Source organism: Dermochelys coriacea, chromosome 7 (assembly GCF_009764565.3).
Source record: "Dermochelys coriacea isolate rDerCor1 chromosome 7, rDerCor1.pri.v4, whole genome shotgun sequence".
Taxonomy (NCBI): domain Eukaryota; kingdom Metazoa; phylum Chordata; order Testudines; family Dermochelyidae; genus Dermochelys; species Dermochelys coriacea.
In genome coordinates, this window is record NC_050074.1 from 108983570 (window position 1) to 109127748 (window position 144179).

General features: G+C 40.7%; 1 protein-coding gene across 2 annotated transcripts; it reads right to left on the reverse strand.

Annotated features, from left to right (window-relative positions):
- Window positions 1–1142: 1142 nt before the first annotated feature.
- Window positions 1143–100794, reverse strand: PLPP4 (phospholipid phosphatase 4). 2 transcript variants are annotated; one of them, XM_038408175.2, is made up of 7 exons: window positions 100394–100794; window positions 62386–62494; window positions 55176–55266; window positions 51957–52020; window positions 50354–50478; window positions 12584–12754; window positions 1143–4239 (listed from the first exon to the last, which is right to left on the reverse strand). In XM_038408175.2, the coding sequence occupies exons 1-7, from the start codon at window positions 100447–100449 to the stop codon at window positions 4040–4042; spliced, it is 816 nt and encodes a 271-aa protein (XP_038264103.1). In that variant the 5' UTR covers window positions 100450–100794; the 3' UTR covers window positions 1143–4039. The 2 variants fall into 2 exon arrangements, with proteins under 2 accessions (XP_038264103.1, XP_043375035.1); XM_043519100.1 differs by lacking the exon at window positions 1143–4239 and adding an exon at window positions 11335–11904 and having other exon boundaries at window positions 100394–100770.
- Window positions 100795–144179: the final 43385 nt, after the last annotated feature.

The following is a 144179-nucleotide window of genomic DNA, read 5'->3' on the forward strand; positions in this document are numbered from 1 at the left end:
CCCATAGAAGTCAATGGAAATTTTGCCACTGATTTCCCTGGAAGCAGTATTTAGTCCATTTTTTAAAGAGCCAATGGCCCTGGGGCCATGCACACCTCTGGCGCATTAATCAAACAGAACACCTGCACTGTAAACTGTACTCTAATGGCAGTGTATTTACCATAGTTACATTAGACCAAGAGGTTCCACTGCCAAAGCCTAATGCCCATTTAACAGCAAGGCACCTTTTTTCCCCCTGGGTCTATGGAACACTCTTAAGTAATTATTGAGAGCTAGCTCTTACCCAGTTACAGTGCAGGTGTGCAAAGGATGCGTGAAGCCTTTGCATCACTTGCATCTCCTCTACAGTGGTAAGACCCAATGGCTGCCTCTCCAAGTTCCCCTGTAGACTCTAGCCACCTCAGAAGAGATTGGCTGGACGCATCCACCTCTCAAGGAGGTAGGAATAGGCATGATCCCCATGCATGCTTGGGAACACTGGAAGATGTCTTTCCTGGGTTCCTACTCTCTCAGCTTCTGCTCTCAGGTCTTCTTATACATTGCTCTGTATATATGCTATAGCTTTGCATCACAAAATGACTGTGTCAGCACTTCCATGGTACCTGAGCCTTAGGGCTGTATTAGAATGGTGTAATTCTGGAGTAATACAATGGATTTGTATTTACTCTGTATTTGCACTGATTTAATTAAGAGCAGAATTTGGCTCTTTCTCTGTGAATTAGTATGAGCACAGGAGGGTAAATTCTTCAGTGCATGGATCATGCCATATTTGTTCTGGGATACACCTGGCTACTGTAAAGTAATTATGTATCTGGAGTAGGCACTATAAAAATAATAATGTATTGTATGTTTCTTGTACTATCTCATAAATTCTGAACAGCAGACTTTCTGGGCTGATCTGTGCAGAGCAAAGTTGACTTTACCACTCCCCTGTTCATGCGTCTGCTCTGTTCAAGGCTATTCCCCTTTCAGAGGTCAGAGCAGGGCTGCTCTTAGACCAGCTCTAAGTAGTCCCAAGAACCCCAAACTGCAGCCAAATCTAATTAGATTCACCCTTACCCACAAAACCATTTGTAAAATATGTGGTCAAAAGTTGGATTAGGAGCTTGATTCTGGTCTTGCTGATATCACGCAGATGTACAAAAACCCACATTCATGTGCAGTTTTATTGGTGCATTACAACATTACATTTCCTTCACATTAAGAGAGCATGAAATTAAAATACACTGATCCATAAAAATGCTTTCCTTACACTACTTGTACTGGTAATTATAGCTCCTATGGACTTTTCTATAAGTTTCATTTTATTACATTTTTCATAATTTTAATTACACCTTAATCAAAGCTTTTCCATGGTCTGTTTTATTACTTTCAATTTAATTACATCCATTAAAAATACTTTCTTTGCTGCATTGCAAAGTCATTTTCACCCATTTATCTTGCAATATAAGTATTATGGTGCGCAACATTTCATATTCCAGCATTTTCACAGTTGTGTTTCTTCTAAGTGCTGTGTCAGCCTTTCCCATCCCAACTAACAAGGGGAATATAGCTAACTTGTATCAAAGTCCATTAAAATAGTGGGGATTTTTACAGCACATTTAGGAGGCCCTACTCATTTTTTAAGAATACACCAGATTTATATAAAAATGTGTAAAATGCACTATACCTCAATAATAAAAGTTCAATTTCAGTTTAAGAATTTTTTTAATATTTGCATACATGCCAGAAGCCAGGTTTTTCCACTAAAAGACAAAGCTAATGGAAAAGTCCTACAAAATTTATAGAAATGATAAATTTGCTAGTTTTCTTAATCATCCTATATAAAAATTATATCCCTGATTTAGAATTCTGTAGAATGTTGTAAAAACTCTATAGCAAGGAGATAATTCTTTATTACATTTGCTTAGATTTCTAGAGTAATGATTGGTCTACTATAGCTGGGTTTTGTTAGTAAAGCTAAACTGGGAAAACCCTCCTAGTGAGAATGCAGTTAAACCGGCATAACTATGCTTATATTGGTTTAATTTATGTCAGTCTGAGGAACTGGCATAAACTATAGTGGCATATAAAAACAGTTATGCTGGTATAATTGTATTTACACTAGCCTATAGCACCAGTATAAATCAGGCCTAATTTCTGTGGATCCCCTATTGGTCTCATCCCTATTGCATTTTCTACGACTTTTCCATAAGATCATTTCCTATTAATGTATATTTCACAATTTTGTATATGTTTTCATTAAATGACTTTAGCAGCATTCTTTTGCGTGCATTTTTTTTTATTTAGAAAAAAGATTCATAACTTGTTTTTCTTCTATAAAAATTCAAGTGTTGCCAACCAGGGAATAGCTCTTCTCAAAAAATCTACAAAGTGTACCTTTGACAAAAATAAATGACAAGCCTTTACACTGAGACACACAGCTTTTTTGAATCACAAAACGCCTACAAGGCCAATACATATTCCAACAGGAACACATTAGTTATAAGGTAGCTATGGCACCGGTCTCCTCCAGTCTAAAGCACCATAATGGATATTGTTGATCAAAGCTGTCAGGATCACCTTAAAGAGCTGATCTAGCCAAGAAATGTTCAACTGTCACGATGTGATTTTTAGAACATTTTACCTGCTCTTTCCTAATCCATCTATTAAAGGAAATGCTGGAAGCTGACACTCTGCCATTCAAAGGTACATCATTTCACTGGAGTGTGATATGTTTTTGATATGTCATACTGCATGAATAATGAATGGAAACATGAACCTAAAAAAATAAATTAACTAACATAGGTTGGACATACACATGGTTACCTCCTCTGCACTGCATCCAAAGCCTATTGGAGTACTATGAAATGATTCCCATTGACTTAATGGGCTTTGGATCAGGCAACAAGATGACCCTTACAAATGCTAGGCTTAGGAATATGATGAATTGAAAAGGGGGAATGAGCAAATGGAATATTTTTCTCAGAATTCAGCCAGGCATATTACAGTGCTGGAAACTGACAGAAGCATTCATACATGTGAAACCAATGCTGATGAACCAAAGTCCTTACATTCCTTAAGATCACAACCAATGCTGGAGTGAGTCATTAGAGACTGTTCTACCAGGTCAGCTGTGGCACATTGAGATTCACAGAAAACATGGTGTTTTTTCAACTGTGCAGTTCTAGGATTTTTGCTTGTTTGTTTTTAAGATTGCAGCTTGTTGTATGCCATGGGAGTTGCTGCAGTTTCATTCACTTTTGAAAATAATTCCTGCACGAGCTCTCAGAAAAAAATGCTAATATTTTAATACCCAGTTTCTAATCCAGCCTATGAACATATGTTATTGCAAGCTGACAATTTCCACAGCTTTGGCTCACTCTTCTGTCAGCCTCATCCTCCAAAACCCTTGATGTGAGTAGACTTGGCTCTTTTCAGACTCTTGCTCTTCATGCATTTCAGCAACTGTTTAATTACCAGCTCAGAATAACCCTGCCAAAACTTGTTAACTAGCACTTCAACATCATGTGGAAGATTTATTATGTTAGAAGACGACAACAAAAACATAAGGAAGTTGCCCCTTACACATCAAATTATATAAAGAAACAGACCAAGGGCTGATTATGGCAGTTGCTGAAAATCTCTGAAAGTGATGACCACACTCAACACTCGCTGAAGTCACCGACAGTTGAGGACAATCTGCTTCCTAGGAGGCGCTCAGCATCACACAGCATCCACTGTTTTCAGATTGACTGTATCTTCAAATACCTCTCATTCAAAACTATTCAGTTAACTAGCTTAGATTTGGTATGTTCTTTCTATTGACACTTTTCTCCTCCCTGGATTTTTTTTGTTCTGGCAACGGACTGAAAACAGACAGCTGGACAAAATGGTATGCACTGAAAACTGAACCTTAAAAGTAAGAGGATGTTACTGTATGAAAAAGAATATCTTAAAAAAAAATCACTGCCCAAATGTACTGTAGGAAACATCATGTTAAGAGACCAGTTTGGAGGAATGTGAGAAGGGCTAAAAGTTCATTGTGCACAGTTATTAGTCATACTGGTCCTTCAGTTATTCCCTCTAAAGGCAGGCTGGTAGCATTATCTGCTGTAGGTCTCTCTTCTTTCTTCGTTGAGGTCTGAACTAGGAGGCTGACGTAAGGTTTATGACAAGCCATGTTACCCAAAGGTGGATAGTGCTGTCTGTAGCAAATATAAGCGAAAATTAGGCCAATGATTCCTCCGACAAAAGCATCTAGGTAGGAAAAGCAACAAAAAATCAAGCATGTTAGTGTTGAAATAGCAGCCAATATCAATGGGGATGGATGGGGGGAATTAAAGCCTGCATCCAAGAGGTGCAGAATGTTTCCCTGGATGGAAACACCCTGCATCCTTTAATCTGCTCCTGGATTTATCCTCACACAGAGCACTCACAAGGGAGACCCACAAGAAACACGATGGGTTGCTGCCCAGGAGATGGCATCCTTGTCCAGGGGCAGGAGGGTGGAGTCCCTGTAAGGAAGTATTTAAAAAATGTGCAGAGAACATCCCTTTGTGCAGGGAACATCATGAAGGCTGTGGGTGGTATGAGATGGATGGAATTCTGTATTGCTCCTTTGCATCCCCTACAAGAGTTTTGAGCTGCCAAATCCATCTGGCTTAAGAGTCCTTCTTTAACCCCCAGCCAGTTATCTATAACTGTATACTAACCAATGTATTTGGGGCTTGCACAGAGCCCCCTGCTTGGCCTCTCCTCCTGCATCCAAGAGCCACTCAGCACCTTGCACTATTGGGCCCTAACAATATTTTGCACCTTTAATATCTTTTAACCATTGTCTTCTAAGTCCAGGGTAGATATTCTCAAAACTGCTAAGCTACATGGATACTCTATCCACAAAATAGGTTTTATTATAGTGACTACAGTTGCATTTTTATTTTTTTTTTAAATCAGTTAATCTGAAAACTAATACAATTCTCTGAAAAGACAAACCCTAATTAAACAGTTTGGCTTTTTGATCTTGTCTTCCTGCTTCTTGCTGACATCTCCTCCTGCTTCAAGCCTGCAGTGATGCTTGGGGACAAAAACACTCTGAAGTCCTGCAGACACCTGCAGATACTGGGATATGACTCACCCACTAGCATGCATTAGTTTAAAGGGAGCATGGTCATTACAGTTTCTGCCTGTAGGCCTCCTCTCCCTAGGTGCCATCACTACAACAAACAAGATAACAAACGTCTTTGCAACACAAAGGGTTTTTTTGGACTGTTATTCTCTGTCTAGAGAACAACAGTCTGTCAAGTGCAAGAGTTTTGTCAAGTCACTACTTGCCCCTTAATACTCAATTTTCTTTATCTTTTTTGGGAAATTCTTTATTTTCAAGTGAGGAAAAAAAATCCCCTGAAAATACACATTGGCTCCGAAAGGCCCTGTAGATTCAAACTTAAACAATTGTGAAAGACACTGACTATTAAATGACATGAGGAGTTTAATTTTGTTCAGGAACTTTAACACTGATCAAAAAAGGGTCAAAAGTATCCAATTGCCTTTCTGATTTCTTTTGCACTTTCTTAAAGGAAAAGACAGTGTAATAAAAAATAGTGAAATTATCGTATATAATTACAAAGAAGAGTAAATCACTAAAACAAATAGCTTTTATATTCTTAAATTTAATTAAAGAGTAATTTAGAATTAAAGCTCTAGTTCTGACAGTCTGGTGTAGATTAAAGCTATGGCTACATTGTGGCTTAAATTGATATAAATTATGTCACTCAATTTAAGCACCGGTGTAGACAGTGTTATATTGGTTGAAGAAAAAAGAAAAGGAGTACTTGTGGCACCTTAGAGACTAACAAATTTATTAGAGCATAAGCTTTCGTGAGCATCCGATGCTCATCGGAGCATTTGCATCCGATGAAGTGAGCTGTAGCTCACGAAAGCTTATGCTCTAATAAATTTGTTAGTCTCTAAGGTGCCACAAGTACTCCTTTTCTTTTTGTGAATACAGACTAACACGGCTGCTACTCTGAAACCTGTCATTGGTTGAAGAGTTTCTCCTGTCGGCTTAGAACAGCTATACTAGAAAGCTGACAGTGGCACAGTGACTTAGTAGCATAAGTCCCATTGAAAGTCACCTGAAAATCCCACCTTTGATCTTTATTTCCTGGCTTCAGTCACATGCCAGAGGTCATGGTAACAAAAAATTACATGGCCGAAGTCACTATCCACTGACTCCAATATGTGCTATTACACAGACTTTCAAAGTTGGTTACATTTAACAAAAATTGTTTAGAATAAAATACAGTAACTCCTCACTTAAGGTTGTAGTTATGTTCCTGCAAAATGCAACTGTAAGTGAAACAATGTTAAACTAGTCCAATTTTCCAATAAGATTTAATGAAAATATGGGGGGTTAGGTTCCAAGGACATTTTTTGGAGCAGACAAAAGGCATTATATACTGTACAGTACTGTACTGTACTGTGGTTGGGAGATGCCCCAGCTTACCCCACACAGGCACAGCCCGCTGCAGGCAAGGATGCTAGGAAGCACCTTGCACAGCAGCAGCGGCAGCTTCCCCTCAGAAGAACAGGCACCGACTTTGCCGGGGGATGCTCCAGGCCTGCCTCTTCCTGTCCCCGCTCCACTCCAGGCCCACCTCTTCCCTCCCCCACTCCACCTTCTCTCCAGACCATGCTGCGTCCACGCTCTTTCCCCTCCCTCCCAGAAAGTCCTAAGCGCCGCCAAATAGCTGTTTGGTGGCAGGGGAAGTGCTGGGAGGGAGGGGGAGGAGGCGGAGAAAAGGAACTTGTACAATGCTCCCTTGTAAAGTCGCTACTCTTCCACAGAATCTTACAAGCAGTGGACAGAGCAGGCAGCCAAATGACGTTATAAGGGAGCATTGCACAACTTTAAACGAGCACGTTCCCTAATGGAGCAGCAACGTAACTTTGAAACAATGTTAAGCAGGAGGACATTAAGTGAGGAGTTACTGTAATTTACTCTGCAGCTACATGAAAGGCTACTTTTGTAAACTGGTGCCTCATATAAATCACATTAAAGTCAAAGAATGATTGAGTTTGTATAGCGTTCTTAGGACTTCACCAAATTCTCATTGAAATCAGTGGAAAGATTCCCAATGAGTGTAAGTGACATTGGATTGGGGCCTTAGTAAGAATATCAGAATGGCCATCTTAGGTCAGACCAATGGTCCATTTAGTGGTAGAGGCTTCAGAGGGAATGAACAGAACAGGGCAATTTCAAGTGATCCATCCCAGTCATCCAGTCCCAGCTTCTGGCAGTTGGAGATTTAGGGAAACCCAGAGCAGGGGGTTGTGACCCTGACCATTGATGGACCTATGGTCCTTGAATTTATCTAATTCTTTTTGGAACCCAGTTATACTTTTAGCCTTCACAACATCTCCTGGCAACCAGTTTCAAATGTTGACTGTTCACTGTGTGAAGTACTTCATTATGTTAGTGTTAAGCCTTCTGCCAATTAATTTCATTGGGTGACCCTTGGTTTTTCTGTTATGTAAAGTGGTAAACAACAGTTCCATATTCACTTTTTTCATTCCATTCATGATTTTATAGACCACTATCACAGTGATCTCCATTCCCTCTGTCCTAATCAATAGCATCACATTGGAACTCCTTCTGGAAAGTGTCAATATAATGGCAACTCTCATTATATTGATGAAGATGAGAGAACAGCACCCTTTTCATTTAGAGAGGATACTAGGACACCCAGAGTATCCAGAGCTGCAAGCACACTGTTAATTATGTTATGTCCTTTCCACTGTGATCAACAGAGTTAGCTTCAGTATAATGAACTCCTTTTGACTCAAACTTCTCCTGACAGCATTGGACTTTTCAGCTCAGACACGAATATTTTTATTTTCTCTCAGGTTCTTCGAACAAGAGCACCAGGGAAACCTTGTGTGTTGGTCCTTTCTCTGTCATTTAAAAAAGAGCTCACTCTTCCTGGAGGTTTTGAACTATGAAGATTAGTACCTTTTCTTTAGGTTATTGATATGGCATGATTGATAACTCAGGCCTCAATTCTGCCAGTCTTACATATAGTAAGTAGCACCTTACTCATGAGTATTCTGATGGACTTCACTGTTACTACTCACAAGTTGCTATATATAGCGAGGATACACAATCATGTGTTCCTACTACTCTATACTGTACACTACACCCACCTGTTACATCTCCTTAATTAGAGCTAGATTGTACAAAGCTTTACATTGGTGAGCAAAAGCTGACGTAGAGCCCCACTGGAGTCAAAGAGATTGCTTGTGAGTACATTCTTGTGTGGGTAAATGCTTACCAGTATGACTAAGTGTTTCACAATCTAGCCATTCATACACTCTTTGGGGTAGGGACTGCTTTTATTGTACGTTTGCACAGCATCCACCACAGAGGGACCCTGATTCTGACTGAGGCCCATGGAAACTACCACAATACAAACTAACCACATGACTGCAGTGCTTTAGATCTCTGGGTTGCTGATCTTGCCCCATGTACTCCGCAAAATTAGAGTAAGCATTTTCACTCTGGTTTTCTCCAAGAAGATGCTTGTGTTTAGTTTGAGATCCTAGTAGAGATGGTCTTGAAAAATAGTATTTTAATTCATTTACCAACAATAGAACATTACCAACATTGTTCCAGACTCCTTGTTTACCCCGGTTCTATATATTTCCATTTATCTAGTTAATAAATTCACTGGAATCTTTTCAGATTAGAGAAAGCCATGTGTTGAGTTAGGGTCTTAAAATAGTCAATGTATTTGGGATTTTATATGGAATATGCTAATCTGTTATAGTTCACTATTGCCAGTTCAAAGATAATGAACACTATACTTTCCATCAGAACTGAAGGAGGCTCGAGAACGCTCATAATATTGATTTTGAGATCCATTCTATGGCTTTTTAATGTAAGGTTATGATATTTCCTCTTTCACCTACAGTTCACTAAGTCCTGTACAGTATATTGATAGTCCTTGCTCATTCCCCATTGGGCAGTTAAGGCTGTATCACAAAGCCACCATAAATAATTTAACACAATTGGCTGCCTCCACTGAGCACAAAAGACAGGGGCTGAGCTACAATGCTAAATTTTACAGAGTGACTTCGTCCCTCCCTGGAGACTGCGGTTTTCTCAGGTAAGAGCTAAGGTCACTTGCAGGATAACATGGCTGCCTGAATAATCTCTGGTTTGTGAGCAGCCAGCAGAGTTTTCAGCATCACCCACTTAAGCTTCAAAGACAAACATATGCAGCTGTAATGGACATAGTGGTAACCCTTTGGGTGTAATCTATTTCCACAACATATAAAACACACCATAATTATCTGCCTCACAGCACATATTTTAGTCCATAAATCATTCTTGCTCTTGGCAGGATAAAACACACTGCAAACATGCATAGACCAAGCTAGAGAATAATTACTGAATCTTTTCTCACAGACACGCACAGTTTTAATCCTACATTCCACAGCATATCTATCTCCATGCAAATGAATTTGCTGAAATAATTAGTCTGCACTTTCAAGTGGTTCTCTGAATTTTTTAAAATTTAATTTCTATTTTTCTTCATTGATTTAGAATGTTCCACCATCCTTAAAATGTCTTGTTGATAAATTGCTATAAAAATGACTGTCTACACTTGAAATTGTTGCTGTTTTACTGTACATTACTTGTACAGCTGGTCAACATTGTTTGATCAAATTTTTTTTCCGTCAGAAAATATGGTTTCATCTACATCGATTTTGACTAGATATTTTAAATTTTCGAATCAGAAAAAGTACAATGTTTTGAATAGGATAAACCCACTTTTCCATGTTTTGTTTTAAAATTCTTAAATGTGTTGAGGTTGTTTCAGATAAAAATGAAAAGCAAACCATTTTTAAAGTTTTTAATTTTTTAAATTTCTTTAACAAACATTTTGTTTCATTTTTTTAATTATTATTTTGAGGTCTGTAGTGTCAATGATTGGTAATAATTTTGCAGGTTTAGCAAAAAAGTATTTTTAAGAAAAAGCAAAAATACTTCAATTTTGCCATTTTAAATTGTTGAAGGTTAAGTTGCTAAAGCGCAGATTTTTTTTTTCCTGAAATAACTTCTTGGGTAACCCCTCTTTGTTAACAAAACATCAGGGCTGCTACTGCACTGACTGTGAATTGAATATCAAGCCACCAGAATGAAGGGCTCTTGCAACACCAAACTTTTTGGTGATTTCTCTGAATGTTTTGTTTTCAAAATGTTTTGTTGTTGTTTTGTTTTTGCTCTTTTTGGGTGTTGCAAAGGGCTCAGAAATGCAAATGTAGTTCCAAAAGAACATCAATTTGTTGCTTCTTTTAAAAGGAGACCACAAACTTGGGTAAGAACACCATCAGGGCTAAAGATTTTTTTCCAAGTGTCCAAGATTAACCACTAGTGCCTGAAATGTTCGTGGTTTGTGTAAATGTATAGCTTTAACTGTGTAAGTGGCAAAAGAGGGGATTTCGCGCCCCCTCCCCATCTTTACCAATCCTGGGCATACAGACAAAGACATGATAAGAACTGGTTTGTTCTTCAACATCTTACAAATATATAACAACAGCAGTTTTAGCTACAAATTAAGTGAGTTTGAGTTCTTAGTGTTGTTAACATCTGGAAAATTTAACTGCAATTTTGGTAACATTTAATCAAGTAACATTTGTAAATCCCAGTTTTGGAATATGAAATTTGCAACCTTATAGTGCAAATTACACTATAATCGAGTACCTTTTTCTTTTTCTTTTCCTTTTCCCTCCATATGCTTGAGATAAAATAAGGTTTTTCTTAGTAACTGTGATTTTATGAACAAATGTCTGATCCCAGGCGGAATTCGTTCATAAAAAAGAGGGATTATATTATGATAATTGAGCTTACAAATGTATTCTAATTGTGAGCTCTATTGTAAAGGATATGTGAAAGGTCATAAAATGTCATAATAACCTATAATAGCAAATGTTAATGGGAACAGGTACAAAAAAACCTGATAAAAATAACCTCGGAATTAGTCAAAACAGAAATGTCTACTGATATAATTCAAGGACTATGTCAAAATCATGCTTGGTAAAGACAAAAGGTATGTAACTGGATTATAATGAACTGCAATTGGTGTGTCGGATATTAGGTCTAATTGGTGAACAAAATAATGAGGGGATGGGCTATTCCACCCATCACTCCCTTTTTGGGGGGGACCTTAAAGAAAGACTTGGGGGGGGGGAATTAGAAAGCACAGACGAAGCTACTGGAGCGAGCTGCACCATCATGGTTGCTATCCCCAGTGTTTCCTGGGAGCCTGTGCCTTCTTCGTCCTAATCCTGAGGGATGTGCTGACCAGATCAGGCCAGAGGGAGGGATTTAGATGACATTGGTATCCCTACCTGCTTGAGCTAAATCCTAAACACCTCTAAGAATAAGCAAAATAGGACTTTAACAACAGCAGCAGCAACAGCTCCAGCTCATCTCAGCTAACTTCTTCTCTTGTACCCAAAAGGACAATTATTACTATCTTTAATACCATCTATAAGATTGCCAAACACGGGTTTTTTTCCCTTCAAGAACTCTCTCTAGCAAAAGGGAAAATGAACAAGGGGTGTTGTTAAAATGAAAGCCTTACTTAATACTCTACATTTCAAATGCTTTAACTGTTTTGCCTACTTTTCTTTATCTTTAATAAAAGGTTAAAATGATTTTGAATGGTGTGTTTGCCATGGTACTAAGCAGGCTCAGGTTTCTATATAGCAAAAATTGTTTAAGACTGTTTAATGTTGGACAGTGACTGGTTTATGTTAAGACCTTTGACCCATTTATTCCATGTAAATCAATATGACAGTGGCAAGATCTTCTGACTCTGAGATCTGATTGCAGAATTAGGAAAGCACGGCATGTTCCTGCAATAAAGAACATGTCATGATCAAATAAATTCTGAATATTTTAATTTGCAGTTGCAACTTAGTGAACACACACTGGTACAATGTACATTGTACATATTAAATCCACCCAGCTAACATCTGAGAATTAGTGCATTCTGAAGTAAAATACTGGAATCAAAAATATCTACCAGAAGCTATGGAAAATCAATTTTATTTTTTATTGGACATGATGTGAATATGATATAGTTTCCTTACTAAATTACGTGATTAATTTGGAAACAGAGGTTCTCATTCCTCCAAAGCCATTAGGACTGTAGCCTTTTACCCAAACATCTGTTTTACTAAAAAGTTGTAAGACATGAAGCTTTGCCGCAAAGCTTTGAGCTTGGGAAAAAGTTGTCACCATCCGTATTCTGTACTATATATCTTATGATGCCACAATCCACCTAGTAACATTTCAGAAAGAATCCTGTAGTTTTCTGTTCTGCAGTAATGGGCCAAAACATGTTTATATGCATTCAATCATATATAAAAACACACAGATATACTGGGCCCTGTCATATTTACACACACTGTTGCAACTAAAATGATGCTTAGAACTAGCAGCGAGTCAAACAAGCTATAACCACTTCATCTCTGGAGATCTCACCTCAGAAATACAAGGATAATAAAATGGAAAGGTATCACCATGACTTACCTTGCCAATGATGCTTGTAATCACACATGCGTGACAGGGCAATCATCATGGCACAATACAGAGGCAGAATTGCTGCACAAAGCCTCCAGCTTTTCCCTCGGCCATTTTCGGTGAAGCAGTGCAACTTTCCAGCTAAGTAGAAGGTCGTAAAGCCAAGGCCTGAAAATGCAACTGCCGAATCAAAAAACACAAAATTACAGAATCATGTAATTAACAACTAGAGTAAGAGTGTGATCCTGTGAGGTTTAACAGAGAAGTGAGAGGCCTGTGATATACAGAAGTCAGACTAGATGATAGGGTGGTCCCTTCTGGCCTTAAACTCTATGACTTTATGACAGGTATCTTTCTACTGCAACGAAGTCCTGGTCCTAAGGTCCTTTTAGGTTTTCGGCCATTAGAACCAGAAAGATACACAAAGCACAGACCATGCATCCTGAACCCAGATAAACTGTAATGACCATATGGGGGAGCCATGGGTGCAGAGTATCTGGTGGGAGGCACACAGCACTCTTTAGTCTCAGGCCCATATCCACTGTGTAAACCAGTAGTAATCAATTATTTTCTGTCAAGGTCCAAATTTCTTGGTCAAGGAATAATCAAGGTCCAGACTCCAGAGAAAATAATACAAAAGTAATAACAATAACAATAATGATAATAAAATAATAATAATAAGTAAATACAAAGATTTTGCGGTCTGTTCAAAAGCATCTGGCAGTCCGGACAGAGGCAAAGTGTGTAGGGGGGGAAGGCGGGGAGGGAGGGGAGAGACTGTGGGAGTCACGTGCCCCACCAGCTTTTCTGCTTGGGCTGTACTGAGCATGCTCAGTAACACCACTGAAACCGGCTGTCCTCACTCTGTCCCCCCACTATTGGCAGGCACAGGTCGTCTCTGAGTTCAGATTTGGCCAATTGTCTGCCTATTGACAACCCTTGTAAACTTTGCACACACCATAATTGAGACGTTTGCACAGTAATAACCCCAGCCTTCATCTTAACAGTATTGATATATCTTGGCTATTTTAGTTATAAAAAATTAACCTTCCTAACAGCTGACTTTTAAATGTTTTTTGTTAAAAGGCAATAGTGACATAACAAATCTTAGGCTCAAGCCTACAAGTGCTGAGCTGTGGGTACTCGGTCCCATGCAAGATTGGGCCTATTATTAATACATGCTTTCCATATCTGTGACATACATCTATACAGTAATACAAGGTAATGAGGTTGAGTAAATACATCAGAATAAATCCACCTCCCTTTCAAAGATGTGCAGCTCACACATAACCCACCAAATCCCAGAATACTGTGATATCTCTTTTTTTTTTTAATCTTTTCAGTAAAGTTTTCTTTAGCAGTGAACTCTCTTCCTCCGGAAAAGCCAGATCTCCTATCCAGTATTACATATTTATCTTTTCCTTTATGGCATCCGTTCCAATAAGCACTTAAGCACATGCTTAACTTTAGGCACAAGGTTAAGAGTTCTGATGAACTGGAGCCTATGCTGGAAAGTCCATGATTGATGGTGTAAAAGGATTCACTCATATAAAGATATTTTGATATATTTAAAAGCTATTATTGGGTTCCATTTACTTGCTTCTATATCACAGTCTTAGCTAGCAGTTATGACAGAATCCAAATGCCAAGTTTCTATATACTGAATGTTTTTATACAGATTGCTGTTCACATTCCAGATAGCTGGTGATGGATCTGGGGCAGTAATTTAACCAAAAAAAAAGTTTTTTTACTTTTTAATAAAAATATGTATCTTATACGTTTTAAACGTTTGTTGTAGTAAATGTAGTGCTGATGAAAGGTGTGGAACAGACTGCACTGGAAAACAAAGTCTTTTGTTGCTCCACAAAAAGGGTACAAACACAGAGTAACACAGAGAGGCTCACCTATGAGCCTTAACTACGGTCTGGAAGGACCAGCTGTAGGAACGAGAGTAGAGATTGCTTTCTAGACATCTGATCCAAAGCCCATTGACATCAATGAGAGTCTTTCCATTGACTTCAGTGAGTGTCAGATCAGATCCTTATATTCATTTCCCAATCCTGTAAATTACTGAGTGCCTTCTCTAAGAAGATGAAGGAAGTTGCAATTCACTGATAATTCCACATAACTTAAACATATTGGTTTCACTCTGATTTGAGGTTCTGATTCGAATTCTATTTATGTATGTGTCTAGTGAAAAACAGTCTATTTAATACACTGCCATTATGTAAGTAAATGGAGTCCTGAATATTCATGGGGTACCTAATAAAAATAATTGTAAAGAACTACCTGTGTACCTCCCTGTGACATTTGTTATGTGTTTGTCACTGTAAGAACTAGGCATTACTCATTTATTGACACATGAATTGGTCACCTTCATATGATAAAAGCCACTGATCCCACTCTCATAGAATTCAATGGCAAAACTCTCATTGATCTTGGATCAAACCCAGATTTGTTTACTAAACTTATGCTTAGGCCTTTAAAATATCCTTCTTCGCATACTTTCCATCACTAAATGAAATATGAAATAAAGTAATTACCTTTGCGTTCTGCAGATGAATCTATGGAATGGTCAATTTTAGTTGATACCACAGTGGAGAATTTTCATACATTTCAACCATGCAGACAACTGAATGTAGTTATTGAAGACTTGTTTTTCACCTTTAAACTCACAAATGAATTATCTCTTTTGAACAGACGTAGCAGATAGAGATGGGATGCATACTAAGCATCAAACTTGGGCACCAAACACTTAGTTTTCGGATATCCCCCTTAGCCTATGGTGATTTCATTACATTCTTCCTGGCTGAAGAAGGTGGGAAGTGGACTCTGAAACCCAGGTAAGTGTCTAATGTATGCCATCACAATGAAAGGTTTCCTATAGATAGTAATCTACTTTTTAATTATTATTTCAAAAAAACTTTTAGGGTATAGACTGAAAGTGCCCAAACCAATGGATAGTAAAATAGACAAAACACAGGAAAACAAAGTATTTTGTTGCTCCACAAAAAGGGTACAAAAATGGTATCTTTCTACTGCAACATCCTTCTATCTCTACAGCAGTGGTTCTCAAATTGTGGGTCAGGACCCCAAAGGGGCTCGCGACCCCCTTTGAATGGGGTCACCAGGGCTGGCTTTCACTTGCTGGGGTCTGGGGCTGAAGCCCGAGCCCCACTACCCAGGGCCGAAGCCAAAGCCCAGGGGCTTCAGCCCTGAGCGGCAGGACTCAGATTGCAGGACCCCTGTCTGGGCCTGAAGCCCTTGAGCTTCAGCTTTGGCCTCCCTTCCCGGAGCGGTGGGGCTTGGGCTTTGGTCCCCCACCCAGGGCAGTGGGGCTTGGGCAAGCTCAGGCTTCAGTTCTCCCCTCCTGGGGTCGTGAAGTAATTTTTGTTGTCAGAAGGGGGTCGCGGTGCAATGAAGTTTGAGAACCCCTGCTCTAGAGGACGTGTTGTGGTGGTTTCCTCCCATGTTCAAAGCTAGTCTTAACTTGATGCATGTTTTTTATCTTCTTTACTTGATGAGTTAAGTGAGATGTATAATAATAGGATGGACTAGCAGGGTATAAAACAGAATCTGACCCAGATGTTCACCACCACTCAAATGTAATCAGATTCCCTTTTTGAAATAATACTAAAAAAGTAGGTTTACTTTTTTTTTCATGTCTCTCCTTTCCCCCCTCACCCTACAATTTCTGTGTGCCTTTCCACATCCTTGTTCTTTCCATGACTGCAAAAGGGAAAGCTGATATCCACTGACAATGGTATTTCCTTCAATCTATCTGGAAGCACATAATGTAATAAATTTCACTAGCGAGCCTCCACTTGTGAGATTTGCAGCCCCTAGCAGTTCAGAGAGTTTGGATAAGCATCTGAATTTTTTACTGATTTTCCAATCCTAGCCTCTGAACAGTTGAGAAGAATTGCACCCTTGTGCAATAGCAATCGCTCTTTGTAATGTAGGTCTTCAGGTCACCCCTACTCATATTCAGAATTACTGTGGTTTGAAAGACAATTCCAATGCAGAAAAAAGCAGCAAACACAATTTACATTTTAGTCTGGGGAGCAACGTATTTTTCCACAGTGAAAACTTCAGCGAGGTGTTGTTTATCATCTCGTAGGATCACGACCAACATTGAAGGAAAAAAACCAGCAATTAAAATATGTTAATATGTTAATGTCAGCCCCTATATTTTATTAATGCTATGAGAATATAAAATTCACCTGGTTTTCAAAAAAACAGATTCTTTCCCTATTTAAAAGGATAAATGGGCACATATTGGACATCAGGAATGGTAACATACAAAAGCCAGTAGGAGAACACTTCAATTTTCCTGGATATTCAATAACAGATTTAAAAAAAGCTATACTTGAACAGAAAAACTTCAGAAACAGACTTCAAAGAGAAACAGCAGAATAAAATTCATTTGCAAATTTAACACCATTTATTTGAGCTTGAATAGGGACTGGGAGTGGCTGGGTCATTACAAAAACAGCTTTGCCTCTCCTGGAATTGACACCTCCTCATCTATTATTGGGAGTGGACTACATCCACCTTGATCGGATTGGCCCTGTCAACACTGGTTCTCCACTTGTGAGGTAACTCCCTTTCCTTCATGTGTCATTATATAGGCTTACCATATTTGAACATTCAAAAAAGAGGACACTCCATGGGGGGAGGGAGGGTAAACAGCATGAAATTCAATAAGGACAAATACTAAGTACACAACTTAGGAAGGAACAATCAGTTGCACACATACAAAATAGGAAATGACTGTCTTGGACAGAGGTAGGCAAACTATGCCCCAGGGGCCGTATATGGCCCTTCAGACATTTTAATCCGGCCCTCAAGCTCCTGCCAGGGAGCGGAGTCTGGCGCTTGCTCCACTCCGGAGCTCCAACCAGGGATCAGGTTTGGGGGCTTGTCCTGCTCCACATGTGCTATGGCTCAGGGCACCTCCCGAAAGTAGCGGCATGTCCCCCCTCCAGCTCCTATGTATAGGGGCAAACAGAGAGCTCTGCATGCTGTCCCCGCCCCAAGCACCACCCCCGCAGCTCCCATTGGCCAGAGCTCCCATTGGCTGCGCCTCTGCGTACAAGCTGGAGGTGGGACATGCTGCTGCTTCCGGGAGCTGCTTGAGGTAAGCGCCAGCCGGAGCCTGCATCCCTGAGCCCCTCCTGCACCCCAACCTCCTGCCTGAGCCGTGATCCCTCTCCCACCCTCCGAACCCCTCAGTCCCAGCCCAGAGCACCCTCTTGCACCCCCAACCCCTCATCCCCAGCCCTACCCAGAGCCCGCACCCCAGCCAGAGACCTCACCCCTCCCGCTCTACAACCCCCAATTTTGTTAGCATTCATGGCTCGCCATACAAGTTCCATACCCAGATGTGCCCCTCGGGCCAAAAAGTTTGTCCACCCCGGTCTAGGAACCAGTACTGTGGAAAGGGATCTGAGGGTTATAGTGGATCACAAGCTAAATATGAGTCAACAGTGTAACACTGTTGCAAAAAAAATCGAACATCATTCTGAGATGTATTAGCAGGATTTTGTCCGCAAGACCTGAGAAATAATTTTTCCTCTCTTCTCTGTGCTGATTAGGCCTCAACTGGAGTATTGTGTCCAGTTTTGGGTGCCACATTTCAGGAAAGATGTGGACAAATGGGAAAAAGTGAGGACAAAGCAACAAAAATGATTAAAGGTCTAGAAAACATGATCTATGAGGGAAGATTGAAAAAGTTGGGTTTGTTTAGTCTGGAGAAGAGAAGACTCAGAAAAAACATGATAACAGTTTTCAAGTACATAAAAGGTTGTTACAAGGAGGAGGGAGAAAAATTGTTCTCCTTAGCCTCTGAGGATAGGACAAGAAGCAATGGGCTTAAATTGCAGCAAGGGTGATTTAGGCTGGGCATTAGGAAAAATTTCCTGTCAGGGTGGTTAAGTACTGGAATAAATTGCCTAGGGAGGTTGTGGAATCTCCATCATTGGAGATTTTTAAGCGCAGGTTAGACAAACACCTGTCAGGGATGGTCTAGATAATACTTAGTCCTGCCATGAGTGAAGGGGACTGGACTAGATGACCTCTCGAGGTCCCCTCCAGTCATGATTCTATGGTTCTGACATTTCTGAAATTGTTTTCTTTTTTTTTCCAATGAAAAAAATCACTGAAATTGACATGAATTTGTGAAATGTTTCAATTGTCTTAAATCTACATTTTTCAGGAAAAAAAAATTCTGGGTGAAAATGCTGCCCAGCTCTAAGGAATAACTTAAGCACATTATCATCATGCAGGTTCCCCTTAATCAAAGGATCCATGCACATTTTTATACTTTATACAATATCTAAACCCATTGTGAAGTCTTTAGGGAGATCATTAAAAACCTTCCAATGTAAAATCTTTTGCATTGTGAATTTCCACTTTGTGGGCTTGGATTCTTCTGTAGAATTCCCCTCATGGTGATACCTAAATAAATGAAAAGCAGATAGAGCTATAGCTAAATGTACTCCATATAAACAATATATGGGTGACTGACAGTGTTATAAATTACATGCATTTAATTCTGAAGGCAAGAAGGTAATTAAAAGCGTAGGTTAAGAGACCAAGTCACAGCAAACTGTATCTGACTCAAAAGAATGTAGGCAAATCATCCCTACTTTTATTAAGGAACCTCCATATCTGCCTTGTATTCTGTTCTATTCAATCTAATCCACAATGCAATGTCCAGAACTGTATTGATGTGTTATATTGTTCTGAAGATTGGTGGCAGAATCTAACAACATAAAAAATCATCCCTTTAAAAGTGTGGTGGAATCTAGTGGTAGATTTATCTTGATGAAGCCTGGATCAAGTCCAGTCAAAGAGCTTGGTACAAAAAAATCAAAATGCTCATGGCATTACTGGTCCCTTTCCCATGCTCTGTATTTGTTCAGAGCATGAAAAATTTCCATTGAGGTCAGTGGAAGTTCCTATCATAAAAGAATGCTCAATACACAGTTGGATCTGTATTTGCAATGTAGGTGGAGAGACACATTTTGCCTTAGACTGTTAGCTTGTAATTCTGAGCTCAAGGGCAGAAATAAAGACTGACTCACAAACTCTCCTGGGGGGACTTATGTCCCACAAAAGATGAAAAAGTAAAGTAATGATGCTTTAGCTTGTGGCCATGAAACCAATATTCTCCAGCCAAGCTTTATATTGTTGTGAGATTGACTTTCTAAAACCTGGAATGTGTACATCCAGAACCCAGCTGCTTGTCCCCATGGCCTCAGTGTGTACTGTCAGCATCAGAGGAGAACATGGACTCAGCAGCTAACAGCTCTCAGATGGAGGAGCATCAAATAGAGAAGTAAGAGTAGACTCTCACATCATTGGATTGCTGTGCACTCTGTCTAGGCTGCTACTTTGTTTGCTGACTATATTTTGAAGACATGGTTAGTCAACAACATTAATACAGGCAATTCACTCTGTAAAAAGGGAAATCGGTGTGGGAATATGTGTAATTCACATTCCAGAACCAGTCAACCAATTACATATATTTCAGTGCATATTTTTTTTCTCCTCCAGGAAAACAACAGCTTATTTGAACCATACAAAATAGGCAGATGCACACACACACAAAGACATGTCATGCACACTTTAGTACTAAACGCGGAAATAAAACCGTCCAGTGTCACATTAAAATAGTTCTTATGATTCTGCATCAGAAGATAGATTTCAAACAATCAATAGAACCATTTCCACTGACCAATGATTTTTGCTTCATTATGCGCTGCTTTGGTCCCTGGGACCTGAGTATATCCTGAACTACTTGCATAATGAAGACAAGGAGTGACATAAAATCCCAGCAAGCCCTTCTGGGAAACAGACAGCACAAACAAAAATGAAGAAGTCAGTCTGATTCAGCTAAAAACAGTGTAACTAAAGCTAAGGTTGATGTTGTTGTAAAGTCCCAATATAAATATTTAACTGGCTTTAAAATTCTGGAAGGAATGAGAGGGAGAAAAGAAATAATCCAAATGTGCATCACAGGAACATGTGACAATTCTCTGCCCTTTGTTCATTCTGGTATTGCTGGTACAAATCAAGCACCTTATCCTGCATGGTGCTGCACTCTCAGACCCCAGTCAACACCTCAAAGGGGGCAAACAGCACCATACTGGGTTGGTCCCCAAGTTGAAAAACTTGGCACGTGGAACTTGGCACGTGTTAGATGAAGAAAACAGTCTGTTTAAAATGTGTAGTGTCCCATTTGTACTGCAGCATTAGGTCCCAATTGTGCTAGACTTGTACAAAAACAAAGGAAGGTACTGTCCCACAGAGTTTACAATCTAAACAGACAAAGGGTGGGAGAACCACAGATGCACAGAGAAGAGAAGTGACTTGCCCAAGGTCACATACACTGCCAAAACCAGAAATAGCAGCAGAGCCAGAACTAAAGTCTCCTGAGACCCACACAAGTGCTTTGACTCCTGGATCATGCTGCCTCACAACATTCAAACAGCTTCACTTTGCATTTGAATAGTATTCATAAAAGAGTTCTCTCTAAACAGGCAGGATTAGTCATAAAATATTCCAGGGGTGAAGGGAGTATTGGAATTAGGAAGGAGGATTTAGTTATTACTGTTTATGGTTGCTATATGCTGACATCCAGGGGACAGTACACCCAAAAGCGATGAGGAAAACAGATTTAGCAAGACTCTATTCCTCCAATTATGGTAAGCTTACATTTTCTAGCTCTTCTGATAGCATTAGAGAAATGCACTGGGGACTGTGGGACTGCATTCGTTCCAATAAAGATTCTGTATTTGCAAACCTTTGTATCATTCGGAATAGAAGCAGAAGCAGTCCTGGAATGTGTAGTGCCTGGCAAGCATATTTTTTAAAAAAGTGAAGCCTGATCGTTCCCATTTATAAATTTGTTTTCTGTATTTAAAATGATTTTCTTCAAAACCACAACTATCAATGAATGTTCATGATCAAATACTGCTTTTAGGATAATATTCTCAGTGCCCAGCTATTCATATAGGCTTCTCTGGATGGTGAACTAAATTCCTTAGCATTCTTTTCTATACATATTTGCTTGTTTTATTTTGCTACTACAGCCTTATGGGTTATGCAGACCTGCAAGTCAGAAGTGTTGTAGAGATATGTTTGCAGGAGATTGTAATTTAGACAGACACCCTCATAAGGGATGGTATTATGAACACAGGAATGTGGAGATGTGCCCTGGAGGCAAGGGTTGGGTCACTGTATGGCTGTTGCAGCAGCTCACTACAGCTCTCCAGTTTGTTTTATTAAGTTTTATTCTTTTCTCATTTGTTTGTTATTTAATGAACCCCAAGATCGTTACAGGTGTCTAACTGATTTTGCTTTGAGTATGGTGGCAAACCTATTCATTTACTTACTGTACAATGTGTTCCATCAAACAATCCATACCTAAGTGAAGTTACAAAGGAATCTTGACCACTCATCTCTCTGCTCATCATAGGAATTCCCTATTCTTATGCACAGAACAAGTCTCTTTTGAGTACCAGTACACACTGGACCAACTTGTCACTGGCTTAGATTGGGCCAGTGCACATTGAGCTTACACAGCTCCGTGACTTACATTGCTCAGAACACTGCCTATCTCATTAGCCGAACAGGGCCCTTTATACAATTCCCAGTAAAGCTTCCTCTTTGTCTTTTGTTTTTACTTTAGTATGTTTCTGTCTGATTGGGAATGTCAGTACAGTTGCTGTGTGAAATGATCCGCAAATTATATGATGCTTTATGTACATTTTATCACTCCTTTTCTCACAATCACATCCCCATCCTGCTCTCAAGACACTGATACTGAGATGAACTCTTTGATTCTGTGCTCCTTATCAGCAAATGAGCAAATCTTAGGCATATGAATTTGAGGGAACAGGAATTTACTCAGAACTAACACATCCACAAATGTTCGGAATCTGTAAAAGAGTCTCCTTTGATCAAAACACAACCTCTTATATTCATAGACTTTATCAGTCAGCTAGCTCAATGAAGCTGGGTTATTTTTTGCTTGCATTCCTGCTTTGCTAACAGCTTGCTGTTCTGATGCTAATAATATTATATTAGTGTGATTAGTACTAGAGATGGAATGAAAGAGAATGTTTTTATCTAACTCCTTCCTCCTGAACATCTAAGGTATAGATGAAGTAGGACTCAGTCAGAAGCAAACCACACCTGACTTGGTCTTGGTTTGACCAAAAAGAAACTAAATCAGGGCCACTCTGGGCCCTTTCTGCTTATTATCTAAGACCCCGATTCAGCAAAGTACTTAGTATAGGACCAAAGAAAGAACAGACACATACCAGGTGCTTCAGCAAGAAACTAGAGAACGATCTCTTCAATCCTTCATACAACACATCAGTACATGTTGTCTTTCTTCAGAGTAATGAGGTACATGCACAACCTCAACAGAACTACTCACATGCATCTTTACATGTATGCTTAAGTGCCTTGCTAATTAGGGCCTAATTCTGCAACAAGGGCCCAGCTGGTACCCTCTAGGGCCCTCTTAGGTACCTGTTAAAAAGGAAAAACCTCTCCTTTTATTTTAAGTGCAAGCTGAATGTGCTATTGGTGTACAGTGAACATCCTGAACATATCCTCTGACATGATACTGAGACACTGGAAGAATATCTAGAACAAAATCTCCAGCCCTTTGGCTATTTTAAAAAAATTCAGAATGTTCACTTTGACTCTTTATGTAGCACATTACAGTGTGTATTTTACTTGCCATTTAAATGATCAGATATGCTATTCAGACCTTACATCATTATGTTTTAAAGACCTGATGTGTTTCTGAACATTTAACTTGTGACTCAGTAGAGGAGCAGAATAGATGTGAATGAGCATCAGGCTGTCATTCACATAGGGGCTTTGCTGAGGTCATAAACCACTCAAATGCAACTAAGTTGATTTGCACAGCAGCACAACCCAGGGTTGAAACCCAGCGAGTTTCAGCTTGACAATGTTGATGTCCTGGAGCTTGCATATTTCCTTTCTATTAGTGTATATGGGAGTATTTGCGAATTGCTGCAATCGACTCTCTGGGTAGCAGAGTAAAGCAAGGTGAAAACAAGAGACAAGGCAGGAGTGAGGGTCCTTGAGTGCCAAAATCTTTATGGTGATTTGACTGATCCCATTCCTGCAATGACGTGTCAGTCCAGATTGAGACATTTGGGCCTGCAGAACATAGTGTTATTTATGATAGCGTGCTCAAACAATCAATAATTTATTCAGGAATATCTTATTTTAATAGTGTGGAGGAACATGAAGAAAACTAGGACTGAAATTTTGTCTGTTTGAGATGTCACCAGATGCCTTCGCTGGAGGTGGTAGATTGTTAATATTTATGTGATGATCTGGCTGTGAAACAGAGAGGTGTCTCCAAAGATGCTTGGAAAAAGATGTCTCTCTTCCTTTTTAACTTTGAGAATTTTTAGATCATTGATGACAGCAGGAGAGGAGGGAGTAAGAAATAATTGCTGACAGTGATCTGAGAGTGACAGGGTATCACTGTTTTCCATTGCCATCAATGAGCCACTGTACTCATGTACAGATAGAACTGAAATTATTAAATATGCTTATTTATTATTTATAGATATAAAGGTATGTTTAGAGACAAGGGAAAAGACAAGGTCTGTGCCCAAGGAATTTACAGTGTAAGCCCTGATCCTACAACTGGATCCGAACAGGCAGATCCCTGCCTCCATGCAGTGAGGTAATGTAATGAGTTTCTGAAGAGGTGCAGGTTCACCCCTACAGATCTGCTTGCGGGATCAGGGTCTATATCAGGCGGAGGCACGACCAGGCAGCTCTGCACACTGTCCTGTCTGCAGGCGCTGCCCCTGCAGCTCCCATTGGCTGTGGTTCCCGGGCAATGGGAGCTGTGGGGTCGGCACTTGGGGCAGGGCAGCGTGTAGAACCCCTTGTCTGCCCCTGTGTGTAGAAGCCAGAGTGAGGACATGCCGCTGTTTCCAGAAGCCGCATGGAGTCATGGTATGCCCAGAGTGGGGCAAGCCACTGACCCTGCTCCCAGACTGGAGCACCAGAGCGGGGCAAGCCCCGGACCCTGCTCCTGGGCAGGTGCTCGAGTACCAGATTAAAATGTCTGAAGGGCCAGATGTGGCCCCCAGGCCCTCGTTTGCCCACCCCTGGTCTAAATGATAAACATAGGATGGGAGAAGCAGTTTAAGTAGAGGCAAGTAACTGAATGGTGATTTCACATCTCCATGAGCAACACTGGCTGCCAGAGGATTTCTGAGTGAGGTTAAAAGGCCTGATTTTGACCTCTGAAGCCCTAAAATGGCTTATGACAGTTCTCTCTATCTCTCTGTTGTTTAAAGAGGAGGGGGATTTGTGGTGGGCTATCTCAAAGTGCTGAATGAAGGATCGATTTTTAAGCTATCCCATGGGTGCCTATTAGAACTGGGAAAATACCAGTTCAATTAAATTGATACATCCCACAGGAGCATGTCAACTTCATCAAATCTTCCAACAGAAACCAGGCAAGTTTCCCAAGGAAATGTCACCTGCCTCTTCAGCAGCCAACCTGACAGGCTACCATGGCGCCAGGAGCCTGGAAGCCCGGCTGGAGCTGGGTTCTCAGGGGATTCTAAGCTTCCTGCTGCATAGAAGGGAGCATGGAAGCAAGATGTAGAAAGGTCCCTGGGCAGCTCTGAAAGCCTCATCAATTTTGTTTCAAAAAGTCTAAATGAAATGTTTCAATTTGTTGAAAATAAAAATTTCACACTTCCCATTCAATGGGAAACTGGAAAATTTCATGGGGATGAAATTGTGTTTTCAAATGTTCAAATTCCCAGGCAATGGGAATTCCAGGTCCCGAGAAGCCTTGGAATGTACGGATAGAAACTCTTTTTTGACATTGTAATAATCTACGTAAATAAATCTTTCTAGATTCAGCCTTGTGTGTGTGTGTTGTGTTCACGGATATATGAAAAGAAGTTAGATTTAAAAAAAAATCAGAATGATCTTGTTGGAAAGTTACAATGTAACACTAATTCTTTTCTTAGAATTCAGAACCCTAACAAACAAGAACCTAAAAACAGTGACACACAAAGCAGGTTGCTCCAAGACATGCACACCCTCCCCCGGCCTTACTATAGGCTGGCTTTCTGCAGACTGGCATGACTCTGATGGCATGCTTCCCTACAGAACCCCCAAGGATCAGGAAACCCCTTACATTTAAAATGACAGCTTGTAATTTTAACGCAGTAAACAATACATCACAGTGTTATTTGTTCTTGTTTTGTTTCCAGTAATTTCCTCCCTCCACCCTCCCCAAACAGTCATTAGAGAGGAAAAGTACGATCTGGAGGCAGTTTGCTCTAGTGGCGAGACCATGTGCTCCATCTTGCAATTGGATCCATGAAGTCAGTGTGGCTCTGCATGAGTGCAAAGATCCATCTGCACAGATCCTAATGCAGGATTGAGACCCATGAAGCTAGAAGCGAGGAACAAGGGACTGATCTAAAACCTATTAATATCAATGGGATGTTTTCCATTTACTTCAGTTGGAATTGGATCAGGTCCCAGCTGGGCAGACTCTCATTCTACCATTAATGTGCTGTATTGCCTTGCGGAAGTCACTTAACTTCAAATCTCAGTTATCCCTGTTTTGGGATAATAAACTATCACCCATGAGTTTGGTAGATTTAGTTCATTGGAATATATCTATATAATCATAAAGGAAAACACTCTACAAGTGTTAAGTTAAGTTAATATTATATGGAAGTTTACTGAGAAAAAAATTATTTTGTTGGTGTTTGCTGAGAAGTAAACTACCCCATCCAGAATCCTAATCTTATGAAGTTTTAATGGCTGCTTTACTAAACGTGTCATTATATGTGTCTCCTTACTCAAAGATGCTTTTGTACTGAAGAAAAACTCTCAATGTTTCTAAATAGCAACAAATTATGACATTACAAAACAACAATTTACAAAACTGCCTATATAACAATCAGAGAAAGTGATCCGTCTCTTTATTCGTAACACTTTATACTTGAAATGATTACTGTATATTTTCCAAATGCAAACAGATACCATTCATCACTGGAATTGCACAGCAGCCTGCTGCAATTTTAGCTGGGGCAACTGGTGTATGTTTTCAGTTTCACACTGTTCAGAGAATGGATATTTATCTTTCCTGAAGGAAAATGGATGGTACCAGATGGTTGCGTAAATTTTAATGCTGAAACTCAGTGCAAAGACAATTTGATAGAAGTAAATTTTCATGAGAACATTTTGAGCTCTGTGTCACAGGCATTAGCGCTTTTTTTAATAAGCAGGATAGTCAACCATCTTTCTTTTGGTTTAATTTTATTTGTTTTCAGAATTAACAAAGAAAGACAATTTAGCAGAGACAACATGGCAGAGATGTTAAAGTGTAAGCATACCAATATAACAAATATATGCGTAATCCATGCCTGCTTGGTGTCTCTCACTAGTGGCACCTAGACCACCTAGAGATTGATGAATCTGCCATAGACTTAGCTAAAAGCAATGTGGCTTTTAGCTCATGCAGTAGAGGCTCATGCATTTAGCTCCAGAGATCCCAGGTTCAATCCCGCTTGTCGATAACTGTGTTATCTACTTTAGGAATGAATTATGACTGAGCCAAGTGGATTACTCCAAACTCTTCTGATGCTGTCTGATGCCTTTGGACATGCCAATCTGGTTCCTCTTTTCCATCTCATAATAGTGGCAAAAATCTTAAGCAGAATCTTAAGGGAAACATTCTATACCATATCCTTGGTACAGAATGACAAAATATTTGCTTCCCTTAGCAGGAGGGAGTCACTCACTGTCTCAAAAGATTTTGAGAGATTGGTCCATTTGTTTGAAGGGCATTAAAACAGGATGAGCCATCTAGGTTAAGCATTTTACCTCTTCATTTTCAATGGCACTTTCCAGTTTAGTCCTCAGACCTTTTGAGTGACTAGGTGGATTTGTTCTGTTAATGTGTTATTTTATGTTCTTTTCAGAAACCAACTTTCACTAGAATAGTGGGGAGAGCCAAACTGGAAAATGTTAACAAATCTCTTTGAATTTATATTTTATCAAGCCTGCCTTGTAGCTGATAACTGATATTGATCTTTTGTCCTTTCTCCTGTCTGAGTTTATAAGCAAAGAAAATGTGGGCTTTATTACCACATTATAACAACATTCCTTTAGCTAGCAATGGAATAGCTCTATCTTGTCTTATAGAAAGATATTCAATTTGGCTTCTGGAGATCACAAGCATCCTAAGATTCTTTTGGATCATGGGAGGTTTGGAGTTTTTCCATGTGTTATTTCTAATGGTTCAATTTCATTGTAAAATCTCTTTTCTTTCAATTTCTCTTGCTTTTTCCCGAGAAGCAATATTCATGAGTTTTCCTTTTATGACAGTTTCATAGGCTTCCCAGACAATGATATTTGGGGTTTCTGCATCTTTAATTAATTTCAAAATATCTTCTTAAATTGCTTAATAGAATTACTGGGTCTTCAGACAGCATCATTTTCACCCTCCTAGATATGAGTGATTCACCATTACACCAGTCATAAAGGGTGGCTGAAATTATGCCATGATCCCTCCAATGGACCAATATCAGATTCTCATAGAAACAGAGGATGAAATGGGAATACAATCAGTCCTTGATTATATCAGGTAAGGCTGAGAAGATTCAGGTGTAGTGCCTCGATAATGAACCTTGTTCCCTGCAGGCATCTAAGAGATCAAGCACTGGCAGCATATTTTTGTTGTGCCAATCTGTATATCTATCTGTCTATCTCCAGTTATAATGTATAACCCGAAGATCTGTCTCCAGTTTTTTATCAGACTTGCCTAAGTTGAAATCAAGTTTTATAATGCTAATTAAGATAGAGAGAAAATGGCAGACATCTTATTGTCAAATAAGATGATAACCAGAGACTGAATTTTCCCTTTCTGATCCCAGTTCCAAGATCAATGCATAGAAAAGTTTGTTGGTCAGACTGTATTTTATTTGCTTAAAATAATGTTTCTAGCCCTGGGTTGTCTGTTGATTCTCAAAATGTTAATTGCCATATAAATGCTGGAACCAAATTAAAGAGGAAAGAAAACTTGTAAGAGCTGCTGGCCCTTGACACAAATGTTGTATATCAGTGAAAAGCTTAGGCTACCAAATTCCCAACAGTGTTAGTTATTAGCATTAGGATAATGTGAGGTATTGGACTTAAAACAACCATTATCAAGCAGCATTTTTCTGCTCCAGAACTGAATATGCCAAATTTCAAACCTTGGAACCACTTGGAACTTTTGCTGCCTGGTAAGACAATAAATTACCACATTAGCAACTAGCAATGATGGATCGCATTCTTCTCTCAGGTTTCAGAGTAGCAGCCGTGTTAGTCTGTATTCGCAAAAAGAAAAGGAGTACTTGTGGCACCTTAGAGACTAACAAATTTATTAGAGCATAAGCTTTCGTGAGCTACAGCAATCCGATGAAGTGAGCTGTAGCTCACGAAAGCTTATGCTCTAATAAATTTGTTAGTCTCTAAGGTGCCCACAAGTACTCCCATTCTTCTCTCAGTTACTTGCACCGTATTCTTCATGCTAGTTCATTGCTTTGTGTGCTTTAAGGTTGTTGGTTTTTTAATTTAAATTTTATTTGTATTGGGGCAGAAATGTAGATTAGTATTGGAAAGATAGTCAAAAGTGCATTCTGAAGAGTGATGTGGAAGATGGGAATTTTGCCTGAGATAGGGCCAGGGTGATCATACCAGACATCAGACACAAAATGGGAGAAAGCACAGAAGTGCTTTTGGGATACCAGTGTTGATGCTGTTTGTACATAATCCCAGAAGCTAGGGGAACTCCACAGGGCTTTTAGCTAGGATTATGCAGTAAGGATTATGTGGAAGATGATTCAGTGAGCACAAGAAAGAGTGTTTTACCAACTTCTGATGCACTAGAAGGTGGAAAAAGATAACGTCTACTCTATTCCCTTAAAAAAAAACATTTGGAGTGGACTAGTTCCCTAAAATCTTGGTGAGGGAACAAGATCTGGGAATGCACATCAGACCCACAGAAGGAAGCAAACAAAAAAAAATGTGAACAGCAGGTCTGGAAGGAGGTAGAATCTCTCTGGCCATATCTATACTCGAGAAAAGGTATATTTGCAACACATTCGTTCACATGTGTTAATAGTCTAGTGTAGACAAGGCAAGCTGTAATTTTAACATGTTAACTAGTCAAGGTAATCTCTAGCGACCCTAGGTTTTACTTTAAGCCGCTAACACATGTTAAAAGCCAGTGCTTAATTTGTAACGAAAGAGGTGCTGGGCTCAAGCAATTTTTTAACCTTCATAACTTATGCAGCAAGCCCACAAGGGTCAGGACCATGAACTGCCAACCTATAGGTGCCAGGGTTCAGCCCTGGCACAAATTAAGCACTGTTAAAAACACACATTTTCCCTAGTGGGCGCAAGGCATCTGTGTGCAGAGGGAGGAGTGGGTTTGTCCTGAAGTTTTACATCTTCATATAGATTTGCTGGAGTTGGTTCATTGCTAGTCCCTGAGAACTAAACTTTGTAGTGTTAACTTACAAGTCCCTCATGAGTTCAAAAAGCCCTAAGCTGTTGCATATTTGAGTGACAAATATGGGTACAACAGGAAAATTTCTGCATATTGCTAGGGTCAAATTAACATTCTCTAAAGGAGATTTCTTTCTGCATATCTGAGAAATCTTTTCCTTATTTTCCTGGACTCTTCTTTAAGAGGATGAAATATTTCAGAAAGGCATTGCTATATAGTTGTTAATTAACAGATTTATCTTGAAAATATGGAAGTAGCAATAATTACAGCGAAGAACCTGAAGTTTGTAGCTAAGCTGTTACTTGAAGTGAACTTTCATTGCAGAAGGTAATATGCTTATCCTCCATGAAATTACTAAGGAAAGATAATTAACAGCTCAAATTCAGATATCTAACTATAATTACATGGGCTGGAGTAATAGTTGATATAAATTCTCTGAGTACCGCAAACAATCCAATTAAAATTAAATATTTTTCCACTCTACAACATGCCACTTAAATTTTTAACTAATCAATTTGTTTTAAAATGTAAAAATATTGTCTTGTCTACAATTCAGTAGCTTTCCAATTACTTTACAAAAAGGTACAAGGATCTCTTGTAGTCCTTTTACATCTGCTGTAACGTATTTTTCAGTCATCCATTTTCCTTTCTTTTCACTGGCACAGCAAGACATGCAACAAACTCTATGATTAATGGTTCACAAGACAAACATGGTGCTAGCATAATTGGCTTTGATATCATAATAGGGGTAGGCTACTCCAGGGCTAATATGATGATAATGAACTATACAGTGGAAAATGTCACCATTTTGAGGAGAATAGTTAATGGCAAACCAAACAGGAAAATGGACTATTTAGTCATCCTAGACTCTGCAGCCTGTACGTTTCAGTGCCAATTGTGATGGTGAGTTTGGCGGTGCAGACAAGTCTTCACTAGGAACTCAGCTGAAACCACAAAGTCATTTCAAAAAGAAAAGGAGTACTTGTGGCACCTTAGAGACCTTAGAGACTAACAAATTTATTAGAGCATAAGCTTTCGTGAGCTACAGCTCACTTCATCGGATGCATTTGGTGAAAAAAACAGAGGAGAGATTTATATACACACACACAGAGAACATGAAACAATGGGTTTATCATACACACTGTAAGGAGAGTGATCACTTAAGATAAGCCATCACCAACAGCAGGGGGGGGAAGGAGGAAAACCTTTCATGGTGACAAGCAGGTAGGCTAATTCCAGCAGTTAACAAGAATGTTAACTCCTCTGTTTTTTCCACCAAATGCATCCGATGAAGTGAGCTGTAGCTCACGAAAGCTTATGCTCTAATAAATTTGTTAGTCTCTAAGGTGCCACAAGTACTCCTTTTCTTTTTGCGAACACAGACTAACACGGCTGCTACTCTGAAACCTGTGATTATGCAAAGTCATTTCACATTGTCTCCCAATCCACCACCTGATTGTTCATGACTTTGGAACTGTTTTAAAAAGGTACAGTGCAATAGAGTTGTCCCTCCTTTCCCCAAATACTAAACAATTCAGGAATGTTCACAGGCCACCTCCAGAATCCTTGCTATTCAGATCAGCGGAGTTCAGACAATGTGAGAGTGATGTGCTTAGTTTCTGAGAATGAGTGCTGCTTAGTCAATTTTCTGTCTGAATTAAGAGGGTGCATTCAATGGCTGTCCCATTCTCACAGCAAATAACACACCATCACAATGGTGGTCACAGCTTGAACTGGGGAGAGACTAAACTGGAAGATCCAGAATGCAGGAACATGCAGAAAACACCTGATGTTCATCCTATGATCAAGGCCAGCTGTAGGAAAGGGGAGACTCTCTACGCTGGGATGCTGTCACACCAGAAGCCAAAATTAAATAGAAAATATACAAACCCACCCACCCTGCAACCCTATATCTGGGGCGGTGGGGGGGAAAGAATGTGAGGCAGATGTGCTCATCAAACGACACAAGGAAACATGGATGTGCAACTTCATCGATACCAACAACTCTGACCACATAAATCTCCCTCATACTGCAACGTGTACAAGGGGGGATTTCATGTGAAATTTGGGATACATCCCAAACCTAACTTACTCATTTTACAAGAAACATTTTGATGAAACTAAAGAGGAGATGAGTGGAGAGATCATTAGGTTCCTGCCCAGAAGGGTTTAGAGTAGATTGAACCAGGAAGGAGAGCTCTCACCAGACCAGAGAGCTGGGATAAGGGGGAGTTGAGAAGAACTGCTCATCCTTGCTCTCCAGCCTTTGCTGCCCAGTGGCATGTTCCTTTCAACACCATTGACTGGTTTGCATTGGTTTATGTTGGTTCACAATAAATGTCGAACATGTTGAATTGGCTTACCACTTGACTAAAACTATCCCTTCCTTCAGGTTTTGTTTTCCATTGCTGAATACTCTGCATGATGTTTTTTTCAGATTCAGATAAACCATACCACACAGCTCAGGTAGCTAAATGAATAAGTGATTAGGTGGGGTGCAAACCACAACACTTGAATCAAGACGGTAACTTGATAAAAGTGTATAAACAATGTCTAATTTTGGAGATGTCCTTGGTATTGGTAAGGAATGTGTGTGGCTGGGCAGAATCAAGCTATTTTTGGTTTCCTTTGGATAGCCTTCTGTAGATTTCTGTTGAGACAGCAGAGATACAGAACATTGCGTGTTAAATTCCTTCAATGTGTTTAGTTAAAAGATATGGTTCTTGAGAGTATAAAAGACCAATAGAAGGCCTGTAATAGAAAGATAAGAACACATTGTCCTTTTCATTTAAGATTCAGTATATCATCAGACAGATATTCTACAATGAGTCAGATAAAGGGCAGACTAGTGTGGTTATGTCCATTTCATAAACAAAACAGCTCAGGAAATGATTTTGGAAAGCTTTCTTTTCTACCAAAACACCCTATCACCTGTAGGTGAACACTTTTCACAAAGCGACCACTCTATATCTGACCTATCAGTCCTCATCCTCAAAGGAAACCTGCACACTTTCAAAAGACAAGCCTGGGAGCTTAAGTTCATTACTCTGCGAGACACTAAAAATCATGGACAGAACAGAGACAGAGACTGGATTTATAGCTTCTTACCACAATCTATAACTCACTAAAGCCCTCTTTTTTGTCCTATGATTGGAGAGGTGTTAACAGGCCACTCTGCCTTGAATGGTCCCTTAGAATGAGTGCAAACTACTTATAAATAATCTGTTCCACCTTGCTTTTAACTGGGATGCTCTAGTACTTTTCCCAGACCCATAGAAGAGCTCTATGTGACTCAAAAGCTTGTCTCTCTGACCAACAGAAGTTGGTCCAATAAAAAATATTGCCTCATCCACCTTGTTTCTCTAATATCCTGGGACCAAAATGGCTACAACTACACTGCATACATTATCTACCACTGTAATACAAGCTATTTCCACTTAATAAGCTGTGGGTTGGCACTGGTCCGGTGCACTCAAGTACTTAATAGCCCATGGAAATTAACAGTCATTTGTTTGCAGGCGGGTGCTGAAGAGTAACATGGAGCAGCATGTTTATTTCTTTGTGACCAGTCACCAGGGGATCATACCCACAGGATCCCCACAAACAGGGGACCGTCTCTGTGCAGTCTACCCTTCCACAGAGCAGAGCTACACTTTCCACAGGGCATCTGTGTCAGCATCTTTCCATTCCTGGAGCCAGTAGGCAGCCCTCTGTAGAAAGGGGGAAAGGGAAGGGTTGAGGGTGGGGTCAGTGCTGGATGCACATGGTGTCCCCCCCACCACCATCAGCAGTCTATGCGGAAATACACCAAAAAGTAAAAGGAGAATAAAGATTATCACTACAAAAGGTTTCCCCCCCACGCCCTGCTGGTAATAGCTCACCTTACCTGATCACTCTCATTACAGTCTGTATGGTAACACCCACTGTTTCATGTTCTCTGTGTATATAAAATCTCCTCACTGTATTTTCCACTGTATCCATCCAATGAAGTGAGCTGTACCTCACGAAAGCTTATGCTTAAATAAATTTGTTAGTCTCTAAGGTGCCACAAGTACTCCTTTTCTTTTTGTGGATACAGACTAACACGGCTGCTACTCTGAAACCTGTCAAAGATGCACTAGTTGTTCATCATAGCCCCCCTCTGTGCTGGGGAGCATCACTCTAAAGGGAGGCTCCAGAGGCAGTCACTGGGGAGATAATAGAGCTGTGCTGTCTAGAAGGCAGACATAAGAACAGAGGTCCTTGGTGTTTATGTGGATGTAATGTGTATTCCCTAAGATCTGCAGGTCTTGGGGGAGAACCCCTGTATTTTCTGCAGGGAGGTACCTTACAAGGAGAACCTGAGGGAAATGCTGTGAGAGGAGCCTAGTGAAGTTTTCTTTTCCCCTGTTCCCCTTCTATGGAGTTTCCAAATGGGGGGAGGAAGGGTCTCCAAAGAAGAATTTTACTTAAATATATTTAAGGTTGTTACAATAGCCGAAGTAAGCAACTGTAGTTGTATGGAATCTGGCTATTTTAAGTAAGCAATTGCTACTCAAAACTGTGATCTTGAGATGTCATCTCATTTAATTTTCCAGCAGTAAAAGTAACATGGATTCTTTTCAATTACTGTCTTCATCCCTCTTCTTGGAAATTCTATTATTTCTCCCCAAGTCTGAGCAAAGATGTCTTAATGCCCAGTAACATCCACTGTGCAGCTCAGACACATAATGCAAAAATAATCTATAACATGCAAGGGCCCAATTCAGTAACTGTATAGAACTTTCATGGAATCCAGTGATTCTTTGAAGTGCTTTAAGCATGTTTTAAAGGGTTTGATTCTTCTGTTATTACTTGCCACTGTCTTCAATTACTGATTCCTTTTTGAACCATTAGCAGTAGTTAATAATAAATTGCTATTTTCATATTAAACTCAGCAATTCAGTTTTGCCATTGACTTCAGTTGGAGCAAAATCACCCTCCAAGATGGAACTGGACTCAAAACCCAGTTGGGTTTGAGTTTAATTTTACAAAACATAATCATGAATGATGAGGTGATGCAAAACCCAAATCACCCCAATAGTATCCCATCCAAATTTTGAAGTCTCAGCAGAAATGATCAATAGCAAATTTAAAACATCCTCAGTGATGTGTTATCATGTAGAATTTTTTGCATGAAAAAATGCTACTTCGGGTTATTAAAAATAGTCCCTGAATAGGACTGTTTAACTTTCAATCATTCAGTTCTAAGATTTGCTTTTGAAAGCATTGATTTCCTACAGAAGAAAGGGTCATGCTAGGATTATAAATATCAATTAACTTTTTTCCAGTTGTTTGCTGTTGTGATGATGAGGTAAATGTATCCTTGCTTTGGAAAAGGGAGAAGATCATTTCTTTTCCACTTCCAGAGGGTCATAATTCTTTCAGACATATCACGAGCCCTCCATTCATTAGGGAGTAACTAATTCAAAAAGCATATGACACAAAAGCCACTGTTGTTGCACTTACAGCCAAGCACGCTGATTACATGCTTCATCTCAGATTTCTAATTAAATTCTCTGATTCCTTCAGCTGTACTCAACAGTAATTGCTACAACTATTTTTCAGCCAGTATAATATAATCCAGGGATAGAAGAAAATAAGCAGAAAGGAAAGAGATGGTTTCATGTACAGCAGGAGTTTAACAATCATGCTGGAAGCAGATCAAGTTGAACTGAGATGCTACTAAAACCTACTCTGGAAACAAGGAGCCTTTGAAATAAATGAGGATTCCATGGGCTATATGGCCTAAGGTCAACATCTCAAATTCATTTAGGTTACTGAATTCAAGCTAAAATAACAGAATCACAGAAGTGGCATACGCAAAAGACCCATTAGGACATTTTCATTCATGTTCCTGCCAATGTGGGACTGTTTCATACAAAACGGTATGTTTTCTATTAAGTTTTAGTATCACTATAAATAAACATCACCTGTCTGTAACTTTGTTTCTCTCCAACAACTTTTATTTGTATCAGTTCTGTTTTTCATATAAGGCCTGATTCAAAGCCCACGGAAGTCAGCTGAAGTCTTTCCATTAGGATCAATCGTTTTTGGATCAGTAAAGATCAGACTGGTGAGAGCCACATTCATACACGTAGTCCCTTTCATGATTGAACTTTACTGGTAAAAATGAATGAAGTTAGCAAATTTCGAAGTTGCACATATGAATATTCATGGGACTCAAGAGCCTGATTCTCTACTTGTTATACCAGAATTACACCCAGAAAACATGGTTTCAACAGAGCTACAGAATAAAACCAGCAGAGAACAGATGTAACAGAATGAAGAGTCAGGCCCCAAGTCTTTTAAATGTGCATGTTTATGTATTCACACTAAAAGTACTTCTGTGCTCATTAAACAGGGAGCAGAAACAATATCACATACTGTATGAGAAAGATCTCTTACCTAAGAAACACAGCTCAAAGGTTAAATCTTCTTGATCAATCCATAAGTGAAACATTTAAAAAATTCAGTAAATGAATAAGAATAATTAAAAAATTCTGAAACAACCGCAATCTGCTCACAGCTATTTCTGAGCAGGAAAAAGAGGAATAAATTATTCATCACAAATTAGTCATTCATTTCTACTGCGTAAGCAAATAGGGCTAGAATTTGAGATGTTATCTGCAAAGCATTTTTGGTGCCTTTGGAATAAAAGGTTCTGTATCAATGCTACTATGTACTCCTATGAAGTTTTAAGGATCTGATCCAGCAACTTCCAACAAAGTCTTGTTTTCAGGGGCTCCGGATCTGGACCATCACCTACCTGACAGGGGTGGGGTCATAGGGGGCAATTGCCCAGGGGCCTCAGCGATTTGAAAGGGCCTGGTAGAAGTGGCAGCAGCTGGGAGCCCCAGGCCCTTTTAAATGGCCTCGGTGGGCCGCAGGGCTCCCAGGCATGCACAACCGCTCCAGGCTCCGTGCTTTGGGGGCCCCATGGGCCAGCGCGATTGGCCAGCGCAGTCGGTCCTGGAAGTAACAGATTCGTCATTTCTGTCCCAGGCCCCGCACCCCCAGGGACAGCCCTTGCCCTGGCTCTGACCCTGAGGTCCAGAATTGCTGTCGGAGGGCCTGCTTGCCAGACACTGATATCTAATTGTCTAATCAGCTCTAATAGTTGACTCCATAGTAAAACAGCATTTGCAGTAATTTTGCATTAGTATTTATTTGCACCACCCTAAAAAGCTTTTACTAGCTACTTTCCCAGCAGTACTGCATGTGTTAAGTATGTCAACGTGCAAGGAAAGAACTGATATGCGTTTATGAAGATGTTTCTTGCTGATACTACAAAGCTAGAGTTAACTCAAAATGTCCTTTTGGTTATTAAGCTGAGATTGCAGGGCCCTTGTAGATTAATCTATAGATCTGCATACACCCTTTGTATAGTAGCTGACTGGGTAAATTATCTTAGTTTGAAAAGCTAGTCTGAAAAATCTTTTCTTCAGCTTTTATAACTACCCAGGGAACAGTTAAACCATATGAAGAAGACAGCAGCTACTGGTAATTAGAGTCCCACAGTCTGAAAAAGAGAATCGCACGCTTCCCTTAGCTTTCACTGTAGCAATAATTCATGAAGTTCAGAGCCAGAACCAAGAGAGCAAAGTTACTCAGTGGGAAGATTAGAGACACAATGGTGTTGGCAGCCTGCTCAAGTGTGCCTGATTTTTTTTTGTAATCTTTATTGATCTTGTTCCCAATCTTGTTCCGCCGCTTGTTCAGGAAAAGCCCCTGGCAGGCCAGGCCAGTTTACCTGCCGCATCCGCAGATTCGGCCGATCGTGGCTCCCAGTAGCCACGGTTCACTGCTCCAGGTCAATGGGAGCTGCTGGAAGCGGCGCGGGCCGAGGGACATACTGGATGTCGCTTCCAGCAGCCTCCATTGGCCTGGAGCAGCGAACCACGGCCACTGGGAACCGCGATCAGCTGAACCTGCAGACACGGCAGGTAAACAGACAAACAAAGCCCGCCGGGCACTTCCCCTGCACAAGCGGCGGAACAAATTTGGGAACCACTGATCTATATGTATCTGAGCACTTGTTTGTTAAGGCTATATCCAGACTGCATGTGCATCCAACTTTTGGGAACACATCATGCTGCTCTGATCTGATGTGGTTCAAACAAACACAGCACACACTTTTTTTTCACAACACAACTATGTTTGTGTCCACACCTACCATCCTGCCAACCATGTTTGTATCAGTGCATTCTGAGAAAATCTAGGCAGCTATCCCATAGTGCTTCAGTGGAGGACAGAGTGCCCTTATGACACATACACAGAGCAGGACCAGCTTTGCATGGGGCAAAGCCCTCAGGGATGTTGTATCACCCAGAGAACTGGGAGGAAAGAAAAGAGCTTGAACTGGCTCTACAGGCACTGCTGAGAAATCCTGTCTACCCAGCAAGGTAACAGTGTTACAGAAAGACTTTCATGAGCTAGCCTCAGCTTCTAGCAAGGGTGACATGCTGTTAGCTGCTATGGTTACTAATTGTGTATTACCATGCTGTGTGGGGGGACACAAACCATGACCCTAATCGGGTACAGACTCAATTAAAACTTAACATGGAAATGATTTACAAGAGATTAGTTTAAATCAAAACTGTGAATCTCCATTTTGGGAAAGGATGCATACGCAGATCTTGGTCTAAACTTCAGCGGTCAGGCCTTTCATCATTTGGCTGAGACCTCAGTCCCGAAACTCAACATCACAAACTTGAAAAAACACTGAATCTGGATAGAGGCTTCACACATCTAGCCCTTCTCTAGCTAAATTCACAGAAATGAATATTAAAAATATCCTTTGTAATTCTAGCTGGCAGGTTTCAGGGAAGAATTTCTTTTTGAAACATCTTACTCTATTGTTCAAGAGATTCAAGTGTCAGTTCTTTGCAAAACTTTACCTAGTCTTATAAAATATGTTTTCAATTACAGTATGTTGCATAAAATAGCTCCACAAGAGTTTCAATTACAGTTTTTCTGGGGTGACGTTTTGCTCTTCTTGAAAGAAGCTACAAGAATAAAATCACAATAGGAAAAATGCAGATACATTCCTAATGGGATTTTCACCTAGGCCCAGACTGAACTGAAATCAGTGGAAGTTAGGCATTTAAATACCTTTGAGGATCTTGGCACAAGGAAATTTCAAAATTCCCGCTAGATGCCTATCTTCATTTTTAAGTGCCTGAATACCTTTGAAAATCTATCCCTAAATCCTTTCTTGTGCTGCCCTGGTGGGAGATGATTAGAGGGAGAATTCTTTTCTATGTAAGCAACATGGCAGGTCTCCATAATAGTCTAAAGGAGTCTAGGAAGTATATTTGGAGTTATAAACAGCCTCTGGCTATATATTTCAATGCCCCACTCTGAGCCATTCTGCCCAGAAGTGCAGGATGGTTTCTTGCACTGGTTGGTAGCCAGCTCTGCTCCCTGCACTAATCCCCAACTGGCTCTTTCAGGTCAGGGCAGGATTTTTCCCATTGAGCTTGATATCTGAATAGATCAGTCAAGCAGTGTTTGTAACTTTTCGTTTCTGAACTACTATTTGTTCAGGTGACAAGAACATGTGACATGCTACAAAGGAAATTTGTGGTAACTGCATATGCTGTACTTCCACAAGAGCAAAAAGCAGACTTTTTAACAAATAATTGGAGCATTTAGTAAACTGGCATATAACACAGCATAGCTTAATAGGGGAGAACATACTGAAATGAATTCAGAGCATTCTGAAATGACGCATCAAGTACAAAAGAGAAATATCCAGTTACATGGCTCAAGATTAGATCAGAGAGAAATATGTGCCCTATACTGAACACGTAAACTGTATAATAATATTCCTAGGGAATTGCTGGAAACCCTATCAGTTAAAATGCTTAAAATTAGGCTGGGAAAAGCTCAAAAGATATATTTTGTTGGGAACAATCCTCCACTAGCAAGGGGCTAATCTACTGTAAATAATCTGATAAGGGCTTTTGCATCTCTAGCTTCAATACATCTAGATTCAGGATGGACCAGAACTGGAAAGTTTGGTTCTGGATCCAAATTTTCTGAAAGTTTTTAGGGAAGAGGGTTACTTGGATATAGCACCCTACATAGAAAAGGGTCAACAGAAAAGTTCAGATTAAAACTCTAAATCCAAATTCCTCAAGGTTCTGGAGTGTTAAATACCCATTGATATGCTAGGCCCATTACTAGTAACACTGATCAATTATGTTAGAACTAGTTTGTACCTGTGATACATTTGTGGGATTGTTAAATTAAGACAGAATTTCCCCTTCCATTTTCTCCCTGCCCTCATGAATTATGGCCTGCTGACTGGTGGCATTGTGTCATTAGAACTAGATTAACTCTCCTATTCTTTTTTCCCCTTTATTCTCTCTCACATACTGTCATGATCTTCAATTCACTTGCATACTGCAATCCTATCGGTTGAAATAAGATCTTCCTCCAATTTAATTTGGAGCAATTTGCAATTTCCAATTTGCAGCAAAGCTTTGTTGCAAACTGATGTTGCTGGCTTGAGGATGGACGTTTTAGACAAATACAAATGTGGATGATATGCCCTGCTCTATAATACAGAAATGGTTGAAGTGGCCTATGTTTTGAGCATAGCTTCCTGGCCTGTGACCAAGGTAGTCTACTCCACCTTTCCTTATGGAATACTACTGAAGGTCAAGCAGACACCAACACACAACATTACAACCACTACTAATGCCTGACAGTGACTTGGAAATAGAGTCCGGAGGAGAAATAAGAGTTGGGCTTTTTGATGTCTCCTTTTTTTGAGAAGTGAGGTACACTGTCAGTAGAGGTTCAGCCCACTGTATAAAGGAGGAGGAGCCCCCATGCTGACTACCCACATTTTTAGAGATTTTTCAAGCCCAGGGAAGAAAGTGAATTAGAATTTGGATGCAATCTAAAACAAAGCTTGTAAGTATGTCTTACAATATTTTATGTTAATTTAGCAGGAATCTTTGGTGTTTGCAACTCTCCCAGTTCTCTTTGGGAGTCTCTGTCCCTAAGAAACCCCTGAAGCTTTCTATCATGAAGTCAGGTTAATCTTCTCCTTTGCCTTCGGTATGAAAGGTGAGCTGCAGTTTCACTTGTGACCGCATCTCCTTTATAGAAACATGAGGCCTCATGTTGGAGAACCTGTTTTGGATTCTTGTCACATTGGTTCACTAGGTTCTTGAGATATGGCCACTCTCCTTTCCATCAGGCAGAAAGTCAAGACACTTTGTCATACTATTGAAGCTCACTGATACGGGGAGGAAAGACAAAGAGCCCAATCCTGCATGCCTTGCAAATCCAATATTCCCACTAAATTCAACAGGAGTTTTGAGTGTACAAGGAATTCAGAAATATTCCCTAAATGAGGGAATTCACTTCCTGAGTAGAGTGATGGCAGACATAAAGAGTTATTTTTTTGCAAGCTATTCAGTTGCATTGAAGAGGAAACAGGGAGCTGGACAACTGACTTCATTCTTCATTGTCCCATGGTGATAGTAAGCGATAAAATAATGCAATAAAGATATATTAGGATGTCCTCCTACTAAAGCATAATTATTTTATTTAGTCATAAATGTCTGTGGCCATTTATTTATAAAACTGGAAATTGGGGTCACTGAAATTATGGAAAAATTGTATCTACCCTTCTCTTCCAAATTTTGTAACCTAATAAAACTGAGATCCCCCTTCTTCCCCCCAAGTACTAGCTGAAGCCTAATATCAAATATTCACTGGAAGGATAGTACACAGAATTGATGCTTTGAGAAATCTGTCTTGAATTGGTAAACACAAAGCTACTTGCAGTAACAAAGGGTTGACAGATATTGAAAAGAACCTTTCTGATTACATTTCCAGTCTTTATCACTGGCCATCTGGTCTGCTTAGAATTGCTTTACTGCATGTAACACTGGCATTAGAAGGGTTTATTTCCTGTGCACTCTGTTGTCTAAGGCAATCCTGAAACTTAACAAGGAGCTTTTGTGTGATGGTAACTTTTTAACAACAGAGATTCCAAGAGTCAGACATTACTGATTGTTCAATAAATTATATGACAGAACTCCAGGCTCACACTTTGCTTATGGAAGGATCTTGTGGACCTGACACAGACATCAAAATGACATCAGTCAAATGATAAAAGGGAAGAAATCAATTATAAGAGGCTTTCTGTCCACCCCATCAGTATGCTGTACGCCTGCAAGTTCAGTGTGCTTTTCAATCATCCACTACTATGTGCACGGCTTAATCAATTAAGTGGACTTTATTTATACATTGTATTTTCCCCCATTCAATATGCCAGATGATCATTCTGTTATAGGTATCATTAAATCCAATTTATTCTGACTATAAGAGCTTTTACTGATTTCTGTCCAATTCATGCTATTTGTTGTGCTAAATGTACCAGAGCATCAAGTCTGCATATCTGTCCATTTTGTCCTTTATTGTTTATTCTGTTTGGCTTTCATTTTGCTACATTACAGGGCTAAATTGTGCCTCATACTAGGAGAGAGATAAAACAGCAAAAGGAGCATTTTTGCCTTCCTAGTTCACCTCTTCACAAGGAGGAATAATCTGCCTCCTAGCATTGGGAGGAGTGATCCCAGAAGGGACACAGATTCTCCTCCCCCGTTACACTGGGGCGGCTGCACTAGGGATGAGGGGGAATGTTAGCTGGATCTGTTACACAGGTGTGATAAAGGGTATTTCCCAGCACACGCCACCCATCACTCAGCAGGAATTATTCCTTTGGAAGGCACATTACTGACAACCATCTCCAGTGGCATGGCTGATTTCCTCCAACTCAGCTACCTCCAAGGGTACTATAAATTATTCTGTTCCTATGTGCTTTGACATATTTTTAGAGGTAGTAATTTGGAAGAGAGTAAATAAAATAGCCAATAAAATATAGTAGCACTGAAATGTCAAATTCAAAGAGTAGCCTTGCATTTCAGAAGGACTCTGCTCAGATTCAGTGCAGGGTCAATGTCAGTGGTCAATTCCAGAGCAGGACAACCAGATGAAAAGTTCTCCAGGGTAAGAGGTTGCATTGGTATAAAGAATCCACAACCTCAGTTGTCCTACATAAGGCATAGCATGGGAGAGTGGTGGGGATTAGGACTTCTTGGGGTTGTGTTGATTCCAAGCATCATCTTAGCATCTTTCACAGGTGAGGCTCTAACCACAAATCAAAGCTTCCCCATTCAGAGAAGGTAGCAGTATCATTGTCTACTTTTGGGTCAACCCACTCCTCCCACTCTGGGCACAGATGGATTTATTGGTTCAAGCAGCCATAATTTAGACCTCCCTGTTCCACTATTAGTGAATCTGACCAGCTGTTTGCAAAGGATTGTGTTGTTGGAACTTTTCCCCAGACCTTTCGTGAGTTATAGGTTGTATTTTCCACAGTGTTTTGATCTGCAACCAGCCAATTCACCTAAAATACCATAAAATTGGTGTTTAAATGCAAAATAGGAACCATGCTCTGTCATTATTCATGATATGGTTGTCAGCTTTATTCATCATCTTAGCCACGGGGTTAGTCTAAAGCAGGGATCTCAAACTCAAATCACCATGAGGGCCACATGAGGACTAGTACATTGGCCCGAGGGGCGCATCACTGAAACCTTCCATGAGGCCCCGCCCTGCCTCTTCCCACCCCTTCCCTGCCCCCATTCCAACCCCTTCCCCAAAGTCCTTGCCCCAACTCTGCCCGCTCCCTGGCCCTATTCCAACCCCTTCCCCAAATCCCTGCCCTGGCCCTGCCTCTTCTCTGCCTCCTCCCCTGAGCATGCCACATCCCCACTTCTCCCCACTCCCTCCTGGAAAGTCCTAAGTGCCGCCAAACAGCTGTTTGGTGGTGGGAAAGTGCTAGGAGGTCGGCAGAGGAGCGGGGACACGGCATGCTGGGGAGGGGAAGCGGAGAGTGAGGGGAGCTTGGCGGGCCATAGGAAATAACTCTGTGGACCGCATGTGGCCCCCAGGTAGTGTGTTTGAGACCCCTGGTCTAAAGGATCTAATCCAGCAGTTTCCATTGAAGTCCATTGTCTGCAGTGAGCTCTGGATCTGATTTACAAAAGCCTCAATCAGGAGTTTAGAAAAAGGAAACCATTGGAGAACACAGACTGCTCATGCAACAGAGGCACTTCCCAGTACCTATCCATCCATCAGAGAGGGAAGGACAGCAGTTTTCAGCAGTAGCCAGTGCTACTTCTCAGCCAGCTGTTAACAGGTGTGTGCTCCTCCAAAGCTGTAAATATTCGAACATAGGCATATAATTAGTCTGCAGTATAGCTGCCCTGAGTCAATGCCAGTGTGATGATTTATTGTATGATTTGCTTATCTAAGAAATATAATATTTGTTTGTGGAGAAATTCATCCAATTTTACCTTACTTGGTGTCAGAGTGGTTGTGTTTGCTCTTGAATAAAGGAGAAGAATAATGGTTTCCCAAATGTTGGCAGGTACCAAAATTTCCAAATACGTAAAGGGTCTTTCTCAGGACTCGTACATGTTGCTCTGTGCCCACCATCCTAGCAGTCCTTCCATCCTTGTGAGAACACAAAGGTGTTGACCGTACAAGATTCCTACCACCTGTATATTTCAGTGCCTTGCCTGCTTATCGGAATGGATGGACAGAATATTGCCCACATGCCCATTGGCAAACCACCTCAGCACTTGGGGTTAGTCCTAACTCAGTCTCTGGAGTTTTAACAATACTGCAGCACTTTTTTTCCTGGCACTGAATCAGAAGAATTTTATTATGTTTATGGGTAAATTCAATTTGGTGTCTTTCCACTATGACAGTCACAGTGTGTTTTGCCTCTGCTGGTGACTATTCATAGATTATAAGGACAGAAGGAATCATTGTGATCAATTTAGTCTGACTTCCTCTAAAACACAGGCCTTAGGACTTCACTGAATTAATTCCTAGAACTAGAATATATCTTTTAGAATCCAGTTTGATTTAAACATAGGTTGTGATAGAAAACTCCACCACGACCGTTGGTAAGGCGTTCCAATGGTTTATTACTCTCATGTTAAAAAATCTGCATCTAATTTTCATTCTGATTTTGCCTGACTTCGACTTTCAGCCATTGGATCATATTCTACCTTTCTCTGCTAGATTGAAGAGCTGACTATCAAATTTCTGTTCTCTCTGTAGGTATTAGTGAAGATCAAATCACCCCTTAACCTTTTATTTGTTAGGATAAACAGATTGAGCTCAGAGTCTTTCACTGTAGGAAGTGTTTTCAATTCTTTAATCATTCTTGTGGCTTTTATGAACCCTCTACAATTTACTAACATATTTCCTGAACTGTGGACACCAGGACTGGATACAGTACTCCTGTAGTGATCTCTACAGTTCCAAATACAGAGATAAAATATAATCTCTCCACTCTTACTCAAGATTGTATCTGCCAAACAACCGCAGCACAAACACAGCATGTGATGCTTTTGTATATTATTCCATTTCTTCATAAATTAATACAGTAACCACAGAGTAGTGATATTAAATTCTGAAATTGTGAACAACCCTACTACTAGCCTCTAGTAAAGTAAAGTAAAAATCTTTACTACAAAGATGCTTAGCTTCTTGGCATTCCCATTAAGTACCATCAAGCTGCTCAAAAAGAAGGTGACTTTGTCATTTATTTAGACTATTTCCTGTACCCAAGAAGAAAAAGCCACTCAACCTGGAAAGTTAAATTGGGGGAGATTTTAAAAAAAGTATCCAAGCTGCATAAACTTTCCAGATGCACTTAAAAATAATTCTGCACTGCTTGCAAGAAGCAGTGAAACATATTTTACAATGAAAAAAAGACTTTACATGCTTCTAGCTCTTGCTGTCACCAGCTTTTGAGTTCAACTGCGAAATATAGTAGTCAAAACCTTTACCCTGTTTAAACACCCTCCTGTATGATAAGGAACCTTCAAAGTAGGGCATCAGTCTGACACTCTTACACACTTAGAGATGTAACTTACTCCATGTACAGTCTCACTGGAATCACAGATGACCAACATAACACATCTGTGACTGCATGAATTCTCTGGTGCCCACTTCCTTCCTGACCTTAATCAGCAAGAAAGACCAAACCAGAAGCAGAATCCAACACAATGCGCTTCCCCCAACCGTCTCACTCTACCCTAGGTACAATTTTTATTTTTAACATTAATGACCTGGACCCTCATCCTCTATACAGATGCTTGCAACCTGCCCTCTCTCCCCCACACACATAGCAACCCCCCCCCAACACACACACATACACACACAGCATAGAAAGATGCATTGGGAATCATGGGAGGATGCTTGGAAATTTTGCTGATCTTCTAACCCACCTGAGCAGGGTTATCACCATATGTGACTTATCTACCCCTTATAACAAAGTAACATGAGCCCAGGAAATATCAGACCTGAAAATTGTGCATCCTTTAGTGAAGTCATATGATTGGCTCTCATTAGTTGTACTCTGCAGTGATATGACTCTGGAAAGGGTTTTCTGTAAGTGGCATCATTTTCTGACTTGACGTAGGCAAATTACAGCTTCCTAGCAGTTTGCATCCCTGCCAGGGAGAATCAGGTTTTTATGGGATACATACTTATAGCCAGGCAGCTTAAGCATCATAAAACTTATTCAACTCTCCAAGTGCAGGAGCAAGCCATGCAAGAGCCACCAGTTAACTTCAGAGTACAAGTAAGGTGGCATTCAACATGGTGTTATTGCACATGTAGTTTCAGGTTCCTCCATTGATGATCTGTCAGTGTGACCGACCTTGCTATGCATCTATGTAGCACCATAGCCACAACAAACAAATCTTCCTGTCAAAAGTCTTGTTTGCCTGGATCCAGTATCAGATTCTTGTACAACAAGGATTTTGATTGACAGCCTGGCCAAGGAATACTGGAAAGAATGCTGGTTTGAAGATGAAAATAGCTTTTGATTGAGGCTTTTAATCTCTCTTTACCAGCTTCTGGGCAGCATGTTACTTTCGCTTGTGATTTATTTCTTTCATATGTCCAAATGAAAGAGGAAATGCCAAACTGCAGTGGGCTACTTTTAATTATCATTCCAAGAGAGGGCTATGCTTTATAATGTCAACTCTCATTCCTCCCAGGGTGAGTTATATATTTTTACTACCAGAAAAACATGAAACCATAGGAAAAACTATAAGCTTCTCTGATGCAGCCTAAAAGGAAAGGGACATGGGGTAAAACTCACCTTTAGTATTGCTCCATCCACTCTACACGTTACAGCACAGAAGCTGCAAGGGATCATAACATTGAAGGAGCTAATGCAGCACTAAATCCTATTTCCACTTACCCCCTTTGTAAATATGATACAATTCCACTAATGTCAGAAGGGGAGTTTCTCTGGATTTACACTGGTGTAAGTGAGACTAGAATTTGGCCCTAAGAGCTAGATTTACACATCTGTAACAGGTTGGATAGATTCTCCTGTTGTCCTATCCTGCTGGCAGGTTTTAGGTCCAGGCAAGGAGCTGCTGGTTAATTACTAGTAACTCATTGGGTTGGTGTGGCTGATTAGATTCCATGCTCTACAGAAAGGGAAGTGGAAGTAGTCTTCTGACCGAGAGAGCTAGGGTCTAAGACAAGAGAAATCCCAAGGGAAGGAACACAGCCAAGCCTAGGGAGAAGTCTTAGGCTTGTCTCTTTGGTAATTTTGGAAATAACTTTATATTAATAACACCAAAACACAGGGTTAGCATTTTGACTCTAGGATGAGTGTGTGGTTTTTGTTAGGAGTTGTGTGGGGAGTTCACCATGTTACACAGAAGAAAGCCAGGAAATGTATAGCTATAGTAACAGCTCTAAGGAGAACAACTCATAGAATCATAGAAATGTAGAGCTGGAAGGGACCTAAAGAGTTAATCTAATCCTTCCTCCTGCACTGAGGCAGTCTTAAATATACATGACCATCCCTAACATTTGTTTGTCTTGTTCTCAAAACCCTCCAGTGATGGGGATTCCACAATCTTACTAAGTAACCAGTCCCAGTGCTTAAATCGCACCAAGAACATGATGTGATGCTGCATTTTACATGATGTTTGCTGCTTGCCACACTTACGCCCCATGGAGTAAATTAAGGATGAAGTGGCAGCAAGGAAATTAATTTACAATTATTATGATTTTTTTAAATTTAATTTTGTAAACTCTTGTTAATCCTATAATCTGGATACCCCTGGCTATGTAGAAAGTTTGGTGGGTACCGATGTCAAAATGTATTCTTAGAATAGTTTCTTTTTCCTGTGTGGAAATAAAATATTTATTATAAACTGCTTTCTGAGTCTTCAGAGCATACAACATTGCCATATAATGGCATCAAATTGGAAACAACTAAGGATTTGTAGCAGTTTCTGAACTGCTGCACTTTAGCACAGGATTACCAACAGATACAAATTGCTGTGTATATAATATCCTCTCAGTCGTATCACTTTGTAATAAAAGGTTTTGTGGTTAGAAATATAATAATCTAAACTGTATAATAAAGTTTTGTGGTTAGAAATATAATAATCTAGACTGTATAAAAAAGTTTTGTTAACCAGTGAAGGAAAAAGGTGTTCTCAGAATTTTGGTCTGTACCCCTACTGATGTTGCATTAAGTCAATTTACAACTCAGTGATTATAAATCCAATCTAGTTTTTAAAAAAATTGATCCCAAACATACACTCTGGCCCAGGGGCACATCAATAATGTACTTTGCTATATGACAGGGAATCTTGATATGGGAACAGTGGTCTGCTCCTGGGCTGTGCGATAATACAGACCAGAGCACATTACAAGCCATGATGTTCTTAGCCTCTAGGGAAAAGTATACTGAATGTCCTCTAGTACCTAAGCTTTGCAGCCCCCAATTTATACTGCAATATGTTCCAGCATGGGGAAGTGACACTGTAATTCACATAACATTAGTGTTGCACATTATGATGTAGACATGGTGCTATATTTTTAATATGCTCTCAGCACAGGTCCCTTATTAGTACATCTCTGTATATTTACAGTACTTGAAGTAAGCATGCAGTTATCAAAATCTGTATAGGTGTAATTTTCACTATGCTGAACTAGGTTGATTGCAACCAGATGTAAGGAACCAGCATCTGGGGACGTATTGCAAATACTTCAAGTAACTTGAATGTGACATATCATGTACTATACACATGCACTGCTCACCATATATGAGCTAGATTGTGAGCCTGCCACAAGCTCTATTGATGGGCTGGTGAGAAGCTACACTGTGCTAGGAGCAGCCAATGGAAAGAACTGTGCCTCAATTCCCGCTATACTCCAGCAGATAGTAATTTGCTGCTGATCTACTGCTTCCCATTATGTGATGAATCATCTGTGCTAGCACATTAAGGGTGGAGTCAAAACTCCCCATCTACCTCCTTGGAATGAGCACACAGCTCTTACTTATCCCTGTGTGTGCTTTGACACTAGACAAGAATGTAAGGATGGGGAAGCAGTCTTATTCCCTTTTACAACCCTCACAGTCCAGCCCATGACACTGAAACAAAAGTAAAAACTCTAGGATATGGAATACTGTAAGGAAACATCACTGTGAAACTGAAAGATATGGATAAATGTCAACCTGTACAGCGGAGCCACCTTAATGACTCAACTTTGTGTTCATGAAGTAGTGCTACAAAAGGACTAACGATGGATTATTTGCAATTTTTTCAAAACTCAATAAATAAATTAATCAACTCCTGCTCAATTCAAGCATATTTCATTTGAATATAACTAATGATATAAAACATGATTTAATATTTGTAGACACCTTCCCCTGCCCCAGTCAGAGGCTGGGGTCCAATAATGCTGGAAACCTGTGACACAAATCTTACATACAGTTCTCAATTTTGTCATCCTCTTTCACCTTGAGCAGTCCCTTACTCTACAGATAGTCTGGATGAATTGAATGGGATGGCCTGTGGAGTGAGGTAGTGCTCAAGATAAGAAAGTGTCACAGAATCAGAGCCTAAGTGTTTAAAAGGGGTAACATCAAAAAGTTCAAGCCAGGTGTTTTCTACAAAAGTACTGTTCCCTCCAGCTAAAACCAGGTGCATGATACATCAGAAATAGCAATGCTAACACATAGATGAGGATAACATTGTCAAAGATGAGTGGTATTTGAACGAACTTACAGGAAGAGTGGATACTGGGAAAACTCTTTCTGCCTTCGGACACCAGATCTGGATCACCTGTGCAGTGCATTTCAGAGTTCATTACTCCATCTGGAAAGCAGCGGTAAAAGAAATCGGGACGAGGTCTACAAAAAACACCATGGACATTTGAAATATAAGAGCTGTAGTTATAAATGAACCTCAAAGTGATTATTAAATTTACTATTACATAGAGAGAGTTTACTTCCTTCTTTTTATTCTGCATGTGGTAGCAATAGATATGTTTCTTTATTCCTTCCTTCCTGCCAAACTTTTGCACACATGCTGTCTGTAGGAAAACTTCCAGCAGAGTGTGCTACCAGCAGTTGGATGGTGGCATCTCTGCATTCTGACAGGCTCATTCCTGATGGACATATGTAGGCCTGATCCTGAAAGGGAATATGCAGAGCTACTCATTGCATATCCCATAACTCAGTCAACCTGCTCATCATGCTCAGTGATCAAGCAGGCTATCCAATAGAGCAATAATTACCACACATGTTCCACGGGGTTGCACAGGGCTTGTTGACTCTGCTCAGTAGCACCCTTACCTGTTACTATAAGAGGGAGGTATGGCCTACTGGTTAGACTAAAGAACAGAGATCAAGGAACTACAGAATTCTAATCTCAGCCCAGATGCTGAGGTTCAGATCCTCAATGGCATTTAGAAAAGGAGTACTTGTGGCACCTTAGAGACTAACAAATTAAGGTGCCACAAGTACTCCTTTTCTTTTTGCGAATACAGACTAACACGGCTGCTACTCTGAAACCTGTCAATGGTATTTAGGCACCTAACTGCCAGTCACTTCAATGGGAGTCAGGCACCTAAATACCTATGAGGATCTGGGCTTGACTCCTGGGACAAGTCAATTAACTTCTCCGCTTCCATTTCCCTATGTGTAGAATGGAGCTAGTGATACTTACCCACCTCCCAGGGTTCTTGTGAGCATCAGTTAGTAATGTTTGTAAAACACTTTTAAAGTGAAAAGTGCTAAGTGTTATGAGTGCCTGCAGAGCAGTGTTGGGGTGGAGCCGGATGTGTGTCAAAATATAAGCAGAAATACTTTGCATGTTGCACTTCTGAAACAATATGAGACAGCCCTTTCAGGAGTCCATTGGTAATGGACTCCTGAGTTTGGTAGTCCTGATGGATGCTGCTGCTGATGGAAGATCTCATGGACAGTAGCATGTATTACTTGAAATGCAGAACCATGAATTGATTTCAATTTAGTTGTGCTAGTGGGAACTGGCAGCTAAACCCCCGCACACTGTGATTGTTCCCCTTATGTGACACCAGTAAAATGTATAGATTTCAATTTACACCTTGTCTTGCTTGTCTGGATCTTCAAACTAGTCTACCTGCCACACAAACTCCAAAAGTTGACAACAAAGAATCCTGCAACAGTCATATGTCACATAATGACGATATGCACTATCCTTTTCGGGGGTGAGGACAGGGTAATAGGAATCTCTGCTAATCCAGTGTGCTCTGGAGCCTTGCTTAGTCTTTATATTAAAATGGATTATAGACAGACAATCTTAATTTGACAGTTTAAGCCATCACTTAGAACATGACAAGACTTACCTCCCCACTATTAATTTAATAGTATTTGTGCAGACTCCATTCAGAGCGAGAGCCAAGGAAACAGCTAAAAAACAAAATGAACAAAGAGAACAACAACAACCTAGGTAACAAGTTATAAATTCTAGTGTTACAGCATTTGATTTATGAACTGAAACTTTTCACAGTTTGAAATTGGATTCTTCAGTATAGCTGAAAGATTTTAATAACCCCATTGTTTCTTTTATTATTTTGGCTGAGAGTAAACAGCAGAACAGGGTAATAATCCTGGTCTGATTCTGTTGTGCCAAAGGGAAAAAAGGAACAATACATTTTGCAAAAAAAAGAACCAGCTATAGTGCTGACATAATAAATAATAACAATTAATAATAAATGAGGAACTTTTTAATTAAGTGTAATTCCATTATAGTATGAAAATATACTACTTTGTATCTGTATTTAAGAAAAGTTCACCAGGGTTCACAAAGGGCCTGATCTAACTCCCACAGAAGCCTTTTCATTGACTTCATCAGGCTCATATATTCCTTTCTGTATGGATTTAAACTGCTTTAATGCTGCAGTCTATGTTATAGCTACATGGTATAATACAAGAACCATTTCTTTGCATTTCTTCTTGGCAAGCCTATCAGGCAGATCTCTTATTTTCATAGAACAGTCAATGCAATGTGACTTGATTATGACACCTATATCAGGCTATTATGTAAAGAGTGGAATAAAGAGGAAGGACTCAAAAGCCAACCCCATATAGATGTGAGTAAAGCTAGAAGAAGAAGATATCAGGCTATTATCTCGTTGTATCAATGTCTTACTTGTTGTACTCCAGAACTTCACTACCACTTATCATTCTGTATCCACAAAATCCTTGCCTGATGGCTCTGTACATCATAAGATTTGTCTATTTTTTTTCTTTTTTTAAAATCAAATACTAGGTCTTTCAGAGAGAAGGGGGGAAAAGGTGTTTTTCAAGCCATTTACAAGGCTGCTGGCAGAAATAAAGGACCAAATTGATACCAAGGACAGCAGTATTGTTTAACACAGTCCCCTACCTTCTACTTTCAACATCTCTGGTCATTTGCTATCTCTTATTTTCTCAGTTTTTTATGATGATTGCATGTGCTCAATAGAAATTTTCTATAAGATCAAATACCTTTGACCAGTAGCATCACAGCACTGTAGTTCCCTTTAAAGAGAATGGTAATAAAATGTGAGACACATATATATGAAATTTCCTGAGTTACACTGTATGATTATTCACACAGCCTTCCATCTTGTGTTGCCATTTACGTCTATGCAAAGTGAGTGGAATCTGGCTATAAAATGCTACCATTGGTGTAAGTGGGTGGAGAACTAAGACCTGCATTCAGTTAACATGTATGTTAATGGCTACACCAGGGGCAAAGCAGTGGAGAATCACAACCAGAATTTTCAAACATTTTCCCAGCAGAATCAAAGAGTTGCAAAAGAAAATAATAGTTATAGAAAAACAGTTTCTTATTTTTTATTTTTTGTGTGGGCAGAATGCAATGGGCCAGATCCCCATCTGGTGTAAATCAGCATAGCATCATCAACGTCAGTGGATTTACACCAGCTGAAGATCATGCCCATTTTGAGCCTGAATTATCTCTTTGAATATGACCAGCCCCCATAAAAGGTTTGAATTTATGCAAATATTGAACACTGGGATATTTTGGAAAACATTAAAATTGTGGTGTCTTGTGTGATTTGGTGTCTTTTTTTGAGGATTTTTTTTATTATCTGGGCATTTTAGGGCTAATGGTAATGGCAGTCCAAAATAGGGAAAGAAAAAAAAAAGATAGAGAATACCAATCTAAAGTATCCCTAAGCCATTGAGGGAGAACAAACCATGGAGAGAGATCTAGAGCTCCTTTGCTTTTGAAAGGAGAGGCTGAGGGAGCTGGGATTGTTTAGTCTGCAGAAGAGAAGAATGAGGGGGGATTTGATAGCTGCTTTCAACTACCTGAAAGGGGGTTTCAAAGAGGATGGCTCTAGACTGTTCTCAATGGTAGCAGATGACAGAACGAGGAGTAATGGTCTCAAGTTGCAATGGGGGAGGTTTAGATTGGATATTAGGAAAAACTTTTTCACTAAGAGGGTGGTGAAACACTGGAATGCGTTACCTAGGGAGGTGGTAGAATCTCCTTCCTTAGAGGTTTTTAAGGTCAGGCTTGACAAAGCCCTGGCTAGGATGATTTAACTGGGACTTGGTCCTGCTTTGAGCAGGGGGTTGCACTAGATGACCTTCTGGGGTCCCTTCCAACCCTGATATTCTATGATTCTATGATTCTATGATTCTATGAAATGAGAGAGACAGAATGAAAACCAGCACCACTACTATATATTTTTATATATATAAATGCATGTTCCCCCTGCCTACTAAATACATTTTCATCAATAAAACACCGCTCATGATACATTTAACAACAAACTGCCTAGTACTGGCAGCATCAAAAACCAATCTCTAAAATCTTTTCTCCACCTGATATAACACCAGAATAGGTAAACAAGCTCCAAGAGAATTCCACTCTTCCAAAAACTGATTTTAGCACTAATACCCTCTACATCCAGTCTAGCACAGGCAAAAGTTGGGGCAAATATATGGGTCTTAGCCCATGATCTGAAAATCAACAAACTCAAGCTCCGCTTCACCAGCAAAAGGGCAAAAAATTCCAGTCTTGGACTCTTCACTACAAATACCCTTCCACTGAGCTCCAAATGTTTGAAACCATAATCTATTGGCAAAAGTTCTTTGGCTGATCTCAGACTTTTGTAGGGGTGAAGTGTTCAGAGACAATTTGAAGGTCCCTTATTGTAGTCAATAAGGACCCAGACCACAAAGAGCTTTAAAAATTAACACCACTGCCTTAAATTGCACTTGGAAATAAACAGAAATCCACTGTGGCATAGAGAATAAAGGAGTGACTGCCACAGATTCTAGCCAATCAACATTATAAAGATCTCAGCTGAGTTTCATTACCTTACCCAGCAAGGACCACAATCTGATTTGATCAGTAGAATGTAGAAACAAGGCATGGAACTCATAGGTTTAGAAAAGTATGTAAAAGAGAGAGATTTTTTTAAGATTTTCTTGACTTCAATGGAACCAGCATTTCACCCACATTTTCAGGGCTTGGAATACTAATTAGAACAATCATCGGTAGGAACTCTTATGCCCTTGCCATCTTAAAAATCAATCTACTTTACCTAAGAAGGCTTCTTTAATTTCAGTCTTGTCTGTCCGCCGGATTATTTTCACCACAAAAATGACAGCCAGTGGTGTGAGGAATGAAATTGCCTGGGAGAGATAACAAATAATCACATGTGAGAGTATCAACTTCCTGTCATCCCCACGGATTAATAATTAGCATCCAGTTAGCACCGTTTAGACCGGATAGCTGAATTATCTTTATTGAACTCCTGACCTTGAGCAAAGTGGGACGATTTATACCTGTAACTAGAGGGCAATGAATATACTTAAAAATTGTAACCTAATTATGGGTTATAATTGATTTGTAATTATTTGGAGCTACATTTAAAGTGTCAGTTTTGCAAATGAAAAAGAACAGTGCATAAAGATCATGACTCAGTATTCCAACAACTATATCTCTTTACGTTTGTTTTCTAGAAGTGGATAAGCAAGTTCTTCACCTTTCTGATCTATTAAGAAACACATATATCACACATAACAATGTAATGTTTAATAGAGTAAAACATGTCAGGTTGTAGACCCTGAGCCTGCAAACAAAGAAGCAAATAGGTAACTTTATTTATTGAGTAAAGTTGCTCATGTGCTTAAGGGTCCGGACCATAGTTTGCAAATTAGATACTAGAAAATAGTATTGGACCTGATTCTGCCACCCTTGTATTAAGAAGAATCTCAGTATGTTGGTAATCTCATTGAACCCAATTTCATCAGTGCGGGTATTCACGAAGAAAGCTACTGCTCAATGTGACAAAGCATGTCAGACAGGTGCATTATTTGTGCTGTATTTCATGCAGGCTGGTTACAGTTAAAATCCTTGGTGAACAACTCACCATAAATATACTGTACCGTAGTTTGAAAAGAATGAACTATTTAGCATTTGTAACTGGCGGTGCACAAAAGCAAGCGGCCTACTTACTATTTTGCTGATCCAATATTTTCCTCTGTACTGATTCCTAACAGAAAAATACTTCTAACTGAACTCACTGTGCTAACTTGCTTCATATATCTAAAAATGTCCTTTTCCTGGTTTCCATAAACAACAGGATTATAGGTCACTTTACAGTCTAGGGCAGTGGTTCCCAAACTTGTTCCGCCACTTGTGCGGGGAAAGCCCATGGCAGGCCGAGCTGATTTGTTTACCTGGCCGAACCTGCGGACGCGGCAATCGTGGCTCCCAGTGGCCGTGGTTTGCTGCTCCAGGCCAATGGGAGCTGTGATTGGCCGAACCTGCGGACGCGGCACGTAAACAAACTGGCCCGGCCCGCCAGAGGCTTTCCCTGCACAGGTGATGGAACAAGTCTGGGAACCACTGGTCTAGGGATTAACTACTTGGAAATGCATGGCTCACTGCTGTGAAACACATAGTCCGTCACATATCCCATCATACTTATCACAAATCTCACAAAATCCATCAGTGTTGGAATTTGGCTGCCATTCTTTACTACCGCCTCAGGTTAAAAAACCCCCCACTCATATTCAGACCTCAATTTTCTTGGGTTGAATAGTGTTTTTTCTTCTTAAGAAAATCCATTCACTTCAAAAGGACCACTTGTGGAGTAAGATACTATTCAGTGTGAATAAGGGTAGAAGAATCCAGCACAAGCTTTTCCAGAGCTTGGGGATGCTTAAATCTTTTCTTAATATTTTCCCCAAATCTGCAAAAGTGCACTGAGCTGACTTTTCTGGAGCATTAGGGGACCTGAGCCTTATGATTCTTTCATGTACAGAACAAGTGTACTGGAGTGGAGCCAATGGCAGGTTGCTTGATCTTGGTCAAAAATTGCGGGGGGCGCGTGGGGCGGGGGAAGACAGCTCCCGAAGATCTACAGCTAAACTCTAGGGAAGCAAGGTACAGCAATAGCATATTGTGTGCCATTCTTGTCTGGCAAAGGAACTTGCAGTCAAACTCTACCTTGGATGCATGTGCATGACTCCTGTGGATCTTAATGACACTCCCATTAAAGGAAGAATTTGGCCTTTGGCTGATGGATCACGTTACAATAAATGCTTGATTGTAAAGACGCAGTTTAGATTCTTGTGAGGAGTGTCCTTCAGCAGGGATGCTGCTCATCCAGCTCTGCTACTGCAGGGAGTTAATTATATTGTATAGCAGAGAAAAGTGAAAATAAGCTGCCTGGGATGTTGTAGAGAACCTGAAAATTAAACTGTACATTATGATACTGATTTGTCTGCCATGCTAGCTTGGGCAAGCCATTTAACCTGGGCCAGACTGTGCTACCTTTGTTTACATTGAGTAGTATCTTACTCCTTGAGTACTCCCATTTAAATAAAAGATGGAGAAACTGATGGAGATTTGGGGAACTAGGACAAAGAGGACTCTGTGTCCTAGTTCACCCTTTTGAAAAATGGAAATAATACCCCATGCTCAGAGCCAATATTAAGCTCTTTTAAATCATCAGACGTAGTGAGCTCTATAAAAGTGCAAAGTGTTTATTGCTGTTATAATCTATCCTGGTCCAGATTCCACTCTCTCTTACATCCGTGCAACCCCATTGACTTGAGTGAATAATAAGGGTGAAATTGATGGCAGGAGATGGCTCCCTATGTTTACATTTTATTAAGCATGCCATAAATTTTTGTGCAGAACATCTTTCGTTTCAGTTGAATCTCCTGTGTGGACTGGTGGCAGAATACAGTGCTAAGAATGGACTTTATTTCTTTTACCATAGGAATGCAAATATCTCAATCTTCTCTGAAAACAGAAATTAAACCCTATTATCACAGACAGTGAAAAAAATGGTTAGTGTAAAATCTAGACTTATTATTATTTTTAAAAAGAAGGATTCCCAACACACAAAAAAACCAAATCTGTCTTCCATTATTGAAGAACATGTCAAACTGTAGCCTCGCTGACAGACTTATAGCTTATACAGATGAAACAGGGGAGTTAGAAATCTTTTGAACGGGCAGGAGCAACAGAAGATATCAACAAAGGATAGAAGTAAAGCAGAAACTAAATCCAAAATGTTGCACAATCCTTCTGGTAACACTACAGGTTTTCATATATTTTTAACAAACTGATGGATTTGTGATGGAGATTCAGAACTGTTCACATTTGCAACTCATTGTGTTGGCTGTTATTGCTCATTTGAAAACATCAATTGATAACCCCATGCTCTGGGTGTCCTGAAACCTCTGACTGCCATAAGCTAGGACTGATATCAGGGTACGGATCATTTGATAATTGCCCTGTTCTGTTCATTCCTTCTCAAGCATCTGGCACCAGCCATTATTGGAAGACTGGATAATAGGCTCGATGAATCACTGGTCTGCCTCAGTATGGCCATTTTTATGTTAGGAGGTCAATTTACTCATCAGTGCAATATATGTATAACCTAAACCTGACCTACAAGAGACTGCCTTTTGCTTCCATAATAGAACCGTGCAGGGCTCACATCTATAATATATGTCACAAGGGTCTAGATAATAATATTCCCCTCATGATTCAGTGAAATCTTCTAATATTGCTTTGATGGGTGAGACACCAGTAAAAGTCTAGCACATTCATTATTCATCTTGGCAGCCTAAAGATAAATGGAAGTTGCACAAATCCCCCAGAAAAGCACTTGTTGTTGTCTCTGATTACTTCAATAAAATCCACTGGCACACAAGATTTAATTTGTATGGTGAAAAATACTGATTTTCACTTCCATGCTGTTTTATTGCTTGACAGCATACTTTAATGATTTAGGGCTAGATTGTATGCTCACTCTCGGAGCCTGTGTAAAGGGCATTATAGCAGTGCGGTCCTGGAAGCAGCGTTGGGAAGGAGTCATATGCTCCCCTTACTCCAGGGGCGTAGTAATCTGCTATTTACCCATGCCAGAATACTACCCCTTCTGCACCACACCAGCTTAGCCCCACTGGCTGGAATGTTTAGGGGCTGGGACCATGGTTCAGGAGCTCAAGCAACGAAGCATGCACATGGGTTGGTCAGGCTACGATCCCATGGTTCTCAACCTATTTACCACTGTGGGCTGCATATGTGGCCCCCAATTCGTTATGTGGGCCGCATCCAATGATACCTGTTTGGCCCTGATGATTTCACATGGGCCGCAGCTGTGTGCTGATTGGGCCACAAGGGGCCCACGGGCTGCAGGTTGTGAACCATTGATTGGGAAGGGGGAAGGCATATTTTTCTATAGTATCGAAATCAGAGTGGAATCCACCTAAGCAAACACCTGGTACTGAGTAAAGGACTCACTTGTCTTATTAAACAGTTAGCAGATGTGATGGACTGTGTAAATGCCTAAAGCCACAAGGTGCTGTGCTGAGCAGTTCCTGGGAGGGGCCCTCCCTCAACCTTCAGTGGGAGCCGAATACTCAACACTTTGCAGGGTGGGCCGTGAATATCCCATGCATGCCTTTTCTTGAAGATACAGAACAGTGAAGAAGTCTCTTCCTGTTCTTCCCCTTTGCCAACATGCAGATTTAGCCTAACTTGAGTCTGGAGCTGGACTATTCATGACTTTCCTCTGGACTTTAAAACCGCCCAGTGTTCTAAATGTAGGACTTTGTAACAAATGCTAAACAATTCTTTGTTTGGACATTCATTTTAAAGTTGGTTTATGGTGCTGGTAACAAGAAGCACCTTAAATTATGAAAGTAAAAAACAGATGTGTGTGTGTGTTTGTGTGAGTGTGTGTGTGTATGTGTGTGTGTGTGTGTGTGTTTGTTTTTGTTTTAATTAAAGAAATAAGACCAAGTTTCTTAATTCAAGGAGTCACTCACAGATGAGCTGCCTTTTACTGAGTGAAATAGTCTAAGCCAGAGATGGGCAAACTATGGCCTGCGGGCCACATCTGGCACGCAGGACCGTCCTGCCTGGCCCCTGAGCTCCTGGCCAGGGAGGCTAGCCCCCGGCCCCTCCCCTGCTGTCTCCCCCTCCCCCGCAACCACGCCACCACGCAGCATGGCTTGCACTCACCCACCTCCAATAAGCCTGTTCTGCCGCTCTGAGTGGCCTGGTAAGCGGGCGGGGGTTGGATAAGGGGCAGGAGGTCCCGGGGGGGCAGTCAGGGGACAGGGAGTGGTTGGATGGGGTGGAGATTTGGAGGGGTGGGGACGGTCAGGAGACAGGGAGCGGGGGGTTGGATAGGGGGTGGGGTCCTGGGGGGGCAGTTAGGGACAGGGGACCTAGGAGGGGGCGGTCAGGGGACAAGGAGTGGGGATGGGTTGGGGGTCCCGGGGGGCCTGTCAGGGGGTGGGGTGTGGATAGGGGTCGGGGCAGTCAGGGGACAGGGAGCGGGGGGGTTGGATAGGGGGTGGGGTGCCGGGGGGCAGTTAGAGGCAGGGGATCCCAGGAAGGGGCGGTCAGGAGACAAGGAGCAGGGGGGGTTGGATGAGTTGAGGGTTCTGAGGGGGGAAGTCAGGGGGCGGGAAGTGGGAGGGGGAGCATAGAGGGCGGGGGTCAGGCTGTTTGCCGAGGCACAGCCTTCCCTAGCCGGCCCTCCATACCGTTTCGCAACTCTGATGTGACCCTCTGACCAAAAAGTTTGCCCACCCCTGGTCTAAGCCAATCCGAGCACATGGTTACTGACTCACAGCTGCATTGGCGCTTTCAGCTGCCCTACAATATGCCAAAAACTGGCACTTGGGGTAGGGGAAAGATAAGGATCAAATGTACCACCCTTACATTCCTGCTAGTTACGAACCACTGGATATCCTCTATGACATCTAATGCATTATCTTTCCTACTTCTCCCACGGCCATTTTATTTTTTTGATTTCCACATTGCTGCAACCCCCTGCACAGTTATTCACTACTGCCCTAAGAACTCATCAACTATATGCCCAAAGCAAATTTTGGGCAGGATTCTCTGATCCTTGCACACTTAAGAGTAGTACCTTACTTCACTGATTTCAATGGGACTGCTCATGAAGCAAGATACCACTCTGTGTGAGAATTAGGCTCCTGGCTCCATCTGCCTCTATCTTTTTACACTGTTCAAAATGTCTGCTTTTCATTTAACTTTTTCACCCTATTGTGATGGGGAAATACTTAATGAGGCTTCCTCCTAACTAAGTAATAACTGTATCCTGGGCGATTAAACATCTTGGCCTTCAGCTTTTGACTTTGTTTGGTCAGAATAGGATTATGGTCTCGTAAATAAGAAGCATGCTCTATTTATCAGCTATATAACTAAAAATATTTATTAATTTTGGATTTACTGTCTTGTCCAAAGACAAAAATCATCAAACTACATCATTTGTTTTGCCTTTCCTCTGAATTAAAGCCACTGACCTTAAAGACAAAAGACTCACAGGGAAACCCTGGCCCCACTGAAGTCAGTGGCAAACTCCTTTTGACTTCAAGGGAACCAGGATTTCCCTGAAGTAATTCCACTCAAGCTGGTGGAGATACTATAGGAATTAATCCACCCGTAGAATTATATCCACTAACTTCTAAAAATATATGCTCTGTATGTGGAGGTAACTGGTATGATGAGGAGGAGGGTACTCAGTGCCAGGGACTTATTTAAATAAGTGCAGTATCTCTCCACAATAAGTGCTGAAAGCTAGTATTGTAAAGGTACCTTGATATAAATTGCTCCCACTAGCTTAAAACCATTCCTGCATGTGCATATGAACTCTGCTGTGTGTGACAGGGTGAACAATAACACTGTCATGTCTGGTTAGTGCTAGGATTCTTTAAAGCCTGATTCTGTGATATACTGGGCACCCTCATCTCCCATTGACCCCTTGACTGTTCACAGAAAACCAACACAAAGGGGCTGTGAACGTGAGCAAATCACAATGTAGAGATTTGGAGTAAAATTTTCAAAGGTGCCACAGGGCACTAAGAAAGGAAGTTAGGTGCTTAGGGATGCAGATAGATGCCTAGAGGGATTTTCAAAAGTGCCCAGACACCTAATTTAGGAGTCTTTCCATCATTCCTCACATCCATTAGTGAACTGTTGCTTAAATCTGAAACGGCACCATCAATATAGAATTCAGAATATGGTACTCCCGCTCCTCCTGCACTTTTTGTTGCGTTTTTTTCTAAGCATGCTCTGAAATATTTCTCATATTATGAATACGTTCAGGCTTACATGATTTTGAATCTTATCATAATCAGAACCCAAGGAATAGCCTATATTTACACAAGTTTTCCTGTTATCAAATGAAAGTGTGTTTAGTTTACAGTTCATATAGCTGTCAAATGATCCATTAAATCTCTGGTACTTACAAACATGAGGCGTGTAGGTATGTTGTCTGATTGTACCAAAGGATTTTTATAAAGCCAGATTTCTTCTGGCTGGATAACTCTCTGGAATGGATCCAAAAACTCTGTAAAACTAAACATAACAATAAAAGATATTTTTTCCAGTTCAAAAAGATGATGGATATTGAAATAATAGCCTTGCAGACCCCCCCCCAAAAAAAAACAATTAGGACACTACAGCCATTAATCATCCATACATATTGCCACCCTACACAACTGTGTTATAGTTATATAACCTTCATACATATACACTCAGCAAAATGGTTCTGAAAATTGCATGAATTGCACCTTTTTAAAGAGTATCTTAAAGTGCACTCAAGGGGATAAATTACCATTATTTTCTACTCAAGGTACAACATTAGAACAGGATACCATGGGAAGAAGGTGCCATGTACAAAAAAAGAAAAACACTAATTGATAAGTCATAGCATCCAAATTTCAAGTCTTGGGATACAAAGTTTGAGGTTCAAAAACTAGTAGTCCTATGGTCATTAGGCAGATAGAAAGATACAATGAAGAGAATTTCTCCCATTGACAGAAAGAACAGGATAATTTTTACAAAACATCTTTTCCAAAAGACACTTGTCCCCTAAAAAGACCTAGTTGGCGAGCTCTTTAGATTTGGAATATGGGCAAGTAACAGTGTCCAGCCTTTGAAGATGGAAAGAGCTATTACTGAAATCAAGTCAAGTAAGTCCCTCCTCTCTTGTTCAGATAACTTTGATTGGTTGTCTTTTAGAGTCTGAATACTTTAATTGGGTAGAAATGTCTTCCGGAACTTTGGGGATAACCTGGAGGTCTAGATTTATTTGTAGCTCTTGAAAATATGTCAGTCTAAAATCATTCCTCCATGTCCTCTGACCAGTCCATCTAAAGGCAAAATTGAGATGCTAGAAAGATGGAAAAATTCAAGAGGAAGAAAGGATGTTTATCTTACAATTGTGGAATGCAGGTGGAGGTGGGGATGTGCACCAACTAGAAAAAGCAGGATTTGGAAGGAAATAGGATAGTCAAAAATAATGTAGGGTCACATTTATAAAAGTATTTACGTGCCTAGTGGGATGTACAAAAGTGCTTAAACTCTTAACTCTAACTGAAGTCAATGGAAGTTAGGCACCTATCTTGCTTAGTCACTTTTGTAAGTCCAATCAGGCATCTATCTGCATACCTTTGTAAATCTGGGCCATAGGAACACAAGCTCTGAAACAGAAACTCTCATCCAGGTCTCATAGCTCTTTCAGAAATTCACCTGAAATTTCTTGTCAATGTCATGACTAGGGCTACAAGAAAGCCCAATACAATACAGGCTGACCAATAATATATGCAAAAAAAATCCCACATTAATTTGTTGGCTGAATCCTCTTTCCCCCATTTTCTTCCCCACAACCACCCAAATTCTTTTAAAAGCTTGAATAGAAATCTAGACTATTTACAAATCTGTGACGCACAATACATTGAGCCCCATTTACAATGAGTCTGGGCCAAAAACTAAATGAAATAAAGATGATACTTTAGAAAACCAGAAACTCTCTCAAAGGGCTGCAATTAAATGAATCATAGCAATGATTTTAGGATTCTGCTAGTTCTATAATCTAGGTCAATAAACCCAAGAACATTAAAAAGGCTAGAAATAATAAAACTTTTCCCTTTAGGTTACTTCCTAAAAAAAGAAATCTGCTGAGTCAAGAAAAAACACACACTTTCTCATGTGCCTGGTGATTTTTTTTTTATTTTTTTATTTTTTTTTGTGTGGGATGACAGGCAAATAAAGGACATTCTAAGAAATGCTTTTTTGTTTTGTTTTGCTTTGAAGAAAGGGATTAAATGATTGTTTCCAGCAAATTTTATTTTCTTTTTGAATGTATCAGCTGTATAAATATTGAGACATTCTTAAAAACAAAAATTGCTTCAAGTCAGATTTTAAACGTTCTCTGTTAAGACAAATATTTTATATAGATTCAGTGGCAGATTTTCAAAGGGACAAATGGTTAAAACAAACAACACACACACTTTCCATACAATATTTTTCTTGTTGGTTAGGTATGGCCTAATTAGCTCAAACAGTGAAATGATATTTTAACAGACTAAGAAGAAGATTTTTGTTGTAAAAATTTTTTACAGATGATTTTTCTGTGCTCAGATAACTCAAGTATGGCTATGTTTGAGAACTTCTGACTCCTCGTGCGGTACAAAGTGTACAGTCCTCTAAGAAATATGTGCTTTGCTACGGTTGAAAAAGATCAGTTAAGATCTAATTGTGATACAATACTGTTGCTCAGTGGTTGTGAAAAAATTCAGATAACTAGCCAGGACCCTGTCCTCCTGTCTGTTGATAACACGCACGCGCACAAACACACACACCCCATTCATGAAAGCGGAACGAAGCTTTGGAGTCCAGTTTGACACATTGTTAAAATAACTATCAGGTAGATTCAGAGTATGTCTACATTTGAGCTGGGAGGTGTGATTTCCAGCTCATGTAGACATACCCATGCTACCTTTGCTCGATATAGTACCTAAAAATGGCCGTGTGTCCACAGCAGCACAGCCAGCAACTTGGGCTAGCCACCTGAGAATGTACCCAGGGGTTTAGGACTGGATTGTTTTGGGGGCAGCTAGCCCAAGCGGCTACCCATGCCGCCATAGTTGCAGCTATTTTTAAGAACTAACTCAAGCAGAGCTATCGTAGGTACATCTATGCAAAATAGGACTCGCACCTCCCAGCTCCAATGAAGACCTCCTCTAAGTGGTGAAAAAACCTTTCCATACCCGCAGCTCTGTAGGAAATGCCACCCTCCCATTGGACTGTGGATCTGGCCACAGTGATGCATATGCTAGTTATGCCCATGCTGGATTACGGTAACACACTGCATCTGAGGCTGAATGTTGAAAATATGCAAAGGCGCCAGCTTGTGCAGACTATGGATCTATGAATATATCAGCGATTTTGTCTCCATCAGTGGCCAATCTGGAGAAGTAAACTCCTCTATACTAGGCAGAGCCGAGGACAAAATGCATGAGAGTTGGAGGTGAAGCATTCTCAGCTGAGGGCATTTCATATGGTTTGGAAAGGATAGCAGTATGGTCATTCGAGTCATTCTGGGAAAGTTGAAGGCTACCAAGAATCACAGTTCTACTATATCTAATGCACTTCACACCCCTGGTTGTAAAAGTGGAGTGGGATGGGGAGAGCAAGGATTGCTCCTGAGAGTGCCTATCCAGACATACATATATAGACAAGCACATGTGTCTGGATATCCAAACAATGAAACAAAAGCTACTGCTAGAATTTCAGAGAATGCAGTTATTGTAAGGTCACATCTTAAATGACACCTTCCCCCATGTATCTAGTGGTCTCAGTGACTCAAGGATCTGTTTCAAGGCATTGGAAAAGATAGACATGCCAAGGAATGCCTTGAAGCACAGACACACTCTTTGATATGTCTAGGCCTTGATGAATTTCCTCAAGCTATGAAGAACAATGGATAAATGTGCATTGATGCTTCAAGGCATTGCTTCTGGCATCTAGTTGTATAAGCATCACTGCACTTCTTGAAATGTGTTACATTAGACCACACATTTATATAAACACACATTTGAATACATGAACAAACGACAGTACAATTAAAGGTTTGGGGGGCTTTCTGCTTCTTTGCCTTCTGTCTCCTTTTTTTCCTCTTAAAACCAAAAAGTATTAATTAAACATTTGTTTGAGAAGTTAAACAATGTAAAGAAATACAAATGTATAGTTCTCATAGCAATCAACACCCAACCACACTGCAAATACATATTAAGGCATAAAAGTTAACCCCTTAAAGGTAATGTGAAGTACTACATATTCAGAGGAGAACAAAGTATAATTAATGTTAGCATATTTTGGTTCTAGCAGGAATCATAACTGAATTTTCTGATTCTTAAGCTTCCAAAATCTTTGTAATCTTCTAATGACGATTTAATTTTGTCTCAGCATTTAACCAACAATTATAATTATATAATTAGTAAAAACAATCCTGTGTCCACATAGCTTATTAAATTTGATTATGAATATGTTGCTTTCTTTTAATTGTTTCTATGAAACGTGGTCAGGTACTGCATTGGAACATAATGAACAAAAAGGAAAGCAATTTGCTGAAATAGAACAAGAATCAATTTAAAAAATTATAACTTAACAAAAGGAAGCAGAAGTGGAGGTGGATGTTGTTGTGTGAGCAATAAAGAAAGAAACAAAAGAATGAGAGGGAATGAAAAAAAAGAGACTGTACCTGAAAAAAAAATCACATTTTTGTATAGAAAGACCAATTATTTTTCATAGCAGTTCACATCACCGGTGGGCAACAGGATCTAAGAATTCACCAGTTTTGAATGCATATGTCCTATTAAACAATCATGTGGATACACTGGTTTCCTAAGTTTCCTGATACTGAATGATTTATGTTCCTTGATCCTGTTTGATAGTGCAGGCTATTACTATTTATAAGCTACCACAAGTTTGTTTGGATGAGTATGTATATTAGTAATAGTACTAGTAATAGTACTCTTTTTTTGCCAGGTCTTACATAAAGAAAAAATGGTTTCTAGATATTTTGTATCATGAATCAAAACATAGGCACATCCATCCTTAAATAAAGAAAATCTTATGTTTCCTGGGTTGTAACTTAGAAAGTTTACACTTTATTCTTATGAGCGAATATAGGATTTACTTTGCTTTCCTCTTTCCCTCCCTTTCCGTACTTTTATAGGTTTGGAAAAATGTATAACATTTGTTAGTAATAGTCTAACAGACAAAAAAACAGCCTGAGTCAAAGCCTTAAGTGAATGGAAAGACTCCCACTGGCTTGGATCAAGCTCTTAGGATATTTAAAGAAGGCTAAAGGAGATAGACACCCTAATCCCATTAAAAGTCAACTGAAATTGGGTGCCAAGTTCATTTAGGCTTCTTTGAAAATCCCCGCTTTAGTGTCTAACCAATACACTCCTAAATTGGTATTTAAGCACCTAAATAAAAGTGGTCTGATTTTCAAAGGCACTGAGCACCAACAGTTCCTATTGACTTCAGTTTGATTTAAGGGTGTTCAGCACTTCTAAAATTGAAACCACTTGTATGTAGGTGCCTCATTATGGATTTAAGAGCCTAAAGCTAGATATTAGGGTTTAAAATGTTTGTCCTAAATAATGTTGTCAATAAAAACTATCCAGGGATAAAGAATTAACCAAACTTCCTATGAGCGTCACAAAAATACCCACAAGGAATCTAGGAATTGTGCTTCCTCTGTAACAACTGCTACTGGCATTAAAAACCACAAATAAGGGCTAGAGTCGCTATTTGAAGCATAACCTTTTATTGTTTCAAATTAACTGCATAGGGTATCTGCAATCATAGAATCATAGAACTGGAAGGGATCTCGAGAGATCATCTAGTCCAGTCCCCTGCACTCAAAGCAGGACTAAGTAGTATATGCGTTGGCATTCAGCAGTGTGAAGTCATAAGGAACCAGGGACATCAGAAAGTGGCTGAGATCAGAAAGAGTGGAGATAAAAGTAGAACAGAAAGCAGAAAAACATCTCAGGAGAGTGACAGTGAGTGCAAAGGCAGAGAGAGATCAAAAAGAGCCCAAAGCCTACTAAACTTGTAATAATGTGTGGCTTCTGCTACCCAAATATTAACTGTGTCACACAGTGATAGAGACTGCATGTTTTAGTATGACAGTACATTTAAGAGTGCTAAATGTAAATGTATACATCAAAGAACAAAGACTATAAGCCATATTTAGAGTATGAGGGAGTCTATCCTGGGAAGTAGCGACCCTGAAAAAGATTTGAGGGTCGTGGTGGATAATCAGCTAATGAACATAAGCTCCCAGTGTGACACGGAGGCCAAAAGAGTTCAAAAGAGACAAGTTAAGGGGTGGCTAGATTGGGCTATAAGTATCTACATGCGGAACATGGACTCTTCAGTCTAGCAGAGAAAGGTATAACATGTCCCAGTGCATGGAAATTGCAGCTACACATACTCAGACTGCAAATAAGGCATACATTTTGAATCATTGGAACAATTTACCATGGGTCATCATAGATCACTAAGACAATTTTAAAATCAAGATTGGATGTTTTCTAAAAGATATGATCTAATAATTATTTTCGGGAAGTTCTATGGCCTGTGTTATACAGATCAGACTAGATGGTCACAATGGCCCCTTCTTGTTTTGGAATTTATGACTAGAGCTCATCAGATTATTTCTTGCAAATAATTCACCTGATAAATTTAGATCTTTATTTTTTCTGTTCACAAATAGTCCCAAAAACTGGTTGCAATTTGCAGTTGCTCAACTAATAACTGATGGAAATGTGTACCACAGGGAATCATTGACTTCAATAGGACACAACATGGTCTACTCACATGCCAGACATTGCAAAGGGAAGTGGCAAATTACGCACTATGGTTTATCCATAAATTGGTAGCTGTATTTGATATTTTGCATTTCCTTCCACATGATGAATCACAAGGTAAAATTTTTTCAAAAGTTTCTAAATGGTTTAGCAGTCTAAGCCCCATTGAAAGTCAGGCTCCTAAGTCACTTAGGTGCTTTTTAAAAAGTTTCCCCATGTTATTTTTTCTGTTCCTTGACTCAACAACCTAAACTTTATAAACAAGAGGAGTCCATTACCATTTGAAAATTACCTGCAAACTGGTCAAGAGTTTGAGGAATTTGTTGACTATTCATATTTATTTCTGTATTTATTTATTATAATCAATACATCCATCCAATTTTTAAAATGCCTGTGTGCCAGAAAAATACACACCCTACAAACATTAGCTGTGCTTCCTCACCCACAGAGCCAAAGCTAATGACCCACAAAATGAATAAATCAAAAGCACTTGTCCAAATCTTCTTGGGAATAAAAAGAACTATGCAAACTGGCCAGCGGGAACTCTTCCAGTCTGAGAATATTTGCAAATATTTATTCCTGCTGGCATTTGCATGGTTTAAACTTTTTCTACAAACATTCTTGGAAATGAAACCTCCATGCCCTAAATGTTTGTGAATTCAGACCAGAACTCAAAAAGTACTGAATTTCTATGGGAACTGAGGCACTTGACTTTGTGAAGGATCAAGCCCTATCTGAGTCACCCAACAGTACACAGGAAGCCTGTGGCAAAGTCAGGAATTGAACCTAGTTCCCAGACACCCACTGTAGTAGCTTAACCACAAGACCAGGCTTCCACTCCAGTATGTGGTATGGAATGGGAGCCCACTCTGAATGGATAAGTGCACAAACTAACATGAGTTAAGACTCCAGAAGAATTACATATTCACAAAGGTGAATGAGTTTTATTTGCCAGCAAACAAGTTCATATCAAGAGAGAGAAATGGGTGGGGAAATAGGTCCCCCTCCAACTTCAATTTAAAAACATGCATCCATTGCAAACCTGGGACTTATCATCCACTTACTGATACTACAGAACGTGCATGATGTTGAGCTTAACATGTTTCAGGTGAACACTGCCCACTGTCAATCAGGAAGACGAAGTGACATATTAGTTCCCCCTCTTCTGTCCATGCTGCTATGTCCAGCTGAGTGACTCCAATGTGAAGTCAGAAGGACAGCAGGCAAAAAGGAGAGAGAGATAGCAGGGACTGGAGGCAGAGGGCATAATTCAAGAGAAACGACTAGTTACGGAGGTTGCAGAGAATATGGATAACAAGAAAAAGAGAAAGAAACTGGGGGAGGGGAAAAATGGAAAGTGAGAATTGAGTGGGAAAAAGGAAAAGGACGAAAAAGAAGAGAGAAACAAAAAGAGAGGAAGAAACAGAAAAGGAATGGGACAGCATCTGCCATCAGTCATAATGAGATAAGGAGCCAGGAAAAAACTGCCCCAGAAAACACAGTTTAGGAATCTGAAGCGCAGAATGAAGAGATATCAACTAAGGCCGAGGGATTTAAAACAAATAAACTGCACAAGAAAAAATGCTGTGTGCGTGGATGTAGTTTGGGGGAGCGTGGGAGATGTTGCCACCCAAACTGCAAGCTTCGGGCAGGTGTGGAATTCCCGCAGTTGGCCTGGCTTGAGCTGTCCCTCCCCCAAATATAGAAGTCAAACTCCACCTATAGTTGTTTGCAGTGTGGTTCTAGCCGTGTCAGCCCCAGGATATTAGAGAAAGAGACAAGGTGGGTGAGGTAATATCTTTTATTGGACCAAGCTCGTTTCTCCCACCCACCTGGCAAGAAAAAAAATGCTCAGGTGAAGGAGGAGTGTTTGGTCCAAGAGACTAGAAATGATATACCAAGCTGGCTCCTTTTTCTAATCTGGTTTGGTAGTGACTGAAAGTGGTTGTGTGCTGTTTGGTGAATTACGTGAGATGAATCTGCTGGTCTCAGTCCAGTTCTTAATGGACAGCATAATGTTAGTCACTTGAGGCAATGGATACTTATCCCAGTCATGTGAGGACACTGGCTCCCAGGTTGGTATTGGCAGTGCTCCTACATTGAGAGAGGTAACACCTGCTCACATAGTAACCAACAAAGCAAACCCAAGTTCGATCTTAGCAGCTGAACAAGCCAAAGCAGAAGGAACTGTTTTGTCATATGACCTTTGTCACCCTGACCCACGATAACGTGATTGGATGTCAGGAAATAAAGTCTAGTCACTGAAAGGAATTACAGAGAGGTGTCTACATCATAAAATAGTGTCATCAAAATGGTATCCCTCTGGGTAGTATCAGATATATCAGTATACATAAAACTAGTAATAGTAACTCTGAGAGAATGGATGGGCTCAATGTGATGCCTGGCAAATTAGAGGTTAAAATCCTGTCCCAGGCACCTCCCACAGCTCCCACCAATTAGTTTGCTATGCCCCAGATGGAGTTATAAAGGTAATTGTCAGTGGGTAGTCCTGTTCTCAGAGGATATAAACCCAGCAGGAAGGGGACGGAAGGGCTTGCTCCTGAGAATATGAGGAGGCCAGATGGGTCTACTACTCATAGATGCCAGTCATGTACTTCAAGACATGGGAAGCTTCCCCCTTACTGACTGTGAGCCACAGGAAGCCCAAGCCTTTTTGTCTCCACTTTGAAGCCTTTATTTTGTGACTGAACTGGAGTGTTCAGATTCCTGTTTTCCCTCCCTGATGCAATCTGGTTCCCAAATCCGCCCCCTGACTGCCACCACCCTCCGTCCCAGCCTGTTACAATAGCTGAGAAACAAAAGGAAGTCCAGCCAGATACCATATAAGTGAGAAAGAAAGAAAGAACATTCGAAATAGAGTAATGTAAAAATAAAATGGGGGGGATCCTTTTTTTTTTTTGGTGTGGTTATGGTAGGTCTTCATTGCTGATGAATCTTTTATCCTCAAATACCAAGAGACTAGATCTCCTTTCTTCTAAGCAATACCTATAGGCAAGTGGATCTAAGCCTGCAACTGCTTTGCATAAAGTTCCCTGTACGCCTTACTAAATACCAGAGAGGTAACATCAAAATTATGAAGGTCAATGAATCTCTCACATAAAACATAGAAGGCTGTTTAAAGTAAAAGAATGGAAATTGGAGTAATTTCAGTTTAAATAAAGAAAAATATTCCTAATATTGGCTACCTAATATTCTTCAGAACTCTCAGCATGAGTTAACTTATCAATATTTACCTCACTGGCAAAGATTAGCAATGTATTGGACTCATTACCTTTTCAGTGAATTAGGTATTATATGGACACTTCTCTGCCTGAATATTTTCACAACCACTGTGGATTTCAGTAGTTGAATGTAATAATAAAAGCATTTAGAGCACATCTTTAACCTCAAACTGTTTTGCAAACTGTGACCCTGATCCTGCAATTGGATCCAGGTTGAGGGAACCCCCTGAAGTCCAGGAGGTTTTGTATGGGTTGATTTGATTACAGGATATGTGTGTGTTTTTTATACATGCACAATGGGCAATGGGTGGGGAGAGGGGAAAATGCCCAGTAGTCTTTGGGCAAATGTTTAATCTTAGAAAAAATGCCCTGGGATCTTTAATGTCTGCAGAGCAGATGGAACCTTATGTTGTTAAACTGTAATGAACTCTGTGTTTCATTGTAAGGAATGAGTTGCCAGGATTTGAATATGAGGCTTGGATTATTAAATCATCCCCTCCAGCTGCAATATGTAGCTCCCTGTACCCTCCAAAATAGTAATTTAAAAGGTACTGGTATTACAGTATTTGTCCACCTACCTACTCTAACTTTGTAGATTTTTTCATTCATGGTATCAAAATATCATGTCTTCTATACATTTAATATTATTCAAGGAAACAGGTGTTTGGGGATTTATTTGGGAGGAGGGTTGGTCACTTTGTGGAATTCTGCAAATAAAGGGCAAATATTAAATGCCTGAGATGGACTGTGGCTGTGGTGTAAAGTGGCATTAACAGAGCAGAAGTAGATAGGTGGGGTAGTGGTAAGGAAAGATAAGAAGTGAGGACTGTGGGTTATCACTGCTATTATGCTCGCCACATGGAAGCTGGAACAATTCTATCAAAGCTACTAAAATGCTACTGAACAGTTGTCACCATTGGGGAGATAACCTGGCTTTATATTAGCATAAAGGTTAGTCTCAGGAGGGAGCTCTGCCTCTAATTAGATTTTTATGCAGTCATTTGGGAGACTAAGAATTCCTTAGCTGGAAGCAAATGAAAAGAAAACGATATGTTGGAAGTACACAGAAAAGATAAGGTCTTATTATCACTGATGATCCGTAATCTCATTAAAAGAAACCATCATTAAATCTTAAATCAATTAAACTTTTATTTAGTTCGAAAAGGGCGCTTGGCCTACTGATTAAAGCACAGGACTGGGAGTCAGGAGATCTGGGATCCTTTCCTTTTGTCCCACTGACTTGCAATGAGACCTTGCTCAATTCACTTAGGCCAAAAGTTTGGTGCATAAACCTAAGCACCCAAGTCCGTATTTGGGCACCCCAACATGTGCTCTAATTTTCAGATATGTGGAATATCCACAACTGACAGGTATCATAGTATGAAAACGCTGGCCTTAACTTCTCAGTGTCTCAGTTTCCCCATCTATAAAATGAGGCACTATTATATCTATCCCTTAACAAGGATCTTGTGAGGATTCAGTTATTAATGTTTGTGAAGTATTATTCAATTATTTGATAGAAGGTTGTTATAGCTGCACTGAAACAAATAGGTTTAATAAATATCAAATTTCCACGCACTGAAAGGAGATAAAGAAACTGCTATATTGATTAAAGGGGAGTTTTGTCTCCTTCATTTTAATAGCTAAAATGCTGCATTATATACTTCCAAATACAGTGATATGCAATGTTTACTCTCCCTTTTGATTAACGGTCTATAATCCTGATGTGCAACTTTACTGGCTTTGCTTGTCCTGAGGGACACAGGCAATTTAATATTAATCAGAAACACTGTCTGACGAGTATTCTGGTGCTTCCCTTTATTCATAGTGACCCTGTGATTATGGGCTGGTATTTATTCTGACTGATAGGGATAGAAACAGAAAAAAAGAGACTGGAAATTACACTACTACAAAGTACAGGACTTCTTATAGCCAATCTTGGATCAATGGCCAATAGGGCAGCATGAGACTGAAGAATCAGTGTAGGCTGATTGTATTTTTAAGGTCCTATATCTTGTGAGCAGCCAGAGCTCAAAATGCTTGCTTTATGCCCTTTCCTTTTATCATTAACTTAGCAGTTCTGATTCTCCCACAATTCCATGCTTCTACCAATACCTGCAGGGCAGTGTTTCCCAACCTGTTCAGGTTGGTGACCCCTTACTCCACTTATTTCTGTATGTGTTTCAAGAGGTTGACAGAGAATATTTGATCTTGAAGGGAAAGGCTGTGTGTAGAGCAGGGCAGTATGATTTTCTTTGCTTTAAATTATAATAACATGTGCAATGCCTTGTGGCCACCCTTATTGCCTTTTGTGATCTGCCGAGGGATTATGACCCACCAGTTGAGAAACACTGATATAAGGCCAACTTGCATTGAAGTCAATGGCAGTTGTATCAAAACCATAATGCCTTTCCTGAGCTGGTCCACAAAGCCCTTTTTCCTATTTAGGGCTCACCCCCTAAATATGTTAAGAATTCTGGCTCCAATTCAGCAAAGCACTTAAGCATGTGAGTAGTTTCATTGACTTCAACAAAATGATGTGCAAGCTTAAAGTTAAGCACATGCTTAAGTGCTTTGGTATATCAGGGCCAGAATGTATCTTGCAGGATTGAGCCCTTTAAAGCATTCACAAACATTCACTTATTTTGTGATGCCAACAAGGAATCACTTGGCTAGGTCACCTAGTTGTTTATCTCAATTGTCTACCACTGAATGGGTGGGTGAGATAATATGTGGATAACCTAAGCACTATACCCAGATGGATGGACACTCTTTTCTCAACCTATGTAATATATAATTTTTTTAACATTAGCTTTAATAAAAATTTTAAATTTGTTATTGAACCAGCTTCCACTGGCAAGAGAGACAAGCTTTTGAGCTTACACAGAGCTCTTCTTCAGGTCTGGGAAACTTATTCAGGGTATGTCTATACTACCCACCGAATCGGCGGGCAGCTATTGATCCAGCAGGGGTCGATTTATCGCATCTAGTCTAGATGCAATAAATCGAGCCCTCAGTGCTCTCCCGTCAACTCCTGTACTCCACTGCTGCGAGAGGCGCAGGCGGAGTCAATGGGGGAGCAGCTGCAGTCAACTCACCGCAGTGAAGACACCGCGGTGAGTAGATCTAAGTACGTCAACTTCAGCTATGTTATTCACGTAGCTGAAATTGCATAACTTAGCTCGATCCCCCCCCCCCGCAATCCCACCCCAGTGTAGACCAGGCCTTAGTGTCACAGCTAAATACAAGACGGAACAGATTGTGTAGCCTAAGTAGTTAACATATATTTCAAGGGACCATTCAAGTTAAAATGGTGAATTAACAACCCTCCAGATATAGGGAGGAAAGTGGAGGTGGGGAGGAGCTAGGAGGGATTGTTAATGGGTTATAGATTGTTGTAATAAGCCGTAAGTCCATTGTCTCTATTCAGTCAATGAATTTTAGTGTCAAACAAAGTTATGAATTTATGCTCCCAGGCTCATCTTCTGAAAGCGTTGTGCAGGTTTCCTTTGAGGATGAGGATTGATAGGTCAGATATAGAGTGATTACTTTGTGAAAAGCGTTCACCCACAGGTGATAGGGTGTTTTTGTCTTTTATAATTTTCCTTTGGGAGTTCAGCTGAGAGCATAGTGATTGTCTGATTTCACACACATAGTTGTTATTGGGGCTTTAGTGCACTGGATGAGGTACACTACAGGTTGTGATAGGCATGTGTAAGACCTATGGATCTTCAAAGATATGTTGTGAGGGGTATTGATCATTGTAACAGTTGAGATGTGTCTGCAGGTTTTGCATCTGTTGTTCTGGCAGGGTCTGGTGCCGCTTTGAGTTGGTGTGTCCTGGTCTGTGAGGAGCTTGCTTCTGATGATGAGCTTGGAGAGGTTGTTTGAAGGCTAGAAGAGGGGGTTCAGGAAAATTTCTTTCAGGATGGGGTTCCCAACGAGTATAGATTGTAATTGTTTGATGATCCCCTGTATGGGTTCCAGTAAGGGGCGGTAGGTGACAACTAGGGTTGTGCAGTCGGAGAGTCAGAGTAAGTTTCTAAGACCTGAAGAAGAGCTCTGTGTAAGCTCAAAAGCTTCTCTCTCACCAACAGATGTTAGTCCAATAAAAGATATTACATCACACACCTTGTCTGTCTAATATCCTGGAACCACCATAGCTACAGCACTGCATACCACTGAATGGTTCATTTATGTGAAAGGAAGGAGTCAAATGTTGTATTAAAGGGCCATAAGGTCATTGAAATTGACTCTGAGGATTGTTGTGTTGAATTGAAAGGTGCATAGTGGTAGAGAGAAGATGAGGAGAGGAGAACTTGTAAATAATTAGCTGTGTGCCTATCATCACCCAGAGCCCTCTGTATGTTGCATCCCTTTCTCCCCACACCCCACTCAACTGTCCTTCCTTTTATAGACTGTATGCTCTTTGGGGCAGGAACAGTGACTTCTTCCGCACTTCTTCAACACTAGTATATGGTGGGCAATAAGACAAGCTCTATAATAAATAATAACAATTAGCTGCTAAAACCATGTGGGAAAGAGAGTTGCAGTGGCACTGTGTCACTGACGTTGCTGCAGCACAGAAAAGGAGGTAGGCTTAATTGGAGAGACCACGACAACGGGCTAGGCAGCACTGCTCACTGGTATCTTGTGACAGGAATATAGCTAACAGATTAGTACAGATGTTTTCAAGACCAGTAAATTTTTCTAAGCTGTGGCCCTGGACTTGTGATCAGATGATCTTTTATCACTGAGAAACTGTGTTTACTCAGCCTCCCAATAATTTGCAAACCTCACACCCTCCTCGGTATCTTGAATAAATAAGCTGCAGTGACCTTAGTGTTTATATAAAATTAACAATGTTTCCTCTGTGGCATCAAAGTTTGCTCCATTTAAAACATCAAAAATTCAGCATGTTTTTGCCCAGGAGTTGTTTGAAGGAAATCAATAGAGAAAGCATCAAATAATTATGAACCAAAAGAGAAATGAATTGGGGACTGGGGTAAAGGGCCATAAAAGCAATTTGTTCCTATGCTAATCAAAGAATGGAAAGGTAAGAGAGTTGCTAGGAATATTTTTATTTAATGCCACTGAAAATCAGAATGCTGGTTTTTAAGGTGTGGATCTGGCTAGGATAAATAGGTTGCAGTTGATGCCAAAGACTTTTCAATGCTTTAAATCAGAGGTGGTCGTGCTAAATTTAATCAGTGCGTACACCAGTTCCCCGCTAGACCTTGACATTTATGGAACCTCATTTTAATTAAAATCCTATTTAAAATCAGTTGTAACATGAATTTTAAACCACAGAGACATTAAAAAGGGAATGCAGATATTACCTAGCAGCTCTGTGTTCTTGGGGAACCAGGGCGCAGTACCCAGCCTGTCTGACTGATGAAAGACCGTGCCGCCCCTGCTGGCCCCCTCACAGCTTGAACCAAATCTTCATCAGAAGAAAGACTTACAAAAAGCAATGAAAAGGCAGTGGGAGACACACCTAAACCCTTGGGATAAGGGTGACAGAATTAAGGAAACACCCCTAGCCTTATTTGCATCGAAGATGGGACAGGGAGGCATCTCCATTAGCATACAGAATGGAGAACAGAGATTCCAAGGCAAGAACTGCATGGAACTCTGAGACCAGAAAAGCAGGGAAGCACTACATGATGGAGGATCTCTGTTCCAGATGTTAAGGAATCCATGCCTGCACACACCCAGCTCAGTAGTTATCTAGTAATTCTAGTAATAAATCCTTTATTGGTATCCAAAATAGTGAAACTCCCTAATTGCATTGTGAGCTCCCTCCAAGGAACACCGCCCAAAGCCAGAAATGATCAGGAATCCCATGGTCTAACCTGAACAAAACAACTTTGGTATTCTCCCTTGTTTACACATAAACAAATCTAGTGTTCTCACTTGAACCATTGTTGTTTCTCTACAAAAACCCCTGCCCATGCTCAAGTAAGTGCTCTGATGCCTAGATCCAATATCTGCATCAGTTCCATTGGAACTTCATCTTCCGCTGACTGATCATGCTGGACGCTCTGCCTGTCTCCAGCACTCCAGACTCTCAGCTATCATCACCACCTGGGACCCCCAATCTATTCAAGGTTCATGAAGTGGTGAGAACCCAGCTCTCTCTCTCTCAGTATAGCCTTCTAACCCTGACTTGTGTGATCAGTTATAGTTTTGTAAACCTGGCTTTTATAATCAAATTTAAGTTAAATTTAATATTGTAACTGTTTTGTTTGTTTGGCTCCCCTATGGTTATTACTTGGCAATAAATAACTTTCATGATTAAGCTGGTTGCTTCTCTCCCTCTCTCTCTCCCCCTCATGGGCATTTTTTGGTTTCCTCATTCACTCTGCAGCAGTGCTCCTCATACTTAAGCTACAAGATCCCTGCAACGCCCAAAAATCCTATGGGATTTGCTCATCAACTGCGTCACTACCAGACAATTATAACGTGAAAGTTGGGATAGAGACGTGCTGAACCAGGGACATATGAGGGTGGCAGCTTGGAAGTGCCACTTGACCCAGTCTGCTGAGTCCAGGGGCATATAAGGATGGAAGATTGAAAGCGCTGCTCAACCCAGCCTGCTCAGGCGTGCTCTATTCCGGTGCAGTACCAATGGCATATGATGGTGTCAGCTGGGAGGTGCTGTTTGACCCAACCTGCTGAGTACAAGGGCCTATGAGGGTGACAGCTTGAAAGTGCTGCTCGACCTAGCCTACTGAGTCCAGGGACATATAAGGGGTCAGCTTGGGAGTGCTGATTAACTCGGTCTTCTCAGATGCACTCTGTTAATGTGTGTGAGTCTGATTCTGGGGCTAAAGAACCAAGCCCTGGGGAACGTAGGTCCTGCAGGATAGCTCCACTGGGAGGGAACTTGCAGCAGGGAGAAGTAGAGCTCTGTATGAGAACACATGTGACACAATTAGTACATTGATAGAAGTACAGACCCCTCCCCCTAGAAGAGTAACCCTAATAAATGACCATACCACAAAGTAATGGGCAAAGCTGGTAACACAGATGACTTTATTCCATTTTTCATTTTGTGGCTGAGAGGAGAATGTTTGTTGTGTAGTTATAGAGTATCCATTAAATTGGGAAACAGAAAATTAACTGGGTCAAATGTTTCCAGGGCAGGTGTCATGTTCACCACCAACTTCTATACTTGGGCCTGGGAATCATTGCAGGATTGATTAGTCAATATTCTAGGACATCTCCACTGATTGGGAGTTTGCAAGGTCAGTGGTGGGACTCTTGGAACCGATTGCAACCACAGGACTTTTCTGCTGCTGTCAGTCATATCTGGTTTGGGCCTTATGCCATCATCATTCTAATCTCCTGTCCCTACACTTTAGCGGACGTGAGCTATCTGTGAACACAGGCGATCTGTGAGGTTGATAGTGGCCAGTCATCAATGGATGTGGACAGCAGCTGGTTGTATTGTCTTATGAATCTATTGATCCTACAGCTAGACACTGTTCTCAGCTATCAGAGCCCTCTGATGCTCACTCAACCCATGAATTGCTAGGTGTGGATCATTACAATTGTCCCATCTCTCAGATGGACAGAAAGGCATGCCCTGATAACCGTCTGAAGGAGGTGATGGTTGGACTAGGGCAGTGCTCAATTTGTAATGAAAGAGGTGCTGGGGCTCAAGTAAGATTTTTATTTTCATAACTAATGAGGCAAGCCCAGAGGTGCCGGGGCTATGAACTGCCAAGCCCTGGCACAAATTAAGCACTGTACTAGGGCAGGAAGACAATGGGACTTTGAAAGAGTCTTATCAGCAGGTTTTCCAAATTGGCCTTGTCCCTCAACTCACATACCGGGTGTATGTTTTGGAATGGGGCATCTTTTACATCTCAGTGGCCATTCCCCCTCATTTTCACTGTCTGGTCTACTGTTTCATGAAGTAGCCTAATAGGAGTGAGCTGTACTAGCACTGGGCAAGAAGATTATCCCAGTAATGCAAGCCAGATGGCGTTCTTTATCAGACTGTGGATGATGGTGGTGTTTTTGATCCCCATTCTTGTATCTATTATCAGTATCTAGCTACTGGGCCCTGTCCTGATATGGTGTTTGGGCCTCCTGGTGCTTAACAGATAATAGATACATAAGATAATAAATACATGATAATAGGTATCTGCCTTTAGATCTGTGCCTAGAGATTGGATCTTTTGTCTCAGGACCTGCTATACACACGTGCCAACACAAACACAGAAGAAATGGGAGTTGGAAAGTTTCAGAGGGCATTCTGCATTGCTGGGTTTTTTTTGACAAAGTTCAGTTCAAATAAGGCTCTAAAGGTGAATGGCTGAGTTTTATTTCTGTCTGAAATCTTTATGAAAGAATGTCAACCGGAAGTTTAATAATTCAGTGTGAGGTTTCTCAACACCAAGTTACAAGTCTGCTGCTTTCTCAAGCCCTAGAATACAATTCCAATCTGACTACATGATTGCACTAACTCATGCAGTCCTATCAAGCCTAAGAAGAAATATTCTTATGTTAGGAAAAGGCAATGGTTAACTGAGCATGCATGAACCACACAAGTACATTTGATAAACACAGCAGGATAATGTCACTGACATGCATCTAACATTTCTTTTACATGTGCCAAAAGAATCTGAGATCCTAAAGCCTAGAAGCTCTTCCTATTAATTAGCTAATGTTTGGTAAAACATATGGAACATGAATAGCACTGTATCTTGCTAAGTATCATTATTCCCAGTGTGTACAAAGGGAAACAACTGGACCATGAAAACCTCTATTCAATGAAAAGCAAAAGAGACTTCTTATGTGGGAGTTAGACAACTTTTACTCGGACCTTTTCATCACTGTCTCACCCTTTTAGAGGATAATGATCAAAGTGAAAAGGAAGAAGAAGGGGGAACTTGGATAATGCTACACCACAGCTCTGAACAAGGTAGCAGATGACAGGATGATTATGATGAAATAGGAAAAAGTACGGCAGAACTGGGTCCAATTCTCATATTTTTTGGTTCTCTTTGCTTCTTTTATTCAAATGTAATTTCTTTTAATCTATTTAATTCTGTCTTTGCATCATTTGCTTCCTGTTTATCTCAATATGTAAGAATCATTTTAAAATAAAAACATCCCCATGCTGGCATTCAGCTCCTCCAGGGATACATCAACTCATCTAGATATTTGCCTAGTTTTACAACAGGCTACATAAAAAGCACTAGTGAAGTCAGTACAAACTAAAATTTCATACAGACAATGACTTGTTTATACTGCTCCATATACTATACACTGAAATGTAAGTACAATATTTATATTCCAATTGATTTATAATTGTATTGTAAAAATGAGAAAGTAAGCAATTTTTCAGTAATAGTGTGCTGTGCCACTTTTGTATTTTTATGTCTGATTTTGTAAGCAAGTAGTTTTTCAGTGAGGTGAAACTTGGGGGGATTCACAAGACTAATCAGACTCCTGAAAGGGGAACAGTAATCTGGAAAGGTTGTAAGCCACTACAGTACCTTAAATATCTGCAAAAATTCTTAACTGAGTTGCACTTGGGATGAGTTAATATATTATAGACTCTGAACAGTCATCACTTCCCTTTTACAATAATAATTATAATTACAATTAATTTTGATCAGGTGATACATAATATAATTTCATGTGCTTGTGGCTGCCTAATAATGGGCTTAATAGCAGACATTATGGGGATGATATGAGGTAAATGCTTTAGTAAATTGAAGTCATCGACTGTTCTATGCTTTACAATCTAGTCCAGAGTCCTAACATCAAAATACATGACAGGGGACAGTGTAGCTCTAAAGTCTGTCAAACATCTGATGTTTTCCAAGTGTCAGAATTGCAGAAACATCTGAGATTAATCACGATACACTGATCCACTGTGAAAATTGACAGCAATAAATAGCCCACAGCTATCTCATTTCCTTTCTGTAACAGGTGGTCTGTGTTGGGCTATAGTCTAAAATTTGGAAGGAACAGGACAATGGGCTGAAATCTCATAAAGGGGTTTTAGCTCTTCCTCCAGCAAATATGTAGTACTCATTTGGCAAGCAACAAAATAACCCTCATCCTTCAAGTACATCTGAGTCGGGAACATTAAAGCTCACTATTGATTAGGGATATATATCTGTACCCACTGAATTGCCAATAAGCCACAAGCAGTATGCCCCATGTGAGCAGGATGTATGTCTTGAGAGGGGCGTGAGCTCCTGATGGGGGAAGAGTTCAGAGGTTTGGTTTGGGACAGCATCCAGAAGTTCAGATTTATACTGTATATTGATTGTATATTGATTCTCATCATATCTGAAGTCAACAAGATCAAGCTGGAAATCTTCTAAGACTACTCCTGACATTTTTGCTTCCAGATCTGGCAAGAGCCTGGAAAGAAGAGATGCAAATGAAAACAAATGGGAAGTGAGGGCAAAGATTAAAACAAGCAAATGGTAAAGTTTAGGGTAAAAGTTCTGGCTATTTCTTATTTTACCCAAACTGACTCATCCCTAATTCTGGATCTTTATCAAGGTATAGTTGTGCCTATAACCTGGAAAGTGGGTGAGGGAGAATGAGTTTGTGCCTTCTTGTTTATTTGTTTGCTTGTTTTTACGATGTATAAAGAAAATCTCAAAGGCTTTTTTTTCTTTTTTTTTAATTTAGGTCTTGTTTACTATTTCCTTCCTACAATATTATGTGCATGACTGACATGCTAATAGGGAGGAAGAGTGGCAGTGGAACTCAGGGAGACATTGGTTCAATTCTTAGCTGTGCCATGGACTTCCTGTCTGACTCTATGCAATAACTTAATCTCTCTGTGCTTTAGTTCAGCCATTGAGGATCATACTTCCTCTGACCCTTTGTCTTGTTTAATTGCAAGCCCTTTGAGGCAGGCACTCTCTCTCTCTCTCTCTCTCTCTCTCTCTCACAGCACCTAGCCCAATGTATCATTTCTGCACTGGTGTAACAGAAATAATAATAATAGCAGGCTTGTCGTAGCACAGATACTAAGAAAGTGAAACCTTATTCCTCATCCTACCAGCTAATATTTTTATTGAATTATTTTTCATTCTATCCATCAATTCTTGATTTATGCTAAGTACAGTTGCCCTCACACTCCTTTTATGGACAAAACTTAATTTGGGAGCCTACGCTACTTAACTGTGTCCCTTTAATCTCTGTGAAGAATAAATACAACCCTAAGCAGTTAAAATGCTGACACAGCAGTAGAAGATTTCATAAAACATTGTTCTGCCAGTGGATTAATTCAAAGCAGGCAGTTTTCTATTCTTCAGAACTAACTGAAAAACATAATTCATATTATAGAGTTAATCACACAAGTACACTAATCATTAATTAAAATATATTGCTGACAGCCAAAAAGTTTTATTGTTAAGACTTCTTAATGTTTGATTTTTCTTATACATCAAGGAGTCCTTGTTTTCAACCAAATTACTCTCAGAATTCCCTAGAACATTTGCTTAATGTTCACAGATAGTTTGATAAAACAGCGCACACTCCAACTTTACTTGTATATTGTCATCTTGTTGGCTATAAAATGAGAAACTGAAAAAATAGGGAAAATAAACAAGGATATTTAGTTTCTGCTGGTGACCATAACTTTTCCTTCTCTTTTCCTTTCATTCTCTCAGTACCTCCCTGCTAAAGGTCCCTTTGTATTTCACTGTCATCTCCATGCTAACCTTTAAGCTGATACATATCGCCCCCCCCTCCCCCTTCTTGTGTCAGTTTTTTAAAATCCAATAGCTGGGCACTGATGCTGTGGCAGCAACTGTGTTGGGTCCCACTGCTGATCTGTTTCTGTTGCATGCCAAGTTTGAGCCATTGGTTGAGGCTTAAGGCTTTTCAGTCTATGACTTGTGGTTTCCTTTGGTTCTGATGTGAAGTGAAAGGACAAAATTTTGAGTGAGTTTCAAAACTCAGGTGGCGCCAACATGCAGATATCAAAACTGAAGGAGAGATCTGCATTTTTATGTAGGTCCCTGTGGAGGCAAACAGCTAATCTTTGTATAGTTTGCTCTGCTGAAGCATGTTAAGCCTTTTGAATGTGTTATTTTATGTTTCTCTTTTTTTTGGGCTATCAAAACATTTTTCTTCTGTAGCTTTCACTGGAACCCAGCCATAACTATGTGAGTGAATGAAAAGGCTTAGTGATGTCATTACATCTTCAGCTTCCACTCTTCTGCTACACAAAAGATGCAGATCAGAAGCATGATTTTCTGTTTAATAGGAAGAGGCAGGTAGACTCCGTGCCATGTCAAGAATCAGTGACCAATTGTGTCATACTTAGCCCTAGAAGATGGTGTAAATGTTAACCAGCAGAACGAGCCTTGTAAGAAACATCATGTGAACTTTAACGAATAAGATACTGATGCAGTTTAGGGAATCTCCTGAATGCATGTAAACAGATTGCAGGGGATGGCTGGCTAGATAGGTTAGATAGAATGCATTACAAGTTTTCAGCAAAAAAGGGAATGCCTCAAGAGTCATTCCTGTGTTAACAGAACTCTGCCTACTCAAGCAGTTGGCTTCCATTCACCCAATCCTAATAAACTGGAAGGAGCTGTGTAGTTCTGACAGCTTGTCCTGGGACATCATCTGCTCTAACGATTACATTTTCTACATATTGGAGACAACATTCCACCATTTGCCCCCTTTCTTCCCCTCTTCAAAGACCCACATCATAAGGTCTTCAAGCTCAGCTAAGGAGAAATGAACATAGCTACTTTTATGTCCATCTCATTCCTAGATCTGGCCAATAATTTTCAACCCAGGAGTCATGCTTCATTATTCATGATGTGTAATCAATCACTTAATCACATGGTATTATTTCCCTCATATAATGCCAGAAACAGTAGCCTAATAAAGAACAAACAGACTTGTTCAAAAGCAAATCCAGCTATACCAAGACTAGCCATTCTCCAGACATCAGTGTGAATAAAAATGTTGTGTACAAAGAGGCTCATTAATAGTGAATGAAAAGGAGTCTGAACATGGGTAAGATGGCTATACCTTTCAGAATTCAGTTTCTGCACTATTCACCAATCTCTACTAGCATTACTTATCCACCCTGACAAAGTGCTTTGGGCACTACAAGAATAAAATTTATTATTTATAATAATTCCCAACATGGGCTACGAACATATTAAGCCAGATAAACTGGAAGACAATTGGGATATGCCAGCTTACGCTGAGTGAGGATCTAGCCCATTGTTTCTAGAGAAAATGTGCTATCCCAAATACACCTAGCTGGATCCCATAAGCATTCTCAAATCCATCAAAGTCTGGGATTTCTTTTTCCCATACTAACATCCAGATACATGATATTTAAACGATGTTATCTGAGTGCAAAAAAACCCAAAACATGAATATAAAAATCCTGGAAACCTGAAAACCTATTGAAAATACATTACAAGTGCCACAAAAGATTTGGCCACTTTGTCTGCTCCAATGAAGACAGTGGCATTCAGATCATTTTTGAAGCAGTTCCTCTAAAATAATGTAGAATACACTGACACTTTCCACTGTAAATCCTTTATGACTCAGAAGTGGATCACAACCAATAGTTTGGGAAGCATTGTGTGTAAACATTTATTTTCAAGGGATGTTATTAACAAGATTGAGCTGTTGAAAAGATATCCAATTATCTTGAGTGGCATTTATATTGTAATTACATCACATTCATTGAAGAGCTCAAGCTTTGATGAAGCAGTCCTGAAAGACTTTCTTTTTAATCAATTAGAAGCAGCTCTAGAATCATTGGAGATATGTTGTTGATACTAAAAGTCACCATGCTAAACCTTCAACAATGGACACTAACACTCATATCCTCACTTTAAGCCAATGTTGTGATGTTCTGAAATGTCCAAGAAACATTGAAAAGGACCCCCATTCAAGATATAGCTTAGACTGAAGATTGATCTTGTCAACTAGCTTACTAGGTAACTCCTATCTGCAATCATCCTTAAAGTATAATAGCATACTCCATGCATATTTCATTGCCAGTACTACTTCCTTTTTTATGACAGGTTTCAAAGTAGCAGCCGTGTTAGTCTGTATTCGCAAAAAGAAAAGGAGTACTTTTGTGGCACCTTAGAGACTAACAAATTTATATGAGCATAAGCTTTCGTGAGCTACAGCTCACTTCATCGGATGCATTTGAATGCATCCGATGAAGTGAGCTGTAGCTCACGAAAGCTTATGCTCAAATAAATTTGTTAGTCTCTAAGGTGCCACAAGTACTCCTTTTCTTCCTTTTTTATGTAAAAGACCCAATATACCCTGAGGTGTTTTTGTAGTTTCCTCTAATTATCAAGTCAGTCAGGTCTGCCTGATCAAATCTCCAATGACCGGCAAAAGTCACAGTCACTGTGTAGTGGGGTGGGATGGGGTGGAGCCCCACCCTCTGAGAAAAAGGGCTGATCCAGGTCAGAGAGGCTGCACAGACTCGCAACCAATCAGAGAAGGCCTGGGGAGAGCCAATCAGGGCAGGAGGAGACACAGCCAATCCGGGCCAGGGTAGGCCCTATATAAAGGCTGCCTAGTAAAGAGCAGGGCAGTCTCTCCTTGATTGGTAAGGGAGGAGGACTGGCTCCTGAGTGGAAAGGTAGCACCTTGGACAGAGCAGTGCTGGGGAAGGGCAGAAGGAGCTGGGGAGCTCTGGCCAAGGAAAACTCCAGGCTGCAGGCCTTGCTACAAAGGGCTGAGCAGGTGCACAGGGCTGAAGGGGAAGTGGCCCAGGGACAATAGTTTGACAAGGGGAGAGAAGGAGGGCAGAGAGGCTGCCGGCTAGAGGGTCCCTGGGTTGGGACCCAAAGTAGCGGGTGGACCAGCCTTTTTGATTATGATGTCAGAGTTGTTTCTGAGGCTGTGGATGGCACTGTGTTCTGCATGGCTGACAAAGGAGGTGCTGTCGTCATCATGAATAGGTCGGAGTATGAACAAGAGGCTACTAGGCAGCTCTCCAACACCACTTTCTACAAGCCATTACCCTCTGATCCCACTGAGAGTTACCAAAAGAAACTACAGCATTTGCTCAAGAAACTCCCTGAAAAAGCACAAGAACAAATCCGCACAGACACACCCCTGGAGCCCCGACCTGGGGTATTCTATCTGCTACCCAAGATCCATAAACCTGGAAATCCTGGACGCCCCATCATCTCAGGCATTGGCACCCTGACAGCAGGATTGTCTGGCTATGTAGACTCCCTCCTCAGGCCCTTCGTTACCAGCACTCCCAGCTATCTTCGAGACACTACCGATTTCCTGAGGAAACTACAGTCCATTGGTGATCTTCCTAAAAACACCATCCTAGCCACTATGGATGTAGAAGCCCTCTACACCAACATTCCACACAAAGATGGACTACGAGCCGTCAGGAACAGTATCCCCGATACTGTCACGGCTAACCTGGTGGCTGAACTTTGTGACTTTGTCCTGACCCATAACTATTTCACATTTGGTGACAATGTATACCTTCAAATCAGCGGCACTGCGATGGGTACCCGCATGGCCCCACAGTATGCCAACATTTTTATGGCTGACTTAGAACAACGCTTCCTCAGCTCTCGTCCCCTAATGCCCCTACTCTACTTGCGCTACATTGATGACATCTTCATCATCTGGACCCATGGAAAAGAAGCTCTTGAGGAATTCCACCATGATTTCAACAATTTCCATCCCACCATCAACCTCAGCCTGGACCAGTCCACACAAGAGATCCACTTCCTGGACACTACGGTGCTAATAAGCGATGGTCACATAACCACCACCCTATATCGGAAACCTACTGACCGCTATTCCTACCTACATGCCTCTAGCTTTCATCCAGATCATACCACTCGATCCATTGTCTACAGCCAAGCGCTACGATATAACCGCATTTGCTCCAACCCCTCAGACAGAGACAAACACCTACAAGATCTCTATCATGCATTCCTACAACTACAATACCCACCTGCTGAAGTGAAGAAACAGATTGACAGAGCCAGAAGAGTACCCAGAAGTCACCTACTACAGGACAGGCCCAACAAAGAAAACAACAGAACGCCACTAGCCATCACCTTCAGCCCCCAACTAAAACCTCTCCAACGCATCATCAAGGATCTACAACCTATCCTGAAGGACGAGCCATCACTCTCACAGATCTTGGGAGACAGACCAGTCCTTGCTTACAGACAGCCCCCCAATCTGAAGCAAATACTCACCAGCAACCACACACCACACAACAGAACCGCTAACCCAGGAACCTATCCTTGCAACAAAGCCCGTTGCCAACTCTGTCCACATATCTATTCAGGGGATACCATCATAGGGCCTAATCACATCAGCCACACTATCAGAGGCTCGTTCACCTGTGCATCTACCAATGTGATATATGCCATCATGTGCCAGCAATGCCCCTCTGCCATGTACATTGGCCAAACTGGACAGTCTCTACGTAAAAGAATGAATGGACATAAATCAGACGTCAAGAATTATAACATTCAAAAACCAGTTGGAGAACACTTCAATCTCTCTGGTCACTCGATCACAGATCTTAGAGTGGCTATACTTCAACAAAAAAGCTTCAAAAACAGACTCCAACGAGAGACTGCTGAATTGGAATTAATTTGCAAACTGGATACAATTAACTTAGGCTTGAATAGAGACTGGGAATGGATGAGTCATTACACAAAGTAAAACTATTTCCCCATGGTATTTCTCCCTCCCACCCCACCCCCCACTGTTCCTCTGATATTCTTGTTAACTGCTGGAATTAGCCTACCTTGCTTGTCACCATGAAAGGTTTTCCTCCTTTTCCCCCCCCTGCTGCTGGTGATGGCTTATCTTAAGTGATCACTCTCCTTACAGTGTGTATGATAAACCCATTGTTTCATCTTCTCTGTGTGTGTGTGTATAAATCTCTCCTCTGTTTTTTCCACCAAATGCATCCGATGAAGTGAGCTGTAGCTCACGAAAGCTTATGCTCTAATAAATTTGTTAGTCTCTAAGGTGCCACCCGTACTCCTTTTCTTTTTGCGAATACAGACTAACACGGCTGCTACTCTGAAACCTATTATTAATAAAAATCTGAAAGATCTCCCTACCCCATAATAACTCCATTGATTATGTTACAAAACAAGGTGTAACATAAAACATATATAAAGCTGTATGAACCAAAAGTTTCAAAAGCATAATTCCCCTTTCTCTCACTGCAAAAAATAAAACTTAAAGGAAAAACAGAGATTGGAAAATATGCTATATCATCATAGCAGCAAAGAGCTGCTTGAGGCTAAGATTATCAGAGTACAAAATCAGTATATTCTCATTCTACCCAGGGATTGTATCCTTACAACTATTAGTCTAATGTACAAGCTTTCATAAAACAAAATATCTGCCCAGATGTGAATTGCAAATAATACTACAGTACTTTTAGAAGTCATGATCTCTTCTTTGCCAAATGGATGCTGAAAATTACCTACTAGAGTGTCATAATGTATATATCTCCAGAAGGCAAGAGTGGAAGACTAGCCATATGAAAGGGCTAGATTTGTTAAGTTATTATGCATTTGGAGTTTTGGTGACTTTACATAATGCATTTCTTTCCACCATTGAAAGCTGTGAGTTATTGAATCCAGATTATGGGATGCTATTGTGGGAAGGAGATCTGCTGGGAAAAGATTGGGTCCACTGAACCAAGAAGGGGAAGAACACCACCTTCATGCACTGAAGTTTAGCGAGGAGGGCTTTAAACTAGGGACAGGTGACAAAAACCCACAGATAAGCATTAAAGAAAGGTGACCTTGACAGAAAGCTAGATGTTGGGGGGGGGGAGAGGAGGGACATGGAAAATTACAATAGTCATAGGAACTGCAAGAATGGAATCAGGGAAATCTGTTCAACATCTTAGATGTCTATATACAAACGCAAGGACAATGGGGAATAAACAGGAAGAACTGTAAGTATTAACACATAAGCTAAATAGTTACTTTTGACATTAGAGTCTTGGTTGGATAAATCTCATGACTGGAATAATAGTATAGAGGGGTACAGTTTGTTCAGGAAGGACAGGCAAGGAAAAGGGGAGCAGGTGTTGCATTATACGTCAGGAATATATATACTTGTTCTGAGGTCCAGAAGCAGATGAGTCAAAAGTTACCGGGTAAAAGATAAAAGTGGGGGGAATGGGGTGATGTCATGGTAGGAGTCTATTAGACCTCCAAACCAGGAAGAGGCATTTCTAGAACAAAATAACAAATGTCCAAAACACAAGACCTGGTAGCAATGGGGGACTTTACTTTTCCAGCAGATGTCTGGATAGCTAATATAGCAAACACAAAATTTCCAGCATGTTCTTGGAATGTACCGGGGACACCTTTTCATTTCAGAAAGGTGAGGAAGTAATGAGGGGACGGCCATTTTAGACTTGATTCTGACCAACAGGATAGCAAATCTTAAAGTGATGGAAGGCAATTTGGTGGGTAGTTATGAAATGATAAATTTCATGATTCTGATGAAAGGAAGAAGTTAGAGTAGCAGAATAAGTAGAATGGGCTTTGAAAAAGCAGAATTTAACAAACTCAGAACAGGTAGATAAGGTGCCATGGGAAAAAAATTTAAGGAATTAATGAGTTCAGGACAGCTGGCAGTTTTTCAAGCAGACAGTATTAAATGTATAACTGCCAACTAGTCAGTTGTGACGGAAAGATAGGAAGAATAATAAGAGGCCAACATGGCTCCATTAGGAGTACTTTAATGATCTGAACATCAAAAAGAAATCCTCAAAAAAGTGGAAACATGGATGAATTGCTAAGGAGGAGTATAAAAGTTACATAAGCATGCAAAGACAAAACATTAAAGGCTAAAGCACAAACTGCACAGAACATAAAAGGCTCTAAGGTTATAAAGGCTTTAAATATACTAGGAGCAGGAGAAAGAGGAAGGAGAGTGTAGATTGTCTATTTAGCAAGGAAGAAGAGCCAATAACTGATGACATCAAGAAGGCTGTGGTGTTATAACTCCAATTTTGCTTTAGTCTTCACTAGAAAAGTAAACGGTGACCAGACTTTCAACACAATTAATATTAATAAGAGAAAAGGCATGCAAGCCAAACTAGGGAAAGTACAGGTTAAAGAATATTTTGCTAAATTAGATATTCAAGTTGGCAGAGCCAGATGAAATTCATCCTAGGAACTAGCTGATGCAGTCGAAGAACCAAAAAGAAAAGGAGTACTTGTGGCACCTTAGAAACTAACAAATGTATTTGAGCATAAGCTTTCAGAAAGGCATCCGATGAAGTAAGCTGTAGCTCATGAAAGCTTATTCTCAAATAAATTTGTTAGTCTCTAAGGTGCCACAAATACTCCTTTTCTTTTTGGAGTTAAAAGTATATTTATAAAATTTGCAAATGATGCCAAACTGTGAGATGTTATGCGTGTTGGAGGACAAGTTTAGAATTCAAAATGACTTTGATCAATTAAAGAATTGGTCTGAGGTCAACAAGATGAAATTCAGTAAAGACAAGTAAAAAGTACTTCACATACAAAGGAAAAATCAAATTCACAGCTACAAATGGGGAGTAACTGGCTAGGTGATAGTACTGCTGAAAAGGATCTCGGGATTATAATGGATCACAAATGAAATATGGGTCAACAATGTGGTGCAGTTAAAAAAAAGGCTAATATTCTGGGGTGTATTAACAGGACTGTCAGATGTAAGACACAGGAGGTAATTTTCACACTATTCTCAGCACCAGTGAGGCCTCATCTGGGGTACTGTGTCCAATTCTGGGCACCACACTTTAGAAAAGATATTAAAAAAAAAAATAGGGGAAGTCCAGAGGATAGCAAACAAACATGATAAAAGGTTTAGACAACCTGACCTATGGGGAAAGATTAAAAAATAAAAACAGGCAATTTTTAGTCGTGAGAAAAGAAGACTCACAGGGGGACCTGATAGTCTTGAAATATGTTAGGGACTCTTATAAAGAAGACAGTGATCAATTGTTCTCCATGTCAGCTGAAGGTAGGACAAGACGTAATGGTCTTTAATCTGCAACAAGGGAGATATAGGTCAATTAGCAGGAAAAACTTTCTAACTATAAAGGTAGTTTTAAGCTCTGGAATATGATTCCAAAGGAGGTTGTGGAATCTCCATCACTGGAGGTTGGTGGTAATAGGTTGGACAAACATTTGCCCTGGGATGTTCTAGGTCTACTTGGTCCTGCATCAGTGCAGGAGTCTGGACTTGATGACCTCTCAAGGTGCCTTCCAGCCCTACATTTTGAGTCTATGAAAAGTATCAGAATTTAGATCAAATTGAAGATGTCACATTTATCAAACATGCTGCATTTCTAATAAAATCTGCCTCAATATTTAAAAAAATAAAAGAGCTTTGAAGAATGTCAGCTAGAAGTATATTAGGCAAATGACTCATTAGCAATGACAGGCCCAGACAGAAATAAAATCAAAGGATTCAAATATTGCTAGCTGTAAGGCAGTGTCATGGCTTAATGGATACCCTGTACTATTTTTAAATTTGTTTTGTGTCAAACTAGAGCCATAGTTAAGTAGGTAAGAAGCAAACAGAGCTTTTAAAAATTCCATCTGGTGGCAGTAACCTTCATTTGATCAAAGAAACAGCTGCAGTTTCTAATGCACTGTAGAGAGATCAAAGTTGAGAATACAAATCTGTAAACATTTAGCAGCTGAAATACGAATTCATTTAAAATACTTAAGTTTTTCATTGTTCAAATGTCTAAAGAGTGAAGGATTCTACCATAAAGGGGGGGAAAAAGGATTAAATTTTATTGGGTGGATAGGTGATGCATAACTTAAACAGGGAAGTCTTGTATGACTGTTTCTACTGGAGTAGCACTATTTGACAAGGAGTAAGAAAGAAATAGTATAGGTACAGAAGTACTTGTACTTCTTTCAGAATCTTTAAAAGTCAGTTTTCCAACTCCTTAGCTTCCTCTACACAAATATATATACATGCTTCACAATGTAAACTACAATATTTTGATATTCATGTCTGTCTTAGGAACATATCCTTATATTGCTCTTTTCTCATGAATGCCTGTCCTTGGAATGTTGAGCGCACCCTGAAGATTCTGAAACATTCAAAAACCAGTCGGAGAACACTTCAGTCTCTGGTCACTTGATTACAGACCTAAAAGTGGCAATACTTCAATTTAAAAAAAAAAAAAAAAAACTTCAAAAACAGACTCCCAGGAGAGACTGCTGAATTGGAATTAATTTTCAAACTGGATACAATTAGTTTAGGCTTGAATAGAGACTGGGAGTGGAAGGGTCACTACACAAAGTAAAACTATTTCCCCATGTTTATCTTCTCCCCCCCACTGTTCCTCAGACATTCATTCAGTCAACTGCTGGAAATGGCCCACCTTGATTATCACTACAAAAGGTTCCTTCTCCCTCCCCCCCCCCCCGCTGGTAATAGCTCACCATAAGTACAGGTTTCAGAGTAGCAGCCCTGTTAGTCTGTATTCGCAAAAAGAAAAGGAGTACTTGTGGCACCTTAGAGACTAACAAATTTATTAGAGCATAAGCTTTCGTGAGCTACAGCTCACTTCATCGGATGCATTTGGTGGAAAAAACAGAGGAGAGATTTATATACACACACACAGAGAACATGAAACAATGGGTTTATCATACACACTGTAAGGAGAGTGATCACTTAAGATAAGCCATCACCAACAGCAGGGGGGGGAAGGAGGAAAACCTTTCATGGTGACAAGCAGGTAGGCTAATTCCAGCAGTTAACAAGAATATCAGAGGAACAGTGGGGGGTGGGGTGGGAGGGAGAAATACCATGGGGAAATAGTTTTACTTTGTGTAATGACTCATCCATTCCCAGTCTCTATTCAAGCCTAAGTTAATTGTATCCAGTTTGCAAATTAATTCCAATTCAGCAGTCTCTCGTTGGAGTCTGTTTTTGAAGCTTTTTTGTTGAAGTATAGCCACTCTTAGGTCTGTGATCGAGTGACCAGAGAGATTGAAGTGTTCTCCAACTGGTTTTTGAATGTTATAATTCTTGACGTCTGATTTGTGTCCATTCATTCTTTTACGTAGAGACTGTCCAGTTTGGCCAATGTACATGGCAGAGGGGCATTGCTGGCACATGATGGCATATATCACATTGGTAGATGCACAGGTGAACGAGCCTCTGATGGTGTGGCTGATGTGATTAGGCCCTATGATGGTATCCCCTGAATAGATATGTGGACAGAGTTGGCAACGGGCTTTGTTGCAAGGATAGGTTCCTGGGTTAGTGGTTCTGTTGTGTGGTGTGTGGTTGCTGGTGAGTATTTGCTTCAGATTGGGGGGCTGTCTGTAAGCAAGGACTGGTCTGTCTCCCAAGATCTGAGAGAGCGATGGCTCGTCCTTCAGGATAGGTTGTAGATCCTTGATGATGCGTTGGAGGGGTTTTAGTTGGGGGCTGAAGGTGATGGCTAGTGGCGTTCTGTTGTTTTCTTTGTTGGGCCTGTCCTGTAGTAGGTGACTTCTGGGTACTCTTCTGGCTCTGTCAATCTGTTTCTTCACTTCAGCAGGTGGGTACTGTAGTTGTAGGAATGCATGATAGAGATCTTGTAGGTGTTTGTCTCTGTCTGAGGGGTTGGAGCAAATGCGGTTATATCGTAGCGCTTGGCTGTAGACAATGGATCGAGTGGTATGATCTGGATGAAAGCTAGAGGCATGTAGGTAGGAATAGCGGTCAGTAGGTTTCCGATATAGGGTGGTGTTTATGTGACCATCGCTTATTAGCACCGTAGTGTCCAGGAAGTGGATCTCTTGTGTGGACTGGTCCAGGCTGAGGTTGATGGTGGGATGGAAATTGTTGAAATCATGGTGGAATTCCTCAAGAGCTTCTTTTCCATGGGTCCAGATGATGAAGATGTCATCAATGTAGCGCAAGTAGAGTAGGGGCATTAGGGAACGAGAGCTGAGGAAGCGTTGTTCTAAGTCAGCCATAAAAATGTTGGCATACTGTGGGGCCATGCGGGTACCCATCGCAGTGCCGCTGATTTGAAGGTATACATTGTCACCAAATGTGAAATAGTTATGGGTCAGGACAAAGTCACAAAGTTCTGCCACCAGGTTAGCCGTGACAGTATCGGGGATACTGTTCCTGACGGCTTGTAGTCCATCTTTGTGTGGAATGTTGGTGTAGAGGGCTTCTACATCCATAGTGGCTAGGATGGTGTTTTTAGGAAGATCACCAATGGACTGTAGTTTCCTCAGGAAATCGGTGGTGTCTCGAAGATAGCTGGGAGTGCTGGTAACGAAGGGCCTGAGGAGGGAGTCTACATAGCCAGACAATCCTGCTGTCAGGGTGCCAATGCCTGAGATGATGGGGCGTCCAGGATTTCCAGGTTTATGGATCTTGGGTAGCAGATAGAATACCCCAGGTCCTGGCTCCAGGGGTGTGTCTGTGCGGATTTGTTCTTGTGCTTTTTCAGGGAGTTTCTTGAGCAAATGCTGTAGTTTCTTTTGGTAACTCTCAGTGGGATCAGAGGGTAATGGCTTGTAGAAAGTGGTGTTGGAGAGCTGCCTAGTAGCCTCTTGTTCATACTCTGACCTATTCATGATGACGACAGCACCTCCTTTGTCAGCCTTTTTGATTATGATGTCAGAGTTGTTTCTGAGGCTGTGGATGGCACTGTGTTCTGCATGGCTGAGGTTATGGGGTAAGCGATGCTGCTTTTCCACAATTTCAGCTCGTGCACGTCGGCGGAAGCAGTCTATGTAGAAATCCAGGCTGCTGTTTCGACCTTCAGGAGGAGTCCACCTAGAATCCTTCTTTTTGTAGTGTTGGCAGGAAGGTCTCTGTGGGTTAATATGTTGGTCAGAGGTGTGTTGGAAATATTCCTTGAGTCTGAGACGTCGAAAATAGGATTCTAGGTCACCACAGAACTGTATCATGTTCGTGGGGGTGGAGGGGCAAAAGGAGAGGCCCCGAGATAGGACAGATTCTTCCGCTGGGCTAAGAGTATAGTTGGATAGATTAACAATATTGCTGGGTGGGTTACGGGAACCATTGTTGTGGCCCCTTGTGGCATATAGTAGTTTAGATAGCTTAGTGTCCTTTTTCTTTTGTAGAGAATCAAAGTGTGTTTTGTAAATGGCTTGTCTAGTTTTTGTAAAGTCCAGCCACGAGGAAGTTTGTGTGGAAGGTTGGTTCTTTATGAGAGTATCCAGTTTTGAGAGCTCATTCTTAATCTTTCCCTGTTTGCTGTAGAGGATGTTGATCAGGTGGTTCCGCAGTTTCCTTGAGAGTGTGTGGCACAAGCTGTCAGCATAGTCTGTGTGGTATCAACCTTCCACACAAACTTCCTCGTGGCTGGACTTTACAAAAACTAGACAAGCCATTTACAAAACACACTTTGATTCTCTACAAAAGAAAAAGGACACTCAGCTATCTAAACTACTATATGCCACAAGGGGCCACAACAATGGTTCCCGTAACCCACCCAGCAATATTGTTAATCTATCCAACTATACTCTTAGCCCAGCGGAAGAATCTGTCCTATCTCGGGGCCTCTCCTTTTGCCCCTCCACCCCCACGAACATGATACAGTTCTGTGGTGACCTAGAATCCTATTTTCGACGTCTCAGACTCAAGGAATATTTCCAACACACCTCTGACCAACATATTAACCCACAGAGACCTTCCTGCCAACACTACAAAAAGAAGGATTCTAGGTGGACTCCTCCTGAAGGTCGAAACAGCAGCCTGGATTTCTACATAGACTGCTTCCGCCGACGTGCACGAGCTGAAATTGTGGAAAAGCAGCATCGCTTACCCCATAACCTCAGCCATGCAGAACACAGTGCCATCCACAGCCTCAGAAACAACTCTGACATCATAATCAAAAAGGCTGACAAAGGAGGTGCTGTCGTCATCATGAATAGGTCAGAGTATGAACAAGAGGCTACTAGGCAGCTCTCCAACACCACTTTCTACAAGCCATTACCCTCTGATCCCACTGAGAGTTACCAAAAGAAACTACAGCATTTGCTCAAGAAACTCCCTGAAAAAGCACAAGAACAAATCCGCACAGACACACCCCTGGAGCCAGGACCTGGGGTATTCTATCTGCTACCCAAGATCCATAAACCTGGAAATCCTGGACGCCCCATCATCTCAGGCATTGGCACCCTGACAGCAGGATTGTCTGGCTATGTAGACTCCCTCCTCAGGCCCTTCGTTACCAGCACTCCCAGCTATCTTCGAGACACCACCGATTTCCTGAGGAAACTACAGTCCATTGGTGATCTTCCTAAAAACACCATCCTAGCCACTATGGATGTAGAAGCCCTCTACACCAACATTCCACACAAAGATGGACTACAAGCCGTCAGGAACAGTATCCCCGATACTGTCACGGCTAACCTGGTGGCAGAACTTTGTGACTTTGTCCTGACCCATAACTATTTCACATTTGGTGACAATGTATACCTTCAAATCAGCGGCACTGCGATGGGTACCCGCATGGCCCCACAGTATGCCAACATTTTTATGGCTGACTTAGAACAACGCTTCCTCAGCTCTCGTTCCCTAATGCCCCTACTCTACTTGCGCTACATTGATGACATCTTCATCATCTGGACCCATGGAAAAGAAGCTCTTGAGGAATTCCACCATGATTTCAACAATTTCCATCCCACCATCAACCTCAGCCTGGACCAGTCCACACAAGAGATCCACTTCCTGGACACTACGGTGCTAATAAGCGATGGTCACATAAACACCACCCTATATCGGAAACCTACTGACCGCTATTCCTACCTACATGCCTCTAGCTTTCATCCAGATCATACCACTCGATCCATTGTCTACAGCCAAGCGCTACGATATAACCGCATTTGCTCCAACCCCTCAGACAGAGACAAACACCTACAAGATCTCTATCATGCATTCCTACAACTACAGTACCCACCTGCTGAAGTGAAGAAACAGATTGACAGAGCCAGAAGAGTACCCAGAAGTCACCTACTACAGGACAGGCCCAACAAAGAAAACAACAGAACGCCACTAGCCATCACCTTCAGCCCCCAACTAAAACCCCTCCAACGCATCATCAAGGATCTACAACCTATCCTGAAGGACGAGCCATCGCTCTCTCAGATCTTGGGAGACAGACCAGTCCTTGCTTACAGACAGCCCCCCAATCTGAAGCAAATACTCACCAGCAACCACACACCACACAACAGAACCACTAACCCAGGAACCTATCCTTGCAACAAAGCCCGTTGCCAACTCTGTCCACATATCTATTCAGGGGATACCATCATAGGGCCTAATCACATCAGCCACACCATCAGAGGCTCGTTCACCTGTGCATCTACCAATGTGATATATGCCATCATGTGCCAGCAATGCCCCTCTGCCATGTACATTGGCCAAACTGGACAGTCTCTACGTAAAAGAATGAATGGACACAAATCAGACGTCAAGAATTATAACATTCAAAAACCAGTTGGAGAACACTTCAATCTCTCTGGTCACTCGATCACAGACCTAAGAGTGGCTATACTTCAACAAAAAAGCTTCAAAAACAGACTCCAACGAGAGACTGCTGAATTGGAATTAATTTGCAAACTGGATACAATTAACTTAGGCTTGAATAGAGACTGGGAATGGATGAGTCATTACACAAAGTAAAACTATTTCCCCATGGTATTTCTCCCTCCCACCCCACCCCCCACTGTTCCTCTGATATTCTTGTTAACTGCTGGAATTAGCCTACCTGCTTGTCACCATGAAAGGTTTTCCTCCTTCCCCCCCCCCGCTGTTGGTGATGGCTTATCTTAAGTGATCACTCTCCTTACAGTGTGTATGATAAACCCATTGTTTCATGTTCTCTGTGTGTGTGTATATAAATCTCTCCTCTGTTTTTTCCACCAAATGCATCCGATGAAGTGAGCTGTAGCTCACGAAAGCTTATGCTCTAATAAATTTGTTAGTCTCTAAGGTGCCACAAGTACTCCTTTTCTTTTCACCATAAGTAATCACTCTGGTTACAGTGTGTATGGTAACACCCATTGTTTCATGTTCTCTATGTATATAAATCTCCCCACTGTATTTTCCACTGAATGCATCTGATGAAGTGAGCTGTAGCTCACGAAAGCTTATGCTCAAATAAATGTTAGTCTCTAAGGTGCCACTTAGAGTACTTAAAAGTACTCCTTTACTTTTTGAAAGAAACATGACATTCTGACACCAAGCTAGTTGTTTCAAGTCTGTGACACATTAGTTATGCAATTAAAAAGAACACTGCTCTAAACGAAGAAAATACCTGATGGAATGAACCCCACACACACACACTCAGACACAACTTGGGATTTTTTTTTTCAGCAAACGTCTTAAGGTCCTTGACACATCATTGTTGTCCCAGCATAGATTGGGCATCCCTGTCTTTTTAGTCATGTTGTTTACAGAAGATTATCCTCGGGACAAAATGAAATTCACTGCAGCGGCTTTGGAGCCTTCAAAAAGGTCTATCACAAGAGAGGGGTTCGAACCATCGGTCCCTACTCTCCTGCGGTCCTATTTTCGTAGATCGGCGAATAGCAACACTTAACCATTTGCTTGAAGCTACAGTGGGTGCCACTGAAACAGAAACCATTGCTGAAAACGACCAGGCACAGATAGACGGAATGCTTCCCCCTTCCAAGCACAACACTACAGACAGCTCTCAGTCAGAGGCGAGTAAGGCTGTGAGGAACCCGTTGTTAGGAGCATGCATTGATTTTGATAGGGATCATTAACTCTATTTGCAGTTCTCCCCCTCCCTCCCACCTTCGACATTCAGCTAAAGCCAGAAGCGTATTAAGAAGGAAGCCGGACGAAGGTAGGAGGAAGGACAGACGGGCAGGGGATCCGCCGGGCGCCTGGCATGCATGTCCAAGCCCCGTCCAACTCCTGCAGTCCCTGCCCCTCAAGTCCCATTTGCCTTAGGGCCATCCCAATCCCATCTGCCGCAGTTGATCAAATCTGTGCTTTAAAAATCAAATGGGGCGAGGGGGCCGAGAGGGAATTTAGGAGGAAACACACCAGCCCAGACACGTTAAGCCGTTAACCTGCCAGCGGCACTGAGCGTGATTTGGCTTCATCTCTAGAAATGATGGGGGGGGGGGTGAGAAGGATGGAGAGAGTGTGTGTGTGTGGGGGGGGGGTTTATCAAGGTAAGGGGGGTGACCAAAGAAAGTCAAGAGCCAGGTAACTCAGAGGGGAGGCAGAGAAAAGTTCGGGCGGCCGGAAGCACCAGCTGGGCGGGTCAGGAGCGAGTCCTCCCTCGGTCCGGTACTTACACGAAGACCCCGAAGAGCAGAACTCGTATCCCGATCTCGATGGCTAGATCCCGCATGGTGCGTCCGAGGGGCGGAGGGGAGGATCCAGGCCGGCTCCGGGAACTTCAGCACCCCGCCTTCAATTCCCTCCGCAAAACCCGGCGGAGCGGGCTGGGGAGTCCGCTGCTTGCAGCCCCGAGCAAGCCCCAGACCCGCCCAGTCCATTCCCGCCCCGCCCGGGCGGCGGCGGCGGCTGCTACTGATCCGCCGGCGCCCCAGCGCGGAGGGTCCCCGGGACTAACTTCGGGGCGGGGGCGAATCCCGGGGACTTCCACTCCCCTCCCCGGCCCTCCTCCTCGGTGAACTATCTGTTGCCTGCCTCTGGCTGTTCAGGCTCCGCCCAGCAGCCCCAGGGGACCCCCCCCCCCAGCTGTGGGCTTTACAGACCTTTGCTCACCCCACCCTTCAGCCTGCAGCTCCCAGGCTTGGCGGCGGTTTCCCCTGGTCTCTGATGAGCCGGCATGTCACAGCCCACGGCCCGCTGCCTCTCCAGCCACCCGCCTCCCCCCGGGGGGGGGCTTTACCGTGCCCGACAGACTAGATTCGCTCGCGCAGACTCTCCCGCTGGCTCGGTGAAGTTTGGGGGGCTCCCACGCTTCTTGGGAAAGGCGGATCCCAGCTCCCAAAGAGACCCCTGCAAAGCCTCCTTCGTTTGGACCCACCTGGATTCATGCACCGGGCGCTGGGCTTAGGACACTCCGCTGCGGTCAGGAAAGAGGGCTGGTTTGTTTGGTTGTTTTTTTGTTTTTTTTTTCGGAGCAGCGGCGCATCTCGGTGGATTGGGACAGCTCTGCAAAGGGAGGGCCTAGGGGCTTTCCCGGTCGCACGGGATTCCCCACTGGGCGGTTAGGGCTAAATCAAAATGAATATTCGGTGAGGACGCTAGTACAAATCCCCTGCCCCTGCTAGGAGTGGGACTGGCTCAGTGAAGGTGGCTCAAAATCATGGCACCACCCCCTCCTTGTACTGAGTATTTGGTTTCAGAGTAGCAGCCCTGTTAGTCTGTATTCGCAAAACCCCAAATGCATCCGATGAAGTGAGCTGTAGCTCACGAAAGCTTATGCTCTAATAAATTTGTTAGTCTCTAAGGTGCCACAAGTACTCCTTTTCTTTTTGAGTATTTGGGTAACACTTGGCAAGACTGCTCCTGCATAGTCGTACTGCCCTGAAGTAAGTGAATGACGGTACAATACTTCTCAATTTAAATCTGCATCCTCAGTGAGAAAGTGAGAAGGAAATTAACAATTTGGCCTTTATCATAGACTGTTGCCATTTTTTTTTTTTTTTAATCCTTCGGGAAATCTACTCATGGAACAGGCTGCAGGAGGCTGACTCACCTGACATACCCCTCTGATACTGTGTAATTTCAATAAATAGCATCTAAGATCAGGATTCAGCAGGTCACTGTTCCTCAGATGTTCTTGTCAACTGCTGGAAATGGCCCACCTTGATTATCACTACAAAAGGTTCCCCCCTTCCCCCGCTCTCCTGCTGGTAATAGCTCACCTAAGTGATCACTCTGGTTACTGTGTGGATGGTAACACCCATTGTTTCATGTTCTTTATGTATATAAATCTCCCCACTGTATTTTCCACTGAATGCATCCGATGAAGGGAGCTGTAGCTCACGAAAGCTTATGCTCAAATAAATTTGTTAGTCTCTAAGGTGCCACAAGGACTCCTTTTCTTTTTGCTTGCAACTGACTCATAAAGAAGGAGTTTGCAATATGAAATGGCGCACCTCCCCAAAAAGGGGGGCAGGGGGAGAGAGCAAAGGATACTGTTGCTGTAACTTGTGCAGCTGGCATTTACAGGCCAAACAACTCATGTGGATACTGTGCTTGGCAGCATTATGGAATAATATTTGCTTAACAGATTAAAATGTCTGGATACTTTCTTCACCGTATTTGGCATATATAGTAGGTTTTCTACCAAGCTTAGGCACTGATATCTTTTCTAAACCACATTGATTGCTGTCGGTGCAAGTAACATCTTAATCTCTGATCATATGTATATTATTATTATTTATATAGCACTTGAACGTGTGTTAGATGCTTTACAGACATGTAAAAAGACAACTTCTGTATTTATAATCTAAGTGCTAAATTGTGCTGCCTTTGCTCAGTGAGTAGCCCCATTGACTTCAGTGGATTTGTAGAGCAAGCAGTGCAGAATCTGGCCCCATATAGGCAATGAACAGATAAAGAGATGCAACATGAGCCTGTTTTCACTATGTATTCCATTATGTCCATTGTAACATCCATGATATTAACAGAGTATTATGTGTATCTCAGTTCCATACATCAGTTGGTAATGTGTGGTCACTTTCCAAACCAGTAGTTCTGCTTTTTGAGCAATGAAATTCAGGTTCCACATCTCAGTTTGTGATAATCTAGACCCAGCAGTTTTCCTTTGACCCCTTTTCACTGAGGAAATCCTCCTTGTAAATTGATCCAACGCAAACTTCCCTGTTGCCTATGGATCTCTATGTACACCCAAGGCAGAGAGTTTGTCTGAATTCTTCTCTTGTAGCTTTGGGGATGGTGTGTGTTCTCAGAATTACATTTCTTCTGCATGTGGCTAGTGTCCAACTAATATCTGAGATTAGATTTATGCGTGCGTATTTGGTTCAAAGTCCTGTGCATACTGGCAAACACAAACCTCACTTAGATTCCCCTCTCCTGAATGCACTTGGGACTTGAATTATTTTTAGGATATTTATTGTGCTGGAAGTTCAGGATCACCACAGTTAATGCAAAAGAGTAATTCACATTTATTTACATAAACTCCCAACCTACTTTCATATGGCCTTTGAAAAATGTGTTCTTTGGAAAGTGTACATGGTGGTTATTACTGCACACAGTTACAAAGCAAACATCATTGCAACATGTGGGCACCAACTCACTTCAGTATATTCATACTTAGATGACTAATTGTATGCTCTGGATTATTCATATCTGTGTTGTGATCTTCACCCGAGCAGGTCCATGTATAATACGTATGTCCCTCTTCCTCGTGCCTCCACATTTCGGGTGGCCGCTGTACATCAGGTCCCCCTCTTAAGGCTCTGTATAAGCTACCATACAGTCAAACTCTCATTGATCTATAGTTGTGGAGGATCAGGCCTAAGAGAGACATAAATTGCCACATCAACATATTCTAAGTAGTAATTTGATATGTACTTGATTAAATGCACAAAAGCTATACTTCTTCTAAGAAGAGTGGCTGAAGCATAGTGCATGTGGCAGTCCTGATTTGGAACATTGACCCATTTGGAGAAATGTCTTTTCAGTAGCTATGCAAAAAAATGATTTCTATTATTTAGCTAAGATCCACCTCATGTTTTATTATTGTCTATTTGTTGCATGCACTGATTTTCAATAAAAATCAGAGTGGCTTTGGGTGGAGATATGTCATTAGACTTGCACTATACTCACATTTCTATCTTTGGTCCTTGCACAAATTAATAATATGCTCACCTGTGCCTAACCAAGAGAGCTGTGCAGATCTGAGAGAGGCTGCAGCTAGGGCCATAAAATAAGTTTTTCAGAAGCATGTGGTCTACCTTAAGGATAGAACATGTCCCCTGCATGGCCACATATGCGAAATTGGGTCTAGTAGCCTGCCTTCCACATTCCCTGTTTTTTGAATAATTATGACCCTAGTTCAGCAAGATATTTAAACGTGCTTAATTATAAGTACATGAGTAGCCCCAGTGAGGCCTCTTTACCCGATTTGTCCTTTTAAATGAAGCTCATCTCCCTCTCCATGTCTCAACTGACATGTCTTCCATTGTCAAACATTTGGGCCTTTTCTAATCGCGTCCCTAGATGACTGGTGCACATACACAACAGGTAGTATGTTATATACATCACTGCTGGTGGAACATGTGAGTAATCCTTACTCATATCTGGTCAGATATCTCTGGAACTCCTAAAGGCGGGGGGGAGAAAGCTTGTGAGAGACATCCTTACACTTCTCTGCACCTCCTGGGAAGAAAGCCACATGCAAACACAATTACTTTATACAAAAATAAAGGGGAAACAACTATTGAGGGATATCTTTGTTCAGTGTGGTCGGCAAGGTGCTTGCAAGGGTCCTGCTGAAAAGACTTCAAGTCCTTGCTGAGAGAATTTTATCCTGAGAGCCAGTGCAGGTTCAGAGCTGGACACTCCAAGACTGACGTCCTTCACAATGCACTTGTTGCAAGAAAAAAGCTCTGAACCACAGGCACTTCTATATGTAGCATTTGTCAACCTTCAAAAGGCCTTCAACATGACTAGAATTCTTTGCAATGAGGTTAGCATTGATACTGGCATAAAGCAAGACTGTGTCTTTATGCCTAATGGCTTTGGCATCTTTTTTTCTATTTTTCTTAAGTATGCTTTTGGAAACATTCAGTCCAGAGCATTAATTGAATTGAGGATGAACGTCAGCTTGTTCTACATCAGATAATTTCAGAGCAAAAGGTATGTCACCCAACTCGCTGTTCGGGATCTGCTCTTCACAGATGACGCTTTCTTCATCTCTTAACTCGACTGATGAATTATAGGTCATGATGAATAAGTTCTCTGATGCATGTATCAAGTTCAGCATGGTAATCAGTATCAAGAAAACAGAAGTCATGTCACAGGGCACCAACATCCCACCTCAAATCTATGTCAATAATGAAGCACTAGACAGTGTGGATCACTTCTCTATCTTGGCTCAACTTTAACCAGCTCTCTTAGCCTTGATAGAGAACTTGACATGAGAATCGGCAAAGCTGTCACCTTTGGCAAACTTACCTCATGTATCTGGAGCAACAAACTGCTAACCCTGAATGTAAAGATGTCCATTTATCAGGCTTGTGTCCTCAGTATCCTCCTTTACTGCTGTGAAAGCTGGGTCAAGTAAGAGCAGAGATAGAACAGCTTCCACCTTCACTGTCTCAGAAAAATCCTTGGAGTCACTTGGGGCCACTAACAACGAGATCCTTGAGAGAACGGGCCTATAGTCTATGCAGACTATGCTGGATGTTCACACCCTTCACTGATGGGGACGTGGAGCATGTGTCTCAAGATCATCTGCTGGAGGCTGTGCTCTATGGCCAACTCAAGAACTGCCTGCGTCGCAGAGGAAGGCCAAAGCTTTGATACAGCGACAAAGTCAAGCAAGGTCTCAAAAAAGAGAAGCTGGGTTAAGACTGGTGCGGTCACCATGGAGAGCCATCAGAGAGCCCAGGCTGAGGCCCACAGGCAAACCAGGAAGCAGAGTGTGCTCCAACCTCCATCTGGCGAGTGGACCTGTAGCCACTGTGGGAAGGTCTGCCACTCGGGCATTGGGCTCTTCTCCTACACTACTGTCAAGCACCACTGACTGACTGATTTCATCATGTTTCCTTTAATCCGTCAAGATGTTGGGATGACCCTACTATACTAATCCTAACTTATGTGAATAGTTTCATCAACTCCAATGAGACTACTCAGATAAGCAAGAGATTGCAGGATTGTAATGTAATATTTCCTGAATGGTTTCAGAGTAGCAGCCGTGTTAGTCTGTATTCGTAAAAAGAAAAAGAGTACTTGTGGCACCTTAGAGACTAACAAATTTATTTGAGCATAAGCTTTCGTGAGCTGAAGTGAGCTGTAGCTCACGAAAGCTTATGCTCAAATAAATTTGTTAGTCTCTAAGGTGCCACAAGTACTCCTTTTCTATTTCCTGAATGGAAATTGAATGAATTGGAATGCTAAATTCCACACAAACTGTGGTGATGGGAATTGGACAGCTCCATTGCCTTCAACAAAGCTAAGCTAATTGTGACACAAGAACCTCTTAATGACAACTGACAAGGGGATTTAGAGGAGTTACAGGGATTTCTTAGTCTGTCGTGTATATTCTAGTTCACCAAAGATTGTCATGTGAGGTCTCATTGAAAAACTGGGGTTGGCCTGGTCATCAATATCATTGTGAAACTCATGGTTAAGGAGTCATGTATATACATTGAAAATTATTTTTGTTAGGGACTGGTCACCAGCAAAGGTGAAAAGAAGGTCTTCTGTCAGACAAGACGTTCATCTGGTTGTTTACATGTCAGTTAAGTATTGTATTATTTCACAATGGGTCTCTTCCCACCCATATGAACCGAACTGAATGCTAATGAAGGATTGTGAAAAACTTAAAAGGGAGGAAAAGTAACAGGAAGCAGCAAACAATAGGTGGGGTGGGAAGAGGGTAAGAGAATCCTATCTTAAGATGCATATCAAAGATTTGTTCTAGTATATTTGGGGCACAAAGAAGACACCCTGTCAACCTTCTGCTAGGAAGTGAACAGATTGAGTGCCCTCTTCCATGAAGAAAATGTGCTACCAGGCTTGGTTGAAAATGCTGGAGAGAACTTTGGGTGAGATAAGCTTCTTTGGGTGAGAAAAGCTTGCTTTTAGATACAAGGGTAACTCCTGTTAGTTTAGCATCTAAAAAAGCATGTTATGATTTGTTTTATATGTAACCAGTTGTTTCCATTATTCTTATTCACTCTCACTTGAATCTCCGTTTTTGATAATATACTTGGTCTTGTTTTCACTGTAAATATGTCAAAGTGCTCTAGTGCTAAGTGGTGATCCTGAGTTGAATCTTACAAGCTACTTTTCCTTTGGTAACAGCAGGCTTGTAATTCTGTGAATATTCAGTGGAAAAGAGGCTGGACACTGCATGAAAAGCTCTGAGGATTCAAGGGTTGATGTGTGCTTATCATGGCTTGTACAGAGAGAACGAGACCTGGAAGGCAGAGCTTGTGCTGCCAGAGGCTGGCGGTTTCAGGAAACTGATCCACAGCAGGCACAGACATGACTTCCTCACCCTAAGGGCTGGTGGGAGTGAGATGTCTCACAACCCTGGGTACCTCTGGAGAGCATCATACCAATTTACACCAGCTGAGGATCTGTCCTGAAGTACATAAGATTTGAGGGCAGAAGAAAAGTTTATTTTTTCCTCTTCTTTCCTTTCTTCTTCTCTCCCCCCCACCCCCCGCCACTTTTTTAATATTTGGAACTGAACATATTTATCTCATTCACCTGCAGTTACTTCCTGTCCTTACCTTCGTTACTGCCGGAGTTCTGTGTACAGCACAGGGGTTCTTTTTTCTCACCAGCGTATTAACTATATTTCTTCATTTGGGGTTAGTCAACCTTTATATGAACATAAAATTTTAAAATGAAATAAAAGCTGTCCTACGGCAGTTATCTTTTCATTAAGGTCTGATTCCAAAATCTTTACAGCTAAATATCTCAGATTGGTTTTCTGATACCAAGTTGAACTTGCAGTGCTAGAATCTGGATTTAACTTGTTCTGACTTTTCAACTTTTCAATCACGCTAACTAGATATAGGGACAATTGGTGGGGAATATAATAAAGTTGACATTGAGTCATTAAGCCACAGCCTTGAATTAGGAGCGGTGCAAAGCCCCCCCTGCACCAGCAGAATTTTCCTACAGGCATTGTGCCTCTGATAGGCACCATGCCTCTTGGAGCTCCTCAACTTGCTGTGGGACCTTGGCCATTGCCCAACCCCTAAAAAGGAGTGCTTTTCTCAATGGCTGCCCTGTTCAGCAAGCTAGTATGGTGTAGAGATGAGGTCAAGATCCCAACTTCTCTCTTCTTCTTTTAGAGTGGCTATCAGGCGACCAGTGCTCTTAACAGGGCTCACCACACTCGGTCCCTTTGCTCAGGAATGGCCACAGTGTCTAACTGTACGTGGCTCCTCCTTGGGGGCACAAAGATGGAACTGTACATCTACACAAGGCCCAGCACAGTTCAGCCCTTAACATGGCCCATCTAGATCCTAGTTTTACAGAGTCATTTTGCTGTCCATGACCTAAGGGAGTGCAACATTCCTGAGCTTCTAAAAAGTAAATGTTTCTCAGTAATACAATGTAGGCTGACTCATTCCTAGGCCCTGCAGTAGTTCTGCATCCCTTAGAGCTTTCATGGACTGATGGCTAGAGGGTTTATCTCTTTTATAATGGAGCCCAGAGAAATTCGAGGTCCTTTGAAAAGGTGGTAGTACATCTAACTTTTCTGCTCTTATATAGTTAGATAATTACACATTGGTAGTTATGTATGTCAAGAAGAAAACCATAGATCTACTATGCGTGGATTATTTAATGACAACACCATCACCATCCTACATATTTTGAAACTTTCTGTGGCAGAGGAGAATTAAACCACTGCCATGTACAATAACTAATGAGAAGCAAGAAGATTATCCAGTCTGCAGGATAATCAATATAAATTTTTTCCCTGATCTTTGAAGGATGAAAATCAGAGTTGTTTTCCATGAAGAACTGGAAGCTACATTCTCACAGTTGGGCAATTCCTGATTCCCAAAGGAATTTATGAGACAGAGCCCCATTGGTGACAGCTGGTAAAGGATTCACTGTTCTGTGTCAGCAACTCCCAACAGGTCTGACAAACTCACTGTACCGGGCACACCACTTTCCTAGTATTTATCTATAAAGAATATCCTGTGAGGTACCAATTCTCATAATTGCTGTGAGATGTATGTACAGATGATATTTAAGAAGTTGTGTATATGTACTGAAAAGATTTTTAAAATCTATGTCCTAGGCAGGGCAGACAAGCCAGTTTTGCCTGACAAAGGATCGCCAGTCTGCCTTGGTTCAGAGTACACCAACACAATCAAAGCCCTGTTTTGCATATGGAATCAACATGAAAATGTGAAAGGCAACTTGGAGCCAGCCCACCAGAAAGGGAACCATGGAGTGGGGAGGGAGGGAGGGTCATGCTGACTGTGGGGAAAAAAAGGAGTAGCAAAAAAACATTTTGTTATCCATTCACTGATATCCACGAATCCTGGCTAACTGAAAACCAGCTAGCTCCATGAAAGACTGAATCCTTGGGGAAAAATCTGCTTTATAATATATGAAAGATAACTAATGATAAGTGCAGACTCAGGTTTGTGTTTTATGGTTTTGTTTTATATGTAACAATTTCTGCTTCTATTTTTCTTATTTACTATCTCTTAAATCTTAGCCTTTGATAATAAACTTATGATTGTTTTCATTATAACTGTATCTCAGTGCTATGATGTTTTAAAAGACCTGATTCTGAGTTGTACCACCCAAGTTGGGTATATACTGGTCTCTGGGAGACAGCAAACCTGGTAATTTCTGTGAATGTCCATTCACAGGGGCTAGATACTATAAGGGGCTGCTTTTAGAAGGACTCGGGGGCTAAAGTTCATCTTGGCCTTGCAGGTTAACAGTATTAAACTGTTAGAGCCCTGAGGAGCTTGTTGGGGTGGCTAACAAACTGGTGATATCAGGGAGCTGACATCCAGTCAAGCACAAGCAAATCTTTCTGTCTCCGGAGACAAGGAGGGTAACAAGGTGAATCATAGATCAGAGCACCCAGAATTCTGAATGAAGTTTGTTATTTCAAAGCTACTTTCATCTCCACATCATTGCAAAAAAGTAAAAGCATGAGAGCCTGAAATAAAGCCCATTGAAGTCAATGGGAGTCTTTCCACTGAGCTTTGGATCAGGACCTTACACATTGCTTTAGAATGAACAGGCATTCAAGTTATCAGTGGTTTCTTGAGTAATGTATTTTCCTTGTCATTGTGCCTGACCTCTGCTTTAAAACTTATGCCATGATGTGACTCATTATTATGATTATTGTACTGAAAACAAAGGATGGCTAATCAAATGAATGGGGATTACACATTTTGTAGTTTCAAAATGGGGTTGGAAAAGGAAGGGGTGGTAACTAAGTAAAAATATCTTATGCTGTGAAATGTGACTTGTATCTTCATGCTTGAATAATTTAAAGTTGTTCTATGGATTTTGATTATATTTAGATTTAAAGCTCTTTGGGGCTGGAACCATATTTTTATTCGGTGTGCACCTAGCATAGTGGAGTCCTGGTCCATGACTGGGATTCCTAGGTGCTGCTGCAATGTAAATAGTAAATAATAATGACTTTTTTTAAAAAAAATCACCTTTGAGCAGAAAGCAAGAATAAGATAGTTCATCCCCAAATGGAACACGAATTACTGTAACTGACGTAGAGAGTCAGAATCAAACAGCTCTTTCAGTCTTCACTTTAGTATTGTTGCTGCAGGGCTGTGCTCCCAGCAGTTCCTTGTGGTTTCACCAAATCTCTCTTCAGGAGAGGGAGATTTGAGGTATCAATATTTGGGTTCATTCAGGGGAGGATTTGTATCTTCCCAAGTCTGAGGGCAGAATCAAAAACAGTCAAATCAAGCACAATAACAATAAACAAATAAATAAACAAAATGAAAAGGATACTCTTGTTTACAATTGAGGGCTATGCAAATACTCTGATTTCCATTTTCTCTCTCTCTCTTCACATCTCTGCAGCTGACAAGGTGTTGTTTCTCGGTAAATTGACTTCTTGTAAATTGGAGGCACCATGCACAGAAGTTCTTTAACAGTATCACAGTTATACGTGATGAGGATTTAAACACACTCTGATATCATTCATTATAATGCCAAAAGTTTGGTTGTCAGATTCCATTAGCATTGATTTTGGGATAACAACGCAAGGTTGTCATTAAAGTTCATATGCTAAATTCAGCCCTGCTGTAAGCAGATTTCATTGATTTCAGTTGAATTGTTCCTGTATTTGACCTCATGGTTTCTGCTAATATCCCACCACTAAATAGAAATTACTACCTCCTTGGCCACACTGCGTGACTATAAACATGGGAGGTCATAACTGAAAGCTTTTTCACCTGAGGAACTATGTCCTAAGTAGAGCTGGATGGGAAATGATTTTCCTGTTCTGGGAAAATGTTCAAGATTTGGGGGGGGGGGGGGGGGAAATCCCATCCCAAACTGGCACAAAACTATAAAACCTCAAAAATTTTCACAAACTAAAACTCTACAAAAAACACAAATAGGTTTGGGTCAATAGAAGTATTTCATTTTTATGTGGACCTTTTTTATTTTGAAACACATTTTTTTAAACTAAATTAAATTTGGTTTTTAAAACAAAAAGTCATTTTGAACCAAGAAAATTGAACTTTTCTCTTTTGCAAACATTAAAATGTCACATTTTAACAACTTCAAAACTTTTCTGTGAAAATTTTTAGAAAAAAAATTAATCGAAAGCTGTCCTTTTACCATGCCAAGTTCTAGTTTCATTGAACCAGCATTTTTTAACAAACACTTTTTGTTGAAAAATTCTGTAGTGTGAAGATTGAGCATTTTTCCAGTCTACTTTCTGTCTTTTCCTCTCCCATTATACAGTTAGTGATTTTAATGATGGTAAAAAGGATTGATAGCACTAGAATTTCAAGGCCAGTTTATACATGGAACAGGTACCGCTTGGCCAGTAGCAGTGTAAATTTCTTTAAACTGCCCTGCTGATGTAATTGAACCTTAAATTAAGGGACCATCTTGAAGTGTAAGAGGGATTTCATAACCCTGCCCTAGGCCTCCAATGTGAGCTTGCCAACAAGGTTACCAAAAAGTGCAAATTGAGACCTTGACCCTGCATTGAGAACTGTGCAGGCAGACCCCCGTGTCCACCCAGAGCCTTGAAGTCAAGATATGGCCACAGGAATCCACCCACACCTTCTCAGTGAAAGACCAGGATCTGAGATGGTGATGTTAAGTGATGTGAATACCCAGGCATTAGGAACTGGAATGCAGCCATCAACTCATTTCACATGCATCCTAGAACAATTTTGTCACTGTAGCCTGGGTCTGAACTTTGTGCATAGCCTTGCAGATGAAAAGTCCCACAGCCTAACACTATGTACCATCTGTTATTTCAGGTTATTTATCAAAACCAGAACTATAAGCAGTGAAAATGATGGAAAATGTGGAATATGATTCTTCATGCCATTTATTTCTGGCTAAATCCTTAGGTTTATGAACAATTATCTCATGGGAGAACTTTCAGACCTATATAAATCATTCCTTAGTTACTAAAATTCACTCCAGAATGAACTAACCTGTATTTTTGTGTAAGCAGAGTCAGGATGAGCTCCACCCTGACATCTGGTGGTGAGGTGTGGCAAGTTGTGGAAAAGAACTTCAGGGGCTGATCTCATTTGCATAGGCACACCAACCCTGCCTAGAATGAGCGCATAGCTGCCCAAATAGTTACTTTGGCTGCTGTGGGATCCCCAGTGTCTCTGTTATTGGGGCAGGAAGAATAAATTGTTATTATCCTGATTATGGGAATCAAGGACAGTGCAACTGTACTTGGCCTTTTGTTATGATGGAGGGACTCACCATCAACTAAATAGCACTCGCTAGGCAAGGGACATGGGTTCCAAAACTCTGTGAACTGAAAGAGGTATTAATACTTGGTGGTATGGGTCTCTTTGTGAGGGACTGAAACATCAATTGCACTTTTGTATCTCTCCACTGTAGAACATCAGAGCTAATTTTGTGTCTATTAGGAGTCTAGCTACAGGTGCTGAGCTGAATTCACTTTGGCCTTAGGGTGCACCAGCACTGAGGCTCCCACTACTATAAGCTGAAATCACTAAAGAGGTAAAATTACTAAGAGCTGAAATCACTGAGCACTGTGTTAAGTAGTGGGGATCCTGAAGATCTATTGCAGAGCAGAGCAGTTTGTGGGACGGTTAGAGAGGCTTGCAGACCAGCTGGTAGAGCAGTTTGTGGGACGGCAGGAGCTGCTTGTGGAGCAGAGAGGTTTGTGGGACGGCTGGTGGACCAGAGTGAAGCCCTATGGAGTTGTAGGGCAGTCAGCTTCAGATTATGTAAGGTGCCCCTTACCTCTTCCCCCCCCCCACCGCCAAACACACACATTTTCACCCAGACTGGGGAGTAACACTCTGCAGATGAATTTTTGAACTCTGGGGCTGGACTTTTGGGTTGTTGGACTTTTTGGACCGTGGGTGATTTTTTGGGTTGCTGGACTCAAGAACTCAAGGGAAAGGACATGGCCCAATTTGCTGGGGTGGGTCTTTGCTCATGGTATGGCTGATGAACCCTAGTTGCGGTGTTTTCCCAATTTAATGCTGATGTCGTTTACCTCATGTTATTAAAGATTCTCTGCTACACCGAGACTCTGTGCTTGCGAGAGGGAAATATTGCCTCTTTGAGGTGCCCAGGGATGTGTGTAAGATTTTCCCAGGTCACTGGGTGGGGGCTCGAGCCAGTTTTGCATTTGCTTTGATGAGAGGGAACCCCTGTGTACTGAATCCGGCCCTTGCTGCTATCAACTCGGACTGGCAGAAGGGTTACATTTGCTTATATAAGGTCATAGAGAGAAAGCATACTTACTGAAGTATGGTTTCAGATGGCTGTGAAAAGAAAAAGTATATAGTTACACATTTATGTCGTAGGAAGTGGGCCAGAGCCAGCACCACCTGTTAATTAACTGAAAAAAAATGACCAATACAATATTTGCAAGTATAATTTAGTTGTGAGCATATGGGATATCAAAGACATCCTCCAGAGTGGAAAGACAAGCCTAGATATTGAGACACTTGGCAAATACAACTAGAATATCTGAGACAATCTTGCTCCGTATGGGACATGCTCTGCTGTATCTTGCACTTATGTAAATGTGGCATATTTTCACTAAGCCTTTCCATTTAATTACTTCACTCAACTGAAGCCACCAAATAAAAGTCACTGTTATCGGTGTAACAGAGCTAAATTTATTCTACATTTGTTTACACTAGTGCAACTGTTAAAGGCAATGGAAACTGTACTTTCACAAAGGGAAAATCGGGCCCATTGTTGAGAAGGCCTGCCAGACAGCCCTATTTGCTGCTACCTATAAGTGACCTCTATACTTCAGAGCAAAAAATATCTCAGAAGACAAGAATATCAATTCTCCATAAAAATCATGCAAGATGTTTGGAATGAAATCTGAAACCAAAGTCTCACCTAGTTTGATTTTTCATTCAGCCCAAGTTTGTCAAATAATTTGCTAAGATTTGAGAATATTTTCAATGAAGTTGGGCCAAGCTTTTCATTTTAATCAAACAAATCTAAACAGTTTTCATGCAAAGTGAGTTTTTCTTTGAGCATTAGGTCCATTTGAATCTGACGCTCAAAGCAAAACATTGCTGGGGTGAGCCCAGACAGATTAGAAACAAAGAAAATGTCCGAATGAACCAAACTCACACTTTCAACTGCATTATTTTGCAGCCCTTCTCTCCCTGGGCTTCTTGCCTTCAGTGATACTGGAGCTATTCATTCTTTAATTTTGGGACTACTGTCCCTTACTCTGGTCAGGCAGCCATCCAGAAAAATCGACTCTGAGCCTTGGTCTACACTGGGGGCGGGGATCGATCTAAGATACACAATTTCAGCTACGTGAATAACGTAGCTGAAGTCAACATACTTAGATCGACTTACTGTGGTGTCTTCACCACAGTGGGTCAACTGCTGCTGCTCCCCTGTCGACTCTGCCTGCACCTCTCATGGCGCTGGAGTACAGGAGTTGGCGGGAGAGCACTCGGGGATCGATTTATCGTGTTTAGACTAGATGCGATAAATAGATCCCTGCTGGATCGATCGCTGCCTGCCAATCCGATGGGTAGTGAAGACATACCCTGAGCAGCCACTGAGGGAAACCTCACACACACACACACACACACACACGCATATGTTTAAGATTCCCTGTACATACTCAAGAAGTCATCCTGACATCACACCCTACAGTGCTGATTGACATATGTGGCAATCAGGACTGAAAGATCTCTAGGGATCTATTCTAGGAGAAGTGGCAGCAAACAAGTTGTACCTCAGACTTCCACAGTTTATATTACTGAGGGATTTAGCCTACTGAATTAGCTAAAGACTTCTATGTAGTTACAGAATTTCCACAGGACTGAACTTTTTAAGACTTCATCAGGTGATTTGTCTGCTGTGCATACAAGTTTATTTATGTATCTAGCAAATTAATTTTCCATAAAATACGCACATTTTGCCAACAAAACCTGTTTCTTGAGCTGCATGTTCTTGCAGTATATAAATTTTTGCATAGTTCAGGATAGCTGTCTCCTTATGGAAATGGCTTTGAAATGGGCACATCACTGAAAAAACCACCTATATTCTGGCTGTAACTCTACCACTACCACACACACAGTTTTTTCCTGTTAGGAATAAGAATAGCCTGAGCAGGTAGAGACACTTAATTGCCACTGCCGGATCATAGAGTGTATATGTTGCATTGCACAGGCATACTAGGCATTAAGGCATACCCTTAACCCTAGACGTTACCTTAGAACTTCTCTATTACTCTGGTCATGAAGGACTTTTGTACAGGGCACCAGAATCAAGGCAGAAAATGTTTTGATGCACATGGCAGATGGAATTTGGCTTTTGGTCTGGATATGCAGAGTGCAACTATTGAGGGTTTGGTGACTAAATAACTACTATTCTGTCCATTGGTGGTTTCTTACCTTAAAGAGGGCTCTAATGGGCAAAAGAAACTTCAAAGAATGCAGCTCAAAAGAATTACAAACAGTCTTTTGATGTAATTATCTTGTATGAATATCATATTTAAACCTCTATACAAGAAAATTGTTAACATTTCTCTTTAGTTACTGTATAAATGTCTCTAGTTGTCTCATGATTATATCTAATTAGACAGTTATTCTGAACATTAAAGTATGAGTGTATTTCACTACTCATTTAATGAAATTATGTCAAGTGCACATGCTGAAAATTTATTAGGCCCTGAATGCATGTGCTTGGAGCCATCTTGTGGCCTAGAACTACACCGCAGTAAGTCTAGTTACTCACTGCATCTACCTGCACAGAGAGAATTTACTGACACATACAACAGTGCTACATTCCACTATATCAACAAAGTAAGCTCTATAAATTCCCGTAATTACAAAGCCCAGCATTACAAAGCCCATTCATTATTTTCAGTGGACTTTGTCATTTCTCACCTGTCTTTGGAATGAAAGCTTTGAAATAGGTCAACAGTATTTCCACATTTGCCCCGATGGACATGGATATATTTTCAGGCTACAACAGTTGCATTTAAGTTACACTGCAGTCAAAACTGCTAGAGCTAAATAGTGCGATGCATATATCATGTTAAGAGCCATTTGGCTATTTGTGGCACTGCAGTTAGCAGGTTTTCCAGTACAGTATGTACTGCATACTTTGTTGTGATCTTACAGCTCATAAAACCAATTAATAATCCCAAATACCTGTGTTAAATCTACTTTTATAACAATAATATACAGTGAACTATATTAAAGTATTCATAGGGTTGTATGTAATAGGAGAATCACTTCTCATCACAAAGCATCCTTACAGATGGAGGTCACCATTCACTTATGTCTGTGGCTTGTTCTTCCATTAGTCCAGCCTGGTCATGTCCCTGCATACAACATCCTGACATTTAATCAGTGGCCAACCTCTAAGTCTGATTGACCTTGGTTGTGTTCACATTATTTTCTTTGCCATCCTATCATCTGTCTTCTATTGTATCCACACTGCCACAATCTTTTCAGTTGAAGCCAATCATGTACCCACATCCTACTCACCTTCTAGCTTTTTCATTTACTTAATATTATTCCACTTTACACTTGCCATCTTCCAAAGAACTCTCATCTCTACTGCCTGCAGCTTTCTGATGTCTGTTTCGTTTAATGCAGCTGTTTCCAGATGATAGAGTAATACTGTTAGTAGGGGGTTTCATAAATTTTCACTTTGTGCCAAACGTAATGTTTTATCAATCCAGAATTTCATCAACTTCTCTGCAGCCTCTGTAGCTAACACACATCATTTCTATACCTCATCCTTGATGGAGCCATCAGCACTGATCAAGCTTCCTAGGTACAAATAAGATTTTACTTGTTCTATGACTTCACTGTTGCTGCATTTCTGTTCTTTATCTATTGTCCCCCAAGATGTAACCTTTGTCTTCTTGGCACTTATTGTAATTCCAAGTTAAACTATATCAATTTTCCAAGGTAGTAAAGGGAAATCTCACTTGAGGCCAAATTCTGATATCCTTACTCTTAGTCAAACCTTACAGCATAACCTCAATGGAGCTATTTGTGCATTAAGATGCTGTTAAGTGTGTGACCCTCGATTAGCAAACTCACTTTGTTGAAAATGAGAGAGACAAGGCGGGTGAGGTAATATCTTTTATTGGACCAACTTCTGTTGGCAAAAGAGGCAGAGAGCTCACAGAGCTCTTCTTCAGGTCATTTGGTGAAAAATGACAGTTGGCCTCCAGGGAACAAAGTTACATTAAATAGGAAATGTAAAACTGGGGTGGAATTAAAGGAGGAAGAATGAATAACGCTAATACCATGAGATAACAATACAATGGAATAGCTATCTCTTGGAATACAAACAAGTTGCAAAATTTGAACCCCTGAGAGTTTGGATCTGTTTTGGCATATTGTAAAGGCAAGGGGCCACTCATAAAAGTTATCTGGGTCTTGGATTCTGAGTAGCCCAGAACTTTGGTCATTCAGATCTGGAGCCTTGGTTCTGTCCCATCTCTACTTGGAACTAGTCCCAGAAGACATGAGAAGGGATGAGTTCTGATAACTTAATGGATGCCATACTTGGCCTTTTATCATCTTCCATTCAGGAAAGCCAGGATTATGAGTGTTATTATGATGCCAGGGGAAATCATACCCTGAGGATTCCTCTTTTCTGATAATGCAGTGGCTCTGATCTTGATTTGACATTTCATAATATTCCTCTACCCATGCCAGGAGCCTCTGTAACAATAACAGTAAGAGAAGCAGTAATATTTTCTCAATGAAAAGTCTCTGGGCAAATTCATCTCTGGTATAACTTCAGTTGAGTTATAGGGGGCAAACCTGGTCCAGTACACTGTACTTACCTTTCAGAAAGTCCTTAAAAAGAAAAGGAGTACTTGTCGCACCTTAGAGACTAACAAATTTATTTGAGCATAAGCTTTCGTGAGCTACAGCTCACTTCACGAAAGCTTATGCTCAAATAAATTTGTTAGTCTCTAAGGTGCCACAAGTCCTCCTTTTCTTTTTGCGAATACAGACTAACACGGCTGCTACTCTGAAACCTGAAGAAAGTCCTTAGTTGCACATTCTGAGTAGGCTGACTGGTTAGCAATAGCGCTTCTAAATGCACAGTAAAACTCATTCACAATGCTGAAAGAAATTAAAATATGCCGCTATGGCTGTACTCAATGCAACCATACTTTCAAGCTGCAGAAGTACTGTGCGGAGGGGATTTCCCACTGTGAATCATGTTACATTATCATTCCACAGGCTTCCACCACCCAAGAATGTGTCAGTGATAATGTGGGGGACAGAGGGAGAGGCTTCTATGCTGGGTAATTGTGACAACCGGAGTTGCTAAGCTTTGAGCTTCTGTGAATAATATGTGAATTCTATTCCAAAAGCAGGGACCAGGCAATGCTAACAGGAAAGTTCTTTCTAATTGAAATTCCTAGGTCATTGTCAGATTCAGTGCATCTGTCTGTGTCCAGAACAAGCAGAGCGAATCTTTTCTCACAAGCTGCAGCTGTTAGAGGTTGCACTTATTTTGTATGGACCATAGGGACATGCAGATGATGTTTTGTCAGACATATTGGGTAGGTCAGTGGTCCTCAGAATGTGGGTCGGGACCCAAAAGTGGGCTGTGACCCCATTTTAATGGGTTGCCAGGGCTGGCGTTAAACTTGCTGGGGCCTGAGGCCAAAGCTTGAGCCCCACTGCCCAGGTCCAAGGCCGAAGCCTAAGCCCCACCATCTTGGGTGGCAGGGCTCAGGCTTCTGCTTCAGACCTGAGCGGCAGAGCTCAGATTACAGCCCCCCCCCACCCCCCTCCCAGGGTTGAATCCCGTGGGCTTTGGCTTTGCCCCTCCCCCTCCGCCCCCTGCCCAGGACAGCTGGGCTCAGATGGGCTCAAGTTTTGGTCCCCCCCCCCCGGGTCATATAGTCATTTTTGTTGTCATAAGGGGGTCACGGTGCAATGAAGTTTGAGAACCGCTGGGGTAAGTCAATGGAGCACAGAAGGTGTTTTGATTTTTTTATCAGTTTGCTTCTCAGACCACTGGTGAAGGGGATCTTATTAGGTTGGAAACCCAGTCTTGTTAACTGATGTCACACATAGCTTGTGCCAAAGTGGCAAAATCTGATCTAAGTGTCCTCCATCTCAGAAGATAGAACTGCTGCTTCATTAAGAACACAATACACGTGTTTGTATACAAATGTACAGGTCATTGCTGTGTGATCCATCATATAAAATGTAGAGTTCAACAAATGAAAATATCTTATTTAATCTGTAAGTATTTTGTTTCCTCCCGTAACTCTCATGTAATTTTACCAAGTGACTAGTGTGGGACAGATTTTGCAGATTTCTATTAGTTGATATTTAATATTGTCCTCCCTCATAAGGAAACCTTGCACCAGAAAAATAAGGCACCAGTGTGAATTTGCCATCTTGCAACATCAGTTAGTTCTACAATCTGAAATGATAAAACCATCAGAAATGTCCTGGGAGACTAAGCATAAATTGATGTGATCTTTATTAAGACCAATATGCAAATGCAGCTTCTGTTTATTTAAAGACCTTGGTATCTTATGGAATGAGTACCAATAAGCTGATGCATGCAAGCTGTCAAGCATTTGTTTACTTGTCTATGTAGCATGTAGTTACCATGTGAGCATCTGTAGATCACTTCCTGCAATGCTCCCAACCCTTTAAAAGCTGCATCCCCATCAGGAAATAACTCCCACCTATAATAAAGTGGCCTTAATGAACTTAACTGTTTGGTTAGTGGGAATTTTTTCTGCTCCACTCTGTTCTGTGATGCAGTTGAATAAATCCACAAGTTCCCAGCTTGCAGTATTGTGAGTAGAGCCTTCTGCTTGTTGAACTGGAAGGTCCCTTTAAAAAAACATCCCTGCCCTGCAACCTTGCCCAGGGTGGTTAAAGACCTGCACATTTTAATTTATACAACTACGTTCTTCCCCTGATTAGACCTTCACAGCCCCAATACTTGGGGAAATGCAGATGCTGGTGAACATCATAACATGGTACATCCTCTCCTTTCTAACCCATTTTGATGAGCAACACAAATGGGACAGTGAGTGCACATATCAGAGGTATTGTTCCAGGCTCTGTGCAGACATTGCAGCATCTTGGGCCACTTGGGTCACATTTCTAATGTTTTCATTGCAATCAGAACAGCAAGATACTGACTTTTTAAAATGAAAGATGAGATTGGAAAACAATTGAGAGGTGAAGGAGTAACATAGACAGACATCACCTATGGGGTCATCACTCCCCATGCTTTGGGAAATTCTACTTGTGCCAGTTATCAGATAACTCAGTGATGATATCAAGGAAGACATGAGTTATTTGAAACTCCTTCGTGTAACCAAAAAGTACAGTAAGTAATGGCAAGCCATAGGTCTGGCCATTGCAATAATGAAACATTTGTGAGACTGGCTATTGTGTTTTTATGCAGAACTTAAGTGGCTTGCTTTTGCTGTGATGTCCTAAAAATTAACCCATTACCCACTTGCATAAAGATCTATGTTTCATTTCAGGCCCATCTCTAGTGAAGTGGCTTGCCCAAGATCACACAATATAGGAGCACAGGATTTGCCACACTAGAGCTTCCTTTTGATTTTAGTAGAGCTAGGAGCAGTCTCCAGTTGCAGGGTTTTCTTTCTAAAGGACCATCTTGGCATCACAACCTTTCTCATTCTTATTCTATGATGCTTTTGTGTGATACCTTTCAGCTAGTGCTGCAAGCTAGCTATGAATAGGCAGGCATCTCACTAGTAGTAATTCACCCAAAACAAATTATGAGTGCAAAATGTGCCTGCAAAATTGGAATCAAGTTTTTAAAACCTACTTTGAAATCTTTCGCAAAAAGAAAAGAAGTACTTGTGGCACCTTAGAGACTAACAAATTTATTTGAGCAAATTCAGTGAATGCATCCGATGAAGTGAGCTGTAGCTCACAAAAGCTTATGGTCAAATAAATTTGTTAGTCTCTAAGGTGCCACAAGTACTCCTTTTCTTTTTGCGAATACAGACTAACATGGCTGCTACTCTGAAATCTGAAATCTTTGAATTTCCTGGGTTTTAGGTGTTTAATGTAATTGCATTGAATTAAAGAACATGTGTTCAAGATGACAGAATGTTTACTATTTGCCAAACATCCAAGTTGGTTCTTTGTAAACGTTCAGCCATCTCAGCTAATGAAATGATTCTTTGGTTGAATATGTATACTAGATTGTAAGCTCTCTGGGACAGAGTCTGCCTTTTTCTTTTGTATTTGTGCAACACCTAGCACAATGTGGTCCTGGTCCATGACTAAGGCTCCTAGATTCTAACTCGATTTATATAATCATAATAATAATGCAATAGTTTAAAAAGATATTATGTAGCCAGTATAATAGAGCAAGGAGGTTATTTTTTTCAAGAGGGGTGGTCATGGTGTTCTGGTGTTGTTTAGTTAGGATTTAATCAAGTTTTTTAAAATAGTAAAAATACAGTATTTAATACTATGGTTTCCCTGGATGTCTCGTTCAGAGCCTTCTGGTTAAATAAGCACTTAGAATTCCCAATATTTATGCAGAAGTCAGAGTGGGTCTTAAGATGGACAGAGCCGGCTGGCTTCTCATGAAATTAATTAAGGGTACATGATAACATAGTAATGTACATGATAACATAGTAAAGAACCCCATGAAGGCTCTTTTAAAAAGTTACTGTGGTGAAGGCCAGTTTTCACACTTTTTATGCTATTTCCAAGTGTTCATGCAACTTGAATACTCAAAAAATTGGCAGGTGATTTTCCCTTTTGATGATAGGAATTCTTTCCCCTTCAGCCCCCAAAACTCCATCTCTGTTCATCTCTTCCCACCTTTAAAGAACACTTGACGACTTTAAAACTCAAAATGTTTTTTATTGTGGCTAACTTTTTGCAGCAAATTTCCATATTGGTCCCTCTTATTTGGTTGTAACTGTTTGACTCATACAGGGTATTTTCCTGTATTTTAATTTGCCTTTGTGATGTTGTTTGGCACTCCCAGTGTTTGTCAGGTGATGGCGGGAAGGGGACACTGTAGAAATAAAATAAGTTATAGAAACAAGAATTCCTCTGAACTAAGGCCCAGTTTCCCCTCCTGTCCAGTTCTGCTGAAACAAATTGCTCCTAGAGCTGGCATAGTCAGGAATGGAAGAACCACTCCAGTTTAGTGTGATTCCCGATGGTAGAAGGCCAGCATTATGGTTTCTATACCAACCCTTCCTTGCAAATGGCATATGGGGTTTGATTTGGGAAAAGGGGGTGTGACCAGATCCTCTTTAAACCCTGGCAATCTCCAGCTGCTCTATGAATCTTTGGTGCCATTAGCAACCAATGTAACCCTGATGCTGCAACCCTTAGGCTGTTTTGACTTGAGTTACAGGACATGACTGGTACACAGCTGGCCAGGATCAGGCAGAGCACAAAACTGCTGAGGATTAGGACTGAATTAATAACAAGGATTTCCAGTATTTACTGTTTTGTTTTACCCACAAGCTTTTCCTTCTCTGAACAGACACAGACTACATAGTACATAAAGATGGTGTTCAGACATATATTTGGTATTACTGATTAGATGCCCAGAAAATACATTTAGTTATTCCCTGTAATGTAGCCTAGAAATGCTTGTGAGACTATGGTACCTATTTTTGCTTTAGCATTAGTGTGCCATCCTCAGTGTTTTCTTTCTTTTGCTTTGCCTTTGTCTTGCCTGCATTAAAGGATGCAACAACACAGCAGATGAAGGAACAGACTACACAACTGATTTTATGTGAGTGTTACTGGTAATTTCATATGACCTATGGCATTTCATCAAAGTGAAAGCTGCTTTTCCTGTAAATGATCTGGTATAGTTCCAGCTCACAATGCAAAGCAGCTTCTTATTCCACATCAGTTAAATTAATTAATCAATTTGATCCACAGTTGTTTACAATGTGCAGAACTACAAATTTACCCCATTGTCTGATAATCCTACAGTTTTTGCATCAACAAGTAAATAATTTGGCAAACAAATATATTTCAGAATTTAAGCAAGAGTTTGCTTGTCTTGCCCAAATATACTGAAAGTAGAAACAGCTACTGGTAAAGACGGATAAGAAGATACTATGTCAGATCTTCAACAGGCTTAAATTGGCATTGATTTCAATGGAGCTATGCCAGCTTATACCAGTTGAGGATCTAGCCCACTGTTTGGGGATGATCCAGATTTAGATTTTTATTTCACTGTGCAGTTGTAGTACTTATCAGATAAAAAAGATTGGGAATTCTTATGATAGAACAGAAGCAGTCTTTGCTGAAAGAGAGAATGTAGGCTAAGGTGCAACTATTAATAATTTCTCTCTATATTTTTAAAGTACTGTGAAGTTTTATGTAATTAAAATTCAGAAACAACATAATGGAGTAAATTAGATGACATCCACTCTTTAAAGTCAAGTCATTGTGATTCCTTTCCCATTCACAATGCCAGAAAGATTTTTAGCAGCCAACATTCTTAGAGATTAATGTATTATAATGTTTGAAAGCTGTGATTACTAATTCTCAGATGACATACATCCTTGGCTCTTCATCTACAGGAAGGGAGACTGTGACCACTAGCCTTTAGAATTGAACTGAAGGGAGTAAAGGCAAAGAGTGTAATAAGAATAATATTTTAAATTCAGAAAGACAAGGTGAGTCAGGTAATCTCTTTTACTGGACCAACTTCAGTTGATGAGAGAGACAAGCTTTTGAGCTACACAGACTTCTTCTTCAGGTCTTAGAATGTCACATGAAAGTGAGCTGTAGCTCACGAAAGCTTATGCTCTAATAAATTTGTTAGTCTCTAAGGTGCCACAAGTACTCCTTTTCTTTTTGCGAATACAGACTAACACGGCTGCTACTCTGAAACATGATTTTTAGTGTCTAGCAAAGTTATGAATTTAAGCTCCCAGACTCATCTTTTGAAAGTGTTGTGTAGGTTTCCTCTGAGGATGAGGACTGACAGGCGAGATATAGAATGATCATTTTGAAAAAAGTGTTCACCCACAGGTGATATGGTGGTTTTGTCTTTTATCATTTTCCCATGTCAATTCACCCACATTGTTGTTGTTGGGGCATTTAGTGCATGGGATGAGGTGCACCACATGTTGTGATAGGCATGTGTAGGACCTATGGATCTTGAAAGATGTAATGTGGGGAGTGTAGATCATTGTAGCAGTGGAAATATGGCTGCATATTTTGCATCTGTTGTTCTGGCAGGGTCTGGTGCCTGTTTGAATTAGAATGTCCTGATCTGTGGGAAGTTTGCTTCTGATGATGAGCTTAGAGAGGTTGGCGGGTTGTTTGAAGGCACTGAAAATCATGGTCTTAATAAAGACATTGGATTTATGGCTTATTACAACAATCTGTAACTTACTAACCCCCCTCTTTTTGTCCTATGACTACTGGAGTGTTAACAGGCCACCCCTTAGAATATGTGCTAACTACTTATGGTAAACTATCTGTTTGACCTTGTATTTAGCTGTGACACTGCGAGTACCTTTCCCAGACCTGAGGAAAAGTTCTGTGTAGCTTGAAAGCATGTCTCTTTCACCAGCAGAAGCTGGTCAAATAAAAGATATTATCTGACCCAACTTGTCTCTTTACTATCCTGGAATTAACATAGGTACAACAACCCTGCATACAACTATTTTAGGTTTGACATCTTGCAAACTACCAGGCTAGAAAAACCTGCTTTGGGGTGTTGGTAGAGCCCCGTTTTGTCCCCACAAATGTGAAATAATATGAAATGAAATGACAAAGTACTTAAAAAAATACAAAGAAAAGTTCACCAAGCAGTGGCAGCTCCCGCAGCTCCTGTCCCACGGGCTGGTAGTCGATTCCCCACTTCAGGTGTTGTGACTTGGTACACAGAGTCGTGGCACACCTCAGGTTTGGCCCAGCCACCCCTCTGTCAAACCTGGCTGGCGCTGTGACCCTGTGTGCCAGGTCACAGGGTAAGGAGTGGGGAACTGGGCCCAGCCCCGGGGGACGGGCGGCAGGAGGCGCCACTGTGGGGTGAATGTGGGCTGGGCTCATTCTGCAACACACACACTCAGGGACTCCCACACTGCAAGGGCATGCTGTAAATCCAGAGTAACTGTGCAATGGAGCCCACTGGGCCAAATTCTGCACTCAGTTACCCTGGTGTCAATCTGATGTAATTTCACAACAGTCACTTCAGATTTGTACTAATGTATCTGGCAATTATTAGAAGTCCATTGTAATAATTAGAAAGACTCCCATTGGCTTTAGTTGATTTTGGATCAGGTCTAACTGACAGCTAGATTGACACACTAGTGTCCAATTCTGGCTTCTGTTCTAGCTATACAATTACAATGAATTATAGAAACATAGAACTGTAGAGCTGGAAAGGACCTCGATAGGTCATCTAGTCCAGTCCCCTGTGCTGTGTCAAAACAAAGTATTATCTAGACTATCCCTGACAGGTGTTTGTCTAACCTGCTCTTAAAAACCTCCAATGACAGAGATTCCACAACCTCCCTAGGCAATTTGTTCCAGTGCTTAATTACCCTGACAGTTGGGAAGCTTTTCCTAATATCTAACCTAAATCTCCCTTGATGCAATTTAATCTCTTTATTTCTTGTCATGTCTGCAGCAGTTAAGGAGAGCAATTTATCACCCTTCTCTTTCTAACAAACTTTTACTTATTTGAAGACTGTTATCATGTCCCTCCTCAGTCTTCTCTTCTCCCGACTAAACAATCTCAATTTTTTCAATCTTTCCTCCTAGGTCAGTGGTAGGCAACCTGCAGCCCGCAGGCCTCACACAAACAGTCAGGGAAATCTGCTGGCTGGCCGTGAGACAGTTTGTTTACATTAACCATCCGTAGGCATGGCTTCCCACAGCTTCCAGTGGCTGCGGTTCGCCACTGGGGAGTGCGGGTGGTTGTGCCTGCGGATGGTCAATGTAAACAAACTGTCTCACGGCCAGCCAGTGGATTACCCAGATGGGCTGCACACCACTGTCATAGGTCATGTTTTCTAGACCTTTAATCCTTTCTTTTCCTCTCCCCTGAACTTTCTCCAATTTTTCCATGCCTTTTCTGGGGTGTGGTGTCCAGAGCTGAACACAATACTTCAGTTGATGCCTTATCAGTTCTGAGTAGAGTGTAATAATTACTTCTCATGTCTTGCTTACAAGGAGTTATATGGTTGTAACTTAAAGGCAGATTTTGACTCTGTGTTTGATCAGAAGCATTGGCTCTCAGTTGCACCAGTGGAAATACAAAGTAACTTCATGGGTATTGATGAAGGTTACTCTGGTGTAACTAAGAGCAGAATCTAACCCTATGATTTATATACTCAGATCCTGCTTCAATTCTATTCTGTTAACCACAATTGCGACCCTGTAGAGAAAGCCAAATAGCATTGTGTTATGAGAAACCAATATTGCTGCAGGCAAATACCACAGTGAAGTTGGCAAAAGATCCCACTTTCACTTCTATAAGTGTGTGTAAAGGGTACTACTGTGGATACCCACAGTATCACAGAGGATAGCAGTTTTGAAGAGGATATCAATTAAAACTACACAAGGGGGCATTCCTACATAACTGTACTACATTCAAATTAATTCTAAGTGTGTTCATCATAATTGATGTTGTTCCAATGAATACCAAAGGAATTATGATGATTACCCACTTATTGTTGAGTATTACTGAAGAACCTAACATTACTCTGAGTTTTCAGTCTCTGTGTACAAAAGAACATATCTAGTAATGATGCAGCCCATAACTATAACATGATTTCTGTCAATTTCCAAGATGCAGAAATGTTTCATGCTCTAATTTATTCTAAAGGGAGCATTTAATTGAACTTCAATTAGACATGGAGGTAGAGGTAACTTGATCCTAGAGGTTTCTGCACTGAGGTTGCACTATAACAGTATCATAGATTTACAGTGTCTGTAAAATGCTTGTAAAAGTGAAATGCATTTGATAAGACTCACTATAGAATTTCTGTGTAAGCAATAAAGTTTTATTATTCTTCCATCAGGCTGCCTTTGCCATTAATTCGGAGATGGAAAACTTTTTCCCCCTATACCCGGGTTTTTCTTTAAAATATTATTGTGAAAAAATAGAGAGAGAAAAGAGAAGAAAACTGCTATTCCAAAAAAGACTTTAGAGATATGAAAACAACTATGCCCTCAAATTATGAGGGATACAGTCAGCTTTACAATAATCTACCCCTCTCTTCCCTCAGTATTGTTAGTGATGATATAAATGTGAGGGGTAACTGATTATTCCAACATTGTGTTTGGTGCAGGAAAAATGTAAAACACCAAACCACATTGTAATGATCAAACTGTCTTGATAGAGTTTTGCTAATGTGTTTTATTCTTTTTTTTCAGGGGTTCTCAACCTTTTCTCCCTTTCTGATCCAGTCTCACAATCTTTTGCCTATATTAACCATCAGAACATTTTTGCTCCATATCAAATATTTATTATTTACCTGGGGATTCCACATAAATGCACACAAAATACTCATTATTTATATGTACAAAATAAAAGACTAGTTAACAAACAAATTAAAATTTATAGGTGGCTGCATGATCAGGCATTCTAGTTTTACCCCCAAAAAGTCTTGAAATCTTGGGCAAGTTGTTTGAATACCAAGGTTTCATCCAAGTTCCAAGATTTACCCATCTGAAGTAAAATCTTGGCCCCATTGAAGTCAATGGCAAAACTCCACTGATTTCAATAAGACCAGGATTTTGCCCCTAGTCCCTCTTCCCCTGGTTACTCCCAATTCTGCTTTTCTCCTCCTTTTCCAACTCTCTGGTTCTGCTCAGGCTCTCCTCCCCTCTTGAATTTCCCAGGCCCCATTTCCATGTTCAGGGACATGTTTCTCTTCCTAGCCCCATTCTTTGGCCCCAGTGACTCAAGACACATATGACCAGATCTCAGTGGAGATCTTTGTGCATCAGTGGCAAAAGTTGCAGTGGCCTGCTCCCCCCATCCAGAGACTGCAGTCTCCTTTTGCTGCATAAGATTAATCTATTTCCACACTCAGGAGTTTGAATTGAGGACAACTTAGATATACTATGGTGCAAAAGTATCAGAAGGTTTTTAATGCCATCACAACCCAGAGATAACCTTGATTTCACATTCTTTCTATGGTTTTTATTGATGGAATATTGATCTGTGACTGTGATTTGTCCTGTGCCCCTTGGAGCATAAATCAATGCAGCAATATGCAGAAGTTAAAGGGAAAAAACTCTGATTCCTACTAGTAAAAGGGGAGGCAGCAAGACTGAGATCTGAAGACTTCCTACAGCCAGATTAGGGGTGCATCAATGCCATGCAAAGGGTCACCTTCCAACCACAAGAATGATGATACAAGGTGATTTTTTTGTTTTAATCAAGAGAATTTGTCTGCAAACTCACATCTCCCCTCTGAGGACCAACTCTGGGTTCCTAGATTGAATAACAATATTTTATTTCATTATTTTCTCATTGAAAAATGAAATGAAAAACATATAGCCCCATTGTAATGAAAACATTTCAGCATCTACTTTAAAATAGTTGTTACTTAGAGATGTAGAATTTTTTTTAAATAAGTGGCCATGAGTTGTGGTTTGGGGTGCCATTTTAGTCTCTCTAAAATATTGGGAATGTTCCAGCTTGTTTATTTTCCTGTTTTTAAATAAGGGTCCCATTTCTACTGAGCTATGCTCTTGAAAGCAAAGTTATAGTCTGAAGAGTGACCATAAAAAGTCCATATTTATTGGACCAGATCCTCAATTGGTGTAAATAGCTGAATCTCTACTCAGCAATCACAGAGCTATGCTCATGTATACTAGCTAAGGATCTTGCCCCTAATGACTTCAGAGCAAATGATCATTTTACAAGTATAAAGCATGTACTTTCTATTTGCTAGCACTGACCACTCACACTGGGTTTTGAAAATAAAACTGTTGTTCCAGTTTATATATTATCAGTAGTGACAAAGATTCTGCAACTGGAACTTAGTTAACAATGTTGTTGACAATGCACAAGCCAGAATAAAACCCAACTCACTCTCCAGTAGCTGCATTGACTCTGTAAGGCTAACAGAAATAGCAAGTTGTAGGAATTTGTCCTTGACACTGAGATCAGGAGAGCTGACTCAGAATATGCATGATGAACAGATCTGGTCAATACGAAGGTGTTAATTTTACAGTTACTTTTCTGATCATACTTCCACTTTAAAAAACAAAAAGCAATAATATCATCCCTATGCCTTTGCCTTCTCTCCGTGGAGCAAACATCCTTTCATGTTTGCAATGATCACTGCTCTTGAGCATTCTTTCTACCCATCCCTTTGTAAAGTCTCAGCTCGACAGCACAGAGAAGTAATTGGATTTTTTGTTTGTGGGGAATGCTGCAAAAAAGTTTTATTTTCCTTTTGTTACATTTCAGTATCAAACTCTGAAAGTCTTCCCATAAGACTAAATTTCCCAAAAAAAGACTGAAATGCTTTTTTCTCAGTTTTTCTTCCAAAATGAACATTCATCAAAATCAACATATTTACATGAAACATTTCATTTTTGACAAATTATCATTTTCCAGCAGAAAAAAAGTTCCATTGGCAAATTTCTGACCAGCTCAACTTAACTCCTCCCTGTCTTGAGTGTTCTTAACTCCCAGCCTGGTTATGAGCCAGGATCCATCAATGGGGGTTTCTACATTGCAATCTGGAGATGTGATTTCAGCCTGTGTAGACATACCCAAGATAGCTTTGATCAAGCTAGATCAAACTTTGATTTAGCTCGATCAAAACTAGCTTGGGTATGTCCACATGTGCTGCTGCAATCAACCCTCCTAATTGCAATGTAAACATACCGAATTGGGAGGTGTGCATTTTGCTCCTAAACACACTAGCTGGTTTGCACACCAAACAAATGGCTGAGAAAAACCCGAGTTAGATTTATAGCCAGTGTCCTGGTATAACAGAATGGATATGAGAATTTATAGATCTCTGTAGTGTGACAGAATGGGTAAACGTTACACAGCATTAGGTTTGGATATACACGATTGACAGCTATATGAGTAACAGATATTTTGCAGGTAGAACATCTCATTATTTCTCCTTTCTCTTTAGTACCATATATATCCTATTTTCCACTCAGCAATATAAAATGGAGAGCATACCACTGCTCTTTAAGCCACTGACAGTAAGAAATGCACTAAAAGCTTTCAGAGCCACTAGCCATACTTTTGCATTCAATAGGCATATATGTTCCCTGAGTTTCCAGGGAAATCTTTCTCTTTACTTATGTTAATGATAAGTATCTGACAAGTTATTCTTTTGACTGGTAGGCTCAGGCATATAACAATTTCTCCTTTCACATCAAGATTTGTTTTGCAAGATGTGAAGTGTATTGATTGTCATATCTGTATGTTCTGAGAGATGATTACACAATACATATTATTCAAGGCTAGAATTCTGTCTAACTCTTTTTATTTTGCTGTATTCTAGACTTAGTGGGCCAGATCCTCAGCTAATGTAAACTGATGAAGCTGTATTGACTTCAGTGAAGCTATCCTTATGTCAGCTGAGGATCTGGCTCTCTTTATTCTTTCGTGCTTAAAACTACAAAGGATGGTTATTTAGAAATGTTATGCCTTTCTATGTTTGTTTAATATTCTGGTGTGTGTTTGTTTGTTTGTTTTTGTGGGGTGGAGGGTTGTAATAGATTCTTCATTATATCTCTTTTGACTGAAAGGGGAGAAAAGGGAGAGAAATTAATTATTTGATTAGAAATGTGATAATAGACTTCCAACAGTTTTATCTTAAAATAGAGCCTGAGGCTGAAATGGGTTGTTCATTTCAGGTTTGTGGTGAAGCATTAAATTCACTCCACATTATTTACTGAGCTTGCTTTTTCCTCATATGTGGAATTTAAATATCTTGGGTGACTGCTTGGGATGAGACTATTTCTCTGCTAGTTGTATCAAGTATGATCTGCACAGTACAAGAATACAGGGTCTTCAGGGATTTGGGGCATTCCATTTATTGGCAGCAGCTATGACATTTATGCAAATTTGATCTCTATTTCTTGCATTCGTTTTGGACACAGCTCTCTCTCCTCAATGTCACTTTAGACAGGTGCTTCCACCAAAGCAAGAGGCATCATTGTAGCCCTTCCAGTAGAGCAATCGCAGGATCACACAAGCAAGTCAATCAAAGCATCTGTGATGCTTTCCAGGTAACTCTGCCAAGAAAGCCAGGAGAAAGAGGGACCCCAGAAATAAATCCAGTTTAGAAAAGTGTGGCAGTTCATATGTAAAAAATATCAGACCAGATCTTCAGCTATTTAAGGACCAGCCCCCTAATTTATGACTTTATGATCCTTACTTGCATGAAGATATATATACATCAGCAGTGCTAAATCTATGATCATTTGCTTGTCTACTCCCTAGAACGCTTTCAGGTGGTCCATCAAACTGCCTTTTTCTCAATGGTAAAGCATTTTTCAGCCTTCAAGTAGTGAAACTGGAGTATAATCCAGGACTCTAATGCTTTCCAGAGGTTTATTTGACCTACTCAAACAAAGCCAGCACCTCTTAGCACCTTGTGCTGCTTCATTTATGTCATTTTCAGAAATTTCTTTGCAAACAAATCTTAAGATGAGACAAACTGGAAGAGGTAGTAAATAGAGCTGGTCAGAAAAAAGTATGGACTGCCTTAGAGTTGGGGGCCCCAGGGCTTCTAGGGCCCCCAGCTCTGGGATAGCACATCATATGGACTGCCTCCAAGTGAGTGCTCCATTCTCAATTGAGGAGAAAATTTTCATTTTGGGATTTTGCTCTACATTGAAACAAAACCACATTTCAAAATATCAAAATTTTCCATGAAATAGAATGACCGTTCTCTGCTCAGCTCTATTAGTAAACACAAAGGAAGACGGAACCCAATTGCACCATAACCTGGAGAGATTAGAGCAATGGGAAGGTTCAATATTAATTCAGGTCAAATTCTGTGCTGAGAAAGCAGTAAATAAACAGCCCATATACGAGGGGTTGTAACCAAACATTCCACCAACTGCATTAAAGTGAGATTATTTTCACCTCTCTTCCCTCCCCGGGCCTTAATACTAACTTTGCATTGAACCAAGTGTTATAATTGCCCTTGGCAAGGTGTTGAGTTAAGATTGGGAGTTTGGCAAGGAAGGGGGCCCAGACAAGGACCTCTGTTTCAAGAAGTGACCCGCAATTTAAGATAGCTGAGAACCACTGCAATGAACAGTAAAAGCCAACACAGCATGGCGTTAATGATAATAATACCTAAACCCACAAAACACAGAGTGCAATGTGAGATGTCAAGACAAAGGCTAAATGTCTTCTGATTGTGCTTTCTGCAGGGCAGGGACTGTGTATTTCAAAGGTCATTTTGAGTGCTACTGCACTAAAAATAATGATGAAACAAGTATGACACAGGGAAATTAACTGTACACTAATGATGAAAATAGCTCCTCTTATCTTTGGAGATAGTTGAGCGCCTGGGGCCTGATCCAAAGCCCATTGAAGTCAATAGAGAGGCTCCTATTGACTTTGATGGATATTTTGTCAGGTCCATGAATGGGGAATACTTAAAGCAGTAGCCAATCAGAGTTAATGGATTTATGGTCACTAATCAGGGTTGAGACGCGAGAGCACCTTTCATTATGATGATGATAATAACTTGAAGCTCCTTTTTGCTCAGAAATAACTAGAAACTGGCCTAAAAGTCTCTCTCGCCTTTCACCCCTGGGATTATTTAGTTCAGGATATGACAACCATCTCTTTACAAACCGAAGAAAAAACCAACCAAAAAAACCCTATACATTTTAATTCAGTTACCTCTCATTACCACTGTTTAGGTAGAGGCATTATACATTCTTACTATACTTTGTCTTGTTCTTGTTATTAGATGTTAAATAGTATTATCTTGTTCCTATTATTAAATATATAGGGCCAAGCTTTTCAAAAGTTACTAGTGATTTTGAGTGCCTCTATTTTTGGGTGCCCAATGTGAGGCATCTTTTAAAGGGCCTGATTTTCAGATAGTTCTGAAATCCTCCCTCTTCTCCCCCCCCCTCGAAAATCAGAGTCCTTTAATGTATCTCAACCAAACATTTGAGGCATTGAAAATCAGCCATCTTTTGGGAAAGTCTTGATCATATATATATTTTCAGAAAGAAAAATTGAATGTAATTTTGGTTCTCACGCACCCATAAGGTGCTATTTAGTGACATCATGCTTGGTAATTTCAAGTGAATTACCAGATTCTGTTTTGTAAAGCCCATTTTACAACAGAGTCTGAACCTTTTGTTGTTTGAGAGATCAAGCATGAATATAAACACATTATTTTGTGCAATGAGTACCTGTCTTACATAGACACGATGCAGTATTTATATTATCGTTTATAAACCCAGACTACTCTTTTTATTTACTCAAAGATGAGTTCAATTCAAAACTTAGCTTTAAGTTGAAAGAGAAAAAAATAACTTAAAGCAATGGTTTCTCTTTCAAGAGCATCTTTAGCCCAAGCCACATCAATTTCAAAGACATGCAGAATAAACATAGCATAAGTTGAGATGAAGCTGTAGGTTCCTAAGCAAATCACCAAAGTGCTTTGGGGTCCTGAGCCTGCTAAGATATCCAGTGCTTGTAATTCTCAAAGGAGTTGTATACATATTTTTATGTTACATTGTACTTTGCACATATATAGATCCTATCATCCCAGGTTCTCAAATTAGTGAATGAATTAAGCTTCACAACACTATTTAGGGATAGGTGTTTATGAGGTTGCATTTATTACACACATTTTTTAAAATGTTTCCTATGACAAGAGTAGCAAAATAACTTGTGACATACTAGTTGTTGTAGTAGATGCTGCTGGTATCCCAGTCTCAACGGTTAGAATTGCTATAGACTCCAATAAGACCAGGAATTGGCCCAAAATGAGAAACAACAGTGTTCACCTCTTTCATGTTTTGTGATTAATCTTCATCCACATTCATGATGTAATGTACCATGTGAGCAGATAGGTTTCCATGAACTAGTGGTCTTCCAACTATGTTGTTTTAGAACATCATCATATAGCCACATGTATTCAGTTTAGAGGGGAAAAAATTTATTTAGCATGAAACATTTTTCTGTATCCAAAAAGTTTGTGGGGTACAAATGTACCCCAAATGTGTTGTACTGTTATCCTGCTGTATATTTGCCTCTAGTGAGAGTATTTTGCATTGTGCTTACTATGTCTCACTCACTAAGCAAGCTGGGTTTTTTTATCTAAATATAATTTGCATATGCTAATTTAGAATGCATTTGTGATCATAAAATCATAGGACTGGAAGGACCACAAGAGGTCATTTAGTCCAGTCCCCAGCACTCATGGCAGGACTAAGTATTATCTAGACCATTCTTTGTCTAACCTGCTCTTAAAAATCTCCAATGATGGAGATTCCACAATCTCCCTAGGCAATTTATTCCAGTGCTTAATCACCTTGACAGTTAGGAATTTTTTCCTAATGTCCAACTAATGTCCCATTAGTACAAGTTCATAGTCCAGAGGTTTGAGCAGAAAAGGATAAAATGGAGATGTTTCCAGTGCCTTTTATAGAAGTTTTCTGGAAAATCTGCCAGTTTTCAGCAGAAATCTTTTTATTTTCATTTTTTTGATGAAAAGTCAAAATTTCCCAGGAGAAAAACAATATTCTGATTAAAAAACAACTCTGATTAAATTTAAGATACTAATGCATCTGTTTATTCCCATATTCTTTGCCTCTGACTTCAGGACCTACTGTAATTCCTTCCTCATTTCCCACCCCTTGACATATATGCAGATAATGTGGAAAATGCTCCCACTGCTGCTAATAGTGTGTGTTACCTAGCAGTTAGTGAAAGGAACTTTCAGTTAAAGACTCAGCTTCTCCCTCATTTTTCAAGGTCCACTCTCTATGTTACTCCTTCCCTTTGGCAGGCAAAGCCAATTCATCTCAGATTCAAATGCATAGCAAAGATTAGTCACAGCTGCATTCACTGCAAAGGATACATTTAAAACCAAGGGGCAGTTTTAAAGATGAGTGGTATCAACTGAAAACAATAATTCCTCCATTTTTCAAAGCCCCATGCAGAGATGAAGTTGCACAACTAACATTAACATCAGCAGGAGTTGCACAACTAAAGCCTTTTGGATTGCTTTGAAAATGAGAGGGAAAGTGGCAGCTTGGTGAGAGGCTGAAAGTATCGTCTATGCCTGTAGAACTTCCCTAATTCAGACTTTCAGAAAGGCAGAGAAGCTCAGTAAAATCCATAAAGTTCACTTGACATTTGGGTTCTGGGAGGAATTTCAAAGATTAGGAACTGTACTTCCACCTGTAAAAAGGGAAGGCAAGTGGCACTGTGAACAGAAGGAAATCCCATCAGAACAAAAGATTGCTATGGCAACTCACTCATTCTTTTAGCTTAGCTGTTCTGAGAGACAAGTCCTTCATGTTGATCCCTTGGGAGAAAAATGTTGAAAACAAGACTATATGCTACACTTTACTAATATATATTATAGTAGTTTTCAGACAAAAATTGTAATTTAAGAGAAAGTGTTTCCTTGTATGCTGGGATTTATCCAACCCAGTTTTCCAAGCTTTCATCAGAAAAGATTAAAACCATCACCATGCAGGATTGTCTCTCACAGGCAACGGAGGGCTTCTGACTATAGATTTCAGACGTTTTTCTCTGAGGAAGAACTTCACTTCACCCCTCCACAAAAATCATGCACAGCACCTGAGAGAGTTACATGGGGCAGAGTCGACTGTCCAGGAGAGCAGCATTTCTGTCCCTCTACAGCCTCTCTCCCAGCCACTGGGCTAATATGCATTGTTCATTCACACTGCTCTTTCTTGCGTCCCTTTCCCCCTTCCTGCATTTGCATGTTGTCTATGAAGGCCCTGATCCTACAAAAGGATACCATAACTGAACCTTTATTCCCTCACAGTGTCTACACAGGAGTAGGGAAGTACTTGCGTGCACAGATCTTTTCACAGCATCAGGGTCTTAGATCATAAACGTTTAGGGTCAGGAAACATGTATTTAGTGTCTGTAGAGTATTAAGCATGCTTTTGGTGCTATCCAGATAAACAACAACAATAAATAATCCTTCCAATTGAAATTCCTGCCTGCCTGCTTTGTCTTCCTTCCTGCTTGCCTTGCCTCTCTTGGCTGCCTGCTTGCTTGCGGTAGGTATATCCTCTTTGATCATACAGCCCACATACTATAACCAGTACATATTCATTCAAATACTGACTGCATATTAATCACATTTTTTGTACATGTTTAATTTTCTTGGTTTAAAAACCTGCTGTCATATAAGGAGAGAATTTTCAGGGTCTTGTACGTATTTGAGAATGAACGAGTTAAGTTTAAATGTGTCACTGCAGTATTAATGCTGACTCCAAGGTATATTATTTCAGATGTGTATGGTCTCCCAATCACAAGGTCACATCCTTAAAGAGCTACAGTTCTGACTAACAGAGCACCGAGTCAGATAATACTGACTGGAAATGTACAGATCCCTTCAAATTGCTAATATCAAAGGACAGGACCTTCTTCCATCTTTCAAGTCTCAGTAAGTATTCAGTTCAGTAAAAATATTATGCACAATCAATTTGCATAGTGATCTCACTCCGGTGTGAAGTTTAGTCCTGAAAACAGTTTAACTAAAAGAAAACAAACTATGAATCTTGCTGCTTGGGATTCATTTATAAAAGATAAAGGATCCTCCATCTTGCATTTGCAATCTTTCAGCTTTCAATGAATGAAACAGAAGTTATAGGTCCAGAGGAATCATTTTCTTATTAAAGTACAGTGAGCCAAATTCTAGCTGGCTGTTGCTTCCATGTGCATTCCATAAGAGCTGTAGGCCACGGGGACTGCCATGCTGCAATTTTTCATTCTGTCCCAGTTGCGACTTAGAAAAACTATTATGCAGGTCCTCTACAATGAGGGGCACTCTGGGGTGGGGTGAATTTTGGATCTGGAGGTACAGTCTGTAACTTTTGGTGCATGCACCCTCTTACCCAGTGAGGTGCCATGCATCCCTACTGCCAATGCTCTTGGCAGATGTAGCCTGCATACAGGAGCTGTATGTGGGGTTATGGCTTTTCAGAACACAGATTTAAACTAGTTTTGCAGTATCACTATATGGGGGCAATTTGATCTAACAGATTTGGTGGAGTGACAACATGTGGCCCCTATGTTTAAATGTTTAGAGATTATAAAGAGCAAAACTCTCCTCTCTGATCTGCACTTCAGTCTCTGATTTCTATTGGAACAGAGCTCTGAGAGGAGGATGTTGCCCTTATTTACAAGGAAGAACCCATGAAAATTGAGCAGGAAGTGGACAGTACATTCAAATATTACAAGCTCACTTCTGCTCCACTGAAGTCTTGAGTTTTACTACTATGTTAGTAGTATATTGGGCCCTCGGTGTTTAATTGAATTGTTAAGATAAAACAGCTGAGAGAATTCAATGTTCTGAGCCTTTTTGCTGATAATTTCTTAAGAATGTGCTTGTACTGATAAGAAAATTGCACTGGAAAACTGAAAAGGGTGAGAAAGGCCTAGGGAAAGAGAGAACATAGTTCAATGGGTATCTATATCTTTTAGAACGGGTAGATAAATTAACAGTGGAAAACGGCAAATGTGGCTGACCAGGGCTAGACAGAGACTGATCAAGGAGAAGTAAAGGATGTTAAAGATACACAAAATGCTGTCAGCTGAAAAAAGTTGAGAACTTGCATTCATTATGGAATTTTTGCAGCACAGGTTCTGACAAATATCCATTGAGTTAAATAGAAACTTAACTGCTAAATTCTATAGCCACCCAACCTGAAGCAAATACTCACCAGCAACTACACACCACAAAACAAAAACACTAACCCAGGAACCAATTCCTGCAACAAACCCCATTGCCAACTCTGTCCACATATCTATTCAAGGGGCACCATCATAGGACCTAACCACATCAGCCACACCATTAGAGGCTCATTCACCTGCACATCTACCAATGTGATATGTCATCATGTGCCAGCAATGCCCCTCTGCCATGTACATTGGCCAAACCAGAGAGTCTCTACATAAAAGAATAAATGGACACAAATCAAACATTAAGAATTATAAAATTCAAAAACCAGTAGGAGAACACTTCAATCTCCCAGGACACTCAATATCAGACTTAAAAGTGGCAAATCTTCAACAAAAATCTTCAAAAACAGACTCCAGTGAGAAACTGCAGAACTGGAATTAATTTGCAAACTGGACACCATCAAATTTGGCCTGAATCTTTAAAGACTGGGAGTGGATAGGTCACTAGAAAACTAATTTCCCTCTGCTGATACTCACAATTTCTTGTCACCTGTTTGAAATGGGCCACCTTGATTGCATTGGCCTCATTAGCACTACAAAAGTGATTTTCCCTCCCTTGGTAGTCACCCCTTCTTGTCCACTGTTGAGAATAGGCCACTTCCACCTTAATTGAATTGGCTTGTTAGCACTGACTCCCCACTTGGTAAGGAAACTCCCATCTTTTCATGTGCTGTGTATTTATTCCTACCTACTGTATTTTCCACTCCATGCATCTGATGAAGTGGGTTCTAGCCCATGAAAGCTTATACCCAAATAAATTTGTTAGTCTCTAAAGTGCCACAAGGACTCCTCGTTGTTTTTGCTGATACAGACTAACACAGCTACCACTCTGAAACCTGTCACCCTATAGCTGTAATTCAGTAGGGCTGGTGCTCCAGGAGAGAAGACACAACATGACGTAAGCCTATGGTAAAGCAAGATGTATGCAACTGAGCACAGAGGCCAAGACTGAAAATGAACCGAGGACTACATGGTACAAGTCTCAAACCCAAACAGAGTACATATATAGGGCCAGATTGCACCACTCTTTCCCTTTGGAGTAGTACATTATTCCACGAGTAGATCCATCTTGTTAGAGACTGATTGGGGGAAACTGTGCAGGCGTCATGTGTGGAGTAGAAAATAAAAAATTCCTTAAAATGTAGGTAATAGCAGAACAGGCAAAACGATGTTAGATCATCTACAAACACACAGACCCAGAACAGCCGGCAGATGAAATGAAATAGCTAGTAAGGGGGACTGTTATCTCCTCCTTTTCAAAAGGGAAAGTCCCTGTAGTTTAAAGGGAAGCTAATGTGACATACTTTTAAAAGAAATCAAGGAAGGAAAAAGGAATCTCTAAGAGATATAAGTGAAAACTTGTGATTCAGATGCGCTTGATCAAATTATGACAAAGGGAGAAAAGCTGGAATCAAAGGCCGCTATGGGAAGAGGTGTTCCAGTGTCACAAGGCTAAGCAATGGAATCCTGAGCCCTAACATGATAGGACAGGCAGTCAGGTTCCAGTGACATCTGGGGATGGGGATAAGAACAGGGTGGAGTGGATATAACCTACTGTTTCTCTTCCACACTGATTTTTAGGCCATGTGGATTTGACCCACCTGCCCAGTCCTAAACATGCCCACGATCCCCTCTTATACGGAGACTCACCCGTCGTAACTGATGTCTTGTTCATGAAATCTATCTCTGCAATTGCCACTATTTTGAACACCAACTGAGGAAATGCTTTGGTTTACTACTTTTTCTACTTTCTACTGTTTTACTACTAATGTAGCTGTATGAGCAGCCTTAAGATTTACCACTCTTAGCTTTGTAGAGCCTGAACATTCTAGCAAGTTCTATAACTTTGTTGTTTATTCTTTACTTTGTCCCAGTAGAACTGCTACAATTTAGGGTCTGTTAGCATTTTTATAATAAACTCTTTTGCAGATATTAAAAAATTGGATTCTTTCTGCAACCCCTTAGATCTGGGACCAGGAGTCCATTTTTAAACTGTTTTTCCATTTAAGAAAAAACCTTTCTGACTGTGTTAAAATTACAGGAGTGTAAACAAAGAAGACAAACTACATTATGAGTGGTTTCAGAGTAGCAGCCGTGTTAGTCTGTATTCGCAAAAAGAAAAGGAGTACTTGTGGCACCTTAGAGACTAACAAATTTATTAGAGCATAAGCTTTCGTGAGCTACAGCTCACTTCATCGGATGCATTTGGTGGAAAAAACAGAGGAGAGATTTATATACACACACACAGAGAACATGAAACAATGGGTTTATCATACACACTGTAAGGAGAGTGATCACTTGAGATAAGCCATCACCCACAGCAGGGGGGGAAAGGAGGAAAACCTTCCATGGTGACAAGCAGGTAGGCTAATTCCAGCAGTTAACAAGAATATCAGAGGAACAGTGGGGGGTGGGGTGGGGGGGAGAAATACCATGGGGAAATAGTTTTACTTTGTGTAATGATTCATCCATTCCCAGTCTCTATTCAAGCCTAAGTTAATTGTATCCAGTTTGCAAATTAATTCCAATTCAGCAGTCTCTCGTTGGAGTCTGTTTTTGAAGCTTTTTTGTTGAAGTATAGCCACTCTTAGGTCTGTGATCGAGTGACCAGAGAGATTGAAGTGTTCTCCAACTGGTTTTTGAATGTTATAATTCTTGACGTCTGATTTGTGTCCATTCATTCTTTTACGTAGAGACTGTCCAGTTTGGCCAATGTACATGGCAGAGGGGCATTGCTGGCACATGATGGCATATATCACATTGGGAGATGCGCAGGTGAACGAGCCTCTGATAGTGTGGCTGATGTGATTAGGCCCTATGATGGTATCCCCTGAATAGATATGTGGACAGAGTTGGCAACGGGCTTTGTTGCAAGGATAGGTTCCTGGGTTAGTGGTTCTGTTGTGTGGTGTGTGGTTGCTGGTGAGTATTTGCTTCAGATTGGGGGGCTGTCTGTAAGCAAGGACTGGTCTATCTCCCAAGATCTGAGAGAGCGATGGCTCGTCCTTCAGGATAGGTTGTAGATCCTTGATGATGCGTTGGAGAGGTTTTAGTTGGGGGCTGAAGGTGATGGCTAGTGGCGTTCTGTTGTTTTCTTTGTTGGGCCTGTCCTGTAGTAGGTGACTTCTGGGTACTCTTCTGGCTCTGTCAATCTGTTTCTTCACTTCAGCAGGTGGGTATTGTAGTTGTAGGAATGCATGATAGAGATCTTGTAGGTGTTTGTCTCTGTCTGAGGGGTTGGAGCAAATGCGGTTATATCGTAGCGCTTGGCTGTAGACAATGGATCGAGTGGTATGATCTGGATGAAAGCTAGAGGCATGTAGGTAGGAATAGCGGTCAGTAGGTTTCCGATATAGGGTGGTGTTTATGTGACCATCGCTTATTAGCACCGTAGTGTCCAGGAAGTGGATCTCTTGTGTGGACTGGTCCAGGCTGAGGTTGATGGTGGGATGGAAATTGTTGAAATCATGGTGGAATTCCTCAAGAGCTTCTTTTCCATGGGTCCAGATGATGAAGATGTCATCAATGTAGCGCAAGTAGAGTAGGGGCATTAGGGGAATTGGATTGGAAATTAATTTGCAAACTGGATACAATTAACTTAGGCTTGAATAGAGACTGGGAATGGATGAGTCATTACACAAAGTAAAACTATTTCCCCATGGTATTTCTCCCCCCCACCCCACCCCCACTGTTCCTCTGATATTCTTGTTAACTGTTGGAATTAGCCTACCTGCTTGTCACCATGGAAGGTTTTCCTCCTTTCCCCCCCCTGCTGTGGGTGATGGCTTATCTTAAGTGATCACTCTCCTTACAGTGTGTATGATAAACCCATTGTTTCATGTTTCATGTCAAGTGGAGTGCCCCAGGGGTCGGTCCTGGGGCCCGTTTTGTTCAATATCTTCATAAATGATCTGGAGGATGGTGTGGATTGCACTCTCAGCAAATTTGCGGATGATACTAAACTGGGAGGAGTGGTAGATACGCTGGAGGGGAGGGATAGAATCATAGAATCATAGAATCATAGAATATCAGGGTTGGAAGGGACCCCAGAAGGTCATCTAGTCCAACCCCCTGCTCAAAGCAGGACCAAGTCCCAGTTAAATCATCCAAATCATAGGATACAGAAGGACCTAGACAAATTGGAGGATTCGGCCAAAAGAAATCTAATGAGGTTCAATAAGGATAAATGCAGGGTCCTGCACTTAGGATGGAAGAATCCAATGCACCGCTACAGACTAGGGACCGAATGGCTCGGCAGCAGTTCTGCGGAAAAGGACCTAGGGGTGACAGTGGACGAGAAGCTGGATATGAGTCAGCAGTGTGCCCTTGTTGCCAAGAAGGCCAATGGCATTTTGGGTTGTATAAGTAGGGGCATAGCGAGCAGATCGAGGGACGTGATCGTTCCCCTCTATTCGACACTGGTGAGGCCTCATCTGGAGTACTGTGTCCAGTTTTGGGCCCCACACTACAGGAAGGATGTGGATAAATTGGAAAGAGTACAACGAAGGGCAACAAAAATGATTAGGGGTCTAGAGCACATGACTTATGAGGAGAGGCTGAGGGAGCTGGGATTGTTTAGTCTGCAGAAGAGAAGAATGAGGGGGGATTTGATAGCTGCTTTCAACTACCTGAAAGGGGGTTTCAAAGAGGATGGCTCTAGACTGTTCTCAATGGTAGCAGATGACAGAACGAGGAGTAATGGTCTCAAGTTGCAATGGGGGAGGTTTAGATTGGATATTAGGAAAAACTTTTTCACTAAGAGGGTGGTGAAACACTGGAATGCGTTACCTAGGGAGGTGGTAGAATCTCCTTCCTTAGAGGTTTTTAAGGTCAGGCTTGACAAAGCCCTGGCTGGGATGATTTAACTGGGACTTGGTCCTGCTTTGAGCAGGGGGTTGGACTAGATGACCTTCTGGGGTCCCTTCCAACCCTGATATTCTATGATTCTATGATTCTATGTTCTCTGTGTGTGTGTATATAAATCTCTCCTCTGTTTTTTCCACCAAATGCATCCGATGAAGTGAGCTGTAGCTCACGAAAGCTTATGCTCTAATAAATTTGTTAGTCTCTAAGGTGCCACAAGTACTCCTTTTCTTTTTACATTATGAGTGTTTGCTTTCTGTATTCCTGGGACTCAAAAAGAGATTGTGTTTCCACAGGCAATTGTGTAGTCATTTTCACCATAATGTTCTTCACCTTTGTTATATTTGGAAATAAATAAATCAATAAATGAAGCATCCAACTTAAAATGTTTCAAAAATTGCTATTGTATTTGACGTAACTGTTTTTAATTTTAAACTAGTGGAGAAAATTGCCCTAAACTACATGTTTTGATATTCCTCATGGAAAAGTCAGATAGGATATTGTGTTCTATTAAATTCTTTCTCTAGAATCCTATAGGATGAGTTTAAAAAAAACTCCTCTGCCACCACCACCACCTACTAAACGAAGGAAGTCCATTCTCTATCATATTTTATGGGTCCATAGACTAGATTGTATACAGTTGTATTTCATTCCTATAGAACTCAACTCTATAGCAAATTAGCCTGAATTTTGTGTCTGGATTTCTGCAGCACTATATTGTGGCAGATTGCAAATTCCACCGCAGCTTCATTTAAGATAATTCATTTAATAAAAAATTGAGTGTATTATTGATTTTCATCAGACTTTATCAGCAGGTAGAGTTCTCAAATGTCATCAGAGCCCCATTGTGCCAGACACATAAACATTGTAAGACAATCCCAACCTTCTGAGATTATACTGTAAATAGACAAAACAGGAGAAAGGGGGTGTTACGAATAC

What these genes read in the sequence shown, in the direction of transcription:
- PLPP4 (XM_038408175.2), bottom strand. Translation starts at nt 100,449, where the DNA reads ATGCGGGATCTAGCCATCGAGATCGGGATACGAGTTCTGCTCTTCGGG. An exon ending in TACCTACACGCCTCATGTTT is followed by an intron (nt 55,267 to 62,385) that starts GTAAGTACCAGA and finishes TATCTCTCCCAG; the next exon opens with GCAATTTCATTCCTCACACC. An exon ending in AATTAAAGAAGCCTTCTTAG is followed by an intron (nt 52,021 to 55,175) that starts GTAAAGTAGATT and finishes TTTGTTTTTTAG; the next exon opens with CTGTTTCCTTGGCTCTCGCT.